The sequence below is a fragment of the Phyllostomus discolor genome, chromosome X (genome assembly GCF_004126475.2).
Source record: "Phyllostomus discolor isolate MPI-MPIP mPhyDis1 chromosome X, mPhyDis1.pri.v3, whole genome shotgun sequence".
NCBI lineage: Eukaryota > Metazoa > Chordata > Mammalia > Chiroptera > Phyllostomidae > Phyllostomus > Phyllostomus discolor.
In genome coordinates, this window is record NC_050198.1 from 56,233,879 (window position 1) to 56,378,057 (window position 144,179).

The 144,179-nt window shown below is 39.2% G+C and overlaps 2 protein-coding genes across 6 annotated transcripts; one reads left to right on the forward strand and one right to left on the reverse strand.

Moving 5' to 3' along the window:
* The first annotated feature begins 35,662 nt into the window (after positions 1-35,662).
* Positions 35,663-109,243, forward strand: MORC4 (MORC family CW-type zinc finger 4). Of its 5 annotated transcripts, none has more exons than XM_036017057.1 (18): positions 35,663-36,052; positions 36,175-36,247; positions 42,249-42,381; positions 50,853-51,070; positions 51,789-51,936; positions 54,524-54,656; positions 54,975-55,103; positions 56,957-57,076; positions 58,494-58,594; positions 71,269-71,367; positions 71,804-71,872; positions 74,164-74,292; positions 92,584-92,652; positions 93,066-93,117; positions 94,503-94,678; positions 107,030-107,723; positions 108,048-108,293; positions 108,644-109,243. In XM_036017057.1, the coding sequence occupies exons 1-18, from the start codon at positions 35,951-35,953 to the stop codon at positions 108,722-108,724; spliced, it is 2,772 nt and encodes a 923-aa protein (XP_035872950.1). In that variant the 5' UTR covers positions 35,663-35,950; the 3' UTR covers positions 108,725-109,243. The 5 variants fall into 5 exon arrangements, with proteins under 5 accessions (XP_035872950.1, XP_028378407.1, XP_028378408.1 ...); XM_036017056.1 differs by having other exon boundaries at positions 35,664-36,052; positions 108,048-108,331; XM_036017058.1 differs by lacking the exon at positions 36,175-36,247 and adding an exon at positions 45,149-45,303 and having other exon boundaries at positions 35,946-36,052; positions 108,048-108,331; positions 108,644-109,242.
* A 14,617-nt stretch (positions 109,244-123,860) lies between these two features.
* CLDN2 (claudin 2) lies at positions 123,861-136,446 on the reverse strand. The gene is made up of 2 exons (XM_036016506.1): positions 136,286-136,446; positions 123,861-126,744 (listed from the first exon to the last, which is right to left on the reverse strand). Exon 2 carries the CDS (start codon positions 126,560-126,562, stop codon positions 125,867-125,869), a length of 696 nt encoding a protein of 231 aa, XP_035872399.1. The 5' UTR covers positions 126,563-126,744; positions 136,286-136,446; the 3' UTR covers positions 123,861-125,866.
* Between the last annotated feature and the right edge of the window lie 7,733 nt (positions 136,447-144,179).

The window sequence follows — 144,179 nt, forward strand, 5'->3', positions numbered from 1 at the left end:
AGCTCCTACCCTTTGCAACAGCGTGGATGGAGCTGGAAAACTTTATGCTTAGCGAAACAAGCCAGGCAGTGAAAGACAAATACCATATGATCTCACCTTTAACAGGAACCTAAATAACAAAACAAAGAAACAAGCAAAATGTAACCAAAGACACTGAAATAGAGGACAGGCTGACAGTGACCGGAGGGGAGAGAAGAGGGAATTGAAAGGGACAGTGGGAAGGGTTCACGGGAACAAACTTAAAGGACACATGGTCATAAACTAAGGGGAGGGTGGTAATGGGAGGGAAGTGGGGAGGCTGGGAGGGGGGACTGGATTGGGAGTAAAAAGGAGAAAACTGTATTTGAATGATGATTAAAATAAAATTTTAAAAAAACATGATTTGTTGGAAATTGCTTATTTTATCGTATTATGCAATAAAAGCAGTAAGTCATCTGTTTTCACCACTCTTATTCAACATAGTTTTGGAAGTCCTGGCCACAGTGAACAGACAAGAAGAGAAATAAAAGGCATCTAAATTGTAAAGGAGAAAATAAAACTGTCATTAGAAAACCCTGAATATTCCACGAAAAAACTACTAGACCTAATAAATGAATTTAACAAAGTAGCAGGATACAAAATTAACACCCAGAAATCTATGGTTTTTTATACACCAGTAATGAATTATCAAAGAGAGAAACTAAGAAAACAATTTCATTATCTATTGCAACAAAAAAAAGGTACCTCAGAATAAATTTAACCAAGGAGGTAAAAGACCTATACTCTGAAAATTATAGGCTATTGAAGAAAGAAGTATAGGAAGATAGAAATAAGTGGAAGCATACACCATGTTCACAGATTTACAAAATTTACATATTTAAAAAGCATCTACACATTCAACACAATTCCTATAAAAATACCAATGGTATACTTCACAGAACTAGAATAAATATTCCAAAAATTTGTATGGAACCAATAAAGACCAAGTAGCCTCTGAAATGTTACAAAAGAAGAACAAACCTGGAGGCATCACAACTCCTGATATCAAACTATACTATAATGCCACTGTAATAAAAACAGCCTGGTACTGGCACAAGAACAGACACAAAGATCAATGGAACAGAGCAGAGAGCCCAGAAATAAAGCCATGCCCGTACAAGCCATTATGATTTAAGGTGGCAAGAGCATACAATGGAACAAAGACAGTCTCTTTAATAAAGGTGTTTGGAAGACTGGACTGGTAGATGCTAAAAAAATGAAACTATACCACCAACTTACACCATACACAAAAATAAACTCAAAATGAATAAAAAACTTAAATGTAAGTCACAAAACTATAAAAATCCTAGAAGAAAACATAGGTAGTAAAATCTCAGATATTCAGCATAGAAATATTTTTGCCAATATGTCTCTTAAAGCACTGGGAACGAAGTATAAATGGGACTGCATCAAATTAAAAAGCTTTTGTACAGCTTAAAGAAAACATCATCAAGACCAATAGGGAACCCACTGTATGGGAGAACGTTTTCACCAATGATACATCTGACAAGGGTTTCATCTCTAAAATACAAAGAACTAATACAACTCAATGCCAGAAAGAAAAACAACCTAATTAAGAAATGGGCAAAAGACCTGAATAGACACATCTCCAAAGAGGACATACGGAGGTCTCAGAGACATACAAAAAGATGCTCAAAATCACTAACCATCAGAGACATTCAAATTAAAACCTTGATAAGATATCACTTTACACCTGTCAGAATGGACATCATTAACAAATCAACAAACAGTAAGTGCTGGAGAGGTTGTGGAGAAAAGGGAACCCTAGTCACTGTTGGTGGGAATGCAGTCTGGTGCAGCCACTGTGGGAAGCAGTATGGAGTGTCCTTTAAAAATTAAAAATGTAACTCCTTTTGACCCAGAGATTCCACTTCTTGGAATATACCCCAAGGATCCCAAAACATGAATACAAAAATATATATACACCCCCTATTTTTATAGCAGTGTGATTTATAATAGCCAAGATCTGGAAACAGCCTAAGTTCCCATCAATCAGTGGATGAAAAACATGTGGTACATTTACATAATGGAATACTACACTGCAGTAAAAGTAAGGAAACTTTTACATTTTGCAACAGCGTGGGTGGACCTGGAAAAAATTATGCTAAGTGAATTAAGGCAATCAGTGAAAGAAAAATACCACATGATCTCACTTATAAGTGCAACCTAATGAACATAATAAATTAGTGAACAAAACAGTAACAGAAACTTTAATACATTAAACAGACTGACAGCTGCTGGGAAGGAGGTGGTGGGGGATGGGGTGAAAAATTGTGAAGGGATTAACCAAAGAATATTTATGCACCACCCATGGGCATGAACAACAATATGGGGATTGGTGTGGGGAGGGGTAGGTGGAGCTGGAAGGAGGTGGGGAAAGAGAGAAAAAGCATGAACAATTTTAACAGCATAAACAATAAAAAATTAAAAAGCAGTATATGAAATTATATACCTAGGATGAGCTCAACTATGTAAAAGGTACATGGAAACAAACTTGGAAAATAATAATGCTACAAGGTTAACAGTGGTTGTTTTCTCTGAGTGGTAGAGTTATAAGTGATTATTTTGTTTCTTTTGTGCTTTTCTGTCTTTTTAAAATTTCCTACAGTGAACATGTAATTACTTGTAAAAGCAAAAAAAAAAAAACATTTTTCTAAATAAAAATGACAAGCAAGTCTCAAAGGCCCTGTGCCTAGAAACAGACCTCAGTGTGTTTTGAATGTTTCCAAGGCAGTGAGTGAATCAGGCAAAAGTAAGAAGGATGATTTCAGAGTCTCCAGGGAAGACTTGTATAGTTAGTTCCTAAGGAAACCAGAAGTTTTAGCCACTCAAAACACATGTAAGTGTTTTTGGTGTGAATCAAAACCTTCCATTAGACACAATTGCAATGGCAGCTGTTACTCAACCTGTACAAACTATTTTTGGTGTGAATAAAAATTTTAAAAACATAGAAACTCTATTAACTATTTCATGGTCATGTAGGTATAAACCACACCCATGACCAGCCAAGTTTAGCTGCTCTAATAGGAAATTCCTGATGCTGTGGTGGAGCTTGCAAGGAAAGCTTAGCCAAGAATTATGACAACTCTTCTGAATGCTTCTTTTTCTTCTTCATCTTATTCCTTTAATAGAAAAAAAAGGCAATTTGAAAATGGCTTTAAAATTTGCCAGATTTCTTAAAATGTCAAAAGTGATTCATGCCCATTGTAATAAGAATAACAGACGTATATAAAAAAATACATAATTTCCTCATTTCTTCTGGTTCTATCCACTTGGAAAGACCATATTAATTTGATGTATCCTTACATATTTTTCTCTATGCCCATATAGTACATACAGGTGCACACACACATATAGAGGCTTTCTCATCCCCTTTTTACAAAAATAGGGTGATATTTTACACCCAAAAGAATATGATCATAGAATCATCTTGAGTGTTTGTTTTTAAAATACAGATTCCTTGGCCCCACACTTAGCTTATTGAATCTGAGCTTTCAAAGAAACTTAGTAAGTCCTAAATCAGAAAAGTTTGTTAAATGCTGCTCCATATATTATTCTGCAACTTGCTTTTATCTTTTAAAAATATACCATTGTTATCCTTTCAAGTTTATACCTACCTACTGGGGGTATCATGCTCATTTTTACCAGGGGCCACATCAGCCTCACAGTTGCCTTCACAGGGCCGAATGTAATTTCAACTCCTTAACAGTTAAGAAGTAGTTACATTTATACAGTCCTAAAATTATTGCAGCCCTTTGGTGTATACACCTTTTGGTATATAGTATACACCAAAGTGGTTATCTTTTGGTTAGATGTAGGGAAGGATAAAAAGATTCTATTACAAAAAAAATCATTTGTTATGCAAAAGACACTATAAGCAAAGCTAAGGCAAAAGAGAAACTAGGGCAAAACATCTGCAGCATATATAACAGAAGGTTAATATTCCTAATACACAAAGATGTCTTACAAAAAAAGAAATGAGAAAAGAAAAATGGTGAAGAAGTAAAAAAAGGGGGCACTTTTGTGGTAAGATGCAGACTCTTGAGATGGCGTTAGTAAGCAGCATGCTAATTAATTAACCTTTGGATCACCACCTAGGGAAGGAAGAGGAAGGAAGCAGGAGTGAGCAGAGGGAGAAGTTGAGCTGTCATGCAGGCCCAAAGATACTCTTAACTAGAATGGCCCTTCAGAGTTATTCTTCATCACTTTCTTTCAAGGCAATCGTAAATGGGACTATAGTGCAGCTGTCATTCATTTTCAGCTTACACCCATGCACCATGGCAATCCATCCACGTAACAAGCTCAGACTTTTTCCTTCTTGGTCAGCTGGTCATAAGGTCAGCTCTCATATACCATAAATGTAAGCATAGGAAGAAATGCTGGTGAAATAGTGGTGGATGACATGGGAGTCTAGGAAACCTGCTCATATAACTACTTTTGTCCTCTGGTGCTACTTGTGTTGTAATTATCAGTTCCTTATGAGAGCTTATTGTTATGCTCATTTGACCTTAAGATTTGGTAGGTCTGACAGAACCCAGCTCATGATGAGCAGTTTTGGCCTCATGTTCACCTGGTGTCCCACAAGCAGCTTGTTCCATTTCTACTAAGAGGAAGAGGAAGTAGCATGATGGGAGTTATTTTTCAAAGATATATAATTCCCCTCTGAAGATGGCATGGCCTGGCTCCAAAGTACCAGGGATCTACATTGTTATCCCATGGAATTTGCCAAAAACTCCACAGAGCATGTTTTTTCATCACTACTACTTTTAATACCATAGGGTTCTGTGTCCATGTGGCCCAAGTAGCAGGGTTGCACTGTACTGTACACCTGCTGCAATATACTCCCTGCTTTTATTCTCACTTAAAGCATCAGTTTTTACATCATCCAGTATATAGGTCAGAGCGCTATCCTCAAGTGAAGAATATACTGCCTCTAGAACCAGAACAGGCCTACCAGAAGTTGCACTTTCCTTCTTTGTGGTGAGAGGTGCCAGGTGCAATAGTTTGTCCTTTACCTTGGATGAAATTAGTGTGACCCTAAGCAATAGACACTTAAGAAATGAATTGATGTGCAAAGCCCCTGGATCATTATAGGGTTTATCTCACATGTTGTGGGTGATCATATATCACCAAGGTCACCAATGTGCAAGCCACTTTTTGTTCATCCAGAAACCATAGCATGATTTCTTTCAGATGATGGATTAACGTGATGTTCTGTAGGATATTAAAATCTCTCCAGACTATACTATGACAGAGATTAAGAGAGATATAATAGCCCTGAAACAAACTAAAAATGTGTATTTTTTGTGTGTCCCATATAGATCTGAAGGTTTTCTGATCCTCTTTTCTGAATAGTATGGAAAAGAACACATTCGCCAAATTAATGGAAGCATACCATATACCTGAGCCTGTGTCAACTTGCTTTAGCAAATATACCACCTGTAGCATAATGACAGAAGTTAGGACCACTACTTGGTTGAGTTTACAATACTCTTGTCATTTACCAAGATCCATCTGCTTTTTTTCCCAGGGGTTAGATTAATGAATTAAATATAGATACAGAAGGGTCTAACACCCCCGCATAGTTAGATCATTAAGAATGACACTAATTTCCACACTTTCCTGCCAAATACAATATTATTTTTTCCCACTATTCCATTATGGAAAAGTTTTCCAACTTACAAAAAAATTGAAAGTATATTACAGCTAACCCTCATATAGACACTGACTATATTCTAAATTTTATAGTTTACTATGTTTACTTTATCCCATGTTTATCCATCCTTCTACCTGTGTATCACAGCACCTAATTTTTTATGCATTTCAAAGTGAGTTGCTGACATCATTGAAATAATTCAGTATGCATATTGTTAGAGATCAAAGTTTTTTATAGTTATTATTTTACGCAAATTTTTCAAATAATGAAATGGACAGATCTTGAGAGTACCATTTGGTGATTTTGACAAATGCACGTAACCCATGTATCATGCCATTCAAGTAGCTCCACCCCAAAACAAATATACACACCTGGACTAGCCCCACCTGGGTAAGCTAACAAGCTACTCATCTAGTCCTTTGTGAGTAGGTGCTTTCCTCCCTCTGAACCCCCTGTACCTAGGAAACACCTTGACTCACAGCTAAAGAATGACCCCGTGGCCAGTTAGTACCAAGAGTAATCTCCAGGAGGATCAGCTTTTGGTAAGCTAACAGCACACTCCTGCCTTGTCTGGAGCTCACCTGCCATATGTTGTCCACTTCCTGTTCCCCAAGGTAGCTGTAGCTTCCTCCTCTTTCCCCATGAGATGTTCTGGAATTCTTGTCAGATAGTAACCAGGAGGAGGCAGGCTGTCCAGAGTCACAGTGGAAAAATGGAAATCATGGGTCACACATGCCCTGTGCTGACCAACATGTCAGTCCCAGGCAGGTTCACTCAGATCCCTAGTAAAACCCTAAGAACAAAAAGAAGAAGGAAGTTCATTTAAAAGCCAACAAAGCCCAGAAAGGAGAATTGCTTTCCCTAGGAAGGCCTTATGCCTGGCATTGAGTTGGAGGCAAGTTGGGTAAAGGGAATAAGCTGCATGCAGGCCTGGTTGGGGTGCTGGGAATAAGTCTAGGAGTTTCATTTAACACTTTGTTCCTGCCATCTATCTCAGACTTTCGGGTGCACAGGGTGAGGGCCATCTCCTCTCCCTACAAACCTTTTATGGAACCATCACTCTGGCTAGGAAGTCCTTTAGTTGTCCATGTGACTGTGGACCTTAGGCCTGAGCCCTGGATATGCTCTCTGGGCTTCTCCCACAGAGCTCTCCTGCATCCCTGGTCTCCTATAGAGACCCTCAGCCAAAATGTTGATCCCCGGTCCCCTCCTGTCCTGGTGAGGGCTCCACAGATTAATTATGCTTCTGGCGTTCCCCTGTTCCCCTTGCTGTGAAACTGCCTGGCTAATTTAGATCTCTAAATCTGTTTAGAAATCTAATTGATCTGCCAGTTGGAGAGTATATCTCCCCAATCTCTGCTCTTTATTTTCTTTATTTATTTTCTGGAGTCTGTTTGTGTTCCCCAAGTCTTCACAACTGTAATTAAAACCAGGGCTGTAAAACATACCATGTCAATGACTGTAATGAAACTAAATCTCTGTTCAAGGTGCTTATTAATATTGTATTCCAAATGTTCTGGGTGTGTGTGTGTTGAAGCTTTTCCCAGTAACAACAAGCCATTGGAAAAATAAGTACTAAATGCAAATCAAGTTAGATCAGCCATGGATCCTATTCGAAATGGCTAGAAGGAACAGATAATCCAAAGAGTAAAGTGGAAAGGAGTTCCTTCAAGTTAGGAAACATAGTTTTATATATCCTCTCCATCAATATGTTTTTGTCTTCATTTTTATCTTTTCTGTGTTAGAGGAAGAATTAGCCAGAGAATAAGGAGGTTGGAAAAACAAATTAAGTTAAACTAGTTTGTAAAGTATAGGTTAGTTGTTCTAAAACTTGAACCAGAGTCAAAATCATCTATTGGTGTGGGTTGGGGCCTGAGAATTTTTATTTCTAACATGAGGTACTGATGCTATTGTTCTGGGGGCCACACTGAAAAACACTGCTTTAGGGGCTGTGCCAAGTATGCTTGAAGGTCAGGAGTCTCTGGTCCTGGGAGAACTTGTCTAGAGGCAGGGAGTGTACCTTGTGACCTAAGTGAAATTGGGCCTTGGGAATAAACCAACAACCCAATCCTGGGGTTCTTACTGTGGCCAAAGAGACAAGTTACACCCTACACCATCTGTCAAAGTCCCAGTCTCCAATGGATTCGTCAAACCCTTGATGTCATACCTCCCACTTCCTGGGTGATGGAGTGAAATGAGGTACCAATAAACCCTGGGGCACTAGGCACATGGCCCAAATGCTATAGCCCCATGCTGTAGAGTAGAAATAGTTCTCAAACTAAGCTTTCATCAGAGCCACCTGGGGCAGGGGTGCTTGGTAAAACCCAGGCTGCTGGGCCCATCCCCAAGCTTCTGCTAAGTAGACCTGGGATGGTGGTGGCTAAGACTGTGTGTTCCCAATAAGTTCCCTGGCAATGCTGACTGATGCCTCTTGGTCAAGGGAATAAAAAAAAAAACTTCTATGTTCTAAGTTCTTATGACTGAGGCAGAGAGGCCTTGGCTACTGAGAAAGACACAGGCCAGGGAGCAGCCTGAATGGAGACTGGGAATTTATGTGACACCAGGCTAAAAATTCTATGTCACACACACAAAAAATTCTATGTCACTAGATTTCTGTTGACTTCTGGATTGGGGAGAAAACTACCAAATTATATACAGCATTTATTCATTTAAAACATATTTGAAACTAATCATTAAATGCTATTATTTAGGTTCAGTTATTTCAACAAAGGAAAGAAGGAAGTAAACCAACATTTACCGAGGACTGAACTCTGTTAAACTTCACACTAAGTCCTTTATATATGTTATCTCATTTGCTTCTCTCAACAACCATACGAAAAGCACATCAATAAAAAAGAACATCCCCATTTTTTGAAATAAAGAAAATGAGCCCCAGAGAGTTTAACTGACCTGGTTAAAGTAATAAACAAAGCTGTACCTGGGATAGATACAATTTCAGGTCTACCTCCAAAGCCCTTTCCACTATACCCTGCTCATGAATGCCTAAAGGATATACATCCTATTAAAAGAGCAGAGGAAATGAGAGACAGTATTTTCAGAGAAACAAATAATAACTAAATTTTCACCATGGAGAGTAAGTAATGAGGAAGGAGGCTGAAGGGTTAGATCACAGCTTCATTGTGCAGGGCCTTGAAAGTTACCTAAGGAATTTGTGCTTTATGGTAGTCAACGAAGAATCACTACAAAATTGTTAAGAAGGGGGAGGGGGATACATAGGTGTAGCCTAAGAAAAAAGGAGGTGGTGGTAAGAGGAGAGAGAGGCTGGTGAAATCATAAAGCCACTGAGCTGGAAGGGATCCTATGGCTCATCATTTTCTCTCTTCTAACAGATGAGAAAGCTGGGGCCAGTAGAGGGCAAGAAGAATGCTGAAAGAATGCTGTGGGGCACTGCCCAGCTCTAACCCTCCCCTTTAGTGCTCAAGTCCTCATTTCCCCTCCTGTAGCATGTATTGGTGATGGACAGTGTATAGCTCAGCCCCTCTGCAGGAATGGCCTTATGTTGAAGAGAACCACCATGCCCAGAGTTGTGTACCCACCTCAGGGGCCTGGTGAGTACAGGGGCATAAAGCCCTGGCCCCTTTACCACAGTTTAGGACAACTCTGAAGGGGCATACTGGCCTCAGAGCTCCCTGTGAGAGCCTTTGTTGTGGCTGCATCACAGTTCTGCCCAGTCCTGCTTTCTTCACCTTGTGCAGGAGCATTCTAAGAATGCTCCCCAAGAATCCTCTTTCCCACAAAGCTCTATCTCACACTGTTTCCCTGGAAAGATGGCTTGTGTCACTTCCCCAAGGTCAAAGGTCAATTCAATGGAGTCAGGACAGGAACTCATTTCTTCTGACTCTTGACCTTTCTGCCATACTTGGCTGACCTTCCATACTGATTCCTCTTAGGCTCTCTCTCTCTGCCACATCTATCTGGAAACTTGGAACAAGTGGCCTTAGAGACTGCTAGGAGAAATATCCCTCCTATGCTGAGGAGTGTCTTGCATGTTAATGAGTGTAAGTGTGTTGAACAATGGAGCCTCCTGTTACAGGAGGAAATCTCAGGTGCCTCTGTGACTCCTCCCAGCTTCTCCATTTGCATGGGACAGAGGCTAGAGGAACTCAGCCTAGACCTCAGGCTGAAATGAATAAGATTATATAGATGGCTCAGGGCTAGGGACCTGAAGACATGGATCAGAGTGAGCCTGGCCTGCCCAAGAGAGAGAGAGGATCCCTAGGGATTCTAAAAGACACCTTTTCTCCAGCACACACATGTGTGCACACATACACAAATATCTACCACCACAACCACCACCACCCCACACCCTGCTGAAGCACTTCCCTGCTCCTCATTTTTAAGTAAGACCCAGGGTTTTACAATTGGCACCTGTATTGTGCCCACTGACAGGCTCTGTTCACTGGAGTCCTGCTGCTGCTGCTGCTGCCCTGTTTGGTGGTGAAGTATGCAGAACCTCACCATAGTGCCTTTTTATGACCCTATGTATCCACAGAGATGGAGTGTGTATGCAGTCATTTGCCACCTTTTTTATTGGTGCACAGCAGCTGCAAGGAGTGGAGGAGGCAAAACCCTAGTTTTTCAGCCACTCCCCTGGCCCCTCAGGATAGCTTCTCTGTCTTGGAGGGGCTGGAAGGAGGCCTCTGGTCCTAGATTCCAATCAGGAGGCCAAATACCCAGAAGGAAACAAAGCTTTTGTTTATACTCCAAAGTCCCTTAGTGGTAAACATGCCAATATTTAGTGTAGCATTCACAGTGCCCCAGTGTGTGTGAGACAGATGGACCACACACTTTACAAGAAGAGAGTAAAAGTGTAATTTTAGAAGTTCTACATCTTGAGTCAAATAAGAGCAAAGGCCAGGCAAGGCTCTCAAAATGTGCTATGCTGAGAAGAATTTGCTTTGGTTCACTCTGCTGGGAAGATTATGCATGCTTGACTCAGACATAAGGCTTCTGGTTAAAACATCACTGAATGGACATTTATTTTCCTTGCACATCTATTTGTCCCCTAGGAATGTCATGTTCTATTTTCCATTTCCACAATTGCATCTGTGCCACTCCTTATGATAATTACATCTACCTGAGTTTTGATGGTTATACTCAGCCATACAATCTCTATCTTTTCAGAACCCTATAATTTCCACTGCTATCATGAGCCTAGGTCTGTAATGGCCTTTTCCACTGACAGGCCTATTCTACAGAGGAAAGCTACTGCTGATTTTTTTAGTTGTGCCGGTGTCCATTTTACCACCTTGTTTCTCATTCTTGATAAGTGGTGTATCCTGTGACTATCCTGTATCCGGTTTTGTTCAGTAGATCCATTCTAGTATGTTCACTTCTGAATATTTTAACTCCTTCTTTCACTGCTGGCATTTTTTTCCTCATTTTGAATGGATCATCACTTTTTCTATACTGCTAGGAGCCATCCTAGTAATGAGTTTGCACCATCTTTTGTGGTCTTGCCAGGGTGTCAAAACTTGTATTCCAGCAAAGTGTTCACACATTGATAAACTCCCCTTTACCCAACTTTATAGTCCAGCTCCCTTGATCACGTACTTTCAGAACCCAATTTCATGTGACCTCTTGAAGTTCCTGCCAATTCAAGCTGGCTCAGTCTTGCAATTCCTTAGGGTAGAGTAATTTTCCCCTCTTATCAGGCTTAGCATGTTCATGCTGTGCCTAAACCCTTGTTATAGGCCTACTGGCCAGGAGGAGTAGTGAGCACACGTATTATCTTGTGGGGGAGAAGCCCTGCATCATCTCCAAGCAAGAGGTGTTGGTGGCAGGGGTACTCTCAGTAAGGCAATCTGGCCAATTCTTCAGGCTCAGAGGATTCAGGGAAATATGGGGAATCAAGATTTTGGTGGCAGCAATCTAGATATCCCCAAACCATGTGTCAATATCCTATTCTTTCCCAGGAAGCACCCTGATTTTGGCATAGCAAACCTGTCTCCATTGGAGTTCAATAAGAACACATTCTATTTGTCTTATAGTTACTCTTTTCCTTATATTTCTCAAGCACTTGATACATCACACCAGTTTCCTGTCCCCAACTACCAGTATACCATCTTGGTGGTGAATTAGGATGGTGACTATCTTAACAATAATGGGACTGCCACCTTGTGGCAGGGAGCTATCTGTGCTCCTCCTACCTTCTGTGATATGGTCCTCATTGCCAATTGTGCAGTGAGTGACCTAGTTCCTAAATTCCATCTAAGTGATGGATTTCTTGAATAACTCTCAGTTTCAAGTGTCATGATTTGAGTTCCCCAGAAAGCTGACTCCAAGACAGAATTTAGTGTGCAGTAATCTTTTTAAGAGGTGTCTTTCAGATTAACCCCTATGGAAGAAAACAGGCATAGGCAGTGGGGGAAGTTGAGCTGCACTGTAGGCTGAACAGTAGCCTCAGCCAACCCCACAGAGAGATCTGGAGTGAAACTTTAGAATTGTCCTAAGATGGGCTGAGATGGTTTATACACCTTTTTTTGGCTAGTCACTGTTTTCTGCCCCAGAAAACTTAGTGACTTTGAGTGAGGCAACTCTCTGTACCTGAGGCAGTCCCTGAAGGTAGGTTGTCAATAGTCTCTCAGCAGCTCAGCCAAAAAGTTCTTCATTGAAATGGCAGATGGGCTGGAACATCATAGTACCCACTACAGGCACCAACTCTTTAATATAAAAATTTTCTATTAAAAGTAAAGAATTAATCATTTATCCTATCATTTCTATACAAATTGTATTTCAGAGTAATCATATAGCCATGGTTGAGGAGGCTAAGTTCTATACGGAAGGATCCAGTTAATAATTAGGTTACAAGAAATTATGGGATTAGACTATCATCATTTTGCAACCACAATAAATATTTTTCAGACAATTATCATCAATTGATGAAATAAAAGGTGGATGGGGGAATTTATGTGTGTACACTTTGTTTTATTTTGCTTCACTTTATTCACAAATATTGCATCTTTTTACAATTTGAAGATTTGTGGTAACTCTGCCTTGAGCAAGTCTATAGGTGCCATTTTTACAACAGCATTTGCTCACTTCATCTCTGTGTCATATTTTGGTGATTTTCACATTTCAAACTTTATTATTATTTTTATTTGTTATAGTGATCTATGATTAGTAATCTTTGATGTTATTATTGTAATTGCTTTGGAGTGCCACCAACCATGCCCATAAAAGATAGAGAAGTTAATTGATAAATGTTGTGTGTGTTCTGAGTGCTCCACTGACTGGCCATTCTCTTCATTTCCAACAGCTTCATTATGCCATGAGATATTGAAGTTGGGCCAACTAATACCCTACAATGACCTCTAGGTATGCAGGTAAAAGAAAGAGTTGCACATCTCTCACTCTAAATCAAAAGCTAGACATGATTAAGCTTAGTGAGGAAGGCATGTTGAAAGTCAAGATAGTCCAAAAACTAGGCCTCTTGCACCAAACTGTTAGTCAACTTATGAATGCAAAGGAGAAGTTCTTGAAGGAAATTAAAAGTTCTACTCTTATGAACACACAAATGATTAGAAAGTGAAACATCCTTATTACTGATATAGAGAAAGTGTTAGTGGCCTGGATAGAAGATCAAACCAGCCACAACATTCCTTTAAGCCAAAGCCTAATACAAAGCAAGGCCCTAATTCTCTTCAATTCTGTGAAGACTGAGAGAGGTGAGGAAGCTGCAGAAGTTTGAAGCTAACAGAAGTTGGTTCATGAAGTTTAAGGAAAGAAGTCCTGTCCATAACATAAAAGTGCAAAGTGATGTAGCAGTACTAATGTATTAATAGAAGCTGCAGCAAGTTATCCAGAAGATCTGGATAAGATAATTAATGAAGGTTGCTGTACTGAGCAGATTTTCAATGTAGACCAGGGGTGTCAAACTCATTTTCACTGATGGCCACATCCGCTTCACAGTTGCCCTCAAAGGGCCAAAATAATTTTAGGACTGTATAAATGTAACTCCTCCTTAAATTTTAAGGAGTTGAAATTACATTTGGTCCTGGATTTCCAGCCAAGATGGAGACATAGGTAGACACACTGTGCCTCCTCGCACAACCAAAAGAAGGACACCAACAAATTTAAAAATAAAAAAAAAAAAACAAGCAGAACTGCTTAGGGAATATGGCAGTGTTGTTAGAGGGAGCATAATCCCCTTCCCCTGTGTACTTCCCCGGAGAACTGGCTGATCTGCGGAGGAACAGAGCATGGGGCCAAGGATACCACAACATTTATGAAAACAGGACATCAAAAATTATAGCAGACATTGAAAAACCAGATGGTAAAGAGACTGCTTCAGGATAATAAGGGCTCAGGGATCAGTGCAGGGACCAGGGAGGTTGTAGCCCTCAGGCCCGGTGCTCCCAGGTCTGCTTCAGGGTACTCGGGAGAGTGGAGTCACTGCTCCCTCCCCAGACAACAAGGATTGAAACAGCACCAGGGATGGCCTTGTTGCTTGAAGGCACACAGTGGCGTGAAAAGTGGAGTGAGACTGAGGGACAATCACACAGGGGCTGCGAGCACCCACGCATAGCCCTGGGAAGAGTGAGTGCCCCAGCCTGTGCGGCCAAGGGTGGCCTGGCCATGTGCCCACACCCCAAACCCAGTGAGAGTGTGGTTCTGTGGAAGACCCAGACCCCACAACCCTGAACAAGGAAAGGGCATGGGCATTCGTGGGTTTCTGGAGCCTGCGGTGGTGAACTTGGGGAAGTGTGAGCCCCTTCGGGATTTCCGACTTTCACACTGTGATCCCAGAAAAGATGAGGTGCTTCACAGGTTCCTGGAGCCCGAAGTGGGGAAATGGGTGAAGGGCGCAACCCCTCTCGATCCCTGGAGCTTACACCATGAACCTGGAAAAGATGCGCGTGCTTCTCGGGAATGTAGAGCCAGAGGTGGTGAAATTGGGGGAAGGGCACGACCCCTTGCTATCGCCGGAGCTTACACCATGAACCCAAAGCATCAAATTCTAATTGCCCCTCAGCCTGCTGAAGCCAGGAAGACCAGAAAATCTGGTTTGGCCAGTTAGAAATCAACAAGAGGGTTTTGTTTGTTTGTTTGTTTGTTTGTTTGTTTTGACTGCTGTTTGTTTGATTTTATATTGTGTTTTTAAGTAATGTTTTATTCTTTAATTCTTATTATTTTTATACCTCTCAACTCCATATGTTTCTCTTCCTTTCATCCTAGTGCTATTCCTTCTACTCCAAATTTATCTCTCCTGCATTCCATCTTCTGCTTTTATTTTCCTTTTCTTTTTGAGCCTGCAAGTTACTGCAAATTTCTATTATCTTTTTATCACTTCTCTGACATTTTTTATTTTAATAGTATTTTGGTATTCTTTTTCTTTCTGTATAATCTTCTTTGCTTGGCTGGTTATACTGTAGTTTGATAGGTTCCCCCTGTTATTCACAGTGTGTTGATAATTTACTGTTCTTCATTTGTGTTCCATTAGTACACCACACAAGGTTCTATACTCCTTATTCTTGTTACCTAGATCTCATAGATTCTGTCACGTGATTGTTGCTTTAATATCACTGTAAGTAAGACCTATTTCATACAATTGTAAATATTACATAACACCCCTCCCAGATCTCAGCCAACTTCAAAATTTCCTGAACACTGTTATTATAGGGGTTATCTCTATTCTTTTACACACTGCTCCTATTTACTATTCTTTATTCCCACCCATAACTCAGAATCTGACCTCCCACAGCCTCATAGCTTTCTAGATCCAACTAACAATCATTTCCTCCCCAATAAGAGTCTTATCTTTTTTCAATCCTTTCTAAAACGTGGCTAGTGGGATGAAAGATCATGGTTAACATGATACGTAGCCAAAGGATCTCCCATCTCTTTTCTACTGGCTGCTAATTTAAATATCATAGAATACCGACTTGCTGTCTTAAAGCATTTTTCCTTACTCCTCCAACTGATCACAAAAAAGAGTAGGGGGAAGCTGTGAACACCAGGATACTGGAAGGGGACTGCGCCACAGAATCTCACAGGTATTCCACCACAGAAGTTCACACCATAAACACAGGGAAAAAGAACAGATCAATTTAAGAAAGAGAGGCTGAAAAGAAGAGTCTCACGAACAATGAGAAGACAAAGAAACAATCCCCAAATGAAAGGAAAGGAGGAAGCCTCAGAAAGAATGCTAAGTACAATAGAGGCAACTCAACTATCAGATATTGAGTTCAAAACAATGATTATCAGGAAGCTCAATGAGCTCACAATGAGCTCCCAGAAACTACAGGGAAGCTACAATGAGCTGACTATAAACTATATCAACATAAAAAAGGAAATAGAAACTATCAACAAGGGCCAAGAGGAAATACAGAATACAATTTCTGAATGGAAGAACGCAGTAGAAGGAATGAAAAGCAGGATTGATGAAGCAGAATATCAGATCAGTGAATTGGAGGACAAAGTAGAAAAAAAAAACACCCAGAAAGAGCAAGAAAAAGAAAATAGGCTCAGAAAGACTGAAGAGGTAATAAGAGAAAGGCAAGACAATATGAAAGGTAATAATATCCATGTAATAGGGATACCAGAAGGAGAAGAAGAAGAGCAAGGGATAGAACACCTATTTGAAAAGGTAGTGATGGGAAACTTCCCTAATTTGATGAGAGAAAAAGTCACACAAATCCAGGAAACACAGAGAGTCCCAATCAAGAGGAACCCAAAGAGGCCCACCTCAAGTCACATCATAATTAAAACGGCAAAATTCCAAGACCAAGAGAGCATATTAAAGGCAGAAAGGGAGAAACAGGAAGTAACATACAACGGAGCCCCAATATGGCTAACAGCTGACTTCTCAATGGAAACACTTCAAGCCAGAAGACAATGGCAAGAAATACTCCAGGTAATGAAAACCAGAGGGCTGCAACCAAGTCTACTATATCCAGCAATGCTCTCAATCAAGATAGAAGGCCAAATAAGAAGCTTCCCAGACAAAAGAAGTCTAAAAGAATACACCTCGACCAAACCAGCTCTGCAAGAGATTCTAAAAGGACTGCTTTAAGGAAGGGAGGGAAGAGAGAGAGAGAGAGAGAGAGAGAGAAACACACGTACATAAATGACAATGAATAAGTACCTATCAATAATAACCTTAAACATAAATGGATTAAATGCTCCAATCAAAAGGCATAGAATAGGTGACTGGATAAGAAAAAATGACCCACACATCTGCTGTCTACAAGAGACCCACCTCAGGATAAAAGACCTACACAGGCTGAAAGTGAAGGGTTGGAAACAAATCTTCCAAGCAAATGGACAGGAAAAAAAATCCAGGGTAGCAATACTCATATCAGACAAAATAGACTTCCAAACAAGGGCCATAAAGAGAGACCCAGAAGGTCAATTGATAATACTCAAAGGAAGAATCCACCAAGAACACATAAATATTGTAAATATATATGCACCCAACATAGGAGCACCCAAATACATAAAGTAAATCTTAGAGGACCTCAAGAAAGATATTGACAGCAACACAATTATAGTTGGGGATTTTAACATCACACTGTGAAAAATGGAGAGATCTTCCAAACAAAATATCAACAAAGATATTGTGGCCTTGAACAATACTCTTGATGAAATGGACTTTACTGATGTATACAGAGCCCTCCATCCGAAATAAGCTAAATACACATTCTTTTCAAATGTACATGGAACATTTTCAAAGATAGACCACATGATAGGACACAAAACAAGCATCAACAAATCAAGAAAACTGAAATTATACCAAGCATTTTCTTGGACCACAAGGGACTGAAAATAGGAACCAACCCCAAGGAAAAAAAACCAAAACACTCAAAATCCTGGAGATTAAATTGCGTATCATTAAACAATGAATGGGTGAAGAATGAAATTAGGGAAGCAATCAAAAGGTTTATGAAAACAAATGAAATGAACTCACAACCCAAAACTCATGAGACACAGCTAAGGCAGTCCTGAAAGGGAAGTTCATAGAAATAGTGGCATACCTAAAAAAGATAGAAACATTTCAAACAAACGATCTAACCCTACGTCTACAAGAACTCTAGGAACAACAACAAAGACAGCCCAGAACAAGCAGAAGGAAGGACAGACCAAGATCAGAGCAGAATTAAATGATACAGAGACTAAAAGCACAATTCTAAGGACCAATGAATCCAGGAGCTGGTTCTTTCAAAAGATAAACAAAATTCACAACCCTTTAAGCAGACTCATCAAGAAAAAAGAGAGAAGACCCAAATAAACCCAATCAGAAATGAAAGAGGAGAGATTACAACTGATACCACAGAACTACAAAGGACTGTAAGAAATTACTATGAAGAACTGTATGCCAAGAAATTTGAAAACCTAGGTGAAATGGACAAATTTGTAGAAAAATATAATCATCCAAAACTCAGTGAAAAAGAAGCAGAAAGCCTGAACAGACCAATAACAGCAAAAGAAATTGAAGCAATAATCAGAAAACTGCCAATACACAAAAGCCCTGGACCAGATGGTTCCACAGGAGAATTCTACAAAGCATTTAAGAAAGAGCTAACCCCTATCCTTCACAGACTATTTCAAAAAAATCCAAAAAGGTGGAAGACTCCCAAACTCTTTTTATGAGGCCAGCATCATCCTAATTCCAAAACCAGATAAAGACACAACAAAGAAAGAAAACTTCAGGCCAATATCATTGATGAACATTGATGCTAAAATCTTCAACAAAATACTGGCAAACCACATCCAACAATACACTAAAAAGACCATACACCATGACCAAATGGGATTCATTCCAGGGATGCAAGGATGGTACAATATTCGCAAATCAGTAAATGTAATACATGACATAAACAAAAGCAAAGACAAAAATCACATGATCATATCAATAGATGCAGAAAAAGCATTTGATAAGGTATAGCACCCATTTATGATAAGAACACTCAGCGAAGTGGGAATAGAGGGAGCATTCCTCAACCTAATAAAGGCCACATATGAGAGACCTAGAGCCAACATCATACTCAATGGGAAAAAATTAAAATCTTTTCCACTAAGATCAGGAACAAGACAAGGCTGTCCACACTCACCACTTCTATTCAATATAGTACTGGAAGTTTTAGCCACAGCGATCAGACAAGAAAAAGAAATAAAAGGAATCCAAATCAGAAAGGAGGAAACAAAACTGTCACTGTTTGCAGATGACATGATAGTGTACATAGAAAATGCTATAGACTCCACCAAAAAACTGCTTGGCCTATCAAATGAATTTAGCAAAAAAGCGGGATACAGAGGTAATATCCAGAAATCAAAGGCAATTCTGTACACCAACAATGAAACACCAGAAGCAGAAATCAAGAAAAAATCCCATTTGAAATAGCAAAAAGAAAAATAAAATACCTAGGAAGGAACCTAACCTAAGAGGTAAAAGACCTGTATTCAGAAAACTACATAATACTGAGGAAAGAAATCAAGGAAGACACAAACAACTGGAAACATATACCGTGTTCATGGATTGGAAGAATTAATATCATCAAAATGTCCACACTACCCAAAGCAATTTACACATTCAATGCAATACCTATTCAAGTACCAATGGCTTGTTTCACAGACATAGAACAAACACTTCAAAAATTTATACAGAACCATAAACGACCCTGAATAGCTGCTGCAATTTTGAGAAAGAAGAGTAAAGTAGGAGGGATCACAATACCTGACACTAAACTATACTACAAGGCCACTGTAATCAAAACAGCCTGGTACTGGCATAAAAACAGGCTCATGGACCAATGGAACAGAACAGAGAGCCCAGAAATAAACCCAAGTCTCTACAGTCAATTAATATTTGACAAAGGAGGCAGCAACATAAAATGGAGTAAAAATAGCCTCCTCAAGAAGTGGTGTTAGGAGAATTGGACAGCTACATGCAAAAAAAAAAAAAAATGAAACTAGAGCACCAAGTTACACCTTATACAAAAATAAATTCAAGGTGGATAAAAGACTTAAATATTAACCGTAACACCATTAGAATCCTAGAGGAGAATGTAGGTAGGAAAATCTCAGATATTTCAGACAGAAACTTTTTTACTGACATGTCCACCAAGAACAAGGGACAAAAGGAAAGAATAAACAAATGGGACCTCATCAAAATAAAAAGCTTCTGGTCAGCTAAAGAAAACAGAATCAAAATAAAAAGAGAACCACCTGTATGGGAAAACATATTTGCCAATGATACCTCAGACAAGGGTTTAATTTTCAAAATATATAAAGAACTTGCATGACTCCACTCTAAGAAGACAAGCAACCCTATTAAAAAATGGGCAAAGGACTTGAACAGACACTTCTCCAAGGAGGACATACAGAAGATCCAAAGACACTTGAAAAGATGTTCAATATCGCTAGCTATCAGAGAGATGCAAATTAAAACCACAATGAGATACCACTTCACACCAGTCAGAATGGCCATCATAAACAAAGCAACAAACAACAAGTGTTGGAGAGGTTGTGGAGAAAAGGGGACCCTAGTGCACTGTTGGTGGGACTGCAGACTGGTACAGCCCCTATGGAAAACAGTATGGAACTTCCTCATAAAATTAAAAATGGATCTGCCTTTTGACCCAGCAATTCCACTACTGGGACTATATCCTAAGAACCCTAAAACACCAATCCAAAAGAACCTTTGCACCCTGATGTTCATAGCAGCACAATTTACAACAGCTGGGTACTGGAAGCAACCTAAATGCCCATCAGTAAATGAGTGGATCAAAAAACTATGGTACATCTACACAATGGAATTCTATGCAGCAGAAAGAAGGAAGGAACTCTTACTCTTTGCAACAGCATGGATGGAGCTGGAAAGCATTATGCTAAATGAAATAGCCAGGCGGTGAAAGACAAATACCATATGATCTCACCTTTAACAGGAACCTAAACAACAAAACAAAGAAACAAGCAAAATATAACCAAAGACACTGAAATAGAGGACAGGCTGACAGTGACTAGAGGGAAGAGGGGAGGGAATTTCAGGGGGAAATGGGAAGGGTTTACAGGACCAAATTTAAAGGACACGTGGAGAAAAACTAGGGGGAGGGTGGTAATGAGAGGGAAGTGGTGAGGGATGGGTGGGTGGGCTGGAATGGGATTAAAAGGGAGAAAATTGTACTTGAACAATAGTTGAAATAAAATTAAAAAGAAAAACAAGCAGAACTGACAGAAAATCAAACTGTATGGAAGTCCAATAACAAAGAAATTAAAGAAGAAACATTTATCCAGACCTGTAGGAGAGGCAGAGACAGGTACCCAGGCAGAGAGAACTCAGGTCAAGGTGGTGGCTGGAGGACCAATGCTGGCAGGGCAACCACTGGCAGAACGGGTAGTCCCACATTCATGTGCAGATAAACTGGGAGGAACAACTCAGGAGCAAGACAGACCGCGCTACCGAGGGTTCCAGTGTAGGGATATGAAGCCTCAAACTTCTGAAAATACCTCTGGGGTTTGAGGCAGCAGCAGGAGAAATTCCCAACCTCACAGGAGAGTTCATTGGACAGACCCACAGGGTCCTAGAACATACACAAACCCTCCTGCCCAGGAATCAGCACCAGAAGGGCCAAATTTTCTTGTGGGTAGTGGGGAAAGTGACTGAAAACCAGCAAAGAGCAGACCAAGCTGCATTGTTTTTTCTCGAACCCCTCCTCCACAGACAGTGTCACAACACAGGAATGTGGGTTGCCCCACCCTGGTGAACACCTAAAGCTCTGCCCCTTATTATGTAACAGGTATACCGAGACCAAAAAAAAAAAAAAAAAAAAAGGCCCAAATTAAAGGACAGATCGAAGCTCCAGAAAAAATACAAGTAAGCAATGAAGAGATAGCCAACCTATTAGATGCACAGTTCAAAACACTGGTAATCAGGATGCTCACAGAATTGGTTGAATATGGTTGCAAATTAGATGAAAAAAGGAAGGCTATGCTAAGTGAAATAAAGGAAAATGTACAGGGAACCAACAGTGACAGGAAGGAAATCATGACTCAAATCAACAGTGTGGACCAGAAGGAAGAAAGAACCATTCAACCAGAACAGAATGAAGAAACAAGGATTCAAAAAATGAGGAGAGTCTTAGAAACCTCGAGGACATCTTTAAATGTTCCAACATCTGAATCATAAGGGTTCCAGAAGGAGAAGAGGAAGAGCAAGAACTTGAAAACTTATTTGAAAAAATAATGCAGGAGAACTTCCCCAATCTGGCAAAGGAAATAGACTTCCAGGAAGTCCATGCAGCTCAGAGAGTCCCAAAGAAGTTGGACCCAAGGGAGCACACCCCAAGGCATATTATAATTACATTAGCCAAGGTGAAACATATGGAGAGAATCTTAAAAGAGGCAAGAGAAAAGGAGACGTTTACCTACAAAGGAGTTCCCATAAGACTGTCAGCTGATTTCTCAGAAGAGACCTAGCAGGCAAGAAGGGGTTGGAAAGAAGTATTCCAAGTCATGAAAGGCAAGGATGTACACCCAAGAGTACTCTATCCAGCAAGGCTATTATTTAAAATGGAAGGGCAGATAAAGTGCTTCCAAGATAAGGTCAAGTTAAAGGACTTCATCATCACCAAACCCTTATTATATCAAATGTTAAAGAGCCTTATCTAAGAAAAAGAAGATAAAAAATATGAACAATAAAATGATGACAAACTCACAGTTATTAACAACCAAACCTAAAACAAAAACAAAAACAAACAGCAAACAACTAGAACAGGAACAGAATCACAGAAATGGAGACCACATAGAGGGATGTCAGTGGGGGAGTGGGTGGGGAGAGAGGGGAAAAAGGTACAGGGAATAAGTAGCATAAATGGTAGGTAGAAAATAGACAGGGGGAGGTTAAGAATAGTATGGGAAATGTAGAAGCCAAAGAACTTATATATATTGCCCATGGACATGAACTAAAGGTGGATGAGAGGGGTTACACAGGGCAGAGGGGAATAAAGGGGAGGAATGGGACAACTGTAATAGCATAATCAATAAAATATATTTTTAAAAAAGAAATTACATTTGGTCCTCTGAGGGCAACCATGAGGCTGCTGTGGGCCCTGGTGAAAATCAGTTTGACACCCCTGAACTGTAGACAAAACAGCCTTAGGTTGAAAGAAGATGCCATGTAGGACTTTTGTAACTAGAGAGTAGTCAATGCCTGGATTCAAAGCTTCAAAGGACAGGCTGACTCTCTTGTTAGGAACTAGTGCAGCTGGTAACTTTAAGTTGAAGCCAGTGCTCATTTCCCATTCCAAAAACCCAAGGCCCTTAAGAATGATCCTAAATCTACTCTGCCTATGCTCTATAAATGGAACAACAAAGCCTGGGTGACAACACATTTGCATACAATATGGTTTACTGAATATTTTAAGCTCATCATTCAGAAAAAGAATGCCTTGCAAAATATTACTACTCATTGACAATGCAACCGGTCACCCAAGAGCTCCGATGTTGATGCACAATGAGAATAATGTTGTTTTCATGCCTACTAACACTACATCCATTCTGCATCCTGTGGATCAAGAGTAAATTTGACTCTCAAGTCTTATTGCTTAAGAAATATTTTATAAGGCTATAGCTTCCATAGATGGTGATTCCTCTGGTTCATGTGGGCAAAGTGAAATGAAAACCTTCTGTAGAGGGTTCACCACTCTACATGCCATTAAGAACATCTGTGATTCATGGAGAAAAGGTCAAAATATCAACATTAACTTGAGTTCATGAGACGTTGATTGCAGTCCTCATGGATAACTTTGAGGGGTTCAAACTTCACTGGAGGATTTAACTGCATATGTGATGGAAATGGCAGGAGAACTAGAATTAGAAGTGGAGCCTGAAAACGAGACTGAATTGCTGCAACTTTAAGATAAACTTTAACAGATGAGGAGTTGCTTCCATGGATGAGTGAAGACAGTAGTTTCTTGAGATGGAATCTACTCCTGGTGAAGATTCTGTAAAGATTGTTGAAATGACAACACAGGATTTGGAATATTACATAAATTTAGTTGATAAAGCAGCTCCAGAGTTAAGAGGATAAACTCCAAATTTGAGAAATGTTCTACTGTGGGTAGAATGCTGTCAAAGAGTATGTAATGCCCACTTCACACCAGTCAGAATGGCCATCATAAACAAAGCAACAAACAACAAGTGTTGGAGAGGATGTGGAGAAAGGGGGTCCCTAGTGCACTGTTGGTGGGACTGCAGACTGGTACAACCACTGTGGAAAGCAGTTTGGAACTTCCTCAGAAAAGTAAAAATGGATCTGCCTTTTGACCCAGCAATTCCATTGCTGGGACTCTATCCTAAGAACACTAAAACACCAATACAAAAGAATCTTTGCACCCCGATGTTCATAGCAGCACAATTTACAATACCTAGGTGCTGGAAGCAACCTAGATGCCCATCAGTAAATGAATGGATCAAAAAACTATGGTACATCTACACAATGGAATTCTATGCAGCCGAAAGAAAGAAGGAGCTCATACCCTTTGCAACAGCATGGATGGAGCTAGAAAGCATTATGCTAAGTGAAACAAGCCAGACAGTGAAAGACAAATACCACATGATATCACCTTTATGATGTTATTCCAGAATGTTTTCTTTCCAGATGATGATGGAGAAGCTAATAAAAAAAATGGTGCCAGGTACCACAATAGTAACAGAACTTTGCTGTTTTCTGGGGATTTGTTTTTTACCTTTTTTTTTTTTTAATGGAGTGTGCTGGATGTCTCTAATTTTTTCAGATGACTGCAGAACCTGGAAAGGCTGTTGCTGCTATCGATGCATAACATACTGCTATTGGTCTTTTTATATAAATAAATACATATACATATATATATAATTTGAATTTTTGGAAACTTTAGCTGTGCTGTCAACTTTGGAAAAACTATCTCGGTTGTACCGTGTTGGGTTGGCATTGTACAGAAATTAACAGCCATATTGGTCTAGAAATGTTCGACATAATTTTTTCCATTTGTACAGGGGTAACGCACTGTATTAAATATGTAAGGTCTTAATCTACATGGATTTGATTACAGAAACTAATAAAGTATTCTCTAAATTAAAAAAAAAAGAGTATGTAATGCCACCAGGAAATCGTTCTAGAAAGGAAGAGTTAATTGATGCAGCAAACTTAATGTTATTTTAAGAAATTGCCACAGCCACCCCAGCCTTCAGCAACCACCACCCTGATCAGCCAGCAGCTATCAACATCAAGGCAAGACCCTTCACCAGCAAAAAATTATGACTTAGATGATTAAGTCACAGATGATGGTTAACATATTTTAGCAGTAAACTACTTTTTGTAAATATTTTATTTATTTATTTTTAGAGGGGGAAGGGGGGGAGAGACAGAGAGACAGAGAGAGAGACAGAGAGAGAAACATCAATGTGTGGTTGCTGGGGGTCATGTCTGCAACCCAGGCATGTACCCTGACTGGGAATCGAACCTGCGACACTTTGGTTCACAGCCTGCGCTCGATCCACTGAGCTACGCCAGCCAGGTGCAGTAAACTATTTTTTTAAAAAATATTTTATTTATTTATTTTTAGAGACAGGGTAAGGGAAGGAGAAAGAGAGGGAAACATCAATGTATGATTGCCTCTTGTGCGCCCCCTAGTGGGGATCTGGCCTGCAACGCAGGCATGTGCCCTGACAGGCAACTCTGGTTCGCAGCCGATGCTCAATCCACTGAGCTACACCAGCCAGAGCAGTAAACTACTTTTAAATTAAAGCATGTACATTGTTTTTTAAAACACATAAGTGTGTTATTGCATACTTAACAGACTATGGTATAGTGTAAACATAACTTGTGCATGCATGCACTGGGAAATGAATAAATTCATGTAACTCAATTTATTGCAATATTCATTTTATTGGGGTTGCTGGAACCAAACCCACAATATCTCTGAGGTATCCTTGTAGTGGAACATTCAGGCTACATCTACCAGTCTGAACATCACTAAGTGTTGAACAGTATGTAACTCTTAATGTGATGCAATAGGAAATATACAGCACCATCTACAAGCACTCCTGCTTTTAAAAAATGCACTGGAATCTAACAAAGCCTTTATAATTTATAATAAGTTACATTTATTCCACTAACAATAAATACAAGCTAAGTGACAACACAAAGGCTCAAACAGACAAATAAGAATGCAGACATTCAATAGTACAAGTGACTTGGTTTCTTCAATAACTCAAGAGTTTGAAAAAAAGTGACTGTTTTAGATTAAAGTAGATTGAAGACACATAACCAAGTGCAATGTGTGCACATATTTGGATCCAGATTTAAATAAAAAATGTAAATATATATTTTTGAGATAATTGTGGATATCAGAATATGGACTGGGTATTAGAGGACATGGAATCATTTTTTATGAATCTTGTTTACTGTGAAAGTGGCAATGTGGTTACATTTTAAGATAATTTTCATATTTTCACAGGACACTGAAGTGTATAGGGTAAAATGACATGACACTTGAGATTTGGTTTAAAATTTGTTTACAGAAATAAAAAAGAAAGGAATATATAAAGCAGGTATGGTAAAGTCTTGAAAATTTTTGAATCTAAGTAATAAGTATTTGAAGATTTGCCATATCATTCTCTGTGCATTAAAAAAAATTAAAGATACCCCCCAAAATGATAAATGCAAAGGACCCATGAAGGGGTCAAAGGATATAAACAGGTGCTTACAGAAGAAATACAAATATACAGAAGGACGGGAAGATGGTTGTGAGATACGTAGAAGTGGAGCCCAGTTCTCCTCGTGCCCAGCTGGAACACCTAGCTGATCTTCCAAGGAACAGAGTGAACAGCCAATGGAATCCCAGCTTATATGAAGTTTGGAGGCAAAAAATTGCAGAGGACATTGACGAACAGTCAGTGAGGAGAGTGCACTGGGATGGTAAGGTCCCTGGGATCTGCGCCAGGACCAAGGCTGCTGCGTCCCCTGGCCCAGAGACTGCTGCAGGATGGAGCCTGCTGCTGGATGTGGGGAGGAGAGTTAGAGTACCAGCTCGCTCCCCTACCAGAGCAAGGAGGGCAGCCCAGCACTGGGAGGGACCTTGGTGCTAAAAGTCGCTGGAGGAAGTAGAGATGAAGTGGGAGACACATAGAGGTGGTACACATCTGCTGGGACTGTGGACACTGGCACCAGAGAAATTAGGATGCTGGGCAACACCTGGAGAAGAGAGTTGTAACTCCACATCTTATCTTCTCACTTGGAAGAAGGAAAAAAAAAGGGGGGTGGAGGGTGGGAAGAGAAAATGTCCAAATAGAAAAGGGGAAAAAATATAATAATAAGCATCCTGCTAGCCTGAAACCTGTACAGGGAGTTCAACCTGTCCAGGCAACTCCCGGAGTTGTGCCAAGTTGTACCCTGACTTGGATAATCTCCAGTCTGGTTGAAAAGTGGGGCTGTGTGAAAAGCTGTGCGCTTGGTAAGAATAGTAGGCAGCTGCTTTGTAAGGAACTCTCCAGCAGTGGCTAGAGTGCCTGGAGGGAGATTTCAGAGTGGCAGAGGGGAACCATGTGCCCTGACTGTCTGGCACTGAGCACACAGAGACAGTAGCCAAGCTGAACCATGTACCCCACCTGTCTTGTAATGCGTGCACCCAGAGTGAGTGGCAGAGGGGAATTGTGTGTCCCGCTAGTCTTGCACTGTGTGCCCAGAGACAGTAGCAGAGGGGAACCATGCACCTCACTTGTCTCGAGCTCCATGCTGGAGATTGACTCACACTGTGAGCAGCTGAGTGGCTGATTTGAGCCTGACAACTCACAGAAGACCTGGTCCAGAGGAGGCCAGAAAATTGAGTAGTGTGACCCAAACCTGGTCCTCATCCTCTCAGAACCAAAGGAAGATAGAAAAGCAAAGCCCAGCCTCCTCTTCCTGTAGCAGCTAAGAAGACCAGTAGAATTCGCTGAACAGGTTTCAGGTTAGCAGAAGGCTTATTATTATCTTTTTTTTCTTTTCCTTTTCTATTTGGACCCTTGCTTTTCCCGCTCTCCACCCTTTTTTTCCCCTTTTTTTTTCTTCTTCCAAGTTAGACAATAAGATGCAGTTACAAAGGTCCAGAGACAGATCAAAAGGGGGAGCACAAGGCTAACCCTAAAAACTGAGAAACTGAGACAAATGTCACTTTGCTAGCTCACAGAGCTGGCATTTTAATGTGTATGTGTATTATTATTATCTTGCAATTATTTTTTAAAACTTTTATCACATTTTTAAATTTCTCTTCCCTATGTTTAGCTTTCCTCGATTTATTTCCCTGTTTAATTGCATTACTTGACTGTTTGTCCTTATTCTCACTCTGTATTGTATTTTAACTTTCCTTCTTTCACTTCACCCATATTCCAATAACACCCAACACTTGATCGGCTAATTTTTATTCTGTTTATCCAAGTCATTTATTTCTTGTCACATTATTGTTGTTCCACTATTATTGTAAATAATTGTTGTTGCATACAATTGTACATACTACATAGCAACCCTCCAGGATCTTAGCCCACTTTACTTTAACCCTGAGCATTAGTATTGTTGTGGTTAACTCTATTCTCTCTCACACTACATCTACTTTCTATACTTTAATTTCACTATATCCCATTATCTAACTTTGCACAAGCACTCTGTTTTCTGGATTCAGCTTACAATCATCCTCCCCTCTACCGAGAGTCTTATCTCTCTTTAACCTTTTATAAAAAAATCTCTAATTGGGAGAAATATCATAGTTAATGTTATACATATCCAAAGAATCTCCTATCTCCTCTCTACTTGCTGGTACTTTAAATCCCATAAAATACCCTCCTGCTGTCTTAATCCATTTTGCCTACCCCCTGCCACTGATCACATACAAGAATAAGTGGGAGCTATGAACATCAGTATACCTTCTGGAGGAGAGAACCCACCAATAAAGAAACCACCATAAGGTACAAACCCAAGTACAACAAGAGAGCCCATGCAAACAGAAGAAAGGGCAAACCTAAAGTGTCCAGTCAATGAGATCAGAGATTACACCACTGAAACTCATAGAATTCCTAACATAGATGTTCACCCTACAAACACAGCTAGCAAAGCAAATCAAATCATCAGGAAGCACAGAAACAAACAAAAAAAGTCACCTAAAATGGGGAGACAAGAAAAGAACATGCAATCAAAAGGAATGGAAGACTCCCCACTAAAAGAGCTAAACAAAATGGAGGTAACCAAACTATCAGATATAGAATTCAAGTTAATGTTATAAAGATGCTCAACAAGCTCATAGACAACTACAAGGAACTGAGTGAGAACTACATCAACATGAAAAAGGAAATACAAACTATAAACAAAAACCAGGACTAAATGAACAATAAAATCTCAGAAATAAAAATACATTGGAAGGGATTACAAGCAGGCTGGATGAAGCAGAGGATCGAATCAGCAAGTTGGAGGACAAGGTAGAAAAAAAACTCCCAGATAGAACAAGAAAAAGAAAAGAGACTCAGAAAGAACGAACAGGTGGTAAGGCAACTGCAAGACAACATGAAACGTAACAATATCTGTATAATAGGGATACCACAAGGAGAAGAAGGGCAGGGGATAGAGAACCTGTTTGAAAAAGTAATGATGGAAAACTTCCCTAATTTGATGAGAGAAAAAGGTCACACACATCTAGGAAACACAGAGAGTCCCAACCAAGAGGAATCCAAAGAAGCCCACCTCAAGACACATCATAATTAAAATGGCAAAATTCCAAGACAAAGAGAGAATCTTAAAGGCAGCAAGGGAGAAACAGGAAGTAACATACAAATGAGCCCCGACAAAGCTAGCAGCTGATTTCTCAAAGGAAATGCTCCAAGCCAAAGGTGAATGGCAAGAAATACTCCAAATAATGAAAGCCAGAAGTCTGCAACCAAGATTACTCTACCCAGCAAGGCTCTCAATTAAAATGGAAGGCCAAATAAGAAGCTTCCCAGACAAAAGAAGTCTAAAAGAATACACCTCCACCAAACCAACTCTGCAAGAGATGCTAAAGGGACTGCTTTAAGGAAAGGAAGGAAAAGAGTGACAGAGAGAGGAACACAGGTACAAAAAAAATGGCAATGAATAAATACCTATCAATAATAACCCTAAACGTAAACTGACTAAATGCTCCAATCAAAAGACATAGAGTAGCCAGATGGATAAGAAAGCATGACCCACACATATGCTGCCTACAAGTGACTAACCTCAGGACAAAAGACCTACACAGATTGAAAGTGAAGGGCTGGAAACAAATATTCCAAGTAACTGAACAGGAAAAAAAAAGCTGAGGTCTCAATAATTGTATAAGATAAAATAGACTTCAAAAAAAGAGCCATAAAAAGAGACCCAGAAGGTCTTTTCATAATACTCAAGTGTGGCGTATCCTGGCCTGCAGAATCCGTGTATGTTGTGGCTGCTAGAGAACAAATAGACATGGACTACAGAAGTCCTGTGGAGAAAAAGGGATGGCATGGCTGCTCTCTGAGAGAGGGGGGGGGGGGCGGCAGGAGAGAGAAAAAGAGAGAGAGAAGGCCAGAGGCCCCCAGTCCCTGCCTGGATAAGCTTTTATTGCTTTTCTGGGTACATTGCATGGAGGGTAGTCATCATTTACTATGCACAGGTTCACTGCAGGGGACTACCTTTTACAGATAACAAAGGAAAGAATGCTGCTAATTACTCTAAAGAGAAGGATGTTGCAGATTAGGGGGAAAAGTGATTGAACTGGTCATACTCCATGCTTGGGAGGTTTAGCACAGACTTTAGTAAATTACAGTAAGCACTTGTTGCCTCAATTCAGGGTGAGGGAGTTTTGGCAAAAGCAAGTCTCATAGCAGTCTAGGTACCATGCAGGCCTGATTCCCCATGGGAAAGCCTCTCCGTGGGCGTGGTCCTGCGTGCCACTCACTCCCCACTGGTTTTCCACATGAGTGCTAAGCTACATTTCCATGCCACCTGAAGCGGTTCCTTACACTCAAGGAAAGAATCCATCAAGAAGACATCAACATTGTAAATATATATGCACCCAACATAGGAGCACCCAAATACATAAAGAAAATCCTGGAGGACTTCAAGAAAGATATTGACAGCAACACAATTATAGTAGGGGATTTCAATACCCCATTGTCCAAAATAGATAGATCTTCCAAACATAATATCAACAAAGATATTGTGGCATTGAACAATGTCCTAGATGAAATGAACTTAACTCATATGTGTGTGTGTGTGTGTGTGTGTGTGTGTATATATATATAGAGAGAGAGAGAGCCTTCCATCCCAAAGAAGGAAAATACACATTCTTTTCAAATGCACATGGAACAATTTCAAAGATAGACCACATGATAGGTCACAAAACAAGCCTCAACAAATTCAAGAAAATGGAAATCATAACAAACATTTTCTTTGACCACAAGGGACTGAAACTAGAAACCAACATCAAGGAAAAAACTCAAAAACACTCAAATTCATGGAGATTAAACAGCATGCTACTAAACAATGAGTGGGTCAAGAAGGAGATTGAGGAGGAAATCAAAAAGTTCCCTGAAACAAATGAAAATGAACTAACAAAAAACAAAAACTTATGGCACACAGCAAAGGCAGTCCTGAGAGAGAAGTTCATAGCTATACAGGCCTATCTAAAAAATACAGAAACATTTCAAAGAAATAATCTATCACTAAACCTATAAGAACTGAAAGAACAGCAACAAAGACAGCTTGGGGAAAGTATGAGGAAGGAAATAACCAAGATCAGAGCAGAATTTAACAACATAGAGACTAAAAGCACAATCCTAAGGATCAATAAATATAGCAGCTGGTGTTTTGAAAAAATAAGCAAAGTCGAAAAGCCTTCAAGTAGACTCATCAAGGAAAAAGAGAGAGGACCCAAATAAACACAATCAGAAATGAAAGAGGAGAGATTACAACTGATACCACAGAAATACAAGGGATTATAAGAAATTACTATGAGGAACTATATGCCTAGGAATTTGAAAACCTAGGTGAAAGGGACAAATTTCCAGAAAAATACAGTTTTCCAAAACTGAATGAAGAAGAAGCAGAAAGCCTGAACAGACCAATAACAGCAAAAGAAATTGAAGCAGTAATAATAAAAAAACAACTTCCCCCACACAAAAGCCCTGGATTGGATAGTTTCACAGAAGTATTTTATAAAACATTTTAGGATGAGCTAACCCCTGTTTTTCACAGACTATTCCAAAAAATCCAAGAAGATAGAAGACACCCAAACTCTTTTTATGAGGCCAGCAGCATCCTAATCCCAAAACCAAATAAAGACACAACAAAGAAACAAACCTTCAGGCCAATATCCCTGATGAACATAGATGCTAATATCCCCAAGGAAGTATTAGCAAACCTCATCCAGCAATACATTAAAGAGATCGTACAACATAACCAGGTGGGGTTTATCCCAGGGATGCAAAGATGGTACAACATTTGCAAATCAATAAACATAATACATCGCATAAACTAAAGACAAAAACCACATAATCGTAGCAATAGATGAGGAAAAACATTTGATAAGGTACAAGACCCATTTATGATAAAAACACTCTGCAAAGTGGTAATAGAGGGAGCATTCCTCAACATAATAAGGGTCATATATGAGAGACCTACAGCCAACATCATACACAATGGGCAGAAATAAAAACTTTCCCAGTAAGATCAGGAACAGGACAAGGTTGTCCACTTTCACCACTTCTATTCAACATAGTATTGGAAGTCCTAGCCACAGTGATCAGGGAAGAAAAGGAAATAAAAGGCATCCACATCAGAAAAGAGGAAGCCAAACTGTCATTTTTGCAAATGACATGATAGTGTACATAGAAAATCCTGTAGACTCCACCCCAAAACTGCTCAACCTAATAAATAAATTTGGCAAAACAGCTGGATACAACATCAATATCCAGAAATCAAAGGCATTTTTGTATACCGACAATGAAACATCAGAAGCAGAAATCAAGAAAAAATTCCCATTTGATATAGCAAAAAGAAAAACAATACACCTAGGAATAAATGTACCCAAGGAGGTAAAAGACCTGTACTCAGAAAACTACGTAACAGTGAAGAAAGAAATTAAGGAAGACACAAACAAATGGAAACATATACTGTGTTCTTGGATCAGAAGAATTAACATCATCAAAATGTTTATACTACCCAAAGCAATTTATAGATCCAATGCAATCCCTATCAAACTACCAATGGCATACTTCACAGATATAGAACAAACACTTCAAAAATTTATATGGAACTATAAATGACCCCAAATAGCTGCAGCAATTTTGAGAAAGAAGAGCAAAGTAGGAGACATCATAATACCTGATATCAAAATGTATTACAAGGCCACTGTAATTAAAACAGCCTGTTATTGGCATAAGAACAGACACATAGACCAATGGAAATGAACAGAGAGCCCAGAAATAAACCCAAGTCTCTATGGTCAATTAATACTCAAAAACGGGGGCAGCAACATAAAATGGAGCAAAGACAGCCTCTTCAAAAAATGGTGTTGGGAGAGCTGGAGAGCTACATGCAAAAAGTGAAACTCGAGCACCAACTTACACCATATACAAAAATAAATTCAAGGCAGATAAAAGATTTAAATGTAAGCCATGACACCATTAAAGCCCTAGAGGAGAACATAGGAAGGCAAATTACAGATATTCCACACAGCAATATTTTCACTGATATGTCCCCTAGAGCAAGGGACATAAAGAAAAGAATAAACAAATGGTATCTCATCAAAATAAAAAGCTTCTGCACAGCTAAAAAAAAGAGCATTAAAATTAAAAGAGAACCAACTGTATGGGAAACATACTTGCCAATGATACCTGAGACAAGGGTTTGATCTGCATAATATAAAAAGAACTCATATGACTCCACTCTAAAAAGACAAGCAACCCAATTGAAAAATGGGCAAAGGACTTGAACAGACATTTCTCCAAGGAAGACATCCAGAGATATATGAAAAGGTGCTTATTATCACTTTCCATCTGAGAGATACAAATTAAAACCACAATGAGATACCACTTCACACTGGTCAGTATGGCCATCATAAAAAAATCAATAAACAACAAGTGTTGGAGAGGATGTGGAGAAAAGGGTACCCTAGTGCACTGTTGGTGGGTTTGCACACTGGTATAACCACTATGGAAAACAGTATGGAATTTCCTCAGCAAACTAAAAATGAAACTGCCTTTTGACCCAGCAATCTCACTGCTGGTATTATACCCCAAGAACCCTGAAACCCCCATCCAAAAGAACCTATGCACCCCAATGTTCATAGCAGCACAATTTACAATAGCCAGGTGCTGGAAGCAACCCAAGTGCCCATCAGTAAATGAATGGATCAAAAACGATAGTACATTTACACAATGGAATTCTATGCAGCAGAAAGAAAGAAGGAGCTCCAACTTTTTGCAGCAGCATGGATGGAACTGGAGAGCATTATGCTAAATGAAATGAGCCAGGTGAGGAAAAACAAATACCATATGATCTCACTATTAACAGGAACCCAATCAACAAAATGAACAAGCAGACAAAGTGTAACCAAAGACTGAAATTGAGAACAGGCTGACAGTGACCAGAGCAGAGAGGGGAGGGAATTTCAGGGGAAAAGGGTGAAGGGTTTGCAGGAACAATTATAAAGGACACGTGGACAATAATATGGTGGGGTGGAAACAGGGGAGGAAAGTGGTGAGGGCTGTGATGGTGGGGAGGGGTGGTGGGAAAAGTCAGAAAACTGTACTTGAACAACAATTTTTTTTAAATAGAAGAGATACAAATATACAATCAACATTTGAGAGAGATTCAGCTTTACTGGTATTGGAGAAATGCTAATTAAAACAATAAGGAAACACTATTTTTATTCAAAACATTGGCAAAAAAAGATTGGTTAAATTAGACCAGTGCCATCTAATTCTAACCATTTCTGGGGAGGGGGCAAATCTCCTCCCAGAATTTATTAAGTATAGAATTAAGCATGTATTGAGAGAAAACATGATATTAGACACAGCAATACTCTGTAGAAATGACAGTACCAGTAATTAATGATCTGTACATGAGGTTGTCTGAAGCAATGCTTTTTGTATTATCAAATAAAAGTTGAAAACAACCAGAATTATCATAGAGGAATGGTCAAATTATGGTTCATCCATATTAGGGGACATTATATTTTTTAAAAAATTAAGAAAAATTATTTTTTTTCTAAAATCAAACAGTGTGTATTTAATAGTGTAAAATTTAGGAAGTACAAATAAGAAATAAGGGGGGAAAATCAGAATTCCAGATCTGGAGAGGTTATCTTAGAGTATCTCATTTCAAGTGTTTCTCAGTGTGTGTGACTGTGTGTGTGTGTGTGTGTGTGTGTATGTCGGCATATGTATGTATTCGTTTTTCCAATACTTCATTTACAAATAAAAAGGTATCACGTTACACAGTACGTTGTAATCTCTTGTTTTCTTCATTCCCTCATGAAAAATTTCCACATCAATATTCAGTCTGTAACTTAATCCCTATGTTGGGGTATTTAAGTGCATTCGACCTTCTCATTTTATAAACAGCCTATCTCCAGGCTTGCAAACTTTTAAGATGATCTGCCAATTGCCTTCTAGAAAGTTCTGGGTGTTTACAGAGGCATTTGAGCCAGAGTAGTCAGAATACTTTCCCATCACGTGAGCCTGCTATTTTTGCTATCTATCTAGATAGCATAGGGGGCTGTGGTCTGTAAAACTTGTAAGACTGGTCTTATCCTGCTGGTTAGTCATGCAGCCCAACTGAGACTCTGTTCCAGAAATCCCTACACCGTCTCCCTCCCCTTGCCTGATTCCCTCTTTCCCGCCCCGCCCCACGCACCCGCCCTCCTCCCCGCACGCTTCCCGCTGGGCGTTCTGGCCTATGACAAACGCCAAGAATTAATTAGGGGCGGGGATCAAGGAGCGGCTGTCAGGAGGTCGCCATATTTTTGTACCGCCCAGAAGACTCCGGGCTAACCGTGGGTCTGGAGAGGTGCTAACAGGGCGGGGCTGCGGCTCGGTTTGCCGGCCTCAGCCCCTCCGGCCTGGGACAGGTGGCTGGAGCGCGCCCAGCCCCCGCCAGCTGCGAGTGAGAGGGAGGGAGGGCGGGCCCGGGACAGTCACCGCCGGCCGCGAGTGCGAGAGAGTGAGCTCCAGACCCGGACCGCCGGGCGACTAGTCCAGAGGCAGCAACCGAGTATCGTGGCGGCCAAAAATATGCTCCTGTACCGAAGGGCCCCCGCGGGCCCTGGCGCGCCAGGCAGCGGGCTGGCTCGTCCAGGCAGCGGCCCTCAGGCGTTTGGGATCCGTCTGAGCACGGTAAGTCAGGGATCCTAGGGGCCTGACCCACGCACGGGCCCCGGGGATGGGGCGGGGGGTTGCGCGGGGAGGGCCCTGTGGGCCGAGGCCTTACGCCGGACCGGACCTTCTCTCGCCCCCAGATGAGCCCCCGCTACCTACAGAGCAACTCCAGCAGCCACACGCGACCCTTCAGTGCCATCGCGGAGCTGCTAGGTGAGTGGCCAGGGCGGGCCTGGCCTCGATCGCCCAAGGCAGTGGTGCCAACGTGGTGCCGGTGCCGTAGACGCTAGAGGATTGTGTGGAGCGGCGCAGGGTGGGCCAGAGCTGGAGTGGGGGCGTTGAGACTGGCCCCCATTCCACAGGCAGAAGAGGCGGACGGCTTTCTACCCCGGGGCGAGATTCCTCGAGTAAAGTTGAGGAAACAAGGTGTGTCCAAAGAGTTAGGACTCCTGGGAGGTTTTTCTCTCTGCCTCAGGATGTCCCAGTCACTTTAGGATAGCTTAGTTAATAATCGAAAGGACATCGGGCCCCTAGGCAGCTGGGCTCCACAGGGACCGGCTACTGACGAAAGATGCCAAGCTACCAAAGTGTAATTGTAGTGAACACAGTAGGCTCACGAGGAAAGGTCCGGAAAACGGAGTTCTTTAACTTTGGGGGCCAGAGAATCTGGGAATGATGGGACATCTCTTATGAGATGACACGAATGCACTTGGCTCTCTGCGACAGCGGAGGGCTGGGTACGTGGTCCAAGAGCGCCCTCACACTGCTGGAATGAATACGGACCACTTAACCTCTCCTGTCCTTCCACGGATGTTTGCTTTTAAAGCATTTCCAGTTGATCCCTTGAAAGCAAGTACATCAGTTTTTATAGTAGTGTGTTTAAATACTGTGTGGAAGGCAAAGAAAAGCATCCCTGGGTAAATTGCAGCAGCGTACAGACCACACTATAAATGTTACAAAAATACTTAAAGGAGGGAGAGATATTTATGGGGCAAGGTTTGGTTTCAGAGTTCCCCAAATGAGCCCCAGTTCCTAATTAAACAATCGCTGTGGCCATGCAGTGTGAGTTATCTTGGGCAAGAAGTCAGTGGACAGCAGGAGGAGATGGTCAGGAGAGTAATTTGGAAGGGTGACAGGGAACTTTGATGACTACTTTGACCATAAAACAGAATGCTTACAACAGAATGCTTACGAGTGAAGGGGAAAAAATGACAGTGACACCTTCTGAATCCTAGAGAACAAGAACTATATCTTTAAAATTTTGCACCATGCTTTGAGTGAAACTGCACAGTGGAATGAGATCTATGTGCATATAACTCAAAAAAAGAAAAAGGGCAGGAGAAAGTAACAATTTTCTTAGTGGAGAATGGGAGACAGATGTGTTTTTCACTCAGCTCAGCTCACAGTGAAGCTGTGCAAAACCATCTGTATCGACTGTACACTAAATTTTATGGGTGATTTGTAATTCTGTATGCATATGACTTTTTTTAAATCATTAACTTAACCTAAACCTGGCCTAAGATGTCCCATGTGAGTACAAATTTTTATGAGTATTTCATATACACACATATACACACACCTACACACATATATACAAACACAGAGATATTAAAACCAAATCACAACTATTTGTGGTCATATTAATAACAGAGAAAAGGGAGGCCAAAGTGTTAACTGGTAATCCAAAAGTTTCATTGTAGGTTTTCCTTCAACAGTTTTCTCCGCCTGTGCATTGATTTTCTAGTCTATCATCCATTGGATATTTATTGAGTACTCACTGTGGGCAAGGCCACCGTGGTAGGTATAAAAACGTATTCCTCTAGTAAGGTAGATAAAATATGTACAAAAGGTTTATGATTTGTGTAACAACAAAATAAAAAGTGACATATCAGTAAAGGTATACACATTGACTGCTTTGGGAGTTCAGTTGAGAGAGGGATGACTTCCAGCTTACCAGGAAGAGGAGGGTTAGGAAGAGCTTTGTAAGCATGACATTTGAGCTGAGATTTGAAGGATTAGGACATGTGGATATGGGTGTGGGGAGGGGAGGGCATCCCAGGCAAAAGTAACAACTGCATGAACAAAGGCATGAAAAACACTGAGTAGTTGAGTTTAACAATAGTGTGAAGTTCAAAAATAGTCCAAACTCTAGATCCTTAGAAAGTTTACAAAGAACTTTCACAAATACATTTTTAACTTTACCCTTTGAGGTAAATAGTATTGTCGTTGTAGTTCTCATCCCTATAGATGAGGATACAGAGGCTCAGAGCATTTAATTGACTTTTCCAAGGTCATATGAGTTACATATGTAGTAGGTGGCAGATCCAGGTCTTTTTTACTCCAAGTACCAAGTAGAAGATGAGGTTAGAATGGCCTGGTGGGACCAGGATGTGACTGGGAGGCTTGGATATTTGGCCTTTTAATCTGAAGTTTTTGGAGCAGGAGAATGTCATGATGTGAGTTGTGCGTCAGGAGTTAATCTTGCAGCAGTGTATAAGTTGGATTGGCAAAGAGAGAGACATGACTTTAAAAGACTGCTGAGGAGTTCATCACAATAATCGAGATAAGAAGGAATAAACTCTGTAAACTAAGAAAATGACAATGGGAATAGAAATAGCAAGATCTGAGAGAGCTTAGGGATGTATAGGATAAGAGAGAGGGAGGGATATAAAATGACTTCTGAATTTCAAACTTTTGGTCATTTGAATTCTGATACTCTGTGTGTGTGTGTGTGTGTGTGTGTGTGTGGTTAGAGGAGGAAGAATAGCTTATGTCAGAAGATGATGACCTTAATTTTAGATGAGAGAATACTTTTAGATACTTGAAGGATTTCTGTAGGGCAGCAGCTTAGCCCTGATAATTTTAGGAATCCATGTAGGCCATCCTTCTGGGACAGGAGAAGATGGGGGACTTCTGAAGCACTACCTCAAAGCCATCTCCCCAGTGGAGATAAGTGGGGGTGGAAAGAGACTTGACTTGGGCTTGTCATACACAGTACAGTGTACAGATGATATGTTACAGAATTGTATACCTGAAACCTGTATAATTTTATTAACCAATGCCACCCCAATCAAATTGGTTCTTTCTAAGGATTTTATTTTTTTTTAAATTTTAGAGAAAGGGAGGGAGAAAAATATCAATGTGTGATTGCTTGTTGTGCACTGTCTACTGGGGACCTGGCCCACAACCTAGGTATATGCCCTGACTGGGAATTGAACTGGTGACCCTGTGGTTCTCAGGCCAGTGCTCAGTCTGCTGAGCCACACTAGGCAGGGCCAATTCAATTAAAAAAAAAAAAAAAACGAAAAACCGCTATCTCCCCACTCAGCAGCCTGTCTCTTGAGGGAGGCTGTCATGGGACAGTTTCTCATTGCCCTCTAGGTTCTGATGAGGAATGAGGGTTCAGTTACAATGCTTTTTTTTAGAAGATCAGGGAACATATGGACCAGGCTAAGGAATAAGGTAGATTGCCTGTAATCTGGTTTTTCATGTTCTTGCCTAAGTGGTAGGTAAGGAGAGGTAAAGATACTGTCCTCCCAATAAGGGTAGAATGGGTCAGGTTAGAAGAGATGAGACTCCTTGGGATCTGGTAGCACTTGAGATTGTGTGGGCCAGATTAAAGGACAAAGACCTCTCAGGATCTGCTAGTGCAGCTCTTGCCTGAGTAGTGGGAGAGAAGTAGGAACTCTCATTATCCTGCTTGTTCATGAGGCTGGGTGGGTTGGGCCATGGGAGAAAATAGATTCCCTGGTATCTGGCAGCATACATTTTTGGAAGGTTAAGCAGCAAGAGCTAGGATTGAAATCAGCCATAAGATCGGTGCTTTGTTATTATTATTTCATTTGTTGAAGCCAAGTGAAAGGCCACTTAAAACTGAAAGTAATTGCAAAACTGAATTTAACTGCTATGACTACCTCACTGATCTCTTCCCTGCTATTCCAAACTGACTCTGGCCTCTTGCATGCTCCTTCTTCTCCTACTCCATCAGCTTCCAGCCAAGGGGATAAAATATCTAGCTGCTCCTGGTAGCTACCTTGTACCTCTTAAAGTGCCTCTATTGAAAACTCTGGTGTGTTCCTGTAAAGAAGCACCTAGTAAAGTTTGGACAAAATTTGCAGTAAAGAAGGGAAAAGTAAAAGTTATTTTAGAAAGGGCTGCAAGCTGATTTATTGAATGCACTGCTGTGTGAATACGAAATTGGAATTAATATGTCACATGTTTGAATCATGAATATTCAAGTGTTAGAAAAAATTTCTCTACATGCAAAGTTTTTAAGGTAGACATGATGTCCTGTTAGTTGACAAGTTAAAGGTATCATTCTCAATGGCCCTGACTTTCTGCCAGCAGGAGTGACTGATATGTCCTAAAACAATTCAAGGCCTGCTTGCCAAGAAGTTTCTTAAAACAATGTGGGCAACTTCAAAATGCTGAATCCTTCTGTCAGTGAAAAAAAACAAACCTGTTGGCCTCTTATACAGAGTAAAACATGTATTTCTAATAAAGCCATGCTTGCACATCCAATTTATAATTCCTGCCAAAGTTGGCCCACTTGATCTGCCACATAACACAGGGTTTTGGAGCCATTGAGTCCTTCAAGATTGACCCCATTCAGACCCTTTAACCCCCTTCTGAGACTAACAGTGATGCCGTACTGCTGTTATGACTCTTTCGGGGTACCATCAGTGACAGTTTTATCACTGATTCTGGCAACATCATTGTGGCCCTTGATATTAATCTGTGTCTTGTTTTATTTTACAGACATTTCACACATCCAAGTGGTTATAACCTATATTGTTAATTGTATTGTAAAAATTGATATTTTGAATATGTGTAATACTTCTCTTGCTTGTTAGGGATGTTCCCAGTGGAGAAATCCCACAATTTGAGTAGTGGTAATGGGGCCAGTATACAGCCAGCTCCACACTGGATTGCTCAGCCCAGCCACCATGGTTATCAGTAAAGCAGTATAGGCTGCTAAGGAAAGGGAAATGGGTGGAAGGGAAGAGCTCAGTCTTCCCTAGTAGAAGGGAAGAACTAGTAGAGACAGGAGTGCTTAAGGAACCTATCCAACATATTGCATGAATTGCCCTCCCACTCAGGGCACCAAGTCGTAATGAGACAGTTGCACCACATATATCATCAACTAACAATTGTGTAAACTGGCATAGACAAAGGCTCACCTTGGGTTTGTGAACATGGTGCATATGTTAGAATATGGTTATATTTGCTGTATTTAGAGTCTTAAATAATTAACCTATTATGAAAATTAACTCAGGAGGAACTGTGAAACATTCTCTCTATGTTTTTTTTACCTTAATTCTGTGTTCTCCATTTAATGAGGGTTGGACAGCCTCAACTTTAAGATTATTACAGAATACGTAGGCAGAATCACTCTTTCTAAGCAAGCCTGTTACCATCACTGGGATCTAAACAGGCAATTAAGTGTTCTGATTTTAACCTCTAACTCTTTTAATGCCTCCTAGGCTATAAACAGGGATGGTGATAATATCCATGTTCTTTTAAAAACAAAATTTTTTGAGGGTAAGGGAGGGAGAAAGAGAGAGAGAGACAAACATCCATGTGCGAGAAAAACATCAGTAGGTTGCCTCTCACACACCCCCAAATGGAGACCTGACCCGCCATCCAGGCATGTACCCTGACTGAGAGTCAAACCAGTGATCCTTTGGTTTGCAGGCCAGTGCCCAATCCACTGAGCCTCACCAGCCAGGGTACTGTGTTCTTTAACAGAGGAGGATGCAAAAAAAAGTAGAAAATAAATTTTTCACAAGCAAACTATAATGTGTGTAGTATGCATCTATTTGTACCAAAATTGTGATTTAGCTCTTCTCCAGATCCACCATTTACTGTGTACATTCATAGGCAGTAAAGTGGCTAAAGGACAGGAAGTAGTAAGATGAAAATAGAGAAAAATGCTTTGTATACAGGAAGAGTTATTTTTCTCACAGACTTTGAAGATTGAGGGGAGAAAAAGCAGTTTGCAGATCAGACATTAAAATCAACTTGTAACTGCCTCTGCCATCATATCTATTGTTCCCTAGTATGTGCACTACCATCAAGGCTTCCTGATCACCTTCTGGGACATCTGTGTGAAGGAAATAAAGGACATTTTCTATGTCTTAGGGGCACTGAACTAGAGATTTTAATAGAATGTTAGAAAAAGAGGTATAATATCACAGATTTCTACGTTTTGCAGATAATGCTGTAGATCCAGATGTGTCTGCCAGGACAATCTTTATAGATGTTGAGGAGGTCAAGGATAAATTTTGTTTGACCTTTACTGATGATGGATGTGGAATGACACCTCATAAATTACACCGAATGCTCAGGTAAAAATGTCTTCATTCTTTGTCTCTTGTCTTGAGTTCATGAACAGTAGTTAAGGCTTAATGATTTTCTTTAATATTTTACTTTCCCTTTATTCATTCAACAAATATTTATCGAGAGTCTATTATGTGCCAGGGTATTGGTTATAAAATAGACACTTTTTGCTCTCACAGAATGTACAGCCTCGCTGGCAATTCAGACAGTTAAGCAGTAATCATAATAAAAATGATAAATATAATGATAGGAAAGTATAGAATGCAATAGGACAAGTCAGTAGGGGAACCCAATCTAATCCAGGAGGTCAGGAAAAGCATCATAGATGAAGTGATATTTAAACTGAGATCTAAGGGTGAGTAGTAGAATTTAGGTAAAGGACAGGGGGCAGGGGATGAGAGTTCAGGCAAAGATAAGAGCAAGTGTAAAGATGTGAAGGCCATCACTGGTCTGAGACCTTCTCTAATTTATATTCACCTAAATTTACTCTTAGATTAGAAGTATTGGAATTTGGATGATCTTTGGATTAAAACTATGAATGTGCCTTGGCATAATCAAGCCCTATGAAAGATAAATAGAAGGCATTTATGAATGCAGTCTTTGAAGGTTTTGCAGTAGAATTTCAAAGTCAGGAAATTATCTTTTCCAGCTGCTGAGGCTGGTGATATAGCAGTTCATCTAATTACTTGAAAAGGTTTGCAATTGAGAATGTAAGTTTGTACTTCATTATATTCACATGTCACTCAGCGAAAGATGAGTATATTCTTAATTCTTTCCTTGTCTCTTCCTTTTTTAGCAGATGAGATTGATTGCTTTCCATATGGCTTCCTGAGCTAGTGTGTGAAGAATGAGTAACAATGGAGGGTTTCAATGGAGGAGGGAAAGGGCTTCAAAGTATCAAAATAGAAAACATTCATTTTGTTGTATTTCTCTTTGTAGATATTCTAATTCTGTAACCCTGTTTGTAGGAAAATCCCTTTGATCCATCAAAGAAATGAAATGAAATTTGGGTGTAACCAATTATAAATTTGGTTATGTTTTACCATTCAGCAGTCTATGTACCTTGTGTACCTTCATAATTAGAAGAATGTTTGAGGACATTATATCTAGAAGTGATATAAGAATGTGGCCAGTATGTTGGTGAAGTTATGGAGCTGGCCCTATCTTTTAACTTTTATCTCCTAAAATTAATATTTTATATTAATGTAAATACAACTCTAGATGGGATGGAACCAAAATATGTATGTGTCTAATTCTATATGTGCTAGTTTTTTTTCTAAATCACATACCTTCTTACTGACTCCTTCCAGTCACACATTATACCAATGATGTGGGTGTAAAATAGTGGGCTCAGCAGATGTTACCACTTTCCATTTTGCCTGTGGAAGTACATTTGTGAAAGTTGGCCCGTATAGTTATTTCCAAGGTAGGAGAAAGAAGGAGGATGGTTTCAAAATAATTGCAACAATTTTTGTTATAGATTCATTCAACATATTTTTACTGAACACCTATGTGAAAGTCACTGGAGATAAAGTGGTGAACCAAACAGACATGGTTCTTGCTCTCAAGGGGCTGACAGTCTAGTGAAAAATATAGAAAAGGATTGACTAGTACTAATATAGCTAAATAGGCTATCCCACCTAGTGGTAACTGCCATAAAGGAAAAGTACAGTTTCTATGAGAGAATATAATGGAGGGATCTGCTCTAATTTATGGACTCCAAGAAGGCTTCCCTGAAGAAATGATGTTTGGGTTGAAATATGGAGGTATGCGTCATTCATTTAAAGTTTCATTTCTTTCCTAAGGAACAAAACAGAGCTAAATAGGCAGAAGCCTTTTAGACATAGCAGGTTTTTTTTTTTTTTTTTTGGCATTATCATGTCAACTATGTCTTCCACTAATCTGAGCTAGAAAATTGTTCCTCATATTTAAAAAATAATTTTAGAGAATTTTTAATAAACCCTGGTTTATGTATATGTGCTGGATTTTATTTCTGATTTTATCTTAAAACAAACTTGAATCTGTTTGAAGGTCCCATTTATTTAGAAGAGATCATTTAATCCCATCGTAACATCTACCCAAGGATTACACTTACCACAATTTCTTTTTTTATTTATTTTTACAAATTTATTTATTTTTAGAGAGGGGAAGAGAGGGAGAAAAAGAGGGAGAGAAACATCAGTGTGTGGTTGCCTCTGGTGTGCCCCATACTAGGGACCTGGCCTGCAGCCCAGGCATGTGCCCTGACTGGGAATTGAACTGGTGACCCTTTGGTTCACAGGCCCACACTCAGTCCACGGAGCTGTACTAACCAAGGCTCTTTTTTAAGTAACTGAACTTCAGAGGTACCTTTGCAAGTTATTGTTAAGTATGTTAATTTTTCTGTTATTGGTTTGGGGGCATACTACTTTTATATTTGGAAAAATAATAGAGGTGGTTATACAAACTTATTAAGCCTACAGAAATTCTATTTGATTTGTAACATTTTTATTCTTTTTTAATTGTATTTTTCATTGAATATTATTTTGTGTTAGTTTTAGGGATACATAGTGGTTAAACAATCATATACTTTACAAAGTATTCCCACCAAATCACAGTACCCAGCATACACTGTTGTTTGAATATTATAGACTATATTTTCTATGTTGTGGTTTATACCCCTGTGACTATCGATTTGTATTTCTTAATCCCTTCACCCTTTTCACTTCCCCCATCCTCCCTGTGTTCTCTGTTTCTATGAGCGTTTCAATTTTCTTTGTTTATTTTGTTCTTTAGATTCCAGATATAAGTGAAATCATATGGTATTTATCTTGCTCTGACTGACTTAGGTCGCTAGCATAACAAAAAGGAGCATTTCTATACCTGGAAAAGGATTTTGGGGAGCAAATCCAAGAAAATCTCAGACCCATCTCAGTACCATCCTTATTCAGGTACCATTCAAATTCCTCAATGTCACTGCTCCTACCAGCTCTCTCACTATACCCTGCCCTGTTACTAATTTCTGTTCTGGGCACACCCATTCACAGCTTTTTTTTTTTCCTTTTAAATATATTTTATTGATTATGCTATTACAGTTGTCCCATTTTCCCCCCTTTATTCCCCTCCACCTGCCTTCCCCCCCTTAGTTCATGTCCATGGGTTGTACATATACGTTCTTTGGTTTCTACATTTCTTTTACTATTCTTAACCTTCCCCTGTCTATTGTGTACCTACCATTTATGCTTCTTATTCCCTTTACCTTTTCCCCGTTCTCTCCCCTCCCCCACCCCACTGATAACCCTCCATGTGATCTCCATTTCTCTGGCTCTGTTCTTTTCTAGTTGTTTGCTTAGTTTGTTTTTGTTTTTATTTTTTTAGGTTCTGTTGTTGATAGTTGTGAGTTCGTTGTCATTTTACTGTTCATATGTTGATCTCCTATTTCTTAGATAAGTCCCTTTAACATTTCATAAAATACGGGGTTGGTGATGATGAACTCCTTTAACTTGACCTTGTCTGGGAAACACTTTTTCTGCCCTTCCATTCTAAATGATAGCTTGACTGGATAGGGTAACCTTGGATGTAGGTGCTTGCCTTTCATGACTTGGAATACTTCTTCCCAGCCCCTTCTTGCCTGTAAGGTTTCTTTTAAGAAATCAGCTGCTGATCTTATGGGAACTCCTTTGTAGGTAACTGTCTCCTTTCCTCTTGCTGCTTCTAGGATTCTCTCCTTCATTTTAATCTTGGGTAATGTAATTATGATGTGCCTTGGTATGTACCTCCTTGGGTCCAACTTCTTTGGGATTCTATGAGCTTCCTGGACTTCCTGGAAATCTATTTCCTTCACCAGCTTGGGGAAGTTTTCCTCCATTAATTGTTCAAATAAGTTTTCAACTTCTTGCTCTTGTTCTTCTCATTCTGACACCTCTATGATTCAGATGTTGGCACTTTTACAGTTGTCCCAGAGGTTCCTAAGCCTCTCTTCATTTTTTTGAATTATTGTTTCTTCATTTTGTTCTGGTTGAATGTTTATTTCTTCCTTTTGGTCCAAACTTTTTATTTAAGTCCCAGTTTCCTTCCCTTTACTGTTGTTTTCCTATACATTTTCTTGACTTTACTTTTCATAAGCTTCACTTTTTCCTCTATTTTGTGACCATACCCAACCAATTCTGTGAGCATCCTGATTACCATGTTTTGAACTGTGCATCTGGTAGGTTGGCTATCTCTTCATTGCTTAGTTGTATTTTTTCTGGAGTTTGCTCTGTCCTTTCATTTGGGTCATATATTTTTATGTTGGTACACCTGTTACAATGTAAGGGGCGGAGTCTTATGTGTTCACCAGGGCAGGGCAACCCTCTTTGCTGCATGTTGGCACTGTATGTGGGGGAGGGGTCCAAGAGGGAACAATGCAGCTTGCTCAGTTTTTACTGGCTTTCCGTCACTTCCCTGTCTACCCACAATCAAATTGGGCTCTTCTGGTAATTCTCAGGTGGGTGGGTTTGTGTACATTCTAGGACCCTGTGGGTCTCTCCAACAAACTCTCCTGTGAGGCTGGGAGTTTCTCCCACTGCGGCCATCCCCACAGGTGTTTTCAGTTAGAGGTTTGAGGCTTTATTTCCCCATGCTGGAACCCTGGGTTGTGCAGTCTGTCGTGCTTCCCAGTTGTTCCTCCCGGTTTATCAACACACAAATGTGGGACCTCCCATCTGCCAGCCGCTGCCTTGCCAGGAGTCCTTTCTGTCTTGCCTGCCTGTCTCTGCTCCTTCTACCGGTCTGGATGAATGTTTCTTCTTTAACTCTTTGGTTGTTGGACTTCCATATAGTTCAATTTTCTGGCAATTACAGTTTTTTGTTTGTAAATTTGTTGTCCTTTTTGTTGTCTGAGGAGGCACAGTGTGTCTACCTATATATACCTCCATCTTGGCTGGAAGTTCACTGATTTGTAACATTTCTTATAATCTTTTCCATATTTCTACCTCTTTATGCTAATCTTCCTATTTTCAGACTAATAAACTAGTTATGTAATTGTAGCAACAGTCTCTCCCATAAATGAAGAATCTTGTGAAAATTGAATTAAAAAGGATAAACCCATCACTGACTTTCTTTATGGTTCACAATTAATTCTCTTTAGGTTCTACAGGTTAGTGTGTGAACCAGCTAGTCTATATATTCAGCTGTCTTTTTTCAGCAAGGTGGAAAACCTCTTCTTTCAGATGTCAAAGATTAGCCACAGATCCATGGATTGAAGGTATTTGCAAACTCTTCTCAGAAGTGTGTTTCTTAGTAGTTCTTTTCTAAAAGAACAGCCAGAGAATAGTATGCTTAGCAGTCTTTCATTTTTTCATATTGCATATTACATCACCAATATGTCTAAGAAACAGCAGTGCCCACCCTTGTATGTCCATGGATTTGCTAATGTTTGTTTCATTGGTCAAAGTCCCAATTTAAATTCACTTTTCTATATTCTAGAATCTTGATATTTTAATAAAGTCAGGAACAAGCTGCTGTCTTCTTGGATTCCACTCAAAGAGCTGGTATCCAAACCCCCTTGATGTGTAAACACTGTTGTCTCTTATATGAGAGGATAGAATAGGACTTGCTGAAGAGAAACCACCTATCTAAGCCAAGCTATCTCCATGGGAAATGAGTAAACTGTACTGAACTGTAGAAAATTCATCAACAATGAATTATTGTTCTTTATGTATTGTTCAAATGTATTATTTATTGTGAGGGCTCTTATTTTAGACAGTTTTTTGGTTTGTATTTGGTATCCATTCTGCAATTTTCAGTTAAGTAGAATACCTAACATGGAACTATTAAGTGCAGACTGGTTCAGCCACTGTGGAAAACAGTGTGGAATTTCCTCAGAAAACTAAAAATGGAACTGCCTTTTGAACCAGCAGTTCTACTGCTGGGAGTATACTCTGAGTACCCTGAAACACCAATTCAAAAGAACCTATGCAACCCAATGTTCATAGCACAATTTACAATAACCAAGTGCTGAAAGTAACCTAAATGCCCATCAATAAATGAGTGGGTCAAAAAACTGTAGTACATTTACATAATGGAATACTACGCAGCAGGAAGAAAGAAGGAGCTCCTACCCTTCGCAACAACATGGATGGATCTGGAGAGCATTATGCTAAGTGAAATAAGTCAGATGGTGAAAGACAAATACCATATGATCTCACCTATGTTGATTAGTGGAACCTAATCAACCTAATCAACAAAACAAGTGAGCAAAATATAACCAGAGACATTGAAATAAAGAACAAATTGACAGTAACCAGAGGAGTTGCGGGGAGAGGAATAATGGTGAAAAATAGGTGAAGGTCAATCAAGGAACATGTGTAAAGAACATATGGACAAGGCCAGTGGGGGTAGGATCAAGGGTGGGATGTGGAGATGGGTGGGGTGGAGGGGCATGGTGGGGTGAAAGTGGAGACAACTGCTTGAACAACAATAAAGAAAAATTTTAAAAAAGAACACATAGGAAAAATTAAGTTGAACATAACAATGATATCCAGAAGCTTCCAAATTCTCCCTTCTCATTCTTCTTATCCTTTTCTATTTCTGGTCTGTCCCTCCCCTACTACTACTTTCTCAACCTCATATAGTCATTTGGTCTTCTAAAACTAAGTAACATAATCAGGGTTTATACTCACAAAGGGGAAAAAAGATAGGTGACAGAAAGGGCAGGAATGGCTAGGAAATTAAAAGAGTACTATATAGTCTCTCTACTTTCACCACTTGCCCTTGACCACCTAATTAAAGCTTTTTGTAGCATAAGAGAAGGTTTGAGTTCCAATAACCATAGAGATTCATTTAACATAGTACATTACTATTTATTAAAGAGCCCTGAGTTTTAGATGTGATATTAAATCTGAGGTAGAGCTAGGGGATAGCACCTGACAATTCTCAGAGTGACTTCTAGAGTTAGTTTAAAATTCAGGTTTAAATACTACTTCATATATATTGTACATACTGTATATAATTTAATCCTCATAATGACTGCATCTTTTCTAGCCATTTTTTTTTTTCATAAGAGGAATAGATATGCCTGACTCTTACCAACTTCTCTAAGTTTATTTCCTGGAATACTAAGGGCCATAGTCAGCAGAAATGAAACATTCTTTGGGGATTTTCAAAGGTACTATTGTCCTAGAAATTACTTTTGTCTGTGGTTAGATTTACTTGTAGGATGCACAAATCTCTTGTAACTTGTCTACTCTAGAAGGACTTAACAGTATTATTGTATAACACTTTGAAATAGAAAATTGAAAGGTAGTATTCCTTCTTAGGAAATAAACACAAGCCACAGCCTTCCAGAAGTGGAAACCAGGCAACTGAATCCTGCTCAGATGTGTAAGAGCCAAGGCTACACTGTTCAGACATGCCATGCAGAGTGTCTATTTCATTGATGTTGGAGAAGCATATAATCTGTAATATATGAAAACCTTCCTTAGACTGTAAACCACAAGGGCAAGAATCATATCTTTTTTATCAACAGTTTTGTCTCCAGTATTTAGCACAATGCATGGCACATAGTAGGTACTTAGTAAATATTTATTGAATGAATGGTATATAACATTGTAAACTTAGTCAATCTGGAGAGAAACAATCCTTAAAATTAATTTTATTTGTGGTGAGGGAAGATATAGGAGGAAGATAGTATCATTTTCTCAATTTAATATCTTTAATTTTTTTGGTTCTATTATTTTGTTGCATGTCTAAATGGAGTATATATTAAAGGGAAAGGATCTGGCTCCCAGATTAAGCTGACCATAAGGGGCTACAAAGATTGTTGGGGTGACTCAGTGAAATGCCCTTAACAGAATAAAAGAGACTTTATACTGCAGCTGTTTGCTGATATTCAGAGGCAGAACGACCTATTTTTATCCCTTGGCCACATTCCAATGAACTGTTCCAGCAGATGGAGCAGAGGGTAAGAATTGGAAGGTTATCTTTCGAGTGGAGAGTGAAATTGCTAAGATATATAACCTCTGACTCAGATTTCTAGAAGGTGATGCAACCAGGTTTGGAGATGCCTAGTCTGGTGCCTCTGACCAGTGCAGCTATGTGGTACTTTTGTTACCCTCTATACAATGTACTTAGATAACCGCCCTTTTCAACCTACCCTAACCTTACTATTAGCAATCAGAGCCATTTTATCCAAGAAAAAAAGGTAGCTACCCATGGTCTCCAGCTGTTTGTGTTAGTGAAAAGAAGCTACCTTTACATTTATAAAATTCAAGTCTATTATATTGGAAGTGTTTATCTACACACAAACCATACAGGAAAATCAGTCCCATTACCCCATAGTAATTTCCTGTGTTTTTAACTTAATAGTTTTGGCCAGAAATATCAAAAGAGAAAAAAGGAGGGACTTTTTACAAGTGTTAATTCATTTGTAGCTAAACATTCTGCCTGCCACCTATCTTAGGATGCTTTATACCTTTCTGGTTTTGTTTTTTCTGATTTCCTTTTCCTTGTGTAATTACAGCTTTGGATTTACAGATAAAGTAATAAAGAAGAGCCAGTGTCCCATCGGGGTCTTTGGTAATGGTTTCAAGTCAGGCTCCATGCGACTAGGAAAGGATGCTCTTGTCTTCACCAAGAATGGGGGTACCCTCACTGTTGGACTCCTGTCACAGACTTACCTGGAATATGTCCAGGCCCAGGCAGTTATTGTACCAATTGTTCCATTCAACCAGCAAAACAATATCCTTTCTGGAAATGGAGAATGTTAGTTAAAAATTAGTCTAATTTGATGTTTTGATAGAAACCTTTTCAGGTCAAATCTGGCTATCAATTCAACTGTCTGAAATTTAACTTGAATTTCCCCTATTAAACAATTTTTAAAAATATAAGTGGACTGTTGACGGAAACTTATAAAAGTTTTTGTTGTATAGAAAATGTCATTTTTATATTACCAACCTGTATCTCTCCCCCATCACCACTCCTTTGGTAAAGTACCTCCTCTTTTATTTTTCCCCAAAGGGTAGCTACATTTATATCACACACCTAGGAACATACTATTCATCAGTTTATCTGATTGCAGAATCATTCATTTTCCCATTCCTGGACAAGCTATTATTTCTGTTAGATAACAGGTCATTTTGACCCACAGAATATAGCAATAAAATTTGAACTCATTGCTTCCAAAGAGTCTAAAAGTTCAGTCTTTGATCTATTTTTAAAATAGAACTGTCTTTTTTTACGTTGTATCTTTGAAGCTATATTCTGCAGGGGTAACTGATTTTTGTGTTTGTTTCTATAGCCATTTTTTCATCTTGCCTTTTCCTTCTGTAGCAGTAATGCCCATGTTTTATACCTCTATGTCTATTTTTATCTAAACATGTAACTCAAAAGGCAGATCGTCCTAACAAATAGCATTCTCTAAAAGCATTATTTTTTCTTTGACTATATTTGGTTTTACAAAAAATGATTATTACTGAGGATTCCTTGCCCAGCCTAGAAGCCATCTTGAACTATTCAATTTTCAACAGTGAAAATGACCTCCTGTCTCAGTTTGATGCCATCCCAGGCAAAAAAGGCACTCGTGTTATTATTTGGAATATCCGCAGGTAAAGTACTTCAAGGGTGATAGATTCTGTTAAGCAAAGGTAGTATGATAAAGTATAAAGTATACTTTAATAAACCTCTAGAGATGCAGAGTAGTTAAATTTTGTTAGATATTTATATCTCATTGCATACTTTTTAACTTTCTTACAGCCACAGCTCTGTTTGAGATAGTGGTTCTTTTTTAAAAAAGTTTTTTTTTTTAATCCTCACCCAAGGATATTTTTATTGATTTTAGAGAGAGAGGAAGGGAGAAAGAAAGAGAGAGAACCATCGATGTGAGAGAGAAACATCGATCGGTTGTTTCCCATACGCGCCCCGACTGGGGATCGAACCCGCAACCTAGGTATGTGCTCTGACTGGGGATCGAACCCACAACCTTTTGGTGTATGGGATGACACTCCAAACAACTGAGCCATCGAGCCAGGGCAAGATAGTGGTTCTTACTAGCAAAATGTGGAGTTTGATTAAGGTGGAAACATGAATATCCTGAGGCTATTGCCACAAATAATCAAGACATTTCAATGTTATTCTAAAATCTTTAGAATCCATTATAAATATCTATTTTATATTCATGGACACTGTTTTGAGATAGGTAAATGATAGTTATTTAACTTACTTGACAATGAAAACAAAGTATGAAAAAGAGACTTAGGGTAACAAAGCACGGCATGATCTTTAAAACTAAGGACCTCTGTGTTAGTGCTTTAGAGTAGCTGAGTTAGAAGTAGAAAAACCTTTGAAGTAGATAAATATGAACTGTAATGAGGCCAGCTTCAGGTCATGTGTTGGACACTAACAAAACAATCTAGGAATACTTTAGAATACATGATTTGTTTAATCTAGTTATGTAAAATGGAATATATTTAAGTGTCCACTAAAACCTAAAATCCTTTCATATAAAGCAGAGGTGTCGTTTTTTATGTTTAGCAGAACAAAGTATGAGGTATATTCTTTTTCTCTTTAAGTTAAGAATTTCACCTCAGTTCTTAACTGGGCTAAACTTATATAAAAGCCATGCTGGTTTGTATAGAAAGTACTTTCAACTAAAAAGGACAAAAATGTAAGGAGGTTTTTTCACACATTGATAACTTAGATCTTCCTTTGTCCTATTGGGAAAACCTCAAATAATATTTATCTTATAAAGGGTCATTTTCCTGAGGTATTTTCAGTGATTTAAACACATTAAGTAGGCTTTTTTCTTTGTACATTGTTTCTGAATTATATAGTAGTAAGTGTTAATGTAAATAAAGGATTCCATGTTCACATAACTTCAGGAAAAGCTGGCTTGAACAAAGTTTGCCCTGTTGCTTTATTGCAGCACTTCTCAGAGGCTTTCATATGCTAATATTATTCCAATATGCATGAAAATATGCAAGAGAACAATATAATATGCAGTATTACCCAATTTCAAAAAAATTTCTTCAGTGTCTTTTTCCTTGGATAGAGAATGGTGAGGGGCAAAGATAGAAAACCTCCTCAGTGTATGTGTTGGAGTGGGGTTGGGTAGCAAGAATCAGGATTTTCCCAGAAAATCCAGAATATTCTATTATAATGACATGGACTTTATAAAAGCTACATATCATAATGGCTCTCGTTCAGCCTTGAAGAAGGAGCTACATTTCCATCACAGCATCTCTGATCTTGCAAAGCCTGAAGTATGAGAAAGGTATCACTAGATCTTTGAGGTGTCTCTGGGGGCCTGGGATTGTTTTTCAATTGTATTCACTCATGCAACCAAGTTATCTTTCCTCCCTCTGTTCCTCCATCCCTCCCTCTCTTTCCTTGATTGCTTCCTCCCTTCCTCCCTTCCTCCCTTCCTTACTATTTAAGAGTATTTTGGGGGACTACTGTTCCACAGGACAAATTTTGGAAACTATTGTTCTGATACATGTTTTCTCCATAACCCATCAGGAAACAAAGATGGGTCTTGGCTTTTTTCCCTGGCTGTTGTTAGTGGTATAACCCAGGATCTGGGAATGGACCACAGCTAAGTGACCCAAAAAGATTATGAGGAGAAAATTCCTTATGAAAAGAATACGATTACTATAATATTTAAATGATAATTCCATAAATAACACTCTATAAAACTAGCAAATATATGCTATTTCTATAATAACCTTTTTTTCCTTCTAAGAAATAAGATCTGGGGAAATCTCAGTATCTCATTAGTCCTTCCATAATTGCTGAAATTAGAAGAAGTAGGTTTTGATTCATCTATTTATTCAGTTAGGGGAAATGACCTGCCCAACAATACCCAGAAAGTTGGGATCTATTATAAGGTCCTACTTCAAGGATAGCTGACAACCATTTGATTTATCAGATCATTTATACATACACCATCCATTTTTTTTTCCTTTTGTACTTGGCATTACCACCTCTGTGAAACAGCAGATTTTTTTTTAGGCTTGAAATACCCTTAATATTGTGTGGTCTTCAAACTGAGTAATTTGTAGTTTAGTACTGGTAGTCAGGGAAAGAAATAGATATGCGAGTTTTGGCTCATATTGTTTCTTTTCTCTTGGGTTCCTAGTGCATTTTTGTCCTTTGGAACCAGTTTTTGTTAGATTGGTACTTGTCTCTTTTACCCAGAAATAAAGATGGAAAGTCTGAGTTGGACTTTGATACAGATCAATATGACATCCTGGTATCAGACTTTGGCACAGAAGAAAAAGAGACTGGTGGTGTTACCTCTGAACTGCCAGAAACAGAGTATTCCTTACGGGTGAGTAGAAGTGGTTTTTCTTCGACAATGAGAGGTAAGAATTCCTGTAACATGAAAATCTATACAATAATATCTCATTTTGGTTATATAAAAATGACCACCTTTCAGCCCTGTATTAGGATTCTTTTTCACTGTCTGCCAAAACAGTTTAGTGGATAGATTTAGTATCACTTCAGTATGGTAGTTAACAATATAACATGGTATGGACACTGAGCCAAATCTTTGTCTAGAATAAACCTCAGATGCCAGCAATGTTTTAAGGGGATGTCAGTAGAATTGACAATATTGTATAATAACTTTCCCTTCACTGTTCCATAGGCATTTTGTGGTATTCTGTATATGAAGCCACGAATGAAAATTTTTCTGCGTCAAAAGAAGGTGACTACCCAGATGATTGCCAAGAGCCTGGCCAATGTAGCATATGATATATATAAACCTACTTTTACAGTATCCTTACAAACTACATGAAGTTTACCTCTTCATTTCAGGATTATATTTCAACATTGGCACAGAAGAACAAAAACCTTTCCTTTGCATTTCTTAAATGCTAATCTATGTACTATTATTTATTTATTTATTTTTAGAAACCATCTGGAAATGATTAAAATAATACGGTCCTGAGACTTTGGAGATTCTGGTTCAGTAGATTCTGAAATCTCTTTTTTTTAAAAAAAAAAATAAGAAATATGATTTATTTTTAAATTCTCAGTTGATTCTAATGGGTAGCCAGGTTTGAGACCCCTTGCTTTAAGGTCCACACCATTTGGTTTGTATTGGAATTTTGTTATATATTACATTGATTGAAATAAGTAAAATATTGTCTAGAAATTGATAATCTTTTGGACATAGCATGATTTTCCTCATGACAAGTCCACACTTATGTTGATAGAAGTTACGATAGTGGAAATTAAATCTTCAACAGGTTTGATGTGGATTTCCTGGTACTTCTCATAGTGGCAGCCACTCAGAGAAGTAAGTACTCACTTTCACTTCTATCCACCATTGTACTAGGAATAGATTTCAGATAGTTGAGAAAATCTTAAGATTATGGAAATTAGGTCAATATTTGTTCATGGTTTTAGGGCCAAAAAAAGCCTTTGAGCAGCTGAGAACTCATAATCAATTATGAAGAATTGCTGTTATAATTTATTTTCTAGTAAATAAGCCTAGCTCTTGAACTAAGAAACACTATTTATCAAAGGTGTTATTTTTCTTGCTTTGTCTTTCTTCCCCTGACCAAAAATTAGAAATTGTTTCCTTTTGTAAAAAGCTATGTAGTTGTTACTGTAAACAGATTGATTTTCTCCTTTTGGAAATAATACATTATCTATTAGGAAAGTTTTTTTTTAAGCCTTAAACAAGCCTAGCTTAACAAAGCCAAAGATAGTACTGTTAGCATCTGTAGGTAAATTAGTTATATCACTGTATGTAGGTTAGGATATTGGTGGCATAGTTTTAACAGAACCAGTCTAAAAGAATTGTTTTCCACTGCATATTTTTCAAATATGCCACATTTCTGTCACCAGCTTCCATTTTTTATGGGTTTCTATCAGTGCGACTCATACATGCATTCTATTTGCACCTTAACTATTTTTAGCCATCCTTCTAATTAAACTAGTTACCTTCTCTAATAGAATTTGGGCTAAACAAATTCACTGTAGAGATGTGTAAAATGAAACTCCTAATAACATTTCCTCCAAGATCACTGAGGGACAAGATCATGGATGCTGACTTATTTATTCCCCAGCTATCAAAGGCTTCTTCTCTCTTCTTGTCCTTTCTAATTTGAGGAACCTCCTACCCCAGTGTACTCTTTCCCCATAATTAACAATGTTAAAAGTATACCATAGAAATAAAGTATTTAACAATCTTTATCTTAAAAATGTTTTTTGTGGTTTTTGTTTTTTTTTTTTGTTTTTTTTTTTTTTTTTTTTTTTTTTGCGGTGGCTGGTGTGGCTCAGTGGACTGAGCACTGGCCTGTGAACCAAAGGGTCACCAGTTCGATTCCCAGTCAGAGCACATGCCTGGGCTGCAGCTGGGTCCTTGGTAGGGAGTGCACGAGGGGCCACCACACATTGATGTTTCTGTCCCTCTCTCTCTCCTTTCCCTTCTTTCTAAAAATAAATAAATAAAATCTTTTTAAAAAAAGAATATTTGTAAAGCTATTACTATAGGCTTTTCAAATGCCCCCTAGAAAGGTTGTTCCAATTTATATAGGATGTTCTTTGGTATAACAGAATGCAAATTATTTTTTCTGAGAAAGCTGTGGGCATTTGTTTCCTTAATGATTTTCTTCTCAGAATAAGCAGGTGAAAATAACTTTTGGCTTCTCTTGCAAGAATAATAACCAATTTGGAGTAATGATGTATCACAACAATCGACTCATAAAGTCCTTTGAGAAGGTGGGATGCCAGGTGAAGGTGAGCAATTAATGTTTTTGTTTTTGTTTTTTTTTTGTCACAGAAGGCTGAAAACAGTAGGAAGAGAATTTAAAATTTGCAAAGGGGATTAAGTCATTAATGACTTTTTATTTTATCTTATGTTGGTAGTTAAATCTTACCCTAGAAGTTTATGTTACCAGTGAACCATCTTGTGTTGAAAGACTCTACTTGTCATTCTCCATAGATATCAGTCAACATGGAGACTTTACTACATGCATTTTCTAGGTAGCTGTTAATAAGAGAATCAAAACACCAGCAACTCTGTCATGTGTAAGTTTATTAGTGTTGGTGGTAGCTTTTTATATTTTCTTGGGGAGACAATAAAGCATAGTAAAAGATGCATAAAATTTAGTGGTTGATGGTCAGGATTTGATTCTTGGCTTCTGTACTTAAAAGCTGTGCAACCTAGGCTAAATCACTTAATTTCTCTGAGGTTCAATTTCTTACCTGTAAAGTGGGAGCAGCAGTAATAATTTTACATGCTCTTCCTACCTTAGAGCTTACACAGTTGAGAGATTTAAATCGGATAAATTATGTGAAAATACCTTATAAACTGAACTATACAAATATTACCATCATCTTTAATGTTTTAATGGCGATTTAAAGTGGTAACATCCACAAGTATTCCATTGATTGCTATTTTACAGATAAGATTGCTGAAGCACAAAAATGATAAAGTCCTTTATATTACACAGTAGGACAAACTTATATTAGACCCAGGATATCTAGTTTTCAGCCTATGTTGATTTTCCTTGTTATATTATCTCCACACAACTCATGTTTGTGTGCTAGTCTATTTATACCTTAACTTGGTTTCTTTCATTAAAGAATTAAAACAAAAGATTTTTCAATCCAAAAATATCTTATATCAACTTGTAATTAATAACCCTTCACGTCTGACTCACCTTAGTAGATTGGTGGCCTACATATATAAACAATGTTTATCTTATTAGAGTATGATGATTATGTAGCATCCTTAAAATATTTTGAGGTGAAGTTTGGTTTCAGCACTCTAAAACAGTAGTATATAACTTGGATGTTTTTTTAGCAGTATCACTTTTTGTTCAAATGAAATCTTATGGCAATCCCAGAATATAAAACAGTTGAAAATGGAGGTGGTGTGAAAGAAGTAGAGATGGCTATTAATCCTTGGAAAATCCTAGTATATCTTTAGATCATAGTTTGAAAATCTTGCCCTAGAATTTGCCAGAGGTTCCAGTTCAACATAATATTTGCAGTCTATTGAAGTATAGTCTGAGTGTTTCTCTAGACCTTACTGGTCTTACCTTGCCTATGAATGTTATGCAACCTTTCTGTTATTGTTTGGAATCAAAAGGAAATACCTCTAGGTAGTCAACAGGAACTTGAGTGTTTAAATTAATATTTTTTTTCTAAGCCAACTCATGGAGAAGGTGTGGGAGTAATTGGAGTCATTGAGTGCAATTTCTTAAAACCTGCGTACAACAAACAAGACTTTGAGTACACCAAGGAGTACCGGTGAGTCATTGCCAACCTGAGGTATTTCTGATAGTTTGTTCAGATATGATTCTGTTCTATGAAACCTCTGAAAGCATCTCTAAAATTCAGATAGATAAATTACCTGGGAATTCCTTCAAATCTATTTTCCAGGATGAGAGAAAAAATGATTTGATTTTATATAAAACCTTAATGATACATGATATATAGAGCTCAACTGAGATAAACCTTACCTTTAAAAATTACGTAAAGAGCATAGGATTCATTTAGTAAAATACTCTGGTGAAACAAAGAGCCTTGAAATTATCTTTTTTAAAAAATACATCATATATGTCGTATTGTGTGTTCACCATCCAAAGTCAAGTCAATAAGGTTTTTCTTTTTTTTGCTTAATGCCTTCACCTTTTCCAACTAACCCCAATGCCCCTCCCCTCTGACAGCTGTCAGTCTGTTCTCTCGCTATGAGTCTGTTTCTATTTTGTTTTAGTTTATTTTGTTCATTAGATTTTTATTTTATGTTTTTTAAATTGTATTATTTATGGTATTACAGTTGTCCCAGTTTTCTGCCCTTTGCCCCCTTATCCTTTTCCCTCTCCCCCTACTCCCTCAGGTAATCCCAACACCTTGTCCATGTCCATGGATCATGTATATATGTTCTTTGGCTACTCTATTTTCTATGCTGTACTTTACATCTGTGTTACTATTCTGTAACTACCAATCTGTTCTTCTTAATCACTTCACCTTTTTCATCCATCCCGCTGACTCCCTCCCATCTGGCAACCATCAAAACGTTCTCTGTATCTATGACTCTGTTTCTGTTCTGCTTATTCTACTGAAAAGAGATGAGTGGATCTGAAGTTATTGAATATATTCAGGGGAAAAGCAGCAGTTTGAAGTTTGTTCTAAAACATTGTCTTGAAGCCAGTGAGTAGACTGAGAGGAAATTATTCGAGCAGCAGGAAAGACATGTGTGTTTTCTTGGAAGCATCTATATTTAATAGGTAACACAAATAGGTAAGAATGAGAAAGTACTGGGCATTGAGGCCAAACCAGCAAGGATATTTTTAGGAGAACAAGGAAGGAGTTGTTGAAGCCAGGATGTAATAGTTTGTTTTAAAACTTTGAGGAAGGAATGAGTCATTTCTTCTTTCATCATATACTTTTAGATATCTCCTGTGTGCCATGTACTAGGGACATAATAATGAAAGAAGAATCCTTGATGTCTATGAACAAATGGGATGAAGTACATGCAAATAAGAAAGTTAAATATCTATAAAATAATTGCTTTAATGGGGGAATATATACAAAATGGGAAGAACCTTTAAATATTCATATAGGAGTTGAAGAAGGCTTCAAAAAGCAGATTATATTTGACCTTAAATTTTAAGGAAAAATTGGAGTTTTCTAGGTGGACAAATCGGGAAAGGGCATTCCCTTCTAAGCAAAGGGAAGTATAGGCAAGGACACGAAAGAGCATGTGGTATTCTAGGAGTATGGAAAGATAAGGTATGAGGCCATGTTTATTTTCCTTGAAGTCTCAGTAGCAGTTTTTTTTTTTTTATATGTGGTAAAAGTAATTCCCCAAATCTCCTTTTTATGTGTGTGTGCATGCCGGAAACTATTAAAAGTTAGATAGGTCTTGTACCTTAATTTATGTGGACCCATATGAATGTTAAGATTAGTGCTTGACTAACAGACAACTATTTGGATGGCAAACCAAATTAATTTTAGGGTAATTGGTTCTTGGTCAGTAGAGCTATTCAGTGGTTAATGGTGACTATCTGTCATCAGTTTTAAGTAAAATGGTCTTTTATATATGAATCTGGCACATCATAGAGATCTTTGACTAGGACTTGACTCTTAAGAGTGAAAGTTTAGAAATGACATCAGTTTGACAGGTGTCTCAGAGCCAAAGTCATTTTATTTCTTTTCAGTAAAAGGATTAGTGACTTTCTGGTGATTAAGCAAGTAGTTGTGATTTTTGAAATCCAACTGTTAAGATATCAAAAATTACTTAACATCTTCCTTTTAAATATTTTTTTAATTCTCATCCAAGGATATATGTATTGATTTGAGAGAGAGAGAGAGAGAGAGAAACATCAATGTGAGAAACATCAATCAGTTTGTTGCCTCCTGTGTGTGGCCAGACCAGGGATTGAACCCGCAACCTAGGTATGTGCCCTGATCGGGAATCAAACCCACAGCCTTTTGGTGTATGCGATGATGCCCCAACAACTGAGCAACCCAGCCAGGGCACTACACATATTTCTTATATCATCTGTGTCAAACTTGATGTACCTTTTAAATTTTAGAGGTTTTAGACCCTTGGTTTGTGATGTTTAGTTTCAGTATGACTTTGTAGCAATTGCAGGGGATCCAGATATAGTTCATCACCAGTAGGTTTATTCAGTTAAACATACAGGATTTCTGGCTTAAGTGGCTTAATAATCTGCTACACATTTTATTAAAAACAGAAAACTGGTATACTATTCTGCATGTAGAATCTTTTGAGGATAAAAATTTACATAATTCCTGTTCCATTTCTTGCATCAATTTCCTTTTTTACTCAATATAGTTTATATAAAATGAAAAGGTGTTCATTTAAAAATAAGGAAATTTGACTGGAGTTTTAAAGAAGGTTGTCTGCTATTACAAATTCATCCTAAGAGTATGATACATGTGAGAACTGCAAATAGTAACAGAGATAACAACCATCATACTGCTGGAATGTCTTCAAATAAATCAGCTATAATATCAGTTTTAATAGTTGTGGATATCAGATTTCAACAGCAACTATCAGGGCTCAAATTTATAACATTATTAGAGTAAATTTCAGCTTCAGAAGTACAATCAACCCTGGCCAGGTGGATCAGTTGTTTGGAGCATCATCCTGTGCACCAAAAGGTTGCAGGTTCACTCCCTGGTTGAGGTGTGTTCAGGAGGCAACTGATCAATGTGTGTGTGTCTCTCTCCCCACTCTCCCTCACCTCTCTCCTTTCTCTCTAAAATCAATAAACATATCTTAAGGTGAGGATATAAAAAACTTCAGTCAACACATATTGAGTACCACACTTTTGCATGGCACAGTGGCTAAGCTTTGTGGAATTTTCTAAAGGATTAGGGGAAAGTCCATCAAGGAACATGTATAAAGGACACACGGACAAAGCCATAGGGGGTAGGTTCGACGGTGGAAGGAGGGAGGGAATGGGTGGGGAGCCGGGTTGTGGTGGGGTGAAAATGGAGACAACTGTACTTGAACAACAATTAAAAAAAGAAGGAACTACTATAAAGGACACATAGACAAATCCAAGGGGGAGGGTTGGAGCAAGGGACGGAGGTGGGTTTGGCTGGGGTGGGGGGAGTGAGAGTAGAAAATGCAGACAGCTGTAATTTAACAACAATAACATAATTTAAAAAAAGATATGGTTCCTGTCTTTGAGGAGCTTATAGTCTATATGTAATAGTGGATTATCACATACATGAAACAATTTATAGAGTAATAAAATGGCTGTTTGATCAGTCAAAACCTAAGTGGTATGGTATAGGAAAAATATCCTTAGAAAAGAGATAGGGAAGGTTTTGGGTAGAAAATACGACTTAATATTTGCCTTAAAAGACACGGGATTTAGAAAAGGGAGGGAAGGGAACTCCAGGATGGAATTATAGCATGAGCTAAGGTAGTGACATGAGTTCAGGATGGTAAAAATATAGGGAGTAAGGGTAAAGGGATGTAACTGGGAGTGAGGGAAATAAAGGCAAATGGATAGAGTAGAGACATATTTTAGAGCATGCATTGGTAAACTTTTCCTGTGAAGGGACAGGAGGTAAATATTTTAGGCTTTGTAGGCCATGTGGTCTCTGTCACAACTACTCAGTTCTGCTGCGGTATGAAAACACCCATAGGCAAAAACAGGCAGTAGGCTGGATCGGGGCCACAGGCTGTAGTTTGCTGACCCCTGTGGTAGAGCCACGGTTCCTAAACTATGTGCTGAGCTGTACATAATGAACTCACAGTGGAACCATACAATATTTTAATTTCTTGAGGGAAATGCAGTGATATTTGACTTCTGTTTATAAACAATAGAAATTGTTTTCTATTGCTGTCATAACAAATTACCACAAACTTAGTGGCTTAAGACAACACTAATTTTATCTTAGAGTTCTATACATTAGAAATTCAATACAGATCCCACTGGGCTAAAATCAAGGTGTCAGCAAGGCTGCATTCCTTTCTGGAGGTTAGGAGAGAATGTATCTCTTTGCCTTTTTCAGCTTCTTGAGGTTGCCAGCATTCCTTGACCCATAGCCCTCTTCTTCTTCTTCAAAGCCAGCAATGGTAGGCTGAGTTCTCACATCACATGACTCCAGTGACATTGCTTCTATCATCTGTCTGTGATTCTGACTCTCTGCCACATTCTTCCACTTTTCAGGACCCTTGTGATTATATGACAATTCTATATAATCTCTCCATTTTAAGGCCAGCTGATGAGTAACCTTGATTTCATCAGCAATCTTAATTTCCTCTTTCTATGTAACCTAATATATTCATAGGTTTCAGGGATTAAATGTCCTTGAAGGACCATTATTCTGCCTATCACATTTCACCCTCTGGCCCTTTAATATCTCACATGCAAATACACCCCATGCCAACATTCCCCAAAGTCTCAACTATTACAACTCAAAGTCTAAACTCTCATCTTAATGTCATCTGCTCAAAATTCCAAAATCTCGTCATCTAAATCAGGTATGGGTGATTCTCTGTATCTGATGCATCATTGAGTAATATCCCTTTCCATCTATAAGTGTGTCTTTTTTATTTTCATATTTTGCTCCCAAACACAATGGAGGGACAGGCATGGGATGCCAGTTATAGGTATTCTTGTTCAAATGGGGAGAAAACTGAAGGAAAATGGAATCTCTGGTCCCAAGCAATTTAAAAATCTAGCCAAGTTAACTCCATTTAATTTCAAGACCTGGGAGGAAATCTTCTGGGGCTTTCACCTCCATCCTCTCGATTTCTGGGCTGATGGCTACACCCTCAGCATCATCTTTCATTTTTCATGAAGGGTAGCATGTATTTACAGCTGATGTTTCATCAGCCTGTTTCCTGACTATAGCCTTCTTTCATTTTATACTCTCTTCATCCCTTTCAGTCAAATCTAGCAGTTTTTGTGCTAGTATGCCATTCTCCAGAACCTTGTGGGTCTCATTTATATGTTGTGTGTGTTCACTCCATCACACAAGGGGTTTCTGATAGGTTTTTCCTAAATAATCCCATTTTTATTCCTAGCTGCACTGAGATTGAAGATTTGAGTTACACGCTTAATCTTTTTTTAATATATTTTATTGATTATGCTATTACAGTTGTCCCATTTCCCTCTTCACTCCCCTCCACCCTGTGCCCCCTCTCCCACCCATGTTCCCCCCCTTTAGTCCATGTCCATGTGTCATACTTATGAGTTCTTTAGCTTCTACATTTCCCATACTATTCTTGCCCTCCCCCTATCTATTTTCAACCTACATTCTATGCTACTTATTCTCTATACCTTTTCCCCCTCTCTCCTCCTCCCACCCCTACTGCTAGCCCCCCCTTGTGCCCTCTATTTCTGTGGTTCTGTTCCTATTCTAGTTGTTTACTTAGTTTCTTTTGGTTTTGCTTTAGGTGTGGTTATTAATAATTGTGAGTTTGCTGTCCTTTTACTATACATGTCTTTTCTTTATCTTCTTTTCTTAGATAAGTCCCTTTAGCATTTCATAAAGTAAGGGCTTGGTGATGATGAACTCCTTTAATTTGACCTTATCTGAAAAGCACTTTATCTTCTCTTCCATTCTAAATGAGAGCTTTGCTGGATAGAGCAATCTGGGATGTAGGTCCTTGTCTTTCATGACTTGGAATTTTTCTTTCCAGCCCCTTCTTGCCTGTAAGGTCTCTTTTGAGAAATCAGCTGACAGCCTGATGGGAACTCCTTTGTAGGTTACTGTCCCCTTATCTCTTGCTGCTTCTAGGATTCTCTCCTTTGATTTTACCTTGGCTAATGTAATTATGATGTGCCTTGGTGTGTTTCTTCTTGGGTCCAACTTCTTTGGGGCTCTCTGCGCTCCTTGGATTTCTTGGAAGACTGTTCCCTTTGCCAGTTTGGGGAAGTTCTCCTTTATTATTTGTTCAAATAACTTTTCCACTTGCTGGTCCTCCCCTTCTGGTACCCCTATAATTCGGATGTTGGAACGTTTAAAGGTGTCCTCGATGGTCTTAAGCTTTTCTTCGATTTTTTTAAATTCTTATTTCATCATGCTTTCCTGCTTGGTTGATTCTATCTTCCTTCTGGTCCACTGTGTTGTTTTGAGACTCAGATTCCTTCCTTTCACAATTGGCTCTCCTCCGTATGTCTTCCTGCATCCCTTTTATGGTAATCTGCATTTTTTCATGTAATTTGCATCCAAAATCAACCAGTTCCGTGAGCTTCCTGATCACCAGTGTTTTGAACTGTGCATCTGATAGATTGGCTATTTCTTGGTCACTCAAAAGGATGAGTCCTGGGGGACTGATCTGTTCTGCTGGAAACATATCTTATGTCTTTCCCTATCTCTCCTATTATTTTACTTATTTATTTATTTTTTCTCCGGTCTGGTCACTCTTGTTACGGTGGGGGGGTGGATCCTTAGGTGTTCACCGGGGCTGGGCGCCCCAGTCGCTAGCTTGTGACATTATATGTGGGGGCAGGGGCGGGAGCGGGGGCAGGAGGGATCAATGGCGACCCTTCTGTTCTCCTGGAGTCAGACAGTTCCCTGGGCTTCTGGGCCGTGAGCTCTGCCCTGGTCCACAATCGCTGCCCCACTGATTCCCCCAGCCGCTGCTTGCGTACTCAGGGATCACCGCTACACCGCTGCGCTCTTGCGTCCCGGATTGCTGTCGCGCCGATTTTGCACCAAATTTCCCCCGACCTACGCGCGCCTGCAACCCGCGCCCGCTCGCTTGGCTCGTCGTCCCCTACCAGTCTGGATGTACGGGTCTACTTCAACTTCTTGGCTGTCTGACTTCCATTTAGATAAATCCTCTGACAGTTCTGATATTATGACTGCAAATCATTGTTGTAAATTATTGTGGTTCTGTTCTTGGTTGTGCGAGGAGGTACAGTGCGTCCACCTATTCCTCCATCTTGCCGAAGAGAGGTGCTTAATCTTTTAAAAAAGAGCTTTTTGTGTGACTGAATACTCTGGCCCTTGGATCTTTCTGAGGTATTAGCAAAAGGCTATCCAGTCACAGCCTCATCTTTTTCTCTACAGCATGCTTTCCTGATAGTGAATCTCAAAATTTTAGCATCTTTTACAGTCTGGATAGGCTGAAAGTTTCCACAGTCATTAAGTCCTGGTTCCTTTTTGTTGAGTACCATATTTTGCTGTGTATAATGCACTCCCCTGTATAATGCATACCCACAGTTTTGGCCCAAACTTTCAGGAAAAAAATGTTTCATTATAATTTTTATTCAATTATTTAATTATTTATATTTAGGAATGAAACCAATTATTGTATTCCACAGTATTATTTTGCATACAGATATTGTTATTGCTTTCTAGAGTTGTACTTTTAATGCATCAGCGTAAATATAAGGATTAAAAGTATTTATATAGATACAGTATTAGTACTGCCCATGTATAAATGCACATCCTTATTTTTCCCTCAAAAATTTGGGCAAAAAATGTGCTCATTATATATGGCAAAATATGGTAGTTATTCCTAAGTTTCTTTCATCTCCCACTTCACATAAGCAGCAAGAAGACACCAGGCCATACTTTCAACACTTGCTTGGAAATCTTAGCCAAATGTTTCATCACTTATAAATTCTGCTTTCTGCATAACTCTAGGAGACAACTCTGCTAAGCTTTCTGCCACTATATAACAAGGATCACCTTTCCTCAAGATTTCCAATAACATGTTCTTCATTTCCTTCTGAGCCTTGACAAGCAATACCTTTAACATCCGTAAGTGTACTAATAGTCCGTTCACAATAATTTTGGTATTATCTAAGGGAATTTGTGTGTTTTTTTCTATCATGATCCTCACTTCCTTCAGAGCCCTCAAATTCTTCCACCCTCTGCCCACTGCCCATTTCTAAAGTAACTCCCGTATTTTTAGGTATTTGATATAGCAGTACCCCAACTTCCAAGTATGAAAATCAGCTGCATTTCTTTTGATTACACCATATGTTTGTGAATCTGGGCTTTCAGCAATTGCTGTGAGACAAAGCAAGTACCGTATTTTTTGGACCATAAGGTGCACCTAGTTTTTAGAGGAGGAAAAGAGGGAAAAAAATTGAAGCAAAAAATGTGGAAAAATATTTAATAACAAAAAACATAATATTTCACCGATGTAAATGTAAACAGAATTCAGCAGCAGCATTAACAACCATTATTCCTCCCAAATTTGGGGAGAAGAAAGGTGCATCTTATAGTCCGAAAAATATGGTAATACGTGACCATACATGACTAAGAAATGAGGAAAGCTATGTCCAGTTTGATTCCAGGGTTTGAGAAGTACAGTACCAACAGGCATACACATCCCATTAATAGATAATTGTGGTTAAAAATAAAATAGAAATTTTTTTAACTTATATGTATTTTTTTCAAATGGATTCTAAATTTTAATTGATAAATACTTACTAAATTGTTTATACCTGATTATGTAATAAATTAACTAGTACATATTTATTTTCACTTGAGAGTGCCATGAAAAACTTGAGACACTAGGGGTGCCATGAACCTAGAAGGTTTGAGTATTTCTGTTTTAGAGGGATAGAAAGTAGAGTGGTTGATGCCTTAGGTGATAAGAACTCACTTGTGTTCTTAACTAGGGGAGTGGACTGAAATGCTATCTTAAGAATCTAATACAGTTGATACTTGAACTATGAGGGGGTTAGAGGCCCAGACCACCCATGGGGTTGAGAACCTGCATGCAACTTAAGCTGGCCCTCCAGATATACAAATTCCCAGCTACGGATCAAAATTACCGTTGGCCCTTGAACAATGCAGGTTTGAACTTTGCAGGTTCACTTATATATGGATTTTAAACAATGTGGATTTGAAGTGGACCTTCACAGTTGAAGCCCACATTGTTCAAGGGTCAAGTGTATATTATACTCATGTACGGCTTTATGGTTTATACAGTGCTTTACACAGATTACATCAGTTGATAAATCTGGCAACAGAGTGTAAGATGCATTGAAGGTTACTAGAATAATCTAGGTGTGAGGTGAAGGTCTGAAATAAAAGTAGCTGCGTAAAATGAAATATATGGTAAATTCTATAAAAAAGATGATAAACTTTTGGAAATTTATTGATAATAAGATATGGGAAATGGCAAAATATTTTCATAACCCCAAATAAATCCCTTGTTCATTAGCAGTCACTCCACATTTCTCCTTCTCTTAAACCTCCGGCAGCCACGCATCTACTTCCTTTTTTTCAATTTTCTTGGTTGTGGCAAAATACACATAACATGACCATCCTAACCATTCCTTTTTTTTTTTTTACAGATTTTATTTACTTATTTTTAGAGAGAAAGGAAGGGAGGGAGAAAGAAGGAGAGAAACACTGATGTGAGGGAGAAACATTGATTGGTTGCCTCTCATACACACCCTGACCGGAGACCAAAATCACAACCCAGGCATGTACCCTGACTGGAAATTGAACCGGTGACCCTTCAGTTTGCAGGACAACACCCAACCAACTAAGCCACACCGTCAGGGCTTAATTATTCATAAGTGTACAGTTCAGTGGTATTATGTACATTGATATTGTTAAGCAACCATCACCACCATCCATCTCCAGAACTCTTTTCATCTTGTAAAGTGAAACTCTATACCCATCAAACAATAATTCCCCATGTTCCCCCACCAGCTCCTGGCAACCACCACTCCTCTTTCTGTTTCTGTGATTTTGAGTGTTCTAAATACCTCACGTAAGTTAAATCATACAATATTTGCCTTGTTGTGACTGGCTTTTTTCACTGAGCATAATGTCTTCAGGCTTCATCCATGTTGAAGCATGTATCAGAATTTCCATCCCTTTTTAAGACAATAATATTTCATTGTATATATATATATATATATATATACACTACATTTTGCTTTTCCATTCAGCCATCAATGGACATTTGGGTTGCTTCCGTGTTTTAGTTATCATGATATACTGTCTACAGTAGTTCCCCATTAACCATGGGGTATACATTCCAAAACCCCCAATGGATGCTTGAAACCATGAATAGTACAGACCCCTATAAACACTGTTTTTTTCCTATACATACATACCTATGATAAAGTTTAATTTATAAATTAGGCACAGAAAGAGATTAACAATAACAATAAAATAGAACAATTGTCACAGTATACTATAATAAAAGTTACATGGATGTGATCTCTTTCAAAATATCTTATTGTACTATATATACAGTATAGATATGCTGGACAAAGGGAAGATTCATGTCCTTGGTAGGATGGAGCTGGACAGTGCATGATTTCATCCCACTACTCAGAACAGTACACAATTTAAAACTTACAAATTGTTTATTTCTGGAATTTTTCATTTAATATTTTGGACCACATTTTCATTGTGGGTAACTAAAACTGTGGAAAGCAAAACCACAAATAAGTGGAGGTACTACTTCCTTTTGTCTAATATATATTAGTATAGCCATCCTTGCTGTCTTTGGGTTACTATTTACATGGAATATTCTTTTTCATCCTTTCATTTTCTACCTATTTATGTCTTTGCATCTAAAATTAGTCTGTTATAGCCCTGGCTGCTATGGCTCAGTTGGTTGGGCATCATCCCACAAACTGAAAAGTTGGGGGTTTGATTCCAGGTCAGGGCACATGCCTGGGTTGCAGGTTCAGTCCCCAGTTAGGATACATGCACAAGGCAACCAGTTGATGTTTCTCTCTCACATCAGTGTTTTTCTCCTCTTTCTCCTTCCTTTCCCCTTTCTCTGGAATCAATAACAGAAAAAAATAAAAGTAATAAAGTTAGTCTCCTGTAGATAGCAGATATTTGGATCATGTTTTTTTATTCATTCCACCAATCTCTGTGTTTTGTTTGGAGAGTTTAATCTATTTACATGTAAATTAATTAATTACTGATAATGAGGCACTTCTGTTACTTTACTTTTTGTTTTCTATATGCTTTATAGATGTGATGTGATCCTTGTTTCCTGCATTACTGTCTTCTGTGTTGTTGATTTTTTATGATCAAATATTTAAATCTTCTCATTTCCTTTTGTGCATATTTTATAGCTCTTTTATTTGTGGTTACCATGGGGGTGACACGAGCCTGTGATCAGAAACAGCACACAACTATCAGAGCACAGACCCCTGATATTTGAAGGACAGAGTTCTTTTTGCCCCACCCTGGCTCCTGCAAGCTGCTCTTAGGACAGCTGCCTGTTACGGGGCTAAGGGATGGTAGCTACTAGTGTGCTAAGAGCTAAAATTTGCCAATTTACCATCCAAGCCTTCCCTTGGAAATTTCAATCCTTCAATAGACTCCACAGTTCCAAACAGTTACATCAGATAGATTCAGACAGTGCAGTTGTCTAGGTGGTGAGTAAAATTCTTGGTCTTTTGACTTCACCATCTTCCCAGAATCTTGTCTAATTTATTTTTTAAGTAGATTTAAAGTAGAATATTAAGAGAAAACAAGGAATAGTTCTTTATCTTTGCCTTGAGGGAAAGATATAAACATAGAGGTAGGAATATTACTTCATTGAAGGGGAGCTCATGTATAACAACTGTAATCTTCTCTGTGTAGTCAGAATCTAATTTAATATAAGTAAGGGATGGGGGGTAAGGAAGAATTCCTCTTATGGAGAGAAGATGTCTATAAAAACCTTGGGAAACAATCCAGAGAGTCAGGAGATTTTAAATATACTAATTCAGTAGTATTTCATGTGTGTACAGTTGTATATGAAGTTATACTCCTGGGTTGTAGAATTTTAAAATAAGAGTTAGTCATTAGAAATGGACAATTTTTAAAAGTAATGTTCTGGTTTTGACTTTATATACATTATATATTTTGACCCTCAGTCTAATCTTATTAATTTGGAAAGAGAGATAAAGGAGAAAGAGTAACAGCCAAAACTGGGGTATAGCTTCCACTAATAGCTGTGTAGTAGAAGATTTAAGGGGACTTTGTTGCCCATTGGTGCTGTAACTGCTCTAATCAGCATTTGCATGAAAAGGAACTGTATGGACATTTTAAAATGAATATTTGATTGACTTGTAATAGATAAGATGTAGTTTTTGATCCCCTGACTTTCAACTTGGTCCTCAATAGTTTACATGTAGTCACATGACAATCAAATAACATCAGTGTTTGGCTCTCTCCTATCTCTGAAATTTACTCCTTTATTTCTCTAATATCAACCCCTCACTCTCCTATAATTCCAAAAACCTCGAAAATTTGGAGAACACAGTACTCTTTAGGACTTGTGACCATTTTGCCTTTTTAATCAAAGTGACTATTCAGCATTCTGACTGTCATTTTGACATGTAATTTGAAAGGTAGTGGATTCCCATCCTAGTTGCTGTAAGTGTAGTTGTTCAAACCTAAATTGTTGGCTTCTTTTAATGGGAGCATCTCATAGGTCACAAAGTTGTTCAATAAATTCTCACCATTGACATGCTTCTTCTTGCTTTTTCTTTCAGGTTAACCATAAATGCCCTTGCCCAGAAGCTAAATGCTTATTGGAAGGAAAAGACTTCCAAAGAGAATTTTGAGACCTCGGCCATGACCAAGACAATACCGTGAGTAGTAACTATAGAATATAAAAGTATTAAGGGTAATATCCATAGGGCAAATGGAAAGAACAAGAATAAGATGGTGCTCTTCACGTAAGGCAGTTTAATTAACTAAAACTGGGAAATCACAGGTATTACTTTTATCATTCTCTATACCTCGTCATTCTGGCTTAAGACTTGTGTGGCTTGGATTATAAATATGAAGAATTTAGTATGTTCAGTTTTTCCTATAGGCAATATGATATAGACCATGATGGCCATTTAAATCAGGTACTCCTGGGTTGAAAATCTGGTTCTGCTTCTTAATAGTTGGGCAAGTTTGGGTAAGTCACTTCACCTCTCTGAGTATAATAAATTAGATGTTATAACATTTTTGGCATAGCACCTGGCATGTAGTAGGCATTCCGAAATGTTAGCAAACTTTCCTTTTCTTTATTCCTAGAGGAAATTGTTGGAACTGTACCATGGAATTTGACAGCAGAAGTAGAGAATCCAGCATATCAGAAAAAAGGTAGAATTTATTAAATCTAAGAGAGGGAATAACACACAGAACTATGCATCAAGATGAACTGCCTCAGTAGGCCAGGAAAAGAACATAAAGATAGGATTAATATAGAATGTGTAATACACATATACAGTCAGTTACACCATCATTAAGGCAAATGTTTGGGTGTTAAAAGTTCATTTTGGTGTAGGTACCCACCTGTGTTTATTTTTAATGAAAATTATCAGGAAAAGCTATGATATAAAATTTTATTTCAAATGCAACCTAATTGCTTTATAAATATCACCATCTTATTCTAAATATCTTATTCATGTCCAATTTCCATCGTTTTCAAAGACATGAAAATTAAGATAAGATGATATTTTTTGCCCTTTCAAATAAGCAATGATTAATGCAATAAAACCTGTTCATATATAGCTGGAATGTATATATGTATGTTATGTAATTTTTCTGGAAGCAGAATTGTAATAATGATTATTCTTTATTGACTACTTACCTATGTACCAGGCACTGTTCTAAATTCTTTACTTGTATTTACATGTATTGGTTCATCAACAACTATATGAGATAGAGATCATTTCTTCTTTGCAAATGTAGACAGTGATACACTGAGAGTTTAAGTAACTTGCTGAGGATTAGACAGGTATAAAGGGGTAGAGCTAAGGTTCAAATATAGGCAGTTCGGCTCCAAAACCCATTATTTGTGATGCTTTTCTGAAACAATGCAATGAGGGTAATATGGTGTAACCCCTTTAACTACCTGTTTATTGCAAGCACAAGCTAAAAAGCCTTTCTGTCTGCCTTGATAGAAGTATCTACTATGGTCTTCATGTAATCTGAGGCAGGGAGTTTCTGTCTTTAATATTTGTCCCTGAGAGAATAATATTGACATGCTTCTGCCAAAGACTCCTCTGTGCATGTGCATGTAAAACCAAAGCTAATATGACCTTTCCTCTCACCTCCCACTACTGCTGAAACTGCTTTTTGCTGTTCTGGCTTTGAACAAAACAGTGGCTTTACAGAGATATATAGACATCAGAGGTCAGGCCTAAGCTTAGAGCTTAGCAGTTAGGCTGGAGCAGCCTGGAGCTATGAGATAGGAAGCTGTATACCCAAAAGTATGTATGAATTCTCTGTTAAAACAGTTTTAAACAAGAAGAGGATATTGTATTTGAGTGGTAGAATTATGAGTGTCTTTTTATACCTTTCTGTATTTTCTAGCTTTTTTTCTATAATGAGCTGATACTACTATTAAAATTAGAAAAAAACACTACCTATAAAGATAAGAAACATACTGAACTAAGACACAAAAAATCACATCACTCTATTAATATGTCTAGTATAAGAGCAATATAAATGTAACACATGAAAGCAGCCTTAGGCTAAATTATGTTTTTAAATGGGTCCTAGGCTCCCCTCTACCCTCTTTCTGTGTCTTTTCTCCAGCCTTTCCCCTTCCCACTCCCTTCACACCTTAGATGCTAACTATTTCTGTTATACATGGACCGCCTTCTTTCACAAAGAAACAAATTTTCTTTAAGGTGAAGGTGACTGGATACGCTTCCTGGGCAAGAGTGGGGAGTGGGAGAGGGTATATGTATTAAGAGTAGTACTCTGGAAGAATTTATTTAATAATTTAACCCAATTGTTGGGCTGGTGCCACCATTTCTAGTTATAAAATTTAATCAAATTTACATTACTCTTTAAGATTAACTTTGAGAATGTAAGCCTAATAAAATTTTGATTAAAGTATACACAAAGACTGATTTTAAAAGGAAAAAAAGAAGCGATTCTGTAGGAAAATGGAGAGGGGAAAGTTTTGATGATGATTCTTCAATGACTCCCACAAATGCATTTTAAACTTACCATAGGATTGCATAGAATCAAATAAAATGATTCTGTGGGTTTTATATCTTGGAGATATATATTATATATATTATATATTATATATATTATACACACACATATAATTTTTGTTAATTCATTTTAGAGTTAAAATTATTTTCTTGCTTACTTAGATCAAGAGATTCTAGGATAAATATCATTGACCTCCATAAATAATGGTAGCTCACCATGTTAATATTTTTCACTACTTTTCATATCCATATCTGGCATAGTTCTATCATTTTTTTCTGTGAAGTTCAAGATATATACATTTTAGACACCTAGACTGTAATAGCTATAACACATTTCATATATAAAATAGTGTTATTTCACTTTTGGGTGTGCCTTTCTAATGTAAGACACAGTACAAAGCTAGGATACACACAGTGATACTTCTGTTTTCCTTCATTCAGGAAGATTCCTGACCAGACGTGGGTACAGTGTGATGAGTGTCTTAAATGGAGGAAGCTTCCTGGCAAGGTTGATCCATCTACATTACCTGCAAGATGGTTTTGTTACTATAATTCCCATCCAAAGTACAGGTAAGCATAGGACTCAGTATTGTGCCAGAAATAATTCCTGATTTCTCTCTACATTCTAAAACATTTTTCCTCTCAAGTCCATACTCTTTAGCCTGGAATTCCAGCCTCTGTGCCAACTGGTCCCACCCTCCCTATCCAGCTTTATTTTTCATTTATCATAACACAAGCCCTATGCTTTAGCCAAGCCTGTGGCTTCACTATTCTCCACACATACCATACTTATTTCCTCCTCCATGACTTCATAATGTCATTCCACTTCCTTATAATGATTTTATGCATTCCATCTGCCTATCTAAATTGTATCCATCTGGGATCCTTAAGTATTTAGTGTAATATGTCTCCTGTTGACAACAGTTTACAGTATTTTACTCTGGGTTCCTGTGGTATTTAATTCTTGACATTTGTTCACATAATATCTTGTAATTTTACAGTGTGTTTCATATGTATGTACTTGGGCTCTTCAAGAGATTATAAGCTATTCGAGAACAAGGGCTTTACCCTTTGATCAAGGTGATGGATTTCTTCATATGCTTCCTATACCTGAATCTCTTATAGTACCTACTGTACATAAAATGTTGTTTGTTTACATGTCTGTCTTTTTTTCTCATTTTCACTAGAGCACACCCCACGCCTCACCCATCCCTGCCTCCCACCCTCAAACCTACCCTCTTTGGTGTGTCCATGTATCATTTATACATGTTCCTTGATGGCCCTACCTGTATTATCCCTTACTACCCCTCTCCCCCCTCCTCTCTGGTTACTGGCACTTTGTTCTTATTTCAATGTCTCTGGTTATATTTTGCTTGCTTGCTTGTTTTGTTGATTAGGTTCCACTTATAGGTGAGATCATATGGTATTTTTCTTTTACCACTTGGAATACTTCACTTAGCATAATGCTCTCTAGTTCCATCCATGCTGTTGCGAAGGATAGGAGCTCCTTTCTTTCTTCTGTGTAGTATTCCATTGTGTAAATGTACCACAGTTTTTTGATCCACTCATTTACTGATGGGCACCTGGGCTGCTTCCAGCACTTGGGTATTGTAAATTGTGCTGCTATGAACATTGGGGTGCATAGGTTCTTTTGAATTGGTGTTACAGGATCCTTAGGGTATAATCCCAACAGTGATATTGCTGGGTCAAAAGGCAGTTCCATTTTTAGTTTTCTGAGGAAATTCCACATTGTTTTCCACAGTGGCTGCACCAGCCTGCTTTCCCACCAGCAGTGCACTAGGGCTCCCTTTTCTCCAAATCCTCTCCAACAGTTGTTTGTTGAATTGTTTATGGTGGCCATTCTCACTGGTGTGAAATGGTATATCACTGTGGTTTTAATTTGCATCTCTCTGATGGCTAGTGATGCTGAGCATCTTTTCATATGTCTCTGTGCCCTCTGTATGTCCTCCTTGGAGAAGTGCCTGTTCAGGTCCTTTGCCTGTTTTTTAATTGGGTGGTTTGTCTTCCTAGAGAAGTCGTGTGAGTTCTTTATATATTTTGGAGATGCAACCCTTGTCCAAGGTATCATTTGCAAAAATGTTTTCCCATACAGTTGGTTCTCCTTTCATTTTAATGCTGTTTTCTTTAGCCATGCAGAAGCTTTTTGCATGAGGTTCTTTTTGTGTATTCTTTCCCTTATGTCCCTTGCTCTAGGAGACATATCCATGAAAATATTGCTGTGTGGAATATCTGAGATTTTCCTGCCTATGCTCTTCTCTAAGACTTTTATGGTATCACGACTTATATTTAAGTCTTTTATCCACCTTGAATTTATTTTTTTGTATGGTGTAAGTTGGTGGTTGAGTTTCATTTTTTTGCATGTAGCTGTTCAGCTCTCCCAACACCATTTGTTGAAGAGGCTATTTTTACTCCATTATATACTCTTCTGCCCCCTTGTTGAATATTAATTCACCATAGAGACTTGGGTTTATTTCTTGGCTCTCTATTCTGTTCCATTGGTTTATCTGTCTGTTCTTATGCCAGTACCACACTATTTGATTACAGTGGGCTTATAATACAGTTTGATATCAGGTATTGTGATCCCTCCTATTTTGTTCTTCTTTCTCAAAATTGCTACAGCTATTCAAGGTCATTTACAGTTCCATATAAATTTTTGAAATGTTTGATCTGTGTCTTTGAAATATGTCATTGGCATTTTAATAGGGATTGTGTTGAATCTATAAATTGCTTTGGGTAGTATGGACATTTTGATGATGTTAATTCTTGCAATCCATGAATGTGGTATATGCTGCCATTTTTTGTGTCTTTTCTAATTCTTCTCTTCACTGTTGTATAGTTTTCTGAGTACAGGTCTTTCACCCCTTGGTTAGGTTTATTCCCAGGTACTTTATTTATTTTTTTTTGGTGGAATAGCAAATGGATGATTTCTTGTGACTTCTAATTCTTATCTTTTGTTGTTGTTGTATAAAAATGCCTTTGATTTCTGAATATTGAGTTTGAACCCTGCTCTTTTGGCAAATTTACTCACTAGGTCAAGTAGTTTTTTGGTAGACTCTGTAGGATTTTCTCTGTACGCTATCATATCATCTGCAAACAATGACAGTTGTGTTTCCTCTTTTTCAGTTTGGATACCTTTTATTTCCTTTTCTTCTTCAATTGCCATGGCTAGGACTTCCAATACTATGTTGAATAGAAATGGTGAAAGTAGACAACCTTGCCTTGTTCCTGATCTTAGTGGGAAAGTTTTTAGTTTTGCCCGTTGAATATGATGTTGGCTGTAGGTCTTTTGTATGTGGCCTTTATTATGTTGAGGAATGCTCCCTCTATTCCCACTTTCCTGAGTGTTTTGATCATAAATGGGTGCTATACCTTATCAAATGCTTTTTCCTCATTTATTGATATGATCATGTGATTTTTGTCTTTCCTTTTGTTTATGTGATGTATTATGTTTATTGGTTTGCAAATGTTCTACCATCCTTGCATCTGGGGATGAATCCCACTTGATCATGGTGTATGCTTTTTTCAAATGTATTGCTGGGTGCCTTTTGCCAATACTTTGTTGAGGATTTTAGCATCTATGTTCATCAGCAATATTGACCTGTAGTTTTCTTTCTTTGTTGTGTCTCTATATTGTTTTGGGATTAGGATGATGCTGGCTTCATAAAAAGAGTTTGGGAGTCTTCCATCATTTTGGATTTTTTGGAGTAGTCTGAGAAGGATACGGGTTAGCTCTTCCTTAAATGTTTTGTAAAATACTCCTGTGAAACTGTCCCATCCAGGGCTTTTGTGTGCCAGGGGTTGTGGAGGATACTGGCCAGCAGTATCCATCTCGGCTGCAGGTGTTCGTCAAAATATGCTAAAAACATACACAGAGACAACCAGGTCCTGTGGGAGAATTGGGACAGAATGGCCACTCCTCACGTGAGGAGTGCCTAGTGTCCATACCCAAGCAGATTTTTATTGAGAAAACAGACGTAGTTTATGGATTCACAGTCTGGCAGAAAAGATCAAAAGATGTAAACAACTTGCAAAGGTGGGGGCAGCACTCCTGCTGAGAATCCGGGGAAGGTTTGGGATTTTTAACATATGAAAGAGGTACAGGTTCCAAAAGTTTCCTGCCTGTGTTTTTAAATTCCAAGATAATAACATTCTCCAGCAAACAGATCTCACAGGATCTTGCATATTCTATGTCCCAGGCCTGATTACCCTGGGGGTCCACCGTTTCTAGTCTGGGCTGTTTTGCCCCTGCAGGTCTCAGAAGACAAAGGCAGCCAGGAGACTTGGATTTCTCATATCCAAGAGCAAAGACTCAGGCTTTGACAAAGCCAAAGGGGGCAGGGGTTGATGTCTGATCACCCCTTCATTTCTACAGCCCCATGAGTCTTGTCTCTGTCATTCCTTCATAAACGTGTCTGTCTTAGATTCATTCTCTATCCAGGAGAATTGTTACCCATCATTGACTGCCGTTCAAGCCAGGGAAATAAGTTTTGTCTCCTTCAGTGGCTCCTGGTCCGGAGGTCTTTCACTTAGCCTAAGTCACGGGGGGTTACAGCTTCCTGAGACCAGGCAGGGCAGTTCCCCAACAGGGAGTTTTCTGTTTACTGCTTCAATTTCATTTTATTGGTCTGTTCAGGCTTTCTGTTTCTTCTTCATTCAGTTCTGTGAGATTATATTTTTCTAACAATTTGTTCATTTCACCCAGGTTTCCAAATTTCTTGGCTTACAGTTGTATGTAGTAATTTCTTAAAATCCTTTGTATCTCTGTGGTATCAGTTGTAATTATTCCTCTTTCATTTCTGATTTTGTTTATTTGTGTCCTCTCTTTTTTTTCTTGATGAGTCTGCTTAAGGGCTTGTGAATTTTGTTTATCTTTTGAAAGAACCAGCTCCTGGATTTATTGATCCTTTGGATTGTGCTTTTTAGTCTCTATGTCATTTAATTCTTCCTTGATCTTGGTTATTTCCTTCCTTCTACTTGCTCTGGGCTTTGTTTTTGTTTTTCCTACAGTTCTTATAGATGTAAGGTTAGGTTGTTTGTTTGGAATGTTTCTAACCTTTTTAGGTGGGCCTGTGTCGCTATGAACTTCCCTCTCAGGACTGCCTTGGCTGTGTCCCATAAGTTTTGGACTGTTGTGTGTTCATTTTCAATTTTTTCCAGGTACATTTTGATTTTTTCTTTGATGTCATTCATAACCCATTCATTGTTTAATAGCACGATATTCAACTTCTATGAATTTGAGTGTTTTTGAGTTTTTTTCCTTGAGGTTGGTTTCCAGTTTTAGGCCCTTGTGGTCTCAGAAGATGCTTGATATGATTTCAATTTTCTTGAATTTTCTGAGGCTTTTTCGTGTCCTATTAAGTGGTCTATCTTTGAAAATGTTCCATGTGCACGTGAAAAGAATGTGTATTTTGTTTCTTTGGGATGAAAGCTTCTATATATATATATATATATATATATATATATATAATCAGTTAAGTTTATTTGATGTATGGCATTGTATAGTGCTGCAGCATTTTTGTTGATATTTTGTTTGAAAAACTATCCATTTTTGACAGTGGTGTGTTAAAATCCATTACTGGAAGTGTGTTGGTATCTGTATCCTTGAAGTCCTCTATGATTTCCTTTATGTATTTGGTTGCTCCTGTGTTGGGTGCATATATGTTTACAATGTTTATGTCTTCTTGATGGATTCTTCCCTGAGTATTATCAAGTGTACTACAGTGTCTCTTTTTATGGCTTTTGTTTTGAAGTCTATTTTGTCTGATATAAGTATTGCAACTCTGGCTTTTTTTTCCTGTCCATTTGCTTGGATTATTTTTTTCCAACCCTTCACTTTCTGTCTGTGTAGGTCTTTTGTCCTGAAGTGGGTCTCTTGTAGGCAGCGTATGTATTGGTCATGTTTTCTTATCCATTCAGCTACTCTATATCTTTGATTGGAACATTTAATCCATTATCATTTAAGGTTATTGTTGATAGGTATTTATTCATTTTCCCCCTTTGTACCTGTGTTCCTCTCTTTCTCACTCTCTTCCTTCCTTTTCTTATAATAGTCCCTTTAGCATATCTTGCAGTGCTGATTTTGTTGGAGGTGTATTCTTTCAGCCTTCTTTTGTCTGGGAAACTCCTTACTTTTCCTTCCATTTTAATTCAGAGCCTCACTGGGTAGAGTAGTCTTTGTTGCAGGCCTATGGATTTCATGACTGGGAATATTTTTGCCATTCTCTCCTGTCCTGTAATGTGTGTGTTGAGAAAACTTCTACTAGCCTTATCAGAGCTCCACTGTATGTTGCTTCTTGTTTCTCTTTTGCTGCTTTTAAGATTTTCTCTTGGACTTTTAACTTGGCATTTTAATTATGATGTGTCTTGGAGCAGACCACTTTAGATTCACCTTGATCGGGACGTGCTGTGCTTCCTGAACTTGCATGTTTTTTCCCCTCTCCAAATTTGGAAAGTTTTCCATCTTTATTTTTTTAAAGAGGTTTTCTATCCCTTGCTCTTTTTCGTTTCCTTCTAGTATTTCTATGATTTGAATGTTGTTGCATTTTGTGTTGTTTTGAAGTTCCCTTAAGCTATCTTCATATTTTTTAGTCTTTTTTCCTGCAGCTGCTGTACCTGCATGTTTCTTTCTACCTTGTCTTCTAGCTCACTAATTCATTCTTCTGCTTCATCCAGTCAGCTTGTAATTCCTTCTCGTGTGTTTTTTTATTTCAGAAATTGTATTCTTCATTTCTTCTTGGTTCTTTCTCTTTTTTTTGAAATATTTTCTTTATTTTTAGGCAGAGGGGGAGGGAGGAAGAAAGAAAGGGAGAGAAACATCAATGTGTGGTTGCCTCTTGCATATCCCCTACTGGGGACCTGGCCTGCAACCCAGGCATGTGCCCTGACTGGGAATTGAACCAGCAACCCTTTCATTTTCAGGTTGGAGCTCAATCCACTGAGCCACACCAGCAGGGATTGGTTCCTGTTCATAGTTTCTATTTCCTTTCTCTTTCTTTTCTTAAAATTATTTTATTGTTGTTCAATTACAGTTGTCTGCATTTTCTCCCCACCACTCCCCCTCATTCCAGACAAACCCACCTTCCTGCCTTGCTTCCACCCTCTCCCTTGGTTTTGTCCATATGTCCTTTATAGTAGTTCCTGAAAACCCTTCTCCCCACTGTCTTCTTACCCCTCCCCTCTGGCTATTGTTAGATTGTTGTTAATTTCAATGTCTCTGGTTATATTTTGTTTGCTTTTTCTTTTGTTGATTATGTTCCACTTAAAGGTGAGATCATATGGTATTTTTCCTTCACCAACTGGCTTATTTCACTTAGCATATATGCTCTATTTTTTCATACTATTGTTGTTCTTACTCAGTTCCTTGTAGTTGTATGTGAGTTTCTTGAGCATCTTTATAACCATTCTTTTGAATTCTGATAGATTGTATGCCTCCATTTTATTTACCTCTTTTAGTGGGAAGTCTTCTATTCTTTTTGATTGCAAGTTCTTCCTTTGTCTCCCCATTTTAGGTGACTGTTTTTGTTTGTTTCTGTGCTTCCTGATGCTCTGCTTTCCTAGCTGTCTTTGTAGGGTGAACTTATATGGTAGAAGTTCTATGGAATTCAGTGGTGTGGTCTCTTTGATCTCCTTGTCTGGATACTCTAGGGTTGTCCTTTCTTCCATTTGTGTGGGCTCTTTTGTTATACTTGGGTTTTACCTGTTGGTGGTTCCTTTGTTGAGGGGTTCTCACCTCCAGCAGGTTTACTAGTGTTCACAACTCTCACCTTATCTTGTGTGTGATCAGTGGCAGGGGGGAGGTGAAATGGAATAAGATAGAAGGAGAGTGTTCTATGGGATTTACAGTACCAACAAGCACAGAATAGACAGGAGATCCTTTGGAGAAGTACAGTGATTACTGTGATATTTCACCCGCCTAGCCACTCTTTATAAAAAGCGAGAGAGGCCCTGGCTAGCGTGGCTTGGTACATTGAGTGCCACCCTGCAAATTAAAGGTTCACCATTTTGATTTCCAACCTAGGGCAAATGCCTGAGTTGCAGGCCTGGTCCCTAGTAGGGGACAGGCGAGAGGCAACCACACACTGATATTTCTCTCCTTCTCTCTCTCTCTCTTCCCCTCCCTCTCTCTTTTTTTTTACAAATAAAGTTTTTTTATGTTATTTTAATTATTATTCAAGTATAGTTTTCTCCCTTTTACTCCCATTCCAGCCCACCCACCCAACCCTCCACACTTCCCTCCCATTATCAGCCTCCCCCTAGCTTTTGTCCATGTGTCCTTTAAATTTGTTCCTGTAAACCCTTCCCATTCTCCCCTGAAATTCCCTCTACTCTCCCCTCTGGTCACTGTCAGTCTGTCCCCTATTTCAGTGTCTTTGGTTATATTTTGCTTGTTTCTTTGTTTTCTTGTTTAGGTTCCTGTTAAAGGTGAGATCATATGGTATTTGTCTTTCACTGCCTGGCTTCTTTTGCTTAGCATAATGCTTTCAACCTCCATCCATGCTGTTGCAAAGGGTAGGAGCTCCTTCTTTCTTTCTGCTGCATAGAATTCCATTGTGTAAATGTACCATACTTTTTTGATCCATTCATTTACTGATGGGCAGCTAGGTTGCTTCCAGCACCTAGCTATTGTAAATTGTGCTGCTGTGAACATCGGGGTGCAAAGGTTCTTTTGAATTGGTGTTTTAGGGTTCTTAGAATATAGTCCCAGCAATGGAATTGCAAGGTCAAAAGGCAGATCCATTTTTAGTTTTCTGAGGAAGTCCCATACTGCTTTCCATAGTGGTTGTATCAGTCTGCAGTCCCACCAACAGTGCACTAGGATCCTTTTTTCTCCACAACCTCTCCAACACTTGTTGTTTGTTGCTTTGTTTATGATGGCCATTCTGACTGGTGTGAAGTGGTATCTCATTGTGGTTCTAATTGGCATCTCTCTGATAGCTAGAGATATTAAACATTGTTTCATGTGTCTTTGGATCTTCTGTATGTCCTCCTTGGAGAAGTGTCTGTTCAAGTCCTTTGCCCATTTTTTAATTAGGTTACTTGTCTTCTTAGAATGGAGTCGTGTAAGTTCTTTATATATTTTGGAGATTAAACCCTTGTCTGAGGTATCATTGGCAAATATGTTTTCCCATGCAGTTGGTTCTCTTTTTATTTTGATACTGTTCTCTTTAGCTGTGCAAAAGCTTTTAATTTTGATGAGGTCCCATTTGTTTACCCTTTCCTTTATGCCCCATGCTCTAGGGGACATGTCAGTAAAAAAGTTTCTGTGTGAAATATCTGAGATTTTCCTACCTATGTTCTCCTCTAGGACTTTAATGGTGTCACGGTTAATATTTAAGTCTTTTATCCACCTTGAATTTATTTTTGTATATGGTGTAAGTTGGTGCTCAAGTTTCATTTTTTTGCACGTGGCTGTCCAGTTGTCCCAACACCATTTGTTGAAGAGGCTATTTTTATTCCATTTTATGTTGCTGCCTCCTTCGTCAAATATTAATTGACCATAGAGACTTGGGTTTATTTCTGGGCTCTCTGTTCTGTTCTATTGGTCCATGTGCCTGTTTTTATGCCAGTACCAGGCTGTTTTGATTACAGAGGCCTTGTAATCAAGGCTTGTAGTATAGTTTAGTGCCAGTTATTGTGATCCCTCCTACTTTACACTTCTTTCTCAAAATTGCAGCAGCTATTCGGGGTCGTTTATGGCTCCATATAAATTTTTGAAGTGTTTGTTCTGTGTCTGTGAAATAAGCCATTGGTACTTTAGTAGGTATTGCATTGATTGTGTAAATTACTTTGGGTAGTATGGACATTTTGATGATATTAATTCTTCCAATCCATGAACACGGTATACGTTTCCATTTGTTTGTGTCTTCCTTGATTTCTTTCCTCAGTATTATGTAGTTTTCTGAATACAGGTCTTTTACCTCTTTGGTTAGGTTTATTCCTAGGTATTTTGTTTTTCTTTTTGGTATTTCAAATGGGATTTTTTTCTTGATTTCTGCTTCTGCTGTTTCATTGTTGGTGTACAGAAATGCCTTTGATTTCTGGATATTGACTTTGTATCCCGCTGTTTTGCCAAATTCTTTTATTAGGTCAAGCAGTTTTTTGGTGGAGTCTAGGATTTTCTATGTGCACTATCATGTCATCTGCAAACAGTGACAGTTTTGTTTCCTCCTTTCCGATTTGGATGCCTGTTATTTCTTTTTCTTGTCTGATTACTGTGGATAAAACTTCCAGTACTATATTGAATAGAAGTGGTAAGCGTGGACAGCCTTCTCTTGTTCCTGATCTTAGTGGAAAAGATTTTTAATTTTTGCCCATTGAGTATGATGTTGGCTGTAGGTCTCTCATATATGGCCTTTATTATGTTGAGGAATGCTCCCTCCATTCCCACTTTGCTGAGTATTCTTATCGTAAATGGGGGCTGTGCCTTATCAAATGCTTTTTCTGCATCTTTTGATATGATCATGTGGTTTTTGTCTTTGCTTTTGTTTACGTGATGTATTACATTTACTGATTTGCGAATGTTGTGCCATCCTTGCATCCCTGGAATGAATCCCACTGGGTCATGGTGTATGATCTTTTTAATGTACTGTTGGGTGTGGTTTGCCAGTATTTTGTTGAGGATTTTTGCATCAATGTTCATCAGAGATATTGGCCTGAAGTTTTCTTTCTTTGTTGTGTCTTTATCTGCTTTTGGAATTAGGATGATGTTGGCCTCATAAAAAGAGTTTGGGAGTCTTCCAACTTTTTGGATTTTTTGGAAAAGTCTGTGAAGGATAGGGGTTAGTTCTTCCTTAAATGCTTTGTAGAATCCTCCTGTGAAACCATCTGGTCCAGGCCTTTTTTGTGTTGGGAGTTTTTTGATTACTGCTTCAATTTCTTTTGCTGTTACTGGTTTGTTCAGGCTTTCTACTTCTTTCCCACTGAGTTTTGGAAGATTATCTTTTTCTACAAATTTGTCCATTTCACCCAGGTTTTCCAATTTCTTGGCATACTGTTCTTCGTAGTAATTTCTTACAATACTTTGTATTTCTGTGGTATCTGTTGTAATCTCTCCTCTTTCAATTCTGATTGTGTTTATTGGGGTTTTCTCTCTTTTTTTCTTGATGAGTCTGCTTAAAGGCTTGTCCCTTTTGTTTGTCTTTTCAAAGAAGCAGGTCTTGGATTCATTGATCCTTAGACTTGTGCTTTTAGTCTCTATGTCATTTAATTCTGCTCTGATCTTGGTTATTTCCTTCCTTCTGCTTGCTGTGGGCTGTCCTGTTGTTGTTCCTGGAGTTCTTGTAGACTAGGGTGAGGTTGTTTGTTTGGATTGTTTCTAACTTTTTTAGGTGGGCCTATATCACTATGAACTTCCCTCTGAGGACTGCCTTGGCTGTGTCCCATAAGTTCTGGATTGTTGTGAGTTCGTTTTCATTTGTTTCTAGAATCCTTTTGATTTCTTCCCTAATATCATTCTTCACCCATTCATTGTTTAATAGCATGCTATTGAATCTCCATGATTTTGAGTGTTTTGGTTTTTTTTCCTTGAGGTTGGTTCCTATTTTCAGTCCCTTGTGATCCGAGAAAATGTTTGGTATGATTTCAACGTTTTTGAAATTGTGGAGGCTTGTTTTGTGTCCTATCATGTGGTCAATCTTTGAAAATGTTCCATGTACATTTAAAAAGAATGTGTATTTAGCTTCTTTGGGATGGAGGGTTCTGTATATATCAGTAAAGCCCATTTCATACAGGGTATTTTTCAATGCCACAATATCTTTGTTGATATTTTGTTTGGAAGATCTGTCCATTTTTGATAGTGGGGTGTTAAAATCCCCCACAATAATTGTGTTGCTGTCCCTATCTTTCTTGAAGTCCTGTAAGATTTTCTTTATGTATTTGGGTGCTCCTATGTTGGTTGCATGTATATTTACAATATTTAGGTCTTCTAGGTGGATTCTTTCCTTGAGTGTTATGAAATGACCTTCTGGGTCTCTCTTTATGGTCTTTTTTTGGAAGTCTATTTTGTCAGATATGAGTATTGCTACCCCGGCTTTTTTTTTCCTGTCCATTTTCTTGGAAAATTTGTTTCCAGCCCTTGACTTCCAGCCTGTGCAGGTCTTTTATCCTGAGGTGGGTCTCTTGTAGGCAGCATATGTGTGGTTCATGTTTTCTCATCCAGTCAGGTATTCTGTGTCTTTTGATTGGAGCATTTAATCCATTTACATTTACGGTTATTATTTATAGGTACTTATTCATTGCCTTTTATGTATGTGTGTTCCTCTCTCACTCTCTCTTTTCCTTTCTTTCCTTAAAGCAGTCCCTTTAGCATCTCTTGCAGAGCTGGTTTAGTGGAGGTGTATTCTTTAGACTTCTTTTGTCTGCGAAGCTTCTTATATGGCCTTCTATATTGATTGAAAGCCTTGCTGGGTAAAGTAGCCTTGGTTGCAGACCTCTGGTTCTCATTACCTGGAACATTTCTTGCCATTGTCTTCTGGCTTAGAGTGTTTCCATTGAGAAGTCAGCTCTTACCCTTATTGGGGCTCCCTTGTATGTTACTTCCTGTTTCTCCCTCACTGCCTTTAAGATTCTCTCTTTTTCTTGAAGTTTTGCCATTTTAATTATGATGTGTCTTGAGGTGGGTCTCTTTGGGTTCCTCTTGATTGGGACTCTTTGTGCTTCCTGTATTTGTGTGACTTTTTCTTTCATCAAATTAGGGAAGTTTTCCATCATTGCTTTTTCAAATAGGTTTTCTATCCCTCGCTTTTCTTCTTCTCCTTCTGGTATCCCTATTATGTGGATATTATTACGTTTCATATTGTCTTGCATTTCTCTTAATCCCTCTTCCTTCTTTCCGAGCCTCTTTTCCTTTTCTTGCTCTTTCTGGGTGTTTTCTTCTACTTTGTCCTCTAGCTTGCTGATCCGATCTTCTGCTTCATCCATCCTGCTTTTCATTCCTTCTACTGTGTTCTTCAGTTCAGAAATTGCAGTCTTCATTTCCTCTTGGCCCTTGTTGAGAGTTTCTATTTCCTTTTTTATGCTGATGTAGTTTTCAGGGAGTTCATTGTAGCTTCCCTGTAGTTTCTGGTAGCTCAATGTGAGCTCATTGAGCTTCCTGACGATCATTGCTTTGAACTCAATATCTGATAGTTGAATTGCCTCTATTTCATTTAGCATTCTTTCTGAGGCTTCCTCCTTTCCTTTCATTTGGGGATTGTTTCTTTGTCTTCCCATTGTTTGTGAGACTCTTCTTGTTAGCCTCAGCTTCTTAAATTTATCTCTTCTGACTCCCTGGGTTCGTGGTGTGAACTTTTTTAGTAGGATAGCAGTGAGTTTCAGTGGTGCAGTTTCGTTGATCTCCTCAGCTCACTGGTCTTGGGCTGTCATTTAAGTTGACTTTGTGTTTGCCTTTGGGTTTTGATTGTTGTTGAGTATTTCTTTGGTGGTTCCTTCCCACCAGCTGCTTAAATGAGGGTCACTCTGTCCACCACCTCCTGTATTTTGTTGTGCTGGTGAGGGCAAATTGTGTTGAAGTTGGTTCTTCCATGTGTATAAGTTTAAAGAATTCTCTCTTGCTCTTGTTCAGTTGTTTGTATTGGGTACTGTCTCTACTGTTTAGTTGCATTTACAGATAGGTCCTGGATGAGGTTTGTGTGGTTACTACTTCCTCCTTCACCTTCTTCTGTTGTTATCTGTTACTGGTTCCTTTGTTGTTGGGTTTCCTCTTCCAATGTGTATCCTGGTGTTCACCTCCTCCACCTATTCTTTTTTGTCATCAGTTGGAAGGGGGAGGCAAAATGGTTTAAGACAGCACCAGTGAATTCTATGATATTTACAGTAGTAGCAAGAAGGGAAGAGATAGGAGATCCTTTGACTATGTATAGTGTTAACTGTGATCTTCCACCCAGCTAGCTGATTTTTAGAAAGGATGGAAAGAAGATAAGACTCTTGTTGGAGAAGGAATGATTGTGAGTTGGATCTATAAAGCAGGGAGGTTGTGGGAGGTCAGATTCTAAGGTAACGTGAGAGTAAAGGATAGTAAATAGGTGTAGTATGTGAGAGAATATAGTTAACCACTACAGTAATAGAGTTCAGGAAACTTTGAAATGGGCTACGATCTGGTCGGGCGGGCGTGTTGTGAAGTAATTACAATTGCATGGAACCGCAATGATTTACAATAATATTATGGCAACAATCATATGACAGAATCTATGAGATCTAGGTAACAAGAATAGGGAGTATACAGAACCTTGAGTAGTGTGCTAATGCGATACAGGTGAGTTAAAGGACAGTAGATTGGCCATACAGTATGGAAAGAGGTATCAGGGGAAAGCTGTCAGATAGTACAATATATCCAGTCTAGCAAAGCAGACTATACAAAAGGAAGAGGGATACAAAAATACTATTAAAAAAGATGTAGGAACACTGGAAAAATAATAATACAAATATGCAATAACTTGCAGGTTCTCTGTAATAGCAGAGTGACATTTATCTCACTGTCCCAGCTCTTGTGATACCCCATCTTGGGTTCAACTTTGGTCTTTTCACAGATCCAGGATTTTGTCTCACTTGTAGGTATTTAGAAAAAATTTTAAAAAGTAAAAATAGAAAAGGCAGACGAAGGAAGGAAGAAGAGATAAAGTTGGAGGACAGGAAAGAGGAAGGAATAAAACAAGAAATCAGGAAAGAGAGGAAAAAGAAATCAAAAGAGAACAAAAACAATAAAAATTAAAAAATTAAAAATTGTTAAAAAAATATAGAATCAAGTTAAAAAGTCTCTTGGTTTCAAAGTGGCCAAACCGGTTTTTCTTCTCTTGCTGGCTGCAGCAGGCTGAGGGGTGATTGGTCAGTGGAGCTGGCACTGACTCCTCAGCCTTGTGCCCTGGGTGTGGGAATCAGGTCTTTCCCCAGGGTTACTGCTATGGACTGGGGTATGGGGATGCCCTCCCTGTATGCGCGCCCGCGCGCCCTCATGCCCACACACCCTCGGCTGGGTGGCAGTGAGGCTGGAGCGACCGATCACTTTAGGTGAATTCCCCAAAAGTGTCTGTCTATTCACTCCTTCCTGTTGAGAAATTCCTCCTGTTCAAGCCTGCTGCTCCCCACAGTGGCCTGGCTTCTTCTGCTGGCGCCAAACTCTCCAGCCAGACCAGTGACTGTGGGGGTCGGGTCTGCTGCATGACCCAGCCTCTCTGGTGTCCACAGCCTCCAAAGGTGCTCACAGCCCCTGTCTGTTTGCTAGCACCTGGATTCCTCCCAGTGCTACTCAGACCTTGTTTGGCTGGGGAGGTAGCAGTTGTCCTGGCTCTCTCCCAAGGACTCTGTGGCAAACCCAGCAGCGGGCCCTGGGCCTGGGGCTGCAGCCCCCGGACCACACGCTGGTCCCCGGGACCCTACCTTGTTGCAGCACTCTGCTTAGGGTCTGGTTTTTTGGTTCCGCCACAATCCTTGGTCCCTTATTTTCACATGTGCTGAAGTGTGTTGGTTGCTTGCTTCTCTACTCCATAGATCGGTCAGGATTTTCTCCCCTGAGCAGAGGGAAGCCAAATCTGCTCCTTCCTACTCCGAGGCCATCTTAGCCACCCTTTCTTCCCCTCTCTAAAAAAATAAATAAATAAAATATTTTTTAAAAGGTGAAAAAGAGATAAGACTCTTATTAGAAGGCAGAAAGAATATGAGCTGAATCCAGAAAACAGGGCTCATGTTCATGGTTAGATGGTGAGATATAGTAAGAGTAAGGGATAGGAATTAGGCATAATGTGTGAGAGAATAAAGTTAACCACAACAGTAGTAAAGTTCAGGAAGACCAAGATAAGGGAGGGGTGCTATGTAGGATTTACAATAATATGGAACGACAATTATTTACAAAATTATAGGAACAAAAATAATAAGACAAGAAATATATGATCTGAATAAAAAGAATAGAAAGTAAAAGACCTAGAGTAGCATGTTATTGGAATACAAGTGAACTGAGAGAAGAAAAATTAAGATGCACTGTGAAAGGGAGAACAAAGAATACCTGTCAAACAATGGAATTAAACAAACAAACAGAATGAAGAAAACTAAACAGAATGAAGAGAAACAAATAAATAATAAATAAAAATAACTAAAAATAATAAAAATGAAAAATAAAATAGAAATTCTGGAGGATAGCAAAGTGAAATTTGTCTCAGTTTCCCATTTGGCACTAGCCTTCTGATCTCTCTCTGGTTCTTTGGTCCTTTTACAGCTGTAGGATGATTGTCTCACACTTAGAGGGGGGAAAAAGCCTCCTGCTGACATTAAACCTGCCAAGCAAGTTCTGTGTCTTCCTTTTTTCTATGGGTGGGCAGAGGGTAGCTGGGCTTTGCTCTTTTCCTTTCCTGTGGTGTTTCAAGGATGAGGGCTCATTCTGGACTGCAATATTCACAGGTGCCCAGCCTCTAGCCCAGGTCCTCAGAGTGCTGCACTGCACCCACTCTCCATCTGAACCAGGCTGGCACCTTTAAGCCTCCATGTTGTACCACCTGTGAGGTTCACTGATTAGGACCAACTTGCACCCCTCCTTCCTCTTTGCTGGCCTGGGTACTGCACACTCTCAGAGTCCTTTCAGGGTAGTTTAGTTCTCTATGAAATTAAGTCTCTCTGGGGAATGCTAACTCTCTGAGCCCTTGCTGCCCTCCTCTGATCAGTCCATATGGGTGCCCCTCCTCCTCCCTCTTTGCTGGCCCGGCTACTGAGCAGGAGAGATCCTTGCACAGCATCTTCATGCCATTTTTTCTGAGCAAATTTCACAGGGTTGCAGTCTACGTTCTTACCAAGCACCTGGCTTTTCACATAGCCCAACTCTCTGACCAATCCTGAGACTCCCTGGGTCACAGTTAGTCACAGCCCAACACTTCTCCCATCCCTAGGTGTTTGCCTGCTCCCCGATTTCTCTGGTGCTATCCCAGCTAGCGACCAGGGTCCAAGGTGGGGAATGCCCCTGGCTATGCGTCTTCCACTGCATCTTTATCCTCACAGCAACTTCAAGCATCCTGGTCTCTCCTAGGTGGGACTGGCTTCCTTGTTGGGGGAGAGTAGGGAGCTGCAAAGTTAGGATCACTGACCTGGTTCTCCAAAAGTCCTATAGCAGCAGGGACTGGAGCCACAGCTACCAGACTGTAGTCTTAGGCACAGAGCCTGGCAACTTTCCCATCTGCATACAAACTTTCCTAACCCTCAGTTTTTTAATGTCCTCTTCAATTTTTGGCCTCCAAACTTCATCTAAGCTGGGATTCCATTTGCTGTTCACTCTGTTCTTCGGAAGATCAGCTAGGGGTCCTAGTTGGGTGCATTAGCAAGTGGGTTAAGCTCCCACCTACCTTGCCGCCATCTTCCAACTCCCCCTACTGTTTGTCTTCTTAATGCACTGTATGTTCCTTGTAGCACTGAACATCTAGATAGTGCCTGGCATATCCATGAGCATTCATTTCAATTTAACAGATATTTTGTATTTGATTCAGTAGTCACATAGATTTAAAACAATAACTCAGTTTGCTTCATTTCAGCTGAGATGCAATTCCTTTTCTTCTCAGGACAAATGCTGATAAAAAAAAAAGTACCAGGTACTCTCATTCCGAGGAACACAGCCAAGGCCATTCTTCCCTGTCAGGCATGCATCTCCTGAACTCTAAGGGTTCCTATGAAACTTGTAACCAGGGGAGCAATGGGCAGTGGCAGCTCATCCTGGGCTAAGCCCCTGAACCTGTCTCCAGGGCTTTCTTTTTCTCTGACTTTCCATTGAGTCAAAGCAGCCCCACCTAGGATGCTTCTTCTATCCCACATCCTCCCTTCATTTCACTGTTCCCAGCTTTAATAAGAGCACTCTGAAGATTAAAAAAAAGAAAGAAAAAGAAAAAGGGTTACTTAAACAGAGTTTTTTTTTTTTTAGAAAAAAATGTTTTAAATGGAGGAAATTAAGTAAAGAAAATCTAGGTCTGTAATGAGTAAGCATTCCTTCATATTCTCTAGCTGTGCCTAAGCATCTCTCCATGGAGAGCAACTGGGATTATGATTACAATATGGGACTGAGTGCTTAGAAATTTCAATTCTTGAATCCTGTCTCTCCTATGGGTTTACTCTTAATTTAGGAAACATAGCTTTCCAGGATACTTTGCCACCCTATAAAATGGGTATAGGATAGGGTTTCCAGTTATTAGTAATTTGTATTTGTTTCTAGGATTTCTTTTGACCATTTAATGCTTTTTCTAGTACTGCTTTCAATGTTTACTCCTCTAAAAGTCTCTTCCTCATGCTTTACATATAGGAAATACATGTGTATCTTTTCATTTATAGAATCCTCCTTTTTCTTCTCTTTGCTAGTCTTTCCTCTGTTCTTTTTATCATGTAAGCTTCTGTTTCCTTATTGCTGCTTTCTATCATAGCCTTTCATTTTCTTCTTCAGGTGTATTTACCTGGTTTAGGAATTCTCATGCTTCTAGACTGCATCTTGGGAATTACTTTCTTAGTAAATGAGAGGCAAGAGCAATATTCTCTCTGCATGGAATCTCAAGCAAGTCTGTCATGTGCTTGAACTTCACTGTGTAGGAATAGAAATTATGCTTTGTGCTGTCTACCATAATATGAATGTTGTAGCTGTCAAGTACTTTGAATGTCTTGGGAGACAAGTGATGTATATCCCCCAAATAATTAGATGGTGCTATGCCTTGAAATAAGAATTGCTACACATTAACCTACACAGAGATTTTGTAATGTGGTTGGATCTGTGCTTTATAAGGTTAGAGGGTTATTAAACTGCCTTGTCACAATTGTGATAAAGGAAAGGGTAAAAAAAGCAAAGGACATATTTTGTTTCTAAAAGACGATTTCTTCTCTATATTGCAGGAGATGCTCTGTTCCAGAAGAACAAGAACTCACCGATGAAGACCTTTACTTGAACAAAGCAAAGAAACAGTTGAGTATACCTAAAGTGGTATTCTATGTCAGATAGTAGAGGAAGCTGACCCTTCCTAATAGAGCAGGGAGGTTTGAAAGGGATGATTTTTTTTTCTTTTTTGGTTTTTAATGATTTCCTTCCTCACCTCTCTGTTCTCAAACTTATTTATTCTTTCTAATCATGTCCTGAATTTCTCAACTAGTAATTATCTTTAGTCTCTCTTCCTCCCCTCCCCCTCTCTCTTTCAATGGGGCAACCAAAATTGCTCTTTAGTAGCAGAGTTTATGAAGGCAACCTTAGCTTGAATTCAATGAGGCCCACACTATTTCTAATTTGGAAAGAACATTAAAACCTAAATCTACAATTGGAAATCCATTGTAGACTGAGAAATTTCATAAGTAATCTAAATAGCACTTTTATCTTCTCCTAGAGATCAAACTGTTGAGAAGAAGAAGGTGCCAATGGAAAATGAGAACCACCAGGTGAGAGACAGTCCTCTCTCTTCTTTTCCTCACACAAAATTTTCCCTAACAGAGCATATAGGTCGAAGGAAACAGCAGTCTTGAAAGCTGCACAGAAATAATGAACTGTTTATTCTGGTGGTATTTTTTTTTTCATTTGATCTTTTGATTTTTCTTTGATCTGTTGTTGCTGATGTTTAGTTCACCAAAAATAGAAGAGCCAAATCATTTATTTCCAAGATTTGGATTCAGTACTGATTCTGAACAGTGTTAATGTCATCTTCAGTGTAACAGAATGTTCAGGGTTATGTTCCATTCTCATATAGGCTGCTCCTGTTGAGTGTCTGGTTTTCCTCAGTTTTCTTTCTGCGAGGAGTAGACAGGGGTGATTATTCCTCCTTCCTTTTGGGATAATGGGTGGTTCTTTGTACCTTTCCCCCATCCCTGCTTTCAGGCTGGCTGGCTTTATAAAGACTCTGCTGTTTTGAATTTTCAGGAGCACTGTCTCTCGGACATGGTTGCCCAGCTTCGGATGCTGAAGGGTGCAATAAGGTTGGCCATCCTTTCAGGGACACTTCTTTCCTGACAGCCACCATAGCACCCATATCTCTCTCACCCACAACCTTGCCTTTCTGCATGATTTTCCTGTTGATCCTCTTTCTCTGAGATATCTGCTAGTCGCATGTTAGATTCACTTTCCACCCACTCAATCAGGTTAGGTCAGACTGGTGAGGATAGAGGCAATTTAATAGTAATTCTTCTTTTGACAGTCTACTGAGACCCAGGTATATGAATATTCAGGTTTTATGCTCTACTGTCTTGGTTTAATAGTCTGATCTAGAGATTGGAAGATGCCCTGGTACTGCTCTGTCCTCATTCAGTTTGCCTATCCTTTATATTCCTTCATCTTTGTCATTCATACTATTTTCATAAGCTGGCTCTCCTACAAGATCCCAGCTGCATGTCTCTCTGTGTGTGCACTATGAATAAGTGTTAATGTCTTGCATGTGTTTTTCCAAAACCAGCACCGACACATGCTACAATACTTCTTCCTTCCATCTGTACCCTCGTCACAGATCTAAGAAGAGTGAAAATCCAGCCTTAAACTGGATCATAAGAGAGAATTAGACACTGACTAGAGGGCCTGGGTTTATGTTGTGGGTGTGATGACTCTAGAAGCCAATAAGTGAGTTGGGGAGGTATATTGGCTTCCAACTGATAAAGTTATAATTGAATGTGCCTGGGTTCAGTTTTCTAGTGTACATTTCTGTGTGCTAATTGTTCCATGTATGAAACAGTTTCTTTTTATTTGGCCAAGTGTTCTTTCCTAGCATCAGAAGGACAATTCATCCTTTGGTATTTAGTTTGAAATGGGGATTTTTATACATCATATTTTTCTTTGCTAGGTATTCACTAACCCGCTCAATATCCCTACTATTCAAGATATGGATAAATTAAATAATAAAACAATTGTATATGAGGAAATTGATAGCCCTATCCAGCTTCCATCTGTTGGAGAAGAAAGCAAAACACCTGTTTTTCAACTTAAGCCTCTGGATTCCAGTGTTTTTCAGTTTTCCAGGTGGGTAAGAAACATAGTCTCTCTTCAGTAATAAGCCTCAGGGCTTGTTTTCCTGTAAAGTAAGTTGATATGGTTATCATGTTTATGTTTTTACTGAGGCATAGCATGAAATTCAGGATAAATACTATTTTGGGTTGATAGAATTCTGTGTTGCACGTACCCCCAATTATTCAACATTATAACTGCTATTTCAAATCTGTATATCCTTTTAATTTACTTTTATGGGGTGATGATTTGATAAATGCTTTTCTATGAATGATATATTCACATTATGTAGAAAATTATGTAAATGAAACAATAGACACGAACACTCTTTGTAAAGCATAATGTACTATTCAAATGCAAGCTAAACTTATATAGATAAGCATAGTTTCTTTCCTTACGTTTAGGAATATTGAAGTCCTGTGGGTCTCCACAGGCCTAGCACATTTTGGCCACATATAAAAATAACCATTACAGGTTTATGCCTTTAGGACTTCCAGTCAAGATGGAGGCATAGGTAAATACACTTTGAGTCCTTGCACAATCAAAATAAGGGCAACAACAAATTTAACAACAAATAACCAGAACTGCCAGAAAATCGAACTCTATGGAAATATGACAGCCAGGGAGTTAAAGAAGAAACATTTATTCAGACTGATATGAGGAGCAGAGATAGGCAACTGGAGCAGAGAGGCTGCAGCAGGTGGACCGGGCACTCCAACATTTGCATATGGATAAACCAGTAGGAACAACTGGTGAGCGAGACAGACAGCCCAACATAGCTTCCAGCATGGGAAAATAAAACCTCAAAGCCTCTGACCATAAAAATCTGTGAGGATTGTGGTGGTGGGAGAAACTCCCAGCCTCACAGAAGAGTTTATTGGAGAGACCCACAGGGTCCTAGAACATACACAAACCTACCCACCTGGGAATTAGCACCAGAAAGGCTCAATTACTTATGGGTAGCAGGGGAAGTGACTGAAAGCTGGCAACCTGAGCAAGTGGTATTGTTCCTGCTTGGACCCCTCCTCCACATACAGCACTACAAAACAGCAATGTGGGTTGCCCCACCCTGGTGAATACCTAAGGCTCTGCCCCTTACAACATAACAGACATGCCAAGACAAAAAAAAAATATGCCCCAAATGAAATAACAGATCAAAGCTCCAAAAATAGAACTAAGTGATGAAGAGATAGCCAACCTATCAGATGCAGAGTTCAGAACACTTGTGATCAGGATGCTCACAGAAATGGTTAAGTATGGTCACAAAATGGAGGAAAAAGTGAAGGCTATGAAAAGTGAAATGAAGAAAAATAACAGAAGCAACAGTAAAGGGAAGGAAATGGGGACTCAAATCATAGATTTGGAGCAGGAGGAAGAAATACATTCAACCAGAACAGAATGAAGAAACAAGAATTCAAAAAAATGAGGAGAAGCTTGGGAACCTCCAGGACAACTTTAAACATTCCAACATCCAAATCATAGGGGTACCAGAAGGAGAATAGGAAGACTAAGAAATTGAAAACTTATTTGAAAAAATAATTCAGGAGAACTTCTCCAATATAGCAAAGGAAATAGACTTCCAGGAAGTCCAGGAAGCTCAGAGAGTCCCAAAGAAGTTGGACCCAAGGAAACACACACCAAGGCACATCATAATTACATTAGCCAAGGTTAATAATAAGGAGAGAATTTTAAAAGCAGCAAGAGAAAAGGAGACACTTGCCTACAAAGAGTTCCTATGAAACTAGCAGCTGATTTCTCAAAAGAAACCGTAGAGGCAAGAAGGAGCTGGAAAGAAGTATTTGAAGTCATGATAGGCACGGACCTACATCCAAGATTACTCTATCCAGTAAAACTATCATTTAGAATGGAAGGGCAGATAAAGTGCTTCCCAGATAAGGTGAAATTAAAAGAGTTCATCATCATCAAACTGTCATTATTTGAAATGTTAGAGGGACTATGCTAAGAAAAAGAAGATAAAAATATGAACAGTGTGAGAACAAACCACTATCAACAACCAAACCTAAAAAAAAGCAAACTAAGCAAACAACTAGAACAGTAACAGAATCACAGAAATGCAGATTACATGGAGGGTTATCAGTGGGGAGGCAGAGTGGGGAGAATGGGGGAAAGGTACAGAGAATAAGAAGCATAAATGGTAGGTACAAAATAGACAGAAGAGGTTAAGAATAGTATAGGAAATGGAGAAGCCAAAGAACTTATATGTATGACCTATGGACATGAACTAAGTGGGGTGGTGGTGGTGCAGGGCAGAGGGGAATTAAGGGGAGGAAAAATGAGACAACTGTAATATCATAATCAATAAAATACATATTTTTTAAAAGTTCATGTCTTTAAGCCTTGTAATTCATTGTTTCCTAGAGTAAATTTTTAGTATAAGTTTATTTTGCCAGTTTACTTGTTTGTCTTCTAGTTCCTCATCAATATTATTTTGTTAGTCTTTATAACAGGGAGGCACATACCTTTTCCTTTTTATAATATTTTATTTATGTTTAGAGAGAGAGGAAGGGAGAGAGAGAGGGAGAGAAACATCAATTGGTTGCCTCTTGCATGCCCCCAGTCAGGAACTTGGCCTGCAACCCAGGCATGGGCCCTGACCAGGAACCTAACTGATGACTTCTCCTTCCACAGGCAGCACTCAATCCACTGAACCACACCAGCCAGGGTGATCTTTCTTTTTCTTAAATATCAGGAGTGTTTGACCCACTGAAATATATAACTGCTCCTATAATGACATGAGGCTAGATGGAGCTCAGGACTCCTGAATAAGACTTGCTTTATCCTCTCTGTTATGCTTCTCACATCTTGCAGAGCCAAGCCTTAGGGCAGGTAGAGCTGTTCTCTAATAATAGAAACTTCTACAATCATCAGTACTGTCACTATTACATAGTGGGTTGTGAACTTTCAATTGACCCTCTTCACTTTGGATATCTTCTTAACTGAGGATAGATGCAATGGAATACATGATACGGTAAAAAGGACTCCTGTTTCCCCCCTCCAATGTTATTAATATTTTTCCTTGTTTCTTGCTTCTTAGGTGGGTCTTTTTGGCTTCTCATCTAGACAAACATCTCTACATGTGTGCAAGTTCCCTATTCAGTGATTCTTCCAAATTAAGCCTTGTAGATAGTGGAAGAACCCTATGAACCCCCTGAACGTGAACAAAAAGTCCCAAGAGGAAGTAAACCATTAGGAGCAAAACTAATTAAGCTCTAAAGGAATTAAATAAGAAATTGTATGAAAATATTTAGAGGTACTCAATAACTAATGATTGAATTTGAGTCATTTTGAAGGAGCAATTTCTAAGATCGAACTATATAACAAGGAGGTAAGAAATATAGTCTAGTCAGTATTGGGGGCTTGAATGTAATTCTTCTCTGTTCCCATCTATAGTTTTCCAGCTCCCCTTGTAGGTTGAGAAGGTTGTATAGTAAAGTGCTGTGTATTTTTTTATTGTTGTTCAATTACAGTTGTCCCTATTATCCTCCCCATTATTCTTCCTCTGCCCTGCTCACTCCCACCTCCCTAGTGTTGTATGTTTTTGAAGCACACTATTACTTTTCTACCTTAGTCTCCTTGAGATGGTCATGTGTCAGATTGCCACTGGAGTACCAAGGTATCATTGCTCTTGAAGGCTATACTTCCCCCAATGTGACCAATTTTCCTTTTTCATCAGTGTTTCTTTCATTATGCTATACTAACTTTTGGTAACCTGAAGGAGATTACAAATGCTAACCTGTGCATGTGTGTATTTTATGAGTGCAGTATGTCAGTACATCCATTGGGTGGCATACTTTATCAGTCTTTATTGAGATTTCTTTTTTGGCAGTTTTTAAAAAAAATGTATTATTTCTTTAGTTTTTAATTCTTGTTTATGCTATTACAGTTGTCCCATTTTCCCCCTTCACCCCTCCCACCCAGCCTACCCCCATATCCATAGTCAATCCCCATACCATTGTCCATGCCCATGGGTCTTTCATGTATGTTCTTTGACTAATCCCTTCCCCTTCTATCCAAGATTCTCCCCTACCCCCTTTCCTCTAGCAGCTCTCAGTCTGTTCCCTGTTTCCAGGTCTCTGGTTCTGTTTTTCTCAATTTATTTTGTTCATTAGATTCCTCTTATAAGTGAAATCATATGGTATTTGTCTTTCACCAACTGGTATATTTCGCTTAGTATAATAGTCTCCAGTTTCCATCTGAACTGTTGCGAAAGGTAGGAGTTTCTTCTTTCTTTCTGCTGCATAGTATTCCATTGTATAAATGTCCCATAGTTTTTTGATCCATTCATTTACCGATGGGCATTTAGGCTGTTTCCAGCACTTGGCTGTTGTAAATAGCACTACTATGAACATCAGGGTGCAAAGGTTCTTTTGCATTGGTGTTTCGGTATTCTTAGGGTATAATCCCAGCAGTGGAATTGCTGGGCCAAAAGGAAGTTCCATTTTTATTCTCCAATTTCTATATGAGTCTTTGTGGAACTGCTGTGCCAAGAGTTGGGTTTGTCTATAGAAGACAGGTAAAGTACTTTGACTCTGCATTTGTAGTTTGAATTTGAGAATAATTTTCTCTCAAGAGAAAGAGATACCTGATAATTGATGTTGCTACTGATGTCATATGTTTTATGTAAGGTCATTAAATGATGATTAATGAGTCATTTCAGATTATATATATAGAAGGATTCATATTGATTGGAATGAGTCTGCCTTTTTATGAGGGAAAGTGAAAATACTCAAAAGTTCAGTGAAATACACAGGGTTTTCTGATAAAACGATGTTAATGTAACTATCAATTTAGTTGAGAGTTACAAAGGTTTCATTGGTTATTATAAAACCCTGAAGGTGATAAAAGGGGCTTGGGGTCATGTAGTTCAACTCTATAACTCTAGATAAAATAAAGCCTACGCTATCCAAGAAAGGTTTTAAAATTTCCAGTTTGGTAGGTTTTAGGACCTAATAAGGCCTCCTGAGGTGTCACTGGAAACAGTTTTATGAGTCTCATAAATCTAACAAGGGCAGGGGTACACCTGCAATAGAGAATCGATTCAGCAAGTGTGAAATAGGCATAACCATTTAGGGAAATACAACTTATTTCTTTTAAAGGAAACAATTCTTTCTGATCAATCATTCTACATATATTTGAGTACTTACTGTATGAAAGACAGCATTTTAAGATAGTGATGAAATCAAACTAAAGGGACTTATGGTTGTCAGAGTTTTATATGTAAATATACCCAATATATGCTAGGTTTCATATGAGCAGTACAAACTAAGGTCTAAAGTAGGCATAAACATATGGACAAAGGAGAGAATTGGTGGTTGTAATTTATTTAGATATTTAGAGAGACTTTGAGTAAGTTATATGTAAAAGTCTAGTTAGTTCATGTTTAAGAGGATAACAAAAAAATCCAAAATTACATTGTAATGGTGGAAGAAAAGCAGAGATATTCTAGTGTGTTTAAAGGAATATTTGAAACAATAAATATGAGGTATAAATAAAAGAACAATTTTTCTAATGAATATGTTGATTCACGGGCCAGTATTAACATTTTAAAATATATTCTTTGAGAAAGATTTCCAGAATGGAGAAATGAGGAATGTAGTACACACCTTTACCAACAAATAACCATTAACTGGAAAAAGTTATTAAAACAAAACAAACTAATCATTCTGAGTTCTTGGAAATTGTGCTAGAGTCATGCAGAAAATGAATAAACATTTATTAAATCTCAGAAAGAACAGCAAGAGTCTTTGGCATTTAGCCTACCATCTTCCCCTAGTTCCTAGTTTACAGTTATGGTTCACCCAGGAGGGGCTGGCCTCTAACATTTATCATATCCCCCAGTTCTATCTTGTAGAAGCTCCATTCCAGACAGACTCAAGAAGACTGGGTCTCTCTTCTCCTAAGCCAGTTTTCTCTTTCCTCCATCCAGCCCCAAGTCAGGGTGAAAGCACTCACTTAGGGAAGGCATGGTGACAATACTGGACTCCTTTTGCTCTAGCCTCAGCTTGTTTGTATGGCATAGGTTCATGCCAGAAGTAGCAAACCAAAAACCATCTGAGCACCTATTCATAAAAAAAGGTTTCACTCTTGCCCTGACCAGGTAGTACAGTTGGTTAGAGTCATCCCGATATACCAAGATTGAGGGTTTGATTCCTGGTGAGGGCACATACAAGAATCAACCAATGAACTGAACAAATTGATGCTTCTCTCTCTCCTTCCTTTCTCCCTTCCTTTCTATCATTAAAATCAATAATTTTTTAAAGCTTTTACTCTTAGAGAAGTGGGTCAATTTCCCTGCCCCCCACCTCTTCCTTAGGGTGAGAGGCAGGCCTTAAAGATGAGCTCCTTAGCTCTACCTGAAAGAACTAACTTTATGTGTAATAGATCATGGAGAATTCCATTCCTAAGGGCATTGTCAAGAAGAAGGGAAATCTTGGTGGGGAGCAATTAAGGGGGTACTCATAGCTCCACAATATAAGTTACAACAAGCAAAATAGCCAAGTAATCAGATGTTTGGTAACAGAGAGAACAAAGGAAATAATAGTCAAGAACTCCCTTGGTCATAGTCAACCCTGGGAGTTAGGAAGGCCATGCATAAGCACAAGGCTATACTCTGTCAGACCAGGGAATGTAGTGGACTTGAAAGCAGTCCCCAAACCTCAAACAGATCAAACAACAAAGAGCAGGAGCCTCAATGGCAGTAGAGCCTTAAGCACAATCTCTAAACAACCACTGGCTGAACAGTAAGGTATTCTGACACAGGAACAACTCCTGGCAAGCCAGGCTAAAAATAAAATTACACATACCCTTGGTAGTCTGGAAAACTGTGCGTGCTCAAAGCTGTGCCTCCTCAGCAGTGACTGCAGAGGAAAAAGCCAAACTGCTACTATATGGCTGAATGTGGGGTAGAAACATACATTTCTTGAACTGCAATAGCAGCCTCTAGGCCACACACACACATACAGTGATAAAGGTAAAACTCTAACTAGCTAACAGGGCTTAGGCTAAACCTTTAACCAATAAATGGCCTATGCTGACCCAGGGGTGACTCCTAGGTTTCCAGGTAAAGATAAAAATCAAGAAGAAATCTGATCAGGATACTACTGGAGAAATAGATTTCATGGAGTCAGTTCAACCAAGTCAGTAAATAAACAGCCAAACAAATAAATCAACCATTTAAGGAAGTAGAATCAATGTCCAGAGTTGCTATACTATATCATCTAAAATATCTAGTTGTCAACAAAAATCGCGAGACATGAAAAGAAATGGGAAAATGTGACCTGTACATAGGGATTTAAAAAAAAAGCAGGCAATGGAAACTTCTCTTGAAGAGACCCTGATGTTGTATTTAGCAGACAAAGACTTCAAAGCAGCCATTATACATATGTTTAAAGAATTAAAGGAGATTATGTTTCATCAGGTGGAGAATATCAGTAAAGGGACAGAAGTTATTTTTTGAGGAACTAAATGGAATTATGGAGGTGAAAATTACAATAACCAAAATTAAAACTTTACTAAAAGGACTCAACAGCACATTAAAGTTCACAGAAGGATGAATCAGCAAACTTGAAGATACATCAATTATAGATTATGTTAACAATGGAGATCCCTGGCTGGTGTGGCTCAGTGGATTGAGCACTGGCCTGTGAACCGAAAGGTCATTGGTTTGATTCCCATTCAGGGCACATGCCTGAATTGAGGGCCAGGTCCCCAGTTGGAGGCATACAGGAGGCAACCACACATTGATGTTTCTCTCCCTCTCTTCCTCCCTTTTATTCTCTCTAAAAATAAAATAAAATCTTTAAAAATTTTTTTAAAGAACAGAGAGAAAAAAGAATGAAAAAAATGAGCAGAATCTCAAACAAAAGTGGGACATCACTAAGTGCTCCAATATATACAAATTAGGAGTACAAAAAGGAGAAGAGAAAGAGGGAAGAGAGTAGAGAAATATTCAAAGACATAATGGCAGAACAATCCCAAATTTGATTTAAAAACAATCTACACATTCAACAATCTCAAACACTCAAAACAGGGCTTACAAAGAGATTCACAGCCAGATATGTCGTCATAGTGAAAATATTGAAGGCTGAAGGCAAAGAGAAAATCTTAAAAGCAGAGAAAAAAAAAACCTCATCATATACAAGAGAATCCCACTAAGAATAATACCACACTTCTGATCAGAAGCAATGGGGACCAGAAGGCAGTAAGATGACATTCAAAGTACTGAAAGAAAGATTGTCAATCAAGATTTGTTTTTATTATTTTTTATTTATTTTTACTTTTTGTATTATTTCCATTACCTTTTACCCCCTTTATGTCCCTCTTCACCCCTCACAATCACCACACTTCTATCCTTGTCCATGAGTCCTTTTTCTTTTTTACTTGATCCCTTCACCCCCTAACTGCCCCACCCAGAGCTCTCAGCCTGTTCTCCATCTATGAGCCTGCCTCTATTTTGCTTATTAGTTCAGTTTGTTTTGATTAGACTCTACATATGAGTGAAATCATATTGTATTTGTCTTTCTCTAACTGGTTATATCACTTAACATAATGTTCTCCAGGTCCATCCATGCTATTGCAAAGGGTAAAATTTTCTTCTTTTTCATAGCCGAGTAATAGTCCATTGTGTAAATGTTCCATAGTTGTTTTATCCACTCATCTACTGATGGATGCTTGGGCTGCTTCGAAATCTTGGCTATTGTAAATAATGTTGCAATGAATATAGGGCTCCTTGTATTCCTTCAAATTAGTGTTTCCGATTTCTTCAGACAAATTCCCAGAAGTAGAATTGCTGACTCATAAACCAGTTCATTTTTAATTTTTTTGAGTAACTCAATACTGTTTTCCACAGTGACTGTACCAATCTGCATTCCCACCAACAGAGCAAAAATGGTTCCCCTTTCTCCACATCCTCACCACAACTTGTTTGTTGATTTATTAATGATAGTCATTCTGACTGGTGTCAGGTGATATCTCACTGCGGTTTTACTTTCCATTTCTCTGATGATTAGTGACATTGAGCACCTTTTCCAATATCTATTGGCCATCTGTATGTCCTCTTTGGAGAACTATCTTCAGGTCCTTTGCCCATTTTTTTAATTGGATTGTTTATTTTTGGAGTGTTGAGTTTTGTAAGTACTTTATAAATTTTGGATATTAACCACTTTACAGATGTATTGGCAAATATGTTCTCCCATTCCATGGGTTGTCTTTTATTTTGTTGATGTTTTCTTTTGCTGTGGAAAAAGTTTAATTTAATTTAGTCTCATTTATTTTTTCTTTTGTTTTCCTTGCCCAAGCAGATATATCAGGAAAAAATATTGCTACAAGCAGTGCACAAGATTTTACTGTCTGTTTTCTTCCAGGATTTTTATGGTTTTCAATCTGACATTTAAGTCTTTAATCCATTTTAAGTTTATTCTTGTGTGTGGTGGAGGAAGGTGGTTTAGTTTTTGTTTTTTTTTTCATGTATGTACTGTCCAATTTTCCCAACACCATTTATTGAATAAACTATCTTTAGCCCATTGTGTGTGCTTGTTCCCTCTGTCAAATATTAATTGACTATAAAGGCATGGGTTTATTTCTGGGCTCTCTATTCTGACCATTGAACTGTATGTCTGTTTTTATTCCAGTACCATAGTAGTTTAATTATTATGGCTTTATAGTATAGTTTGATACTAGCTAGGGTAATTCCTCCAACTTCTTCTTCTTTCTCAAAATTGCTGTTACTAATTGGAGACTCTTTGGTTCCATAAAGAGTTTTGAAATATTTGTTCTAGTCTTGTAAAATACATCATTGGAATCTTGATGGGAATTGTATTGAATCTATAGATGGCTTTGGGTAGTATGGGCATTTTAATGATGTTAATTCTTCCTGTCCATAAACATGGTACATGCTTCCACTTATTTGTATCTTCTTCAATTTCTTCTCTTCAGTGTGTTATAATTTTCCAAGTACATGTCTTTTATATCCTTGGTTAGATTTATTCCTAGGTATTTTAATATTTTTGAAGCAATCGTGATTAGGATTGTTTTCTTAATTTCCCTTTCTGATAGTTCATTGTTGGTCTATAAAAATGCAACTGATTTCTGGATATTAATTTTGTATCCTGCTATTTTACTGAATCCATTTATCAGTTGTAGTAGATACTTGGTAGAATATTTAGGGTTCTCTATGTACAGTATCATGTCATGTCAGTAATGACAGTTTTACTTCTTTCTTTCCAATTTGGATGCCTTTTAGTTCTTATTCTTATCTTATTGCTGTGATTATGGCTTCCAGTACAATGTTGTGTAAGACAGGTGAAAGCAGACATCACTGTCTGGTTCCTAATATTAAGGAAAACACCTGTACTTTTAGCCTGTTAAGTATGATGCTGGCAGTAGGTTTGTCATATATGGCCTTTATTATGTTTAGGTATGTTCCCTGTCTTCCCACTTTGCTGAGCATTTTTATCATAAATGGGTGCTAGATTTTATCAAATGCTTTTTCTGCATCTATTGATATGATCATGTATTTCTTATCCTTCATTTTGTTTATGTGGTATACTATATTACATTTATTGATTTCAACCAAGAATCTTAAATCCAATAAAAGTATCTTCAGAAAACGAAGATGGTATATACAGGATATTTCACCCTCAAGCAGTACAATATATATTCAAGTGCACATGGAATATTCTTCAGGACAGAGCATATGTTTTTTTTTTTAATATTTTATTTATTTATTTTTAGAGAGGGAAGGGAGGGAGATAGAGAGAGAGAGAGAGAGAAACATCAATGTGCGGTTGCTGGGGGTTATGGCCTGCAACCCAGGAATGTACCCTGGCTGGGAATCGAACCTGGGACACTTTGGTTCCCAGCCCGCGCTCAATCCACTGAGCTAAGGACAGAGCATATGTTATACCATGAAACAAGCCTATATAAATTTGAAAGGGTTGATTGATATTATGCAAAGGATGTTCTCCAAATGTAATGGAATTAAATTAGAAATCAATGACAAGAAAATTTGAAAATTCACAAATATGTAGAAACTAAACAACACATTCCAAAATAACAAGTAAAGGATGAAAACACAAGGGAAATTTAAAAATATCTTGAGAAGATGAAAATGAAAACAAAATATCCAAAAATCTGACAGTAACTAGAAGGGAGGTAGGAGGGCATAATGGGGGGAAGGGTTTTCAGGAACAACTATAAAGGGCACATGTACAAATCCAAAGGGGGGTGGAAGCAAGGGAGGGAGTGGGGATGGTTGGGGTGGGACGGTAGTAGGGGGGGTAAATGCAGACAACTGTAATTGAACAACAATAAAATAGTTTTTAAAGCTTATGGGATGAAGCTAAAGAAATACTCAGAGGGAAAATTATATTTGTAAAGGCTTATATTAAAATTGAAGAAGGACCTTCACAAAATTTTGAAGGCAATCTCCACCTTGAAATTCCTTGGGTCTCCTGCAGAGATGGCAGAATAGTTATAATGATAAAAATGAGGGTCCCATCCTACTGCATGATAAAAAATTGCCTATGGATTTAACTGGTGACAGTTGTTTTGTTTGTTCCTTCAAACCTTTGTGCATATAGCAGCCAGAAACTGAAGGTGATTGAGGTCATTATCCTGGACTTTCCTTAAAACTGAGGGAGTGCCTATTTATCCCAATAGAGGAGAGTTTTTTGTTTTGATTTGTTTTGTTTTTGTTTTGCCACAGTGGGAAATGACTTGAATTGGCTGCTTCAGTTTCTTTGTTTATGACCAGGGCCCTGTGCTTTAATTATCTTTACAAGTGAATAATGGGCAATAACCACAATCTAGTTGACTGGTAAAAGAATTGTGTGGTGTTCACTACAGTATAAAAAATGTGCATGTGTTTGATAGTGGAAGGTTTTGGTGACACTTTAAAATTAATGAGCTGACTCAGTTCTCCTCCACATGTTCTGCTAGGCTTTTCATGACCCCTTTCCCCCCCATTCTCATACTAGGGGATTTTGTATGTATATATTTTTTGTTTTTCTTCCTTGACTTGAATTTCTGAAACTTCTAAGTCAGGCTGATTTCGATCCTATTTTCAGAATTCTGACCAAGATCAACCTGTTCCTGGTATATCCAGGTGCTGACTCTTTATACCTTTTGGTTTCCTTTCTCCCTTAAGACCAATTGCTATCTCAGCCAACTACGTATGTGAAAGAGTAGGGGTCTGGGGGTAAAGTTGTATTCCTAATGTGAAATGAGCTATGGCTAACAGCTAGAGTCAGTTTTAGTATGGGAAATTTGAAGAGGGGCTGTATAGGATAAGATAACGGGTGGTCTATATTTTCACAGCTAAAATTTAATTTCCTCTTCTTCTTACAGTAAGTACAAATGGATCCTTGGTGAGGAACCTATGGAGAAACGAAGAAGGCTCCAGAATGAGATGACAACACCCCCTCTAGATTATTCCATGTCTGGCTCTTACAGGAGGGTAGAGGCAACTGTTGCTTGCCCAGAAGGGGAGAACAGCCATGATAAATCCAGTTCTGAGAGAAGCACACCGCCATACCTTTCCCCAGAGTACCCAGAAGCAAACAAGAATATGAGTCACAGTAGTGGAGGTTCAGTTCTGTATTCTGGGGCCCAGGAACAACACCAGGGGTCCCTGCTCCCTGAAGAATTAGAAGATCAGATGCCAAGATTGGTAGCAGAAGAATCTAACAGAGGCAGCACAAATATAAACAAGGAAGAAGTAAACAAGGGACTTTTTGTAGCTGTTGTTGGTGTTGCAAAAGGTGTCCGAGATTCAGGAGCTCCCATTCAGCTGATCCCTTTTAACCGAGAGGAGCTTGCCGAGAGAAGAAAAGCAACAGAATCCTGGAACCCAGTGCCTTATCCTTCTGTGGCCTCTTCTATAATCCCTGCTGTAGCCCCTGGGGAGAAAGGAAGAGGCTATGAGGAGAGTGGAAGTTGTCATATGCCAAAGATGAAGAACCAAAGACAGCTAGAGGAACTGAAAAGAACCACAGAAAAATTGGAACGTGTTCTAGCTGAAAGGAATTTGTTCCAGCAAAAGGTTAGGGCAGCACCTTACTGCTAGGAGTGAGAGGTCATTGTAACCAAGGCACCAGAGAGTTAGAATTCTGATGATTTCATGTTCTTAAGGCTTTAAACAAGATAAGTCATTGAATCATTCTGTGGTATGTTTCAAATTAGGTGAACCCTAATGTGTTTCCCTCCCACATTTTGGGATAAGAAAAGTCCAAAGTCGAGGGATATCTGTAGAGAAATCACCAAGTGAATATATTAGGGACAATTTTTGCCACTTGGAATATATTAGGGATAATTTTTGCCACTTTCATAGCATGTAGTCATTGAACTTATATTTCTTGGAATGCAGGTGGAGGAGCTGGAACAGGAGAGGAATCACTGGCATTCTGAATTCAAAAAAGTCCAACATGAATTGGTGACCTACAGTACCCAGGAAACGGAAGGCTTGTATTGGAGCAAGAAACACATGGGCTATCGCCAAGCTGAATTCCAGATTTTGAAAGCTGAGCTGGAAAGAACCAAAGAGGAAAAGCAAGAACTAAAAGAGAAACTAAAGGAGACAGAGATGCACCTGGAAGTGTTGCAGAAGGCTCAGGTCTCCTACAGGACCCCAGAGGGAGATGACCTAGAAAGGTTAATTACTAGGGTTTAGTTATCAGCTTGTGAGTGCTAATGGGAAGCATCTCTTAGGGCCCCAGTTACTGGTCATAGATAAGGGAGGAAGTCTGAATCAATTCATAAGCCACCAAGGATTGAGGAATTACTTCTTAGAGAGTTGCAGCCAATCTCTGTGCTTGTGGTGGCGTTGTGCTTTCTTCTTTCTTTGTAGCTAATGGAAACATAATTGTTGAGAAATGTAGGCCCATTTTTAAGGACTTTCATTTTGTTCTGTTGGCTAATGACTTCATGTCATCTCTTCTCCTGCCCCCTCACTCCATCATACAGGGCTTTGGCAAAGCTTGCGAGGCTGCGTATCCACGTCAGCTATCTCCTTACTTCTGTCCTCCCTCACTTGGAGCTTCGTGAGATCGGGTTTGACTCAGAACAAGTGGATGGGATCCTGTATACGGTGCTGGAGGCAAATCACATACTGGATTGAGCACTAGACCATATACTCTATCTACCCTTCTTTTTTCTCCCTTTCTCTTCTCTCTCTTATTTCTCTCCTTTCTGCCCTGCCTCCCCCACTTTTCTCATGCTCTCTCTCACCTTTATGCCTTATATAGAGAATCTTTGAGCAAATCCTGGCTCTTAATCAGTCTGCTTCTTATTCAGTTTGGCATGAGGAAAAGACTAGTTCAATAGGCTTTTAAGAGTTCCAGCAACAGAAACGTGATAGTCACAAAACCAGGTGACCTGAAAGCTTTAACTTTCATGACTTAGATACTTGGCCTTTTTAATATCCTTTCTGAAATGGTTTGTATTCATTTAGGTTAAATCAGTAAACAAATATCGGATCCAAAGTATTGGGTTGGCCAAAAAGTTTGTTTGTTTGTTTGTTTTCTGTAAGATGTCTAGTAGCATTTAGTTGACTTTAACTTCATTTCAAACAATTTTGTTAGATTGTATTGTTACAGCTGTCATATCAGCATTCTTTAAAAAAAAAACCTTACCAAAATTAGTGAATTTTTGTGTAGCCATTTTAATATTGAAGATAGAAGAAAATACACTTTTGGTATTATTATGCTTTATTATTTCAAGAAAAGTAAAAACATAACTGAAATGCAAAAAAAGAGTTGTCTAGTATATGGAGAAGATGCTATGACTGATCAAATGTGTCAAAAGTAGTTTGAGAAGTTTTGCACTGGAGGTTTTTTGCTGGATAATGCTCCATGGTCGGGTAGACTAGTTGGAGACCAGCCATCAAATCGAGACACTAATTGAGGACAATCAACGTTATACCATGGGGGAGATAGTTGACATACTAAAAATACCCAAATCAATAAAGTTATTGGTGAAAATGAGAAATGTGTCTTTTATTTTACAGAAAAAGCTAAATGGACTTTTTGGCCAACTGAATACTAAGTGTTTTGGGGTAAATTAAGAAGTATAACTCAAGGGTTCAGCCTTCAAGGATCTAAGAATATAGTTGGAAACACAAGACATGCACCAAATTAACTTGTACAAGAGAGTACTACAAGCATGGTAGGGAAGGTCTGGAGGAGGAAGTTCAAGGAAGGCATCACATCAGAAATGGGACCTAAATTAAGGTTTGTTTAAAGGACAAGCAGGACCGCACTTCAAAATAGTTGTTCTTTAGGTGGTAGGACTATGGTCGATTTTTTTTCTTCTTGCTATCTTCTTGCCTTTTTCAATTTTTCTATAAAAACCTGTCATTCTTACATTGGAAAAAATAAATCATTTTTAAAAGAATGAGTAGGCTTGGATTTAGATATCGGACTGTGTGAAACTATAAGTTGATTTTATATTTATAATTTGTTTATTTTGCATTACTTCTGGAAGAATAGCATGAGCAAAGGCACAGAAAGAGCTGGAATGTGAAAAATGTGTTTAGTAAGAATGATGGGTTAATGTAAAGAGAACTAAGGTTAAATTGTGACCCATCTACCCACCTCCCTCTGTGGTTTTTGCATTTTAATAAGGAATTCTTGGAAAAGAAATCTTCAAAGCCCAAATTAAAAAAATAATAATGTACCACCAAACTGGGATTTCAGGCAGTGGGGAAGCTGTTTTAGAGCATGGCGATCTATTTGATATTACTCACAATATACCACCTACCTACTCTTCAGGCTAGTGCTCAGTGAGGGGTAGATCTCATTTTATCAAAAACAGTAAAAAACTTACACTCTTGTAAAGTAGACCATTTCTTTATTCATTGTTTTATTGTATTTATATAGCATATGTTCTCCAAAAAGTTCAAGATACTCTTCAAAAGACATTGAACATTGAACACATAAAAAACATAGCAACAGTGAAAACTATAAAGTAAAGGAGAAATAATAAAAGGGAGGTGGGATCAAGCAATCACAAAAGGATTAGCTAGTCCAGAGGAATGTTTTGGATATTTGTTCTGTTGCTCTTCTGCATTTACTTCAGAAGATTCTCACAAACTTATTTGATCTCCTTTGAAAGGAGGTTCATCATGGATATTCCAGTGAGACTGCAAGGAATAGTGGGAGGCCAGAGCCAGCCTTCACCATTAGAATGAATACTTTAAAATATCCCCCACCCCCTTACCTTCCCCTCACTGCAGGTGTAGCCTACCACATGATTATTTCTCATGTCATACATTTGGACTATGATATTGAGGGCCCAGTTGTCTAAATATTACTCAAAGAAGGAGGGGAGCACATTCAGCCATTCTATCTGTGATACGTGTTTTTAGATGGGGGCTGTGAGAAGGTGGGGCTTTGCATAGATATGGACAATATGGATGAGAGATAGTGTAGGAGAAATTCAGAGAATTCAAAGTTCAGTGTGTGTGTGTATAGGAGAGTGAGAGAAGAGAGAGAGGTATGGGTGAGTGAGTGAGCAGAGTGGGAAGGAGTATAGGCAATTGGGCTTTAAAAAAAGAGAGGTAGAAATTTTTAACTCATCTGTACTAGTGCTTACTTTCAGTCCATTTCCTAGTCCCAACCCCATATTGCTTCTTCCAACAACAGTTACCTGTGTGAGGCTATTTACTACAATACCAAAGCTACCTCTTTGTTACTCATTTACAATGAAATCATACCAAATGAGGTACCTTTAACCAATGTTAAATGCCATAGTGGAGAAAATGAAGTGTCACTCAGTCTTTCCAGAACTTATGAAACAGTGTGGAGGCAAAAGACATTCAGAAGAAAAAAGTGGGCACTTCATCCTGTCTATCTTGTAAGGTTAACAATCATAATTCTTTCAAATGTCTCTGGCATTTGCCCTTTAACTTTCCACTTCCACCATTAATATTTAGGTTCCCAATGCCTCATGTTTTGATCATTGGAATAGATTCTTAACTGGCCTCCTTTGCCTCCTATTCTTACTCCTTCAATCCACCCTACTCACTATTACAAAATTGCTTTTAATGATCTCATCAGCTTATGCCTCAGCTCAAAGACTTGCTAGTGCTCCCAGTTGCCCATAAAGTGCATTACAAATTCTGATCTGGCTTCAACCATGCTCTTTACACTCATCTTCCAATATTTCAAATAAACCATGTTCCATCCAAAATTAACTATTTTTCAATTTCTAAACTGCCTTAAGATTTTTTCCATCTCTACCTTACCTTTGCTATTCCATTCCCTTTGTCTGGAATGTTCTCCTTTATCATATTTCTTTTGGCTCACATGTTGACTTATTTTTTCTGAAAATTTCTCTGATTAACCCAGCCAGACCTGACATTTTCTTTGAATATGTAAGTTTTGTGTCATTCATAAGGCTCTTATCACAAGCTTCCTTGCCCTGTCTTCCCTCCTAGAAAACTCCAGATTCACATATTCAGCTGCCTACATGATATTTATACTTACATGTTTCACAGGCACTTCAAATAAAACATTAAAAATAAATAGTGGCACCCCCAGCACTGTTTCTCCCCTTAATTTTCCTTATTAAAAAAATGACACCTTCACCCACTTAGTCGCATTAGCTAGAAACCTGAAAGTCATCCTTAATTTTCCTCTTCTCTAGTCTTCCATGTCCAGTCTGTCGATTCTAACTCCAAAGTATAACTTCACTCACTTTAATCATAGCTACCTTAATCCAAAATACCATCATCTCCCATAGGTAATTGCAAATCCTAATTGGTGTCCTTGCTTGCTTGCATTCTTGTTCCCACAATTGTCTTATCACTATAGCAAGAGTGATTTTAAAAATGTAAGTCAGATCATGTGGCTCCCTATTTACAGCCCTTCAATGACTTCCTGTTGCACTTAGGATAAAATCTATACTCCTTACAATATCCTACAAGACCCCTGCCTACTTATCCTTTTTCTCTTACAGCACTTTGTATCTTGCTTTTCCCCTTGCTAATTGTGGTCTTACCACTGAAACATGTCAGGCACTTACCTCAGACTCTTTATCCATACTGTTCCCTCTCCTACGGTGGTCATATCTCTAGTCTTGATGTGGCTAGCCACTCCTCATCCTTCAGTTTTTGTTGTGTCAACTTTCTCAGGTCCTCCTGGCAACCTGTTTTTCTCTACCCTATTCTATAATTATTTCCCATTGTATTTAATTCATAGCACTTTTCACAATTTACAATGATATGTTTGGCTGTTTACTTTCAATCATTCAACAAATATTTATGGGCTACCTACTATGTTATATGATATACAGTGGTGAACACAGCACATGTGGTCTCTGTCTGCCTCTTTTACTGATAAGTTTCATGAGGGAAAAGGTCAAGCCTGTTTTTGCCAATCACTGTATCCCCAATCATAAAAAGTACCTGGTATATAGTAGGTAATCAATGAATAATTTTAGTGGTGGGGACTATTTTGTTCATATCTCCATCTTCCTCAAGAACTTAAAACAGTGCCTCATTCATAGAAGAGATTGGATATATACAGTATGAGTATGGTAAATAGCAATCCTGGACATTAAATTCTGAGAATGAAGGAATGAGACAATAAGTTCTTCAAGTTATTGGGGGAACAGTCAGTGTCAGCTGGGGTGGCCTAGTGTCTGTATTTAGCTGAACTTTGATTTGAATAATTTAAAAGGCTACCAAAAGACAAAGGGAATATGGATATTCTTTACCACAGATATTCTTTTATTGAATTTATTGGGGTGACACTAGTTAGCAGAATTATATGGGTTCCAGTGCACAATTCTACAACACTTCATCTGTACACTGTATTGTACCACAGATATTCTGAATGTCATCAAAAGGAAGCCCTTTTTTAAAAATATTATATTTATTTATTTATATGTAGGGAGAGAAGGGAGGGAGAGAAACATCAATGTGTGGTTGCCTCTGGAACACCCCCTATTGGGAACCTACCCTGCAACCCACACATGTGCCCTGACTGGGAATTGAGCTGGTGACTTTGCTTCACAGGCTGGTGCTCAATCCACTGAGCCACATCAGCCAGCCACGGCAAAAGGAAGCTCTTTAGCATACAATGTTGAAATGTTGTTAATTACAGAATACAATCAGAATAAACCTATAAAGACCAGATCTTGACAGTAAAAAGTAAAAGGAGAAAAAATTTCTGAGGAGTCTTGTTCACTTTTTCCAAGAGCAGTGACAATTCATCTCAAGAGAAGAAAGAGGAACTATCCATAGGCAAAGAACAGAACAAGCTTCAAGGAAATAAGATCCTGGCACATGTTAGGAAGGCAGAACATGCTTGTTAGATGAATAAACTGGCACCTAGTAGAGGACTAGGTCAGAGACTTTTTGGATCCAGGGAACAGGAAGATTTGTTTGCTCATGTCTAGTGATTGCAATTGATCTGGGTAACAATTAGGGACAGAGGCTTAATTGTCAGGCTCTCAGTTCCCAAGGGCCATGTCCAGATAGAATGTGTTTCAGAGTTTTGTGCTATGAGTTAGTACAGTATTCAAGTGTGGAGGTATGCTCAGGAAAGCTTCCAGGGGTGAGATTAGGTTAAGTCAAAAGAAAAATTTGTTCTTGATGATAAGGACATTCCTAACTCAGGACTTATTTTAGGCAGAGTACCTGCAGGAACCATCCTTACTGAATCAAAAGTTAGGGCAGATGTTTAGTTTATAAACTAGATAATTTGAAAGAACTGCCTTAAATAGTTTGAGTGTATATTAAAGCTTTAGTCATTCATTGAAATTAAGAACAAACTGATAGTAACTAGAGGGGAGGTGAGAGGGGATAATGGAGGGAAAATGGGGAAGGGATCTCAGGAACATCTATAAAGGACACATGAAAAAACAAAAGGTGGTAGGATCGAGGGTGGGAAGTGGGGATGGCTGGGGATGAGGGGTAGTGGGGGTGGGAAAATGAAGATAACAGTACTTGAATAACAATTTTAAAAAGCTAAAAAAAACAAAATCATTTTTTAAAAGCTTTAGTCATTAAAGCTTTTTATGCTTTTGTAATGGAAAATAAAATCTGCAGGATAAATGTGTTTTCTTACTTGCCTCCATCCCCAAACGTAACGTTTTCATGTGTATCACAAGAAATCCCAAATCCACTTTTATATAATAACAGTTCAACTGTTTCTGATGTGTTCTATGCGCCAACACATTCCATTCATCTTCCTGTTGAGTACACAAAGGTAGGCAAAATGTCTTTAGGCAGGAGGTCAGAAAGTGTTCCCCAAAGGCCTGATCTTCCAGTTGGGCTACAGAAACTTGTAAGGACTGGGAAGGTAGAGCTGTGTGTTGGGAGACTTCTAGGCATAGGCAATAGTGTAAGCAAAGTCACAAGACTAGTTGGAGGGGAAGGGTATGAGGAATAGTGAATTATTCAAATTGGAGCATAAGGAACAGAGTGGACCAAGGGCTTGGGAATGCCAGCAAGAGGGAGGTTATGCTAAATTTGCTGAACCATGGAGCTTTGTAGGCTGTGAATTAGGAAGTGGGTGTTGAAATCTCCCCAGTTGTCTCCGAGTTTGGGACATTTACCCCATTTTGCAGTTTCCTTGAGCTAAGCTTTTCTCTAGTAGTGGGATCTCATTATTGATCATGGTTCTTTTTCACCTCAGATTTTCACAGACCTGAACAAAGGTCAAAGAGCCTTGACCATCCCTTTCCTCTCCAGTCTCTAGAGTCAGCTCTTCTCTTGGCTTCTTCTGTTAATGGAATCGAAAAATAGAAGCCTACTCAATGTCTTCAAAGTATTCAGAGTTTGGGGAAGAATATTGAGAAGTTTTGGCCTAGGAATGAATATCCCCTTGCTTGAGTAGATTCAGATCTGTTGGTAGAAAATATACTTCATCATTTGCCCCATTCTTTAAAGACGCACATTTTGGAATCACTGAAATATCCTTTAGGTCACCAATATGCTTAGAATACAGTTAACCAGGACCTACTATCTCCCATGACCACACTGAGAAGCAGGTGTCATCATCATTTTACAGATGAGCAAAGTAAAGTGTAAAGAATTGAAGTGACATTCTGAAGTCTATATAGTAACAGAATGCAGAGCAAAAACCAAATCCTTTTCTGGCTCCAAAGCCCAGTTTCTTTTCTTGCCACACCATACTGCCTATTTTGGAGCTGATTAGTCTCGGCTTCTTCCTTTTGATAAGAAAATGCTAAATGTATCACAGCTTTTGTTTTTTTTTTTTTATCCACTCATCTACTAATGGGCACTTGGGCTGTTTCCACACTTGGCTATTGTAAATTGTGTTACTGTGATCACATTGGGGTGCATATATTCTTTGGAATTTGTGTTTCAGGGTTCTTAGGGTATATGCCCCAAAGTGGGATCACTGGGTCAAAAGGCAGTTCCATTTTTAATTTTTTGAGGAAACTCCATTGTGTTTTCCACAGTGGCTGCACCAGTCTGCATTCCCAGTGACAGTGCACTAGGGTTGCCTTTTCTCCACACTGGATTTCCAAGAAATTTCTACAATCCCATACAATGTTTAAATGCCCTTATGATCAGGGAATTGTCCACTTTTGTAATAAATATCTCCACACAACATAGACATTCATTTCTTCTTGACTGGATTTTTCACTCAGGGCTGTCTCTTGGCAGCTTTCCTGGTATCAAAACAGCTGTCAGGAGGTCTTGGACTTGTTGGCCTTTGCCTTGTGGTGTTCTCACTGGCTTCTTTGCACCCACCCCTAAACCACAACCCCCACCCTGAGAGTGCTGAGTTAAGCAAGACTCTTGGGGAGTGACACCTAAGAACATACTGGTTTATTATTACACACAGATGAATAAAATTAACCACATCAGCTGCCTCTGGAATTACCAAGAGGAAAATGGTACCACCTTTTCATCTATATCGGCGGTTGGGCCTTGGAGGGGTGTGTATGGAGGGAGGGACTGGGGATTGGTTTGGGGCGCGAGATAGATCTCGCTCTCTCTCTCTCCTCCTCTCCTCTCTCTCTCTCTTCCTTCCTTCCTTCCTTCCTTCCTTCCTTCCTTCCTTCTCTTTCTTTCTCCCTTCCCTTCCCTTCCCTTCCCTTCCCTTCCCTTCCCTTCCCTTCCCTTTCCTTCTTTCTTTCTTTCTTTTTGCTTCTACTTTGTCTCTATTCCTAGAGGTGTTGAATCATTTAGTTGAAGAGTGCATGTGTTACTCATGGAGATCTCCTGCTTCCCCAAATTCCAGTAACCATTGTCTCTGAATCAGTGTCCTTTATTTTAAACACATTGGTCTCATCTTCTCATTCTGGCTGCTTTTAAGACTAAACCAAGAAACTAGTGCAAATTCTGGTTTTGACGGCTAACTTGTCTGAATGTGTTTCTATTCCCATAAAATATACTTACTTTTTCACCACAACATTCAGTGCCTTTAACTCAAGGGAGTAAGGTCTTTTTTATTTTTTAATTTTTTAAGTTGTTCAAGTACAGTTTTCTGCCTTTTCCCCCACCCCAGCCCAATCCCCCAGCCCTTTTCACTTACCTCCTATTTCCACCCACCCCCTGTTATTGTCCATATGTCCTTTATAATTGTTCCTGCAAACCCTTCACCCTTTTATTTTGAAATTCCCTCCCCTCCCCACTCTGGTCACTGTCAGCTCGTCCTCAATTTCAGTGTCTTTGGTTATCTTTTGCTTATATTTTGCTTGTTTGTTTTATTGATTAGGCTCCTGTTAAAGATGAGTTCCTATGATATTTGTCTTTGACCACCTGGCTTATTTCACTTAGCATAATGCTTTCTAGTCTCAACCATGCTGTTGCAAAGGATAGGAGCTCCTTCTTTCTTCCTGCTGCATAGAATTGCATTGTGTAAATGTACCATAGTTTTTTTGATCCATTCATTTATTGATAGGCACCTAGCTTACTTCCAGCACTTGGCTGTTGTAAATTGTGCTGCTATGAACATTGGAGTGCATAGGTTCTTTTGGAGTGGTGTTTCAGGGCTCTTAGGATATAATCCTAGCAGTGGAATTGCCGGGTCAAAAGGCAGGTCCATTTTTAGTTTTTTTGAGGAAATTCCATACTGTTTTCCATAGAAAGTGCAAGAAGAGGAAAAGAGGCTCACAAAGAATGAAGAGGGATTAAGGGAAATGCAGGACATGAAACAAAATAATATTCATATAATAGGGATACCGGAAGGAGAAGAAGAAGAGCAAGGGATAGAAAACCTGTTTGAAAAAGTAATGATAAAAACTTTCCTAATTTGATGAGAGAAAAAGTCACACAAATCCAGGAAACACAGAGAGTCCCAATCAAGAGGAACCCAAAGAGGCTCACTTCAAAACACATCATAATAAAAAGAGCAAAATTCCAAGACAAAGAGAGAATCTTGAAGGCAGCAAGGGAGAAACAGGAAGTAATATACAAGGGAACCCCAATGAGGTTAGCTGACTTCTCAATGGAAACCCTCCAAGCCAGAAGAAAATGGCAAGAAATATTCCAAATAATGAGAACCAGAGGCCTGCAACCAGGGCTACTTTACCTAGCAAGGGTCTCAATCAAGATAGAAGGCCAAATAAGGATCTTCCCAGACAAAAGAAGTCTGAAAGAATACACCTCCACCAAACCAGCTCTGCAAGAGATGCTAAAGGGACTGCTTTAAGGAAAGGAAGGAAAAGAGAGAGAGAGAGGGGAACACAGTGAGTAAGGTCTTCACAATAGCATCAGATATCCTTTGTGGGGGATGCCGATACACCCTCTTGCATCATTATGTAATTTCAGAAATAAATTCAAATGAAAGCCCACAAGGAGCATCTTCACTTTGTATTTTTTGGTTTGAATGGCATTTCTCCCAAGCAACACAACAGAACTTCATCAAATACTACAGACTCTGAAAGTGCTATTGGAGAAAAGCAATTAACCACTGAAATGCTGGGTTGCTTGCCACAGTACTCGTACTTATTAGGTATCTAATTTTACATCCCATTATACTTTCTAATATCTCTTTGAAAGCATTTGGTTTCCTCAGTGTTATCTATCTGTATGAGACCATGTTTGTAAGTAGAGAATTCTTCAGAGCTCTCCTAGGAAGTGACTTTGACAAGTGGTAAGGATGCTATTGTAGAGGAATGGGACCTTGTGGATGACAGGAAAGCAGAACCTGATGATTTGCCCTTGTATGGTGAATTTCTGCTTTGTCCAGCCCTAAGACTTGTATTGGGGAGCAATTTGGCACAAAGCAGGGAGTCAAGAGTTAAAGAATAATTCCTGAGCTGCAATTCCAAGAAAAGTGGTAGGTTGTGTGAGTAGAGGGTGGAGGTCAGATTACACATTTGTATTGCTGTGCCTGATAACGGCCTGTTAATATTTTATACCAGTGATCACATCATAGCACTCAGTGAGCCAGCACTTCAGGCAAAAGAGAGTGATAATTTCCTGGACTTCCTATTTAAAGATACCCACATCCCTCCCTCACCCCTACCCCCTCCACCCCTGTTTAGATAACAGAATTTCTCATCGAAGCTAGAAGCCACCTGGGCAGAGAGACAAGGCTAGGTGTAGGCCAGCCTTCAGCCAACTGAGGAGGAACACAGGCACTTCCAAGCCTGGGACCTCTATGTCCCAGAGTGGACAGCTGAAGGCACAAAAAAATCACCTCTCCATGGCCCAGGACTGAGTGGGAGGGAACTGCTGACTCTGTAAGTCCTCATTTGCCTTCCTTTACCACTGGGCCCCTTTTCCCACACCTGTGTTTCTCCTCTGGTCCAGAGCCAAAATGTCTCAGCTTACTTGGATGGACACTATCTCTGCTGCCTCTAGGAATTTCCATAGACCTCCCCAAGAAAAGGAAATGACGGGGAAAAGGCTGAGCCTCAGGGCCACTCTCTCCATTAGAGCCATTTAGGGGTTTTGTGAGGTAAATACAAAGGTGTTCTGGATTAGCTGAATAGTGTCTCCCTGTTTCTTCCTTAGCACGGCTGTCTACCCTATTTCACTATTTCCTATGGTACTTCAATTGGAAAATCATTTTCTTTTGATCATTCTTCTCTTAGAAGCTCAAATAGTGCCTCAGCTTCATTTCTCATGTGGGCTTTGAGGGGACTTACATACCTTTTAAAACTAGCCACTGACACCCCAATTTATAGCACTTCTCACTTCTTACAAGACAGATTATAATGTGCATTAGACTAAACTTAGGTGTGCATGTCTTATCTTTCCTAGATCAACTATCAGCTCCTGTAAGGCACAGACTACATTTGTTCACCCCTGTAGCCCTCAAAACACACACTGCCTGACACAGACTAACTGCAGTTAGTGTGGGCGGCTGGCTAGAGAGCTGGTTGAATGGATGTTTAACTGGCTGGGTAAAGGTCTCACAAAAAGTTGAAACTTACCTTTCCACCAAGAAACCAGTTTTAGTCTCCACCTCTTCATTAATGATCACATAGCCATGGGTCACCAGAGCCCCAAGGAGGAAAAAACATGAATCATCCTATTATCAACGGAATGAAGGAGGGAAGAAACATCTATCCTTGTGCAAGGGTCACAGCCATTAGACTGAAGCATAAACACAATGGTCTTCACTATCCCCTTGGTCTATGGCTAATCTAAATTATTTTATGATGCAAGGCATTGGGGTTAAGCTGAAAGCTGTTCAACATGGACCCAGACTCAAGGAGATTTCTAAGAAATTATTTAGATCAAGGCTTTTCTTGCTCAACAAGCTAAAGGGAAAAACAGTCAAAGGTTTTCTTGCTCAACAAGTTGTTCTTTGTTGGATCTATACTTGTTTCTCTAGTTGAGGATGAATTTCTAACTCCTTCCACAGAATCCTCCCAGGTTAAAAGGACGGAGGAAGCTTCTCTTTGGCTAGAACCACCATCTTCCAGTAATTCAACAAGATGACTAACACAAAGGGTAACAGGAGAAGCACCTGCAATATATTTTTTAGGCCTTTTGAGAAAACATGGTGTTGTCCCTTTGGCTACATACATATGAATCTAGAAGAAATGTAGCAGTATACATGGCTAAAGAAAACAGCATTAAAATTAAAAGAGAACCAACTATATGGGAAAATATATTTACCAATGATACCTGAGACAAGGGTTTGCTCTCCAAAATATAGAAAGAACTCACAGTCCCCACTCCAGGAAGACAAAAAACCCAATTAAAAAATGGACAACAGACTTGAACAGACACTTCTCCAAGAAGAACATACAGGGGGGCCAGAGACATATGAAAAGATACTCAGCAACACTAGCCATTAAAGAGATGCAAATGAAAATCACAATGAGATATTACTTCACACCAGTCAGAATAGCCATCATAAACAAATCAACAATCAAGTGTTGGAGAAGATGTGGAGAAAAGGGAACCCTAGTGCACTGTTTTTGGGAATGCAGACTGGTGCAGCCACTGTGGAAAACATTATGGAATTTCCTCAGGAAACTAAAAATGGGACTGCCTTTTGATCCAGCAATTCCACTGCTAGGATTATACCCTAAGAGCCCTGAAACACCAATCCAAAAGAACCCATGCACTCCAATGTTCATAGCAGCACAATTTACAATAGCCAAGTGCTGCAAGCAACCTAAGTGCCCATACGTAAATGAGTAGATCAAAAAACTGTGGTACTATTACACAATGGGATTCTATTCAGCAGAAAGAAAGGAGCTCCTGCCCTTTGTGACAGCATGGATAGAATGGGAGGGCATTATGCTAAGTGAAAGAAGCCAGGCTGTGAACGAGAAATGCCCTATGACCTCACTTTTAATTGGACTCTAATCAACAAAACAAACAAGCAAGCAAAATATAACCAGAGACATTGAAATTAAGAACATTCTAACAGTAGCCAGAGGGGAGGGAGGAGGCGGCAGTGGGGAGAAGTGTTTTCAGGAAGTACTATAAAGGACACGTGGACAAAACCAAGGGGGATGGTGGAAGCAAGGGAGGGAGGTGGATTTGGCTGGGGTGGGGGCAGTAATGGGGAGAAAATGCAGACAACTGTAATTGAACAACAATGAAGTAATTTAAAAAAAGAAGAAATGCAGCCATATAGACATCAAGGGAATGGGCACTCTTCAAAAAGGAATGCCCCACAATGTTACCATGACAAAACTGGAAGATTCTGCAATGTCAACCAGGATGCAGTGGACACTGCTCTGAATAAACAAGTTAAGGGCCAGAGCTGAGATAGCTTCCTGCAACGTGTGAGGGAAAATTATCAGAAAAAGAAGGAAGCCAAAGAGAAATGTACCTAGGTTCAACTGAACAGTCAGCCTGCTCCACCCAGAAAAGCATACTTTGTGAGAACCAATGGAAGGGAGCCAGAGCTACTGGAGCCCATTCCTTATGAATTCATGGCATGATAAGTGAAAAACAAAACAAAACACAGAATAGCTTTGTACTATTTTTTTTTTTAAAGGAAAGAGGAACAGCACTTGATATCTTGCTCCTGGCATATCTCATCAGTTTAGCACAAATATACTCTTATTTTTAAAAAGAGGGGTCCTGGCTGGTGTCACTCAGTGGATTGAGTGTCAACCTGCAAACCAAAGAGTCACTGGTTTGATTCCCAGTCAGGGCATATGCCTAGGTTGCAGGCCAGGTCCCCAGTAGAGGGCACACAAGAGGCAACCACACATTGGTGTTTCTCTCCCTCTTTTTCTCCCTTCCTGTCCCTCTGTCTAAAAATAAAATAAATAAATCTTAAAAAGAAAGAAAGAAAGGAGGGCCTCCCAGGTCAGCCTCTTCCTAAGATGAAGGGAAGGTCTGTGCCCTGTTTCCTTCAAAGGTCCTTAGATTCTAGTAGCAGACAGAGGCAGAGAGCTGCAGGAACCTGAAGAGCAATAGGTGCTCTTATACCTTCTGAACAGAATCTCAAGCCCTGAGGGGAGTTTCCAAGCCTATGTTCAGCCTCTGACACTCTGACTTTAGGGAAGTTACCTCTCTGGACTTAGATTTTGTTTCCTATGGAAAACAAACAAGCAAACAAACAAACAAACAAACAAAAACTGTTCCATTGGGGTATTTGGATCATGCAATAAAATTGATGGACCTGAAAGTGCTTTGGGTGCAGGTGGTGAGGCATCAGAGCCCATATTGAAGGGCTACCCAAGCAAAGCAGAGTCAGTAAGGCAACCCCATCTTCTAACTTCCAATGGCCCCCAATCAAGGGCACTTAGGTTCTTTGTGCCAGACCAGAGACCCAACCTCTTATTAAACTTGTATTCATAGAGCACCCTCTCTCTATGCTTCTTCCTACCTGCAGCCATTCCTTCTAAATAGGCTTGGATGTTGGGGTCCTAGCCTCTGCACTGAAGAAGGCCTGCTTCAGGAGTGCAATGATAGTAGTGCCTGTATTACAGGCTACTGTGTGCTGAGGCCCACTAGTTTCAGAGCCTGGGTAAGGTAAATCCTGTGAGGCCCCATTATGGTCAGTGTTGACACAGGAAATATTTTCATGAATTGGGCTTCGTTAATTCCAAGTGAGTTTGGAACAGGGCCAAATCATTGGCTTCCCAACATCCCAAACCTCTAGAGTTAGGGAAATTGGAATTGAGGTGTTGTGACTTACACAAATATAAACTTCACATCTCTTCTGATGGGACAGTTAGTTGGGTCCAGGCCAGCATAGCAGGAGGGGCAGTACCATGTGGTATACTAAGATGCCCCTCACAGGAGACCAGGAGAACCTACGTGTCCCCAGTGTTACCTTGCTAGCTATAAATTGTTTCCCTTGGGCAGCTTGGGGTACTGTGGCAGGTTCTTCCAACTGTCTGTAAATATTGTTGGATCAGCAGAGTCCTATTTTGGGAGTCAGGAAACTTTTGCACTAACACCAGCTGCATGACCCTGGGAAAACCCCATGAAGTATATGGACCTTAGTTTTCCCATATGCCAAATGGAGATTATTAGATCTATTTCACCTTTCTTACAATAGTGATTCAGAGGATTAAAGGAATAAACATACAGCAAATTTAGTAAATAAATGAAACAATTATTGTAAGGAGGAGCCTTGGGCAAGATGAACAGATTAAAGTTTCACTGGGGAGGAGGGGGTCTTACTTTCTTAATATCTTCAGAAAAGTCTAGAATTTTCTATTCACCCAGTGGGAAGAAAGACCAGCTTCCAACCTATCCTCCCCTTAGCCCAATTCTCTCCATCACACCTGCCTTGTATGGGCCCCTTTAAATAAATAAAAACAGTTATTCAATCAACAAATGTTTATTGATCATCTACCATATGTCAAGCACTCTTACAGAATGTCTTTATCTGTAAGTCTTGAGGATACATAGAAGTTTAAGATATGGTCCCTGCCCCTCAAAAGTTTTCAATGTACTTGTAAAATCAGATATTCGCACATAAAAATATAACTATGCATCAAATTGGTGAATGATAAGCATTAAAGAAGTGATTTGTACATTAAAGGAGGAGCAGGAGGGGGATGGAGTGGCCATAGGAGGCTCATTGAAGGAGGTGGTGCTAAGCAAGTTGTTCAGACATGAGGGAAACTTGGCAAAAGGGATAAGGCTTTCCAGTTTGGAAGAACATTTTAAACACAGGCAAGGAAGTAGAAAACATGTAAGGTATACTAGAGACAATCAATGGGCCCCTTCTGCTGACACTGAGGTTCAAGGAACTGTTCTGGAGTTTGTCAGAAGTTGGTCATGTTTAGACTGGTGAGGAAAAAAATGTCTTTGGTTCATTATGACTCTAACCCCCACCCCCACCCCAGAGGAAATGGAGCATTTTCAGGTCTTGGAGCTGGAACCATCTGGCTGGGGACCATTCTGTACTTTCCCACCTCACCTGTAATCCCAGGCAGCTGGTCAGCTATCACTCAGATCATGGCCAAAACACCTTGGGCTGGATTATTCCATGTGGAAGCCCTTGGATGCCTTTTAGCAACTTTGAAATGTCTAGTGAAGGATGTAGGGGAATATGAAGGGTGACAGGAGGCTCACCTTGTGCTGTGGTCTTTCAGAGGCTCTGTAGTGTGCTCTGTAGTAGACCCCTGGGGGTCTAATCTCAGCTTTGGGCTGATTTTCTATTATTCTTGAAGACTCTCTGGGGGTCTGACTCTCTCTGGCCCAATAAAAACACCTACTGGAGCACCTCACATGTCCACTCAACTTCTTAGATACAAAGCTTCTTATTCTTTTTGGGACAGCAGCATCAAGGAGTGATATCTTTTGCAGTCCCCCACAGCTCCCACACTGTCATCTCCCAGCCAAGGGCCATATCTTGAAAAGCTAGTTTCCCATTCCTAAGGAAACAATTGTGTAGGGCCCTTAGCCTTGTTGTTTAGCAGAAGGCTAGGTCAAGTGTACCAGAGGGAGGCAAGAACTTTAGTGAAAGTTGGAGCTGCAGCTTCTGAGTCAGTTCTGCAGTGGACTAAGAGAATGCTGCTACCTGGAGCTTTCCACCATATCTTCTTTCCTTGTGCTTCCCTCTACCTGTGGGATAGATCCCTAATCCACAAGTGTGAGGGAATTCTGAGAATTGCTCTAGGTGGTGGTTCTAGTATTTTTGGGTCCTCAGCTACCTTCCCTCCCTCTCATCCTACATCCAGTTGCTCTCTGTTCCCTCAGTACAGTGGGATGGCTCTATTTCTCTTCACACACAAAACAGTCTGGACACTGTGGAATCATAACAAGAGTAGGATGGAAGCTTCAGGGCCCATTAGTGGCTAATCATTTTCTTTGGAGGGAAGCTTGAGAAGGAGGTTAGAGCCATCTTCATAAAAGCCACTGCTCCTCCTTCTGCCAAATCCCAGCAATGAGCTGAGAGTCAACCTCAGCCAGAGGGAGGATCTTTGATCACAGAAAGGGTCAGCCTGTGGAATGTAATTAGTGAGTTTATGGATGCATTGGCAGGTAAAGCAAAGGGCAGATGGGAGTTTGTGGAGTCTGGCCTAGAGTAGGGGAATGGGTTTGGAGTTGAGGGTTGGGGGACTCAGAGTCTGGGGTAGGGGACCAAAGTGAAGGAAATGGAAAGGCTAGTTGGCATGCCTCTTGACAGTTCAACCTGGACACTGTCACATCAGCACCCATTTTTTGCCTTTTCTTGATCCCAAGGCCAAAGTCAGTCTATCCTCAGCAGCACCTTCTGACATGATCCAGTAGGAATGTCCCTCACCTGTGGCCCTGGTAGGGCTGTCCACCAGTTTTCAAAGACCCAGCCACCACCACCCCCAGCTCTGGCCCCTGGTTCTTCAAACATACCCTGTTAGGCTGTAGGAGTTAAACTCATTCTTGACTTTGGGTGGTTGACCAGGTCTTGGAGAGCTCCTAGTAGTAGTGAGGGGCTGAGCCTGATAGGCCTCAAAGTAGTTGGAGTGATTTCTCTGGGGTGAGCAAGAAAAGCAGAGGATGACTCCAGCTACCAGGGAGAATAGGGAGGAAATAATGCCCAGGTAAAGAGCCTCTCCAATTTCAAATTTCATACTGTCCGGCACCAGTGGAGAGTAGAATTCCCGTAGGATCCCATGAAGATTCCAGGCAACAGGAATGAAACTCAGGAGACCTCCAAGGATGAAGAAGACTCCACCCACTATCGCCACTCTGTTCTTGGCTCTGGAATTCTGGCAGAAGACTGTGCATCTCATGCCCACCACAGAGATAATGCAAGCCAATGAGGAGATTGCACTGGATGTCACCATCATGGCCTGCGCAGCCTGGATGTCAGGGGGCAGACCTAGGAGGGTGCTGTAGATGTCACACTGGGTGATGCCTGTGCTGTGTGTGGCACACTCCATCCAGAGTCCTTTGGAGAAGCCAACTGCTGTCACAATGCTGGCACCAACATAAGAACTTGTTCGCCAGCTGGGAAGCAGCATGGCCACCAAAGTGCCCAACAGCCCCAGAAGGCCCAGGATATAGCCTATAAGTTGGATGCCAAGAGAGGCCATGTCAGACCTCTCAGTAGAATTGTCTTCAGGGCTTGCTTTCTTGTGTTCCAGCTGCAGCTCTTGCTCCTTGAATCCCAGCCTCTATTTCCTCATTTCAGAGTGTCTCTGATACACTGACTTCTCTCCTCCTTACAAGTGTCTGTGAGTGGCCACAAGCAGGCTCAAGAAGGCATCTAGAAGACCTAAAAAATCCATAAACCAGATTAAATATTGACCAGAAGGTTATGAGAAACCAGAAAATGCTGGGTGCCTTTTGACCTTTGTTATCTTTAAAAATAACACATGAGAAAGGGAAAACAAAAACTTTGAAAGTGGAGCCAAAACCTCCCACATAGGCACATGACTTAGACTGGTATCCAGACAAAATCAGGGACCAGACAGGTGGCTGCTTTCTGAGAAGGTAGTGATGGCAGTGGCAGTTGTGGTGGCCATGTTAATTCCAGGTTAGGCTGTTGGCTGGAGCAGTTCCATCTCCAAGACCTTCTATTTAACACATTGCCCAGCAACAGTGTCACAGGGCCCCTCAGTTGCAGACTGAGGCCAAACTCCACAAGATTGATCAGGAGGAACAGGTACTAGGATATAGCCTTGGACTACAGGTTATTAGAGGCCTCCTGAATCTTCAAGAGTCTAGAAAGCATGGGTTTAGCTCTGGGTCCCTGCCCATGGTGAAAAACTACTGCAGGGCAGGTTGGGGCAGGCAACAAGGTCTTCTGTCTATACTCTAAGAGTTCAGGACCTCTAGGACCTGCCCAAACCCCCTTCTACAGGCTAATGTCAAGCCTCCTGCATATAAAATACACTCAGAAATTTCCCATCTGCTCTCCTAATAGATGGCCACAGCAGCCCTTGACATCTCAGTTGTTGTGGGTGGACTCTGGAGCAAAGGTTATTCTAGAGCCTGGATGGGGCCCTGGTACTCCCTGTTAGGGTAGACAGAGGAAAGGGAAGCTGAATAGAGGACTTTTGTAAGTAGAAAACATTTAAGTAAATGCTCATGATTTTGCAGTGTTCAAGGAGCCCTTACTCTTGGTTCAAGACACTAAGGGTCAAAAACATATCCTTCCTCCCATCCTCTGCAAGGCCCTCCTGCCCACTGACTTTTCAACTCACCATAATCTGGCTATTTCATTTTAGCCATCTTCAAAATTTCTTCTTACCTTACCCATCTCTCAAATGTGAATTTTCTTCAGACATCCATCCTTTTTCTCAATCAACGCTTTGTCCCTGAGCACACTTACGCACCCCCATGACTTAATCTCACACCCATTTATGGGCACTCCCCAATCTGTATTTCCAGCATAAACTTTCCCCCTAAACTTCAAGACTGCCACAAATCGCCTATTTAAAATGTCCATTTGGAAATCTCATAGGCACCTCAAATTCAATGTGTTTATTTTTTAAGATTAAAAAAAAAAGATTTTATTTTTTTTCCTATTTTTAGAGGGAGGGGAAGGGAAGGAGAAAGAGGGAGAGAAACATCAATGTGTGGTTGCCTCTTGCATGCCCCATACTGGGGACCTGGCCTGCAACCCAGGCATGTGCCCTGACTGAGAATTGAACAAGTGACCCTTTGGTTGGCAGGCCGACATTCAGTTCCCTGAGCTACACCAGCCAAAGCTCAAATTCAATGTGTTTAAAAGAGAAATCATCATCTCTCCCATTGCACCCCTCCCCAAATAGTTCTTTCCTGGGTTCCCCATGGACAGAGAATGATATCTCTATTCATCTCCCTGTGCTAGACCAAAATTGTGGGAGTCATTCTTTACACCTCTCTCACACTTATCCCTCACTCTGTATTGTTACTGTTTCACCAATTCTATCTTTTGACTATACCTCAAACCCAAGGATCTACCTCTCCATCCCCATTGCTTCTTCCCCAGTTCAGGACTTCTTCATGCTCCCTCCTCTGGACTTCCTAACTAGTTTTATTTTCAGTCTTGCCTCCTCCAATTCATTCTCCATGCTGTTGCTAAGGTGATCTTTCAACACATTAATGTGATCAAGGCAGTACTCTACGTAAACATTCCAGTGGCTTCCCACCATGTAAAGAATAAAGTTCAAACTTATTTGTATTGTATGACCTCTCGAGCTTCATCTCTTGTTATTCTCCTCCTCTTACTCTATGCTCTGGCTGAACTAAATTACTTTCAGTTCTTCAATCAGATCATGTTGTCTTTTGCTTACAAACCTGAACCCAGGCTGTTACTTCCATGCAGCATTCCCAGCATTCTTCTCCTTCTGTTTAGCGCCTTCTCATGCTTTAGTATTCAGCTGAGATGTCTTTTACTTTGGCCAGGATCAAGTTTTCCTCTTCCATGTTCTTACAATATCATGTGTTTACTTATCTCCATCATAGCAATAAGCATAATAGAAGCACTTATGTAGCATTTCCTGTGTGACCATTATAAGTACTTCACAAGTCTTAACTCAATATCACAGTAACACTTTGTGGTACAAAAATCCCTATTATACAGATGAGGAAATTGTTTAAATTTCTTGTTGAAATCCTTATTCTCCCCTACTACTCCGTGAGCTACTTGAAGCCAAGGACTGTATCTTATTCATCTCTGTATCTCACTCAGGTGACTTAGAACCCCCAGAGTGGTGACAGAGAGACAAAGAGAGAGATACAGACAAAAAGAGGGACACAGAAAAACAAACAGTTTCACCATTTTATGTGTTGCATATACATTTGTTGAATATCTTGTCTCTTCGACCAAACTCTAAACAATTTGAGGGAGGAAGCCGTGTATTAAATTTGTTGTGCCTCTACAATACTGGGCGCACAGTTGATAGTTAATGGTATTCATCCATGAAGGATATGACAATGCCAATGTTGATGCACAGTAGTACAGAGCAGAGGCCAAGAAACATTTGATAGGAGGTGGGAAGGGAAATCTCGTTTGAACATCAGCTCTGTCATTTACCAGCTATGATCCTGTGCAAGTCCTTTCAGGCATTGGTTTTCTTATTGCTAAATGGGGCACAATTCCTGATCCTGACTGTGCATTCCACTGAGCCTTCAGTGCTGCCTGGAAGTCCTTGTGCATCTCTCTGGTGAGCATCTCCAGGTGACTACTTCAAATATTCACTCTTTTTGAGCCACTCTCTATTTACCCTTTGCAGGTATTATCTTATCCAGAGCATTCTCTTTGCAGCCAAGATTCTTAAGCAAGCCAGTTAATATTGATGTCTCTACTTCCCTCTCCCACTCACTTCTCAACCCTCTGCAGTCTTGATTTTGCCATTAGCCCTGCATCAAAATTATTGTCACTAAGATTACCAATAATTTTCTTATCCCAAAATCCAGTGGTCATATCTCTGTCATCTCACCTTGTCCCTCTCCTTCATAAAACCATCTTCTCCCTTGCTTTCTGTAACACCACTCCCAGTTTTCCCTGCCCCTCAAAATGGTTCTCCTTTATAAGTTCTTCTTCTTCTGCCCATTTTATAAATCTGACTATTCCACCCAAGGTTTATCAAGACTTCTGGATTTTTCATTATTCACATTCTCCATGGGTGACCTTTCCACTGTGTCTCTATAGCAATGACTTCTAAGTCTAGACCTCTAGCACAGATCTCACTCCTGAACTCAAGATTTGTATGTTAATCTGCACTTGGAATGGAATGACCCCAACTGAATGTTTTAATGGCACTTCAAACTCAATAATTGCAAAGCTGAAGTCATCTGCCCCCTTCTCTATGTACCCCCAAACCTTCACATAGTGTTCTGTATTTCAATGGGGCCACCACTCATTCAATAACCCAAGCCAGTCATCCTTGAGTCCTCACTTCTTCTTGACATAGAGTCATTTATGATGTCCTATCATATCTACTATCAAAATATACCTGAATAAATCCACTTTTTCCCCATTTCCATTGCCTAAACTTTAGTTCAAATGATGCAGCTATTATCTCTTGTCCATTTGGAAATCTCATAGGCACCTCAAATTGGTCTCTGTAATTCCACTTTTGCTCTGCTTCTGTAATCAATTATCCATCCACTAGTCAAGGATCTTTCTAAAATGGAAATCATAAGTGCTACCCCACCTCTTTGTTATGCTTAAAAATACTTCAGTATGTCTTACTTGCTTTCAGAATGAAGTTACAACTTTCTAGCCCAGGAGGCCAGGAAAGCCCTCTGTTTTCTGACTCCTGCTTTTCCTCCCAGCTTCAAGCCATACACACACATATACACACACTCTCACACATTCTGGTCATACCTGAATACATGTATTTCTCTGAATTTGCCTTTCTCTCTGTCTCCAAGCCCTTACATATGCTATTCTACCACCCACCCTTTGCCTGACTAATTGCTAGCCATTCTTCAAGACTCCTCTGTTTGAAACATTCCTTGGACCCCTCTTCCTACCCAGCTTGGGTTAAATACTTTTCCTTTGTACTTCCAATCTATGTCTTGGCTTCGACTGAATGTTGGTGAGCTATTTTGAATTCTTTGGGGAAAAGACTTCCTGCCTCACAGAGGAGCAGTTCCTGCTTCAGCCCTTTTGGGATGATGGCAGAACAGCCTAGCTTGAGTTTCCCATGGAATTCAACAGTGTCCCCAACAAGAGATTCTACCCCCAGACCCAATCTTGACTTAGTTGAAATAAGTATGAAAGTGTTTTGTCAGGGGGAGGAAGACCAAGTCAAAAATACCATCAGTGAGGTTTGGAATCTCTAAAGAATCTGACTTAGCATAGCTGGGCAGGAGGAAGAACAAACTGTTGAAGCTTATTCAATGGGAGAAATGGTCCAATGCAGCTTTCAACAATGGCCAGGAAGGCAGGGGTGGACAAAATGGTAAGTGGCTGGTTGGTGGTCCTGGTTAGATTCTATTTCTGTTTGTGTAATGAGCAGTAGGTAGTTTAGAGAAAGAGTACTGGCCTGAGAATCAGAACACCTTGGAAATTCCTATCATTGTGAACTGGCATGAGTATTTTCGTTCTTTTTTAAAAAAAATATTTTATTTATCTATTTTTAGAGTGAGGGAAAGGGAAGGTGAGAGAGGGGGAGAAACAACAATGCATGGTTGCCTCTAGCACACCCCTTAATGGGGACCTGGGTCACAGCCTAGGCATGTGCCCTGACTGGGAATCAAAACTGCAACCCTTTGGTTCAGAGGCAGGCACTCAATCCACTGAGCCACACCAGCCAGGGCTATTTTCTTTTTTTCTTTTTTTTTTCTGGGGGGGGGGGGGGGCATTTTATATAATGATTATTGTATTTTTTTTGCCATACCTTTTAGTCCCCTTATACCCACCCCTAATAATCACCACACTGTTGTCCATGCCCACGAGTCCTTCACCCTTTTTGTTCAATCTCTTTACCCCCTACCCTTCCCCCAACACTAGCTGTCATCCTGCTCTCTGAGTCTGTCAAAATAATGAAGCTGAGACTAATTGGCTCCAAGATAGACAGTATGGTTTGGCAAGAAAAGAGCCTGGGCTTCGGAGTCAGACAAGGATTTGTTTTTGCCTCTGCACTCTCTAGCTGTATGGTCTTGGAAGAGTCACTTCAATTTTTCACACTTTAGTTTACTCATCTGTGAAATGAGAATGACACCTTCCTCTCAATGTGGTCATGGAAGATAGTAGGTCCTCAAAAAATGGTTAACTGTATTCTAAGCATATTGATGACATAAAGGATAAAGTGAAAGTCATACCAAAATGTGTGTGCCTTGGTTCTTCTTAGAACATGTTCAGGAAGTCCCCTACCATCTCTAGGCCCTAATGTGTTTCTCTCCAAGATTTTGAGTCTCAAGTTAGGTAATGGGGACAGGAAGCCACTTTGACAAATATAGCAGACTGAACAGCTGTTAGAAGCAGGCAGCTCTAAAAGAAATTCCTCTCTGTGAGGAATCCTCCTAGAAGTCAAGACTCGGCTACTTTGGAGTAACAGAGGACTCTAAACCTTGCCAGCTGAACTTGTTTTCTGGACATAGGACTCACACTTTCCATGGCCCAAAGGTTGGGCAAGAAGGCTTCATTTAGCAGTTTCTAAGTTGACCACTTATTTCCTGGACACTTGCTCCTCTAGTCCTCCTACATCTTTCCCAAGAGTTTTCTGAATGGAACCCATGCTTTGGGAGCACCCTTATAAGACTAAGTGGGATAGGACAGGTGGGTGTCCACACTCAAGGAAATACCTTATGTGACATTTTGGGGGTGATGGAAGCCACCACAACCCTCTTCTGCCAGTCAGCTTCCTTTTTCCATCCCTTGACCTCATAGCACATCACAAGAATCTGAGACACTTGCTCTCCTCTCTACATCACACTCCCAGGTGCCAAGGGCTGTACTAAGTGGTGAAGCCATTCCTTTGAAGCCCTACCTTGTGTAAACTTTGTCCTTGGAGCGGTTCACCTTTCTTTCTGTATCAATTGACTAATGACAGCTCAGGGAACTGCAACTGGATTGAGAGAATTTCTAAATGCTTTAAAAATAAGTTTAATTTTCCCTCTGTCAAATATTAATTGACTATTATTGTGGGTTTATTTCTAGGCTATCTATTCTGTTCTATTGATCTATGTGTCTGTTTTGATGCCAGTACCATGCTGTTTTGATTACTATAGCCTTATAGTAATGCTTCATATTAAGTAGTGTGATTCCTCTAACTTTGTTCTTCTTTCTCAGTATTGCTGCTGCTGTGGGGTATGGGGGTGGCTTTTGTGGTTCCATATAAGTCTTCGAAGAATTTCATTGAATGTACAGATTGCTTTGAGTAGCATGGACATATTAATGATGTTAATCCTTCCAATCCATGAACACGGTATGTGCTTCCACTTATTTGTATCTTCTTTTATTTTTTTTTCAGTGTCTTGTAATTTTCCAAGTACAGGTGTTTTACATCCTTAGTTAGGTTTATTCTTAGGTATTTTATTCTTTTTGAAGTAATTGTTAATAGGATAGTTTTTCTCAATTTCCTTTTTGTTAGTTCATTATTGACATATAAAAATGCAACTAATTTCTAGATATAAACTTTATATCTGGCTACTTTGCTGAATTCATTTATCAGTTCTAGTAGTTTCTTGGTGAAGTATTTGGGGTTCTCTATGTACAATATCATGTCACCTGCAAATAACGACAGTTTTACTTCTTTCTTTCCAATTTGGATGTCTTTTAGTTCTTCTTCTTGTCTGATTGCTGTGCCTAGGACTTCCAGTACTACGTTGAATAAGAGTGGTGAAAGAAGACATCCTTGTCTTGTTTCCCCAGAGGAAGCAAGCACATACAATGGGCTAAAGATAGTTTATTCAATAAATGATTATGGGAAAATTGGACAGATACATGAAGAAAAACAAAACTAGATCACCTTATTACACCATGCAGAAAAATAAATTCAAAATGGATCAAATACTTGAATGTTAGACCTGAAACCATAAAAATCCTAAGAGAATACATAGGTAGCCAAATTTCAGACATTACTCATAGGGATTTTTTATAGGGTATATCTCCCCAGGCAAGGGAAATCAAAGAAAAAATAAAAATAAATGGGACTTCATCAAACTAAAAAGTTTTTGCACAGCAAAGGAAACCATCAACAAAACAAAAAGACAGCACACAAGATGGAAGAAGATATTTGCTGATACATAAGATAAGGGCTTAATATCCAAAATCTATAAAGAATTTACCAAACTCAAAACCAAAAAAACAAGCCCAAGTTAAAAATGGGCAAAGAACCTGAAATGACACTTCTCCAAAGAGGACAAACAGATGGCCAATAGACATAAGAAAAGAGGCTCAACATAACTAACCATCAGAGAAATGCAAACTAAAACCACAATGAGATACCATTTCACCCCTATCAAAATGACTATCATCAATAAATCAACAAACAAGTGCTGGCAAAGATGTAAAGAAAGTGAAACTCTCTTGCACTGTTGGTGGGAATGCACACTTGTGCACCCACTGTGGAAAGCAGTATGTATATACTTCAAATAATTAAAAAAATGAGTCTACCTTTTAACTCAGTGTTCCCACTTCTAGGAATGTAACTGAAGGAACACAAAACACTAATTCTAAAGAACATAAGCACCCCTATGTTCATTGCAGTGTTATTTACAATTGCCAACATATGGAAGTAGCCCAAGTATATCATCAGTAGATGAGTGGATAGAACTACATGACATTTACACAATGGAATACTACTCAGCCATAAAAAAGAAAATTTAATCCTTTGCAATGGTATGGATGGACCTGGAGAACATAATGCTAAGTGAAATAAGCCTGTCGGAGAAAGACAAATACCATATTATTTTACTCATATGTGTAATCTAATGAACAAACTGAACTAACAAGGAAAATGGGGACAGACTCATAAGTGGTGAGCAGGATAATAGCTATGGGGTGGTTAGGGGGTGGAGGGACTGAGCATAAAGGAAAAAGGACTCATGGACATGGACAACAGTGTGGTGAATAGTGGGAATGGAGTATAAGGGGGCTAAATGAAAAATGGAAAAAAATACAATGAAGACTAAATCAAAATAAGTAAATAAATAAAAGTAAGTTTAATTTTGTCCTGATCATCAAAGTAAAGCACTCCCATTTTTTGGAAGCTAGAACATTCAGAAAGGAAAAAAATCAGAAAACAAACATCAGCTACAGTCTCCCCAGCTAAAATACTGTTAATGCTTTGGTTCAAATTCTGTTTTCAAAGAGGATACTTGATAAGAATAATGTCTCTATCCAAAGAAGGAATTTATTTTGTTTTTATTGAGAGATAATTGACATAAAACATTATATTAGTTTTAGGTGTAGGACATAATGATTTGATATATGTATACATTGCAAAATAATCATGACAGTAAGTTTAGCTAACACCCATCACCATATAGTTACATTTTTCCTCTTTTTTCTTGTGATAAGAAATTTTAAGATCCATTATCTTAGTAACTTGCAAATATACAATACAGTATTGTTAACTATAGTCTCCATCACTGTACATTACATCCCCAGGATTTATTTAACTTATAACTGAAGTTTGTACCTTTTGACTGCCTTCATTCATTTCACCCACCCACTCCCACTCCATTCCTGCCTCTGGCAGCCGCCAATCCATTCTCTGTATCTGTGAGCTCATTTTTTTTTTCAGATTTCACGTATAGGTGAGATCATACAGTATTTGTCTGACCGGCTTATTACACTTGGCATAATGTGCTCAAGATTTATCCATGCTCTCATAAATGGCATGATTTCCTTCAAAGAAGGAATTTCTAATGACAGACATTTAGACCAGGGGAGAGTTATTTAAGGACTTGAAGGGGAGACTTTATGACTTCAGTCAAATTCCCTCTCCTGCTGACTCCCTAAACCTTCATGCTGAGGAAGGCACTGATCTAGGCTATGAGGGAGCACCCTTTCCAATCCTGCTTAGCCACCTCCCAAGTTATACAGAGGGGTGAACTGTAGCTCCCTTCTTTCCATCCTTTTATCTCAGTCCTTTTGCCCTCAAAAGCACCATTCAGAAAACATTATCTGATTTGGAGAGTACTTCTTCTAGCCCTGTAGTTTCAAAGACTGGAAACTTTGTGGTAGCCTTGAGGAAACAAATACTACCAACCCATGTACTACCTGAATTTTCCCTTTTGTGCCCTTCCCTCAGAAAACCAAGGTGGTCCAGTGAGACTGCACCATGGGCCAAATTGGCAGCAACTAGGAAGCAAGAGATCACCTAAGTGAGCTTAAAAGGCAGCAAATGAATCAGAATTAAGACACTTACAAAGCAGTTCTTTTGCAGAGCCTTGGAGGAGACGTATGACCCTGGAGAGAATCCTGAAGAGATTCTGAAGGAAGGGAGCAAGGTGCAAGGGGCCCTAGGCTGAGGTGATAAAGGATTTATAATTGTTACCAACAGGTTTGCAAAATCCATCTGCCAATCTCAGCCTTGGATCAGAGACTTATTACAGATCAGAATTAAACCCCTGGAGGCTGTGGAAGATTGAGGTACTTTAAAAAAAAGTGTGGTGAGTTTTGTATTTTTCCTGTCAAAAACTCCAGCTGGGCTTTTGTGTGGTGAACTCTGTGAGGCCAGGAGAGGCTTTGGGGGGAGAAATTTAGCCCAAGGAGGAATTTGGAACATTTCAGCTTTGGGAATAGGGAGAGGAGGGTGTTCTCTTGTGCCCATCAGGTGTTCCTGGCTAGTGGCCTTATAGCCCAGCAGGAAGTAAGCCTCATAACACAGCCAGTGAGCTAGTACCCAAGCAACCATGTGCTGCTTATAGCCCACAGACTCTTCCACCCAGATATGTTTTTCAGCAAGCCCCTGACCCTACCCCATTCCTAAGGTTGACCCCAAGATACAAGGGCAAACATGTTTACTATAGATGAGTTCAAAGAGCAGGTCTCTACAAGATGGGACAGAGGTGTCTATGAAAACCATGGGCCTCCCCTTTGTATCACACACAGGAGTGCCATTCCCTATATTATTTCAGTCTTCCACAAGGTCTCTGGAGTGAAGTACAGAGATTCTTTCCTCTCCAAATGGAAAAAAAACCCACAAGATTTCCTTTTTTTTTCTGATAAAAAATACTAAATATTAATGCAAAGTATTCAGAAAATAAAGTGAAGAAGAAAATAGAGGTCTTGATAATACCACCAGCTATAGGTATAATGTTAATCATTGTTAACATTTTGTTGTACTATAAAAGACATGAATAGAAATATTTTTTACAAAATTGAATCACATTATATCTTATAATTTTGTAATCTATCATTTCTAAATAATGTAATGATATGATATTGACATGGTCCACTGACATTGTCCTATTTCTGTCAGTTAGAAAAAGAGATTTGGATCATTCTCTTATGGCTGCACTGTATTCTATTATATAGAAATGTAATTTATTTAACCATTAACTATTAGACATTTTTGTTATTTCCATTTTCACTATTATAACCTAGAATCTTTTCACATAATACTGAAAAATTCCTAGGAATAGAATAGCTGGGACAAAGAGGATGCATGTTTTAAAGGCAAAACAACATATTACATAAGTAAGGCAGCTATTAGTATTTCCAGATGAGAAAGCTTAGGCTCTGTTAGATGAAATGAATGAGTTACCCAGCATCTCTAGTTGAGTAATAATAGTTAGACCTAGAATCTAGGTCTCACAATGTCTGGTTCAGTAAATTTTCCAATGTACCACACTGACTTCCTCCCAAAGATTCCTCTGTAAAAATGAGAAGACTAGAATTTCTGGTCAAGATGGAGGCATAGGTAGATATATCTTGCCTCACTGCACAACCATAAGAAGGAACACAACTAACTTAAAAGTGAAAAACACCCAGAACTGCTAGAAAATCACCCAGAAAAACACCCAGAACTATATGGAAGTCTGATAACCAAGGATTTAAAGAACCTATATTCATCCAGACAAGTAGGAGGGGTAGAAATGGGGATCTGGGGACGGAGAAGTGGCAAGGTGACTGCAGTCAGAAGAATGGGCAGCCCCACATTCACATGTGGTGGATAAAAATTAGGGAGACAGCTTGTGAGTGAGTGAGCCCAGCCCCAGGCCAGACCACACAGCCCAGGGCTCCAGCAAAGCCTCTTAAGCCTCTTAATTTCGGGCTATAAACCAAGTGGGGGTTGGGGTGGCAGAAGACACTGCCAGAGTACCCAGAATGTATGCAAACCCACCCACCCTGGGAACAACAATAAGGACAGCAGCCGAAGGGATGCTAGTCACACACAGAAGTAGATGAAGTGACTAGAAATGGGGTGAGGGCCAGGAAAGGCCCCCATAAGCCAGTCAGCTGTGGCATTGTCCCCCCCTCTTTAACCCCTCCCCCATACGAAGTCACATTTACCGATCCCTGGTGAATATCAAAGGCTCTGCCCCATATGATTTAACTAGTGTGCTAAAATAGAATCAAAGCAGCTCTACCTAGTACACAGACACAGGGAGGCTACCAAAATCAGGAGACAAAGAAATATGGCCTAAATGAGGAAGCAGAACAGAATCTCAGAAAAAGAACTAAGCGATGCGGAGATAGCCAACCTATTAGCCTCAGAGTTCAAAACACTGGTGGTCAGAATGCTCAAAGATCTCACTAAATATGACAAAGGCATAAGGGAAGACATGAAAGATCTACTAAGCAAAATAAAGAAAAATCCATGGGAAACCAACAGTGAAGGGAAGGAAGCTGGGATTCAAATAAATGATCTGGAACATAAGAAAGAAAGAAACATTCAAACAGACCAAAATGAAGAAAGAAGAATTAAAAAAAAAAAAAAAAACAAGGAGGGTTTAAGAAAACTCTGTGACATCTCTAAAAGGGCCAACATCCTACTCACAGGATTGCCAGAGGGAGAAGAGGAAAAGCAAGAAACTGAAAACTTATTTGAAAAAATAATGAAAGAAAACTTCTCTAATTTGGCAAAGGAAATGGACATAATAAGTCCAGTAAGCACTGAGTCCCAAACAAGTTGGACCCAAAGAGGTCCACACTAAGAAACATAATAATTAAAATATAAAAGATTAAAGATAAAGAGAGAATCTTAAAAGCAGCAAGAGAAAGGCAAATAGTTACCTACAAAAGAGTTCCCATAAAACCATCAGCTGATTTCTCAAAAGAAACTTTGCAGGCAAGAAGGGACTGGCAAAAAATATTCAAAGTGATGAAATGCAAGGACCTACAACCAAGATTACTCTATCCAGCAAAACTATCATTTAGAATTGAAGGACTGATAAAATGCTTCCCAAAGTAAAGCTAAAGGAGCTTATCATCACCAAGCCCTTATTATATGAAATGTTAAAGGGAGTTATTTAGGAAAAAGATCAAAACTATGAACATTAAATTTACAACAAACTCACAACTATCAACAACTGAATCTAAAAAATAAAAACAAAAAAACTAAGCAAACAAGTAAAACAGGAATAGAATCATAGATATGGAGACAATTTGGAGGGTTATCAGCTGGGAGGGTGTGGGGGTAGAATGGAAGAAAAGGTATGGGGAATAAGAAGCATAATTAGTAGGTATAGAATAGACAAGGGGATATTAAGAATAGTATAGGAAATGAAGAAGCCAAAGTACTTACATACATAACACATGCACATGAACTAAGGCAGTGGGTATTCCTGGAGGGAAGGGGGAACTAGGTGGAGGGGGCAAAGTGGGAAACCCTGGGACAACTGTAATAGCATAGTCAATAAAATATACTTTAAAATGATAAGACTAGTGGCCACTATTCATTGGACACTTTCTAGGTGTCAGGCACTGTGCTTAGGTTTTTCTATATATTCTCTAACTGAGCCACTGCAAAGTCAGGACTGGGCACCAAACCTGGCCAACTCTGGAGGTGGATCTTAATCATTATTCTCTATTCTGTTTTTGAAGCAGTCAGTCAAATTTGTTGCCTAGTGTGAATTCAGTGAAGCAAATCAGAAAATATTATCCTTCACAAGGTGGCCCGTAACTGTCTTGAAGTTGCAAATGGAGTACTGACACCTGGCAGTACTCTCAGGGTGCTACTGCTTGGTAGGCTGGGATGAGCTGAAAAGGAAGGCATTCCTGAGCTCAGGTCTGGGGATTCTTTGGGCATGGAAGCAAGCAAGACTGAACAGGTGGGAGGGATAGCACCTGTAATAGGGTTAATCCTCTAACCAACTGTGTGACCTGGGGCAAGTCTTCATATCCCCTTTCTCTAGGCTTCACCCAGATGACTTCCCAAGGTTGGGTTAATGAATAAGAAAGCATTTTGAGAAATAAAATATGCTGGTTGAGTGCAATGTAATAGATGGGTGCCTTATCTTACATTGACACTATGCAATTGAAAATAGGAAAAGGCAGATTTTAGGAGCAGATGCCAGGGCATACGAGGGTACTGTGTTGGCAGGATGTGATTACCAGACTGGCAATCATTCAAGGACTAGGTTCTAAAACTCTGTTTCCTATGGGTCGGCACTGTCAGATCCTGGTGGAATCATACCAAAGACTACAACTCCTCAGTGTTCAACCTGGGAGTCTCCTTAGTAATCTGCTGGGACCCCTGATGACATACAGAGAGCTTAGATAAGTGGGGGAGTAGAGAGGGGTCTGAAAGAAGAAAAGAAAAGCAGTATCTGATTAAGGAGAGGAGGGAGAAGTAAGAAAATACAGGGAGGAAAATGGGTAGAGATGGGTTAAGGAAGAGAGCAGGAGAGGAGGTAGTAGAGGAGTCTTTGAGGAAGAAAATCTAAAAGAAGTCTCTATAAAGCAAGGTCTTAAGGGAGAAGGAGGAAACAGTGCTGTGAGAAGAGGAGTGCAGGAGAAATAAGAGTCTAGGGGCAAATAGGCAGGGGTGAAAGAGCTATGGGAGAAGGAGTTAGGGTCTAAGGCAGAGAGGATTAGTGACATTCCATCCCCACCATTCCACCAAACCAAGAAGTTTTCATCAAGGTTAAAAATGGCCCCATGTCACCAAATATCAGTCATTAATTTCTTTGACCTCTGTTGCAACATTCAGTGCTCTTGATAACTTTGCCCTTCTAGAAATGTTTTCTTCTCTTGGCCTCTGTGATACAACTCTCCCCTCATGTTCTTCCTATCTCTCCAGCTACTTCTTCATTGACTCCTCCTCTTCTGCCAGATCCTTAAATATAGAAGTTTTCAGGAACCTGACATAGGTCTGCTTCCCTTCTCACTTATCTCCCATGGTTTCAATTATCTTGTATATTCTAATGACATCCAAATTATCTTTTCCAGCCCAGACTTCTCTGAAATTTAGACCCCTATATACTGACCTCTCCATCTGTGTAGCTCAAAGCATCTCAAACTCAAACATGTCCAAAATTATATCCTTAGTTCCCTAGGAACTAAACCAATCCTCCATTGGTGAAAACCAGTTGTTAGAACCAGAAACCTGAGTTAGACTTAATTTCACTCTTTTCTCTGACCCTAAACACCCCATCTCATCTGGTGTAAATCTTTTCAACCCTATCTCCAACATATAGCTCTTTCCTCCATGTAATAATTTCCCAAGTAAACATGATACCTCTATTATCATCATCTCTTAAAATTTGTGGTCTTAGGGCCACTTTACACTTTTAAAAATTATTTAGGGGTGAACAAACAGATAAAAAATGGTTAAGTAACTTGCTCAAGAATGCCCAGTTAGGAAGTGACCTTGTCAGAATTCAGGCCCTTGGGGCTCTGAACCCTTCCTCCTACACTTTCCTGTCACTCCCTGTGAGAAAATTGACTTAGTTGATGATCATATGTGTAAACATGTGCACTAGGGTAAGTATATACATTCCATAGTTCTGGCCATATTTTGTTTAACTAACAAAGAAACAAGTCATCCTAGGTAGTAGTATATTCATGAGTGGCAAAGTGACTTGCTCAAGGTGTGGGTTCTCAAGAATATGGCATCATTTATTATGTGTAGATTTATAAAATCTCAGCCTTCCAACTGGGAATAAAATTCCTTCAGAAGTACAAATGTAACAAGTTTGAGATTCTAGAAAGCTGCAAAATTTGACTGTGGACAACAAACGTAGTTTTCTTATGGCAGAACATTTAGGGCTTCTATATTGTCTTTGCTCATTTTCATTTTGTGTTCAATGAATAAAAAGAGTGATTTGCTGAGAAAAAAATTCTTAGGAAACATCCTAATGTCCTTTAACTAGTGAATGGATAAATAAACTGTGGCACATTTTATCATGGAATACTATTCAGCAATAAAAACATACTATTGATACAGACAAGTACATGGATGAAGCTCCAGTATGTTATGCTGAGTAAAGCCAGATTCAAAGGCTGATAACTGTATAATTCCATTTACATGATATTCTTGAAATGTCAAAACTATAGGTATGGAGAACAATTTAGTGGCTGAAAAGTTTTGGGGATAGTGGGGATAGTTGAGGATTGTCAATAGTGGTGTGGCACAGGGAATTATTCTGGGTGTTGGGACTGTAATAATTGTTGCATAACTATGTGTTTGTCAAATTTCATGGAACTATGCTCCCAAAAGAATGAATTTTATGTGTTCTTCCACATTTTTTCACACAGAATATTAAAATGACATGTATATAAATAAAATAAATAAATAAATAAAAGGTATCAGTTAAAAATAAAAATAATGGATACCTGGCTGGTGTGGTTCAGTGGATTGAGTACTGGTCTGTGAACCAAAGGGTCACGGGTTCGATTCACGGTCAGGGCACATGCCTGGGTTGTGGGCCAGGTCCCCTGTAGGGGGCACGTGAGAGGCTACCACACATTGATGTTTCTCTCCCTTTTTCTCCCTCCCTTCCTGTCTCTCTAAAAATAAATAAATAAAATCTTTAAAAAATAAAAATAATGAAATATTCCAAAGAGCTTTCATTTTTGTGGGTTATATCTATTGATATTAACATATTGGAAATAAATATTAATAAACGTACACATTTATTTTGTTTCCTTTCTCTTATTTTCTTTTTAATTTAATTTTTATTATATATATATTTTAAACTAAAGATGGAACTGCCTTTATTTTTTTATTTTTTTTAAGATTTTATTTATTTATTTTTAGAGAGGGAAGGGAGGGAGAAAGAGAGAGAGAGAGAGAGAAACATCAATGTGTGGTTGCTGGGGGCCATGGCCTGCAACCCAGGTATGTGCCCTGACTAGGAATTGAACCTGCGATGCCTGGTTTGCAGCCCACGCTCAATCCACTGAGCTATGTCAGCCAGGGCTTAATTTTTATTATTTTTTTAACATTACCTTTTAATTCCCTATACTCCCTCCCCACAGCAATCACCACCGTGTTGCCCATGTCCGTGAATCCTTTTTCCTCTTTGCTTAATCTATCCACTGCTCACTGCGCCCCTCCACCACTAGCTGTCATCTGCTCTTCATCTATGAGTCTGCTACCATTTTCCTTGTTAGTTCAGTTATTTTATTTCTGCTCTGATCTTTATTATTTCCTTCCTTCTAGTTTGGGCTTTGTTTGTTGTTCTTTTTCAAGTACCTGTAAGTGTGAAGTTCGATTTTTTTATTTGAGCTTTTTCTTTTTTTTTTTTTTTTGATATAGGCCTATAATGCTATGAATTTCCCTCATAGAATTGCTTTCTCACTGTTCCACAGATTTTGTATTGTTGTTTCATTTTCATTTGTTTCAAGGTATCTTTTGATTTCTTCCTTGATCTTGTTCTTGACCCACTCATTGTTTAATAACGTGTTATTTAGCTTCCATGTCTTTGTGTGTTTTTCAGTGTTCTATTTGTGACTGATTTCTAGTTTCATAGCATTGTGGTCAGAGAAGATGCTTGATATGATTTCAATCTTCTTAAGTTTATTGAGACTTGTGTCCTAACATGTGGTCTATCTTAGAAAATGTTCCATATGCACTTGAGAAGCATGTATATTCTGCTTCTTTGGGATGAAATGCTCTGAAGACATCAATTAAATTTATTTAAGGCTGCTGTTTCCTTGTTGCTTTTCTGCTTGGGAGATCTATCCATTGAAGTCAGTGGGATGTTAAAATCCCTGACTATGACTGTATTTCTGTCATTCTTTCCCTTTATGTCCATCAAGATTTGCTTTACATAATTATGTGGTTATATGTTGGTTGTGTAAATATTTACTAAGGTTTTATCTTCTTCTTAGGTTGCTCCCTTTATCATTATGTAGTGTGCTTCCTTGCC

Bases quoted from the DNA above. Each gene is read 5' to 3' on its own strand.
- MORC4 (XM_036017056.1), top strand. From the start codon at position 35,951: ATGCTCCTGTACCGAAGGGCCCCCGCGGGCCCTGGCGCGCCAGGCAGC. The intron at 55,104-56,956 runs GTATCCTTACAA...TTTTCTTCTCAG, and splicing joins TATATAAACCTACTTTTACA to AATAAGCAGGTGAAAATAAC. The intron at 94,679-107,029 runs GTGGGTAAGAAA...TTCTTCTTACAG, and splicing joins AGTGTTTTTCAGTTTTCCAG to TAAGTACAAATGGATCCTTG.
- CLDN2 (XM_036016506.1), bottom strand. From the start codon at position 126,562: ATGGCCTCTCTTGGCATCCAACTTATAGGCTATATCCTGGGCCTTCTG.